The sequence below is a fragment of the Pleurodeles waltl genome, chromosome 4_2, assembly GCF_031143425.1.
Source record: "Pleurodeles waltl isolate 20211129_DDA chromosome 4_2, aPleWal1.hap1.20221129, whole genome shotgun sequence".
NCBI classification, from domain to species: Eukaryota; Metazoa; Chordata; class Amphibia; order Caudata; family Salamandridae; genus Pleurodeles; species Pleurodeles waltl.
Genome location: NC_090443.1, coordinates 997,187,224 through 997,331,402, shown reverse-complemented (window position 1 = coordinate 997,331,402; position 144,179 = coordinate 997,187,224).

The window sequence follows — 144,179 nt, the reverse complement described above, 5'->3', positions numbered from 1 at the left end:
AGTGTACGATCAGTCCTCAACTATATAGAATAGTTTCATTTTGTATTTGTACTGGCACGTTTTCCAGGGGGCTAATTCAGCCCCCATCCTTTGTCTGGTTTTGCATGTATTCTTTAGTGACAAACAGTGACAGTGTGATATGGCTGTATTCCTGGATTTGGTACTGTTCCTCCAGCATAACAAACAAGGGCTGGTCATGTGTATGTAAGGACAATCCATGTTTGTGCCCTGACAGTCCAGACACAGATTCACTTCTGCCGCCACCTGTCGATGGGGCTTGCGTGGTGACTAGCTGTAAGATTAATCTGCACAAAGGCACTGATGTTCCCTGTTGCTATGGGAAGTTCAGAGCCCTACCCTGTGTACACCTGTAGTGATGAGACCTGCGTGTTTGTCCATTACTGATCCGTAATATATTTGTCCACACCAAGGTTGCTCTGTCTTCACTCTTCTGTATTTTCTGCTGTACCGTAGCTGTCCTATCCCCTTGTATGCCTTAAGAGGATCTTGAGCTTTAGGTCTGCTTTGAAAGATACTCTGTGAACTCAAGGGTTGCCTCCACAGACTCCTGACTAGACCTGCACAAAACTGTTACACCATGGGGGCCAATACTGACACAGGGTACACATGCCCACACACTTCAACTGGACATTTTTATGCAATGCAACTCTGAAAAATTCTGGACACGTGCAGCCTGGGCTGCTGGTCCACCACAGCCACAGGAGGAACATAGGTAATTTACATTAGGCAAACGGACGTGTACATAACAATTTAATGATTGGAAATGAGGCTCTGTGTCGTAAACACTGTACCTACCAAACATGTTCAAATGCCTGACTTATGGGTAGTATACACACAAGTGACCATGAAGTGGTAGGCAACAATTAATGACATATTCAACATAGCCCTAATCAGCCATCCTCGATCTTCCATGTGTATTGTTTGTGTTGGGAAATGTATTGTCTCCAAAATCAAACAACTACACACTGCAAAAGAGTTGACACATATTACCAACACATATCTTGACTGTTGTACCTCATTGATTGGTATCTGATGTTGATACACATTTGTAACACATTCATACATGAACATAACGCATAATGTATTCCATGCCATTCTAACAGAAGCACAGAATTAGTTGTAATAGTCAAATCACACACAAAACACACAGACCATGATGTATGTTTTTGTAGCGTAGCCTTGCTGTCCTCTATTGACGCAACATCTGTGCAAACTTACAAATTCCATTTTAATTACCTCGGTTTGCGCTGCTGTTGCATCTAGATATAGGCTTCATGCATGTTAAATAAAGGAAAATGACGCAAACACAGTTTGAGTCAGAAATGTTGAAGCAAATGCGTTGAAAAATGATGCAAACGCACAATATACATCAATGGATCCCTAGCGTTAATTCCACCAGTGCACCCCAGGCATGCGGATATCCATAGAAAATGTTTTTTTCCGTGAATGCGTGGGATTTTGACGCTTATGTAGCTTATGCATCAAAAATATTGATGCAAACTATGTAAGCGTCAAAAATTTACACGCAGAACAGAAAACGGGGCGCAAATGGGACAGGAAGTGATGTAATAGGATATCCTGTTTACAGAAATGGTACAGTGGGTGTACTTTAACTTTCACTTTGCAGTCTGTGATTTTTCTAGACTGTGTGGCTTTGTGTTGGTCTTGCTCTCTTGTGGATTGTGTACTTTGTCTCTTGTGTGGTCTATCTTTTGTCTTTTGGTGTTACCTAACTGTATTTTGTACCTGTGTAAGTGTTTTTGTGTCTTTTATTGTTGTCAGAAATGTATTTGTACTGTTGGGGGTCTGTTTGTGGGTAAGATTAGTTGGGGTAGTTTGGGTCTTTCATTGGGGTTTGTAAGTTTCCTTTTTTCTACTTCCTTCTCCTTTATATCTCATTTTACTGTCATAAATTGTGTACAGTACCATGTTGGGAAGGGCAAGGCTGGGGCACATGAGTTTGGAGGAGCTTGGGGCATTTGTGTGGCTGGTGTGTCACTTTCTTTCCATGATACTGGAGGAAGGGGGCCATGTGGTATAGGGGTATCACCCGGAGGCAAGACGGCTGCGTTAGTCAAGGGTGCTGTTCCACTTAAGAAGAATACTCAACACCTCCAAGAACGAGCAACAGCTCAAGCATCGCTGAGCTGACCTGGTGGCCCGAGAGCAGGAGTTGCTGGACCACCTGGGTGTGGTGATTGGTGGCCCTGTTGGTGAGTATCACATTGACAAATGTGTACAGTTGAATGCTCCTCAGTGACAGTAGCATATGTTGTGACATGCTGCATGCAATGTTTGTGGCCATGTGGAATGCAAGTTGAACAAACTGTTAGTGTACCAGTAATGTGATGTATTACACGTTAATAAATGGTAACAATGCAGTCCACAGTTTCGTTGAGCCATGTCCGACTATTATTCAGGACCATATGTACCAAGCTCTTGATAACTTTCACTAATGGCTAAGTTTAATGAATTTTTGTGTTTACATCAGGACAAATATTCATTCACACGGACAATTCCAAATGGCCCATTCTGCTATCAGAATCCACAATCACAAAACAGGATCTTCTAGTGGCAATTAGGATTAGGCGTTCAAATCCTATCATTGAGTCGCAGGTGCCTATTTCATTTTTTTCTTGGGCACAATTGCTGGGACTGAGCTATTGCAGTTACCATCTGTTTCAAATTGGTGCCAACCCATTTTCAAAAGGGAAAGGGTCCCCATGGAATCCCTCCTCTTTGTTAATGCATGGCCACAAACTATTTCTGAGCATGAAGTTGTGCAATGGACCACTGACTGCTTCCAGAAATCTATTTTAGTAATGAAATAGGTTGTTAAAATACTTTCTGTACACCCCTGCTGAAATATTGCTGCATTTCACCAAATGTTAACATCTCAATATGAAAGCAGTCACAGACTTGGTGATCTGCTGAGCTCAGCATGCCAGCATTCCTGTGAGTGCTGTCATTCCCAAAGGGTTTGCAAAATGAGACCTACCTCATTATGATTGAAGACGTAGGTCATTTGCTACCCCATTTTTTTATTTGTAAACAGTGCCATTTTGAGTGTTCTACCTCTGATCATCCAACTTGCTAATTGCTAGTTGCTGAGTCTCGCAATGTGTGAATCACAATACCTGATATAGGTACACATGACCCTGAATGACACATTTCAGTGCAATGACTACAACTGTGCCCATGCATTCTGTCAATGATGATCAGCTAAGACACTGTCAGCACACCATATTTCACGGTTTTGGGACAGCAAAGTGGGCTATCCATGTTTGACGCTACATTGCCATGATTACACACACATGATCCCTGCCATCATGTTGGCATGGGGGCATATATGGCTTAGGGGACACTACCTACATACAACTGTGCCACATCTGTTATGGACCACTAAATGCATGATAATTGCTGAGTGAAAATTGACCCACACGTCCATCACACAGTTACTCATTGTCCCTTGATGCACAGGCCACCATACCTGAGTCACTTGTATTACAGTGCACCAGGAAAGTGCCATTGCAATTGTCACCCAATAACAAATGATGAAATGGAGTACCATCTGAAATGGATTAGCCACAAAAGTGTGTAGTAAGGTTTAGCACCACATGATTGTTAACGCCAGTGCATGTGTGCATATGTGTGTCTATCACTCACTGGAGAGACAGGGTCAATGCAAGTTTGCAGTGGTATGTCTGTTGGAGTGTCTACATGCCCGATGTGCAGCTCTATCATATAAATGTCACACACTGTGATATGTTGTTCCCACTTTGTACTGTGATCAGACATTGAGCATATATCTTCCTTCATGTTTTACAGGTGGACTGGCCCCCTACACCATTGGGGAAGTGGCTCGATTCGAGGACCCAGCCGTATCCATTAAGTGTGAAAATGTCTGTCCTGTGTTGTGATTGAAGCTGTTGTGTGATTGACTCGTGTGTTGGCCTCGTTGCAAGATATGATGAGCTGGCACATGATCTGATATGTGACTTGCCTGGAGGTTGACATAGCGCTCTATGAAAGGGTTAGACATTCACTGGCAGAGAGTCATATCTTGGGAGTCTAGTGCTGCGCAATAGGCAGGGGCAGGTCAACAAGGTGATTTGTAGCCACATGTAGGCCCATGTTTGATTTGGAGATGGACCAATGTCAGGATTTTGTCAGCAAGGCATACCCTAATTTACACAAGACGGTGATGCATCAGTTTTACACACAAACTTGTGCATCCCTGTAATGTAATGAACATGTAGGACTGTATGGGTGACTGCCCCCCAGCATCTAGCCCCACATTTTGTACTCCATATAGTGGCACTTAAGTGGTATGTTATAGGCGTGCATGCAGGTCAAGGCTAGATGTGTGCTTGCATCAATGTGGTGATTTAGGAAATGTTTCAGTGAAATCTGATATTGATGGTTGTCCACAAATGGAAACATGAATGTAGATGTAATTGCCCAATGGCTGTTTCAATCCTAGTTGCTAGGCCACCTTACATGTGTTCCACTCACTAAATCCATGTACAGCTGGGCAAAGCTTTGTGGTTGTCCTTGACGGCTGAAAATATGAATTGCATGCCCATCCCCCTGCGGCACAGGGTTAGGGGGAGAAAATATTTGTAGCTAGGTGTGATGGTCACAGTGTAGATGACAGACATCTAATTCAAGCATGCATGTGTGCCAAACTACACTGACCCCTAATGATTAGCAACTGCATACCATCCTGCCATTTCCATATACAAATCGCAGGTCTTGTTTGCCTTGAAGTTGATTCAGATGATAGGGATTAGTTGGCCTGGCACATGTTGAGTACTTGCTGCATTTTTATTGTGGCACATTGCACTACATAAATGCACAGATCAGTTAATTTGGTACACACCTTGTTGTGCTTTGCTGCGCTGTTAGATAGTTAATGGGTAGGCTGCATTGCCATGTCATTCCTCAGGGATAATCTATCATCTTTACTGTGATTTGGACTGCATGTGCAATTTGTGAGGAAGTGTTAGATTATCATCTGTACATGCATGCAAGGAAATGGCTCCCTGTTGCAGTTACCCCCCACTTTTTGCCTGATACTGATGCTGACTTGACTGAGAAGTGTGCTGGGACCCTGCTAACCAGGCCCCAGCACCAGTGTTCTTTCACCTAAAATGTACCATTGTTTTCACAATTGGCACACCCCTGGCACACAGATAAGTCCCTTGTAAAAGGTACCAGTGGTACCAAGGGCCCTGTGACCAGGGAAGGTCCCTAAGGGCTGCAGCATATGTTGTGCCACCCTCAGGGACCCCTCACCTAACACATGCACACTGCCATTGCAGATTGTGTGTGTTGGTGGGGAGAAAAAGGCAAAGTCGACATGGCATCCCCCTCAGGATGCCATGCACACAAAATGCTGCCTGTGGCATAGATAAGTTACCCCTCTACAGGCCTTACCACTATACCACAGGTGAGGGCATAGCTGCATGAGCAATATGCCCCTACAGTGTCTAAGTATATTCTTAGACATTGTAAGTACAGTTGTGGCCATATTAAGTATATGGTCTGGGAGTTTGTCAAAAACAAACTCCACAGCTCCATAATGGCTACACTGAATACTGGGAAGTTTGGTATCAAACTTCTCAGAATAATAAACCCACACTGATGCCAGTGTTGGATTTATTACAAAATGCACACAGAGGGCATCTTAGAGATGCCCCCTGTATTTTACCCAATTGTTCAGTGCAGGACTGACTGGTCTGTGCCAGCCTGCTGCTGAGAGACGAGTTTCTGACCCCATGTGGTGAGGGCCTTTGTGCTCTCTGAGGACAGAAACAAAAGTCTGCTCTGGGTGGAGGTGCTTCACACCTCCCCCTGCAGGAACTGTAACACCTAGCAGTGAGACTCAAAGGCTCAGGCTTCGTGTTACAATGCCCCAGGGCACTCCAGCTAGTGGAGATGCCCACCCCCTGGACACAGCCCCCACTTTTGGCGGCAAGTCCAGGGGAGATAATAAGAAAAACAAGGAGAAGTCACCCACCAGTCAGGACAGCCCCTAAGGTGTCCTGAGCTGAGGTCACCCCTGCCTTTAGAAATCCTCCATCTTGATTTTGGAGGATTCCCCCAATAGGAATAGGGATGAGCCCCCCTCCCCTCAGGGAGGAGGCACAAAGAGGGTGTAGCCACCCTCAAGGACAGTAGTCATTGGCTACTGCCCTCCCAGACCTAAACACACCACTAAATTCAGTATTTAGGGGCTCCCCAGAACCTAGGAAATCAGATTCCTGCAACCTGAAGATGAAGAAGGACTGCTGACCTGAAAGCCCTGCAGAGAAGACGGAGATACCAAGGCCCGTATTTATACTTTTTTTAGCGCCGCATTTGCACCGCTTTTTGACGCAAAACGGCGCAAACCTACAAAATACAATGGTATTTTGCAAGTTTGCGCCATTTTTGCATCAAAAAACGACGCAAATGCGGCGCAAAAAAAGTATAAATACGGGCCCAACTGCTTTGGCCCCAGCCCTACCGGCCTGTCTCCCCACTTCAAGAAAAACTGCACCAGCGACGCGTCCCCCAGGGTCCAACGACCTCTGAAGCCTCAGAGAACTACCCTGCATCTAAAAGGACCAAGAACTCCTGAGGACAGCGTCTCTGCTACAAAGAAGAAACAACTTTGCAACAAAGAAGCAACTTTTAAATGACTGCACGTTTCCCACCGGAAGCGTGAGACTTTCCACTCTGCACCCGACGCCCCCGGCTCGACCTGCGGAGAAACAACACTACAGGGAGGACCCCCCAGTGACTGCGACCCTATGAGTAGCCAGAGTTGACCCCCCTGAGCCGCCCCAGCGACGCCTGCAGAGGAAATCCAGAGGCACCCCCTGACCGCAACTGCCTGCTTCCAAGAACCCGACACCTGGTAAAGACACTGCACTGGCAGCCCCCATGACCTGAAGGATCCGACCTCCAGTGCAAAAGCGACCCCCAAGTAGCCCTCTCCCTTGCCCAGGTGGTGGCTACCCCGAGGAGCCCCCCTTTGCCTGACTGCTTTGTTGAAGAGAATCCTGGGTCTCCCATTGAACTCCATTGCAAACCCGACGCCTGTTTGCACTCTGCACCCGGCCGCCCCCGTGCCACTGAGGGTGTACTTTTTCTGCTAACTTGTGCCCCCCCGGTGCCCTACAAAACCCCCCTGGTCTGCCCTCCGAAGTCACGGGTACCTACCTGCTGGCAGACTGGAACCGGGACACCCCCTTCTCCATTGAAGCCTATGCGTTTTGGGCACCACTTTGACCTCTGCACCTGACCGGCCCTGAGCAGCTGGTGTGGTAACTTTGGGGTTGCCCTGAACCCCCAACGGTGGGCTACCTTGGACCCAACTTTGAACCCTGTAGGTGGTTTACTTACCTGCAAAACTAACAAATACTTACCTTCCCCAGGAACTGTTGAGAATTGCACTGTGTCTAGTTTTAAAATAGCTTATTGCCATTTTTGCCAAAACTGTACATGCTATTTTGCTGATTCAAAGTTCCTTTCATTTGAAGTATTGATTGTAAATCTTGAACCTGTGGTTCTTAAAATAAACTAAGAAAATATATTTTTCTATACAAAAACCTATTGGCCTGGAATTGTCTTTGAGTGTGTGTTCCTCATTTATTGCCTGTGTGTATGTACAACAAATGCTTAACACTACCCTCTGATAAGCCTACTGCCGACCACACTACCACAAAATAGAGCATTAGAATTAACTCTTTTTGCCACTATCTTACCTCTCAGGGGAACCCCTGGACTCTGTGCATGCTATTTCTTACTTTGAAATAGTACATACAGAGCCAACTTCCTACAATACATCACACAATGATAACACTAATGTTTGCCTGCCTCTTTTTTATAGCTGCCAGCATGAATGCCGCACATCCGAGAGTTCCAGAGGCGGGCAGTGCAATACAGGCACATCCTGGATGTGGAGGCTGGGTATAGAATGATGGCAAGACACTATCGTTGGGAGAGAGCCACTGGTGCATGGCGGGCATTTAGCCAAGGGGGCCGCCACCACCCCAACTGAAGGCAGTGGCACAGTGGCCACCGGTATCTCCGTCACACCTACTGCACCCTCAACATCTGGAGCACAAGCCACAACACCTACTGAACCATCTATGCCACTAACCACGGCACCTGCACCTGCAGTTGCTACGACCTCAGCGACACAAACCACCACAACAGCTGGTATGGACATGGCCACATTCAGGCAGCTTCAGCGGGACATGCGTAAGGTCCTAAAGAGAATGGACAGTCTCCAGCGTGACGTAGCTCGCAATAGCCGGCTGAAATCTATTAAAAACAAATCTATTAAAAAAACTCTGAGGAGGACAAACCTCTAAGTCCAGTTTTGCCTTATCCCTAATTCTGTCCCCTCCCTCCTCTTTCCTTATACTGTTTTCAGTGGGTGTAAGGGGTTTAGTGATAGGTTAGAGTAGGCCATTAATTTAGATAGGATAAGTAGGTTGTGGGGTGGGGAAGTTATATTTTTACATGTTAGTTTGTTGGGTGGGGGTTGATGTTGGGGTTTTTGTGTATTCTTAAAATATATATATGTATTAAAAAATACAAAAAATATATATTTGTTTAGTATTAGTTAGTATCTGTTTAGGTTAGTATATCTTGTCCTAGATGTGTCCCAGCATACAAAGGGGGTGGGGGGTTAATGTTTAGAGTGTTTAGTTTTATGTGGTAAGTAAGTTTAGCATAGGGTAGTTAGGGCCAGTTGTGGGTAATGTGTAGTTAGGATAGGTTAGGTTAGTATAAGTGTGTGACAATTTTTTAAGTTTTCTTTAATACATATTTAATAATGTTTTAGTTACTCCTTTACGGTATGTGTCATATGCTTCGGGATCTGGGCCTTTGCATGAGTGTACAGTAGCAAATTTGTGTTTGCCTGTGTATTCCGTCCTGCATCCACATCCCATTCATGACATGTTTATTCCCACTTCCAAATGAGCTGTCACATTGGCAACTACAACAAAGCTACTTCTCTATGCATCTGCCATCTATTGTACCCACCACTCAAGGTGACTATGGTTCCCGTATATTGGACAGGTAGGTGTGCTTTTTAAGCTGTCATCGTTTGGGTCCTGTGTTGGAATCTTGGGCACTGTGGGACGTCTGCCTGCAGCCTGATGTTAATGTGAACCCTGATAAACTGAGTGGTGTCAAATTCTTATGAGGTTAAGTATACAAAATTCACGCCTATGAGTTTAGACTGTACTCCCAGGTGACTTTATTGTCCAAACACTTTTACACAGCCATTCCTGCTGTATGTTGTGGTTGTGACATTTATGTTTAGAGTCAAATGTCACATACACAATGATTGTCTTTTAGGGAATGTGGCCAGCACTGAATTTAATCTTGTAGATACCTTGGGCCTGACATATACAATTTTTACCCAGCGTTTGACTGTTAGTGGTGCTTTAACTTCAGAAATGAGCCACAAGCAGCACAGATGATTTTAAAATCCAGACCCTTGTGCATTGATATCAGCCAACATTCTTTCTACACTCTTGTATTGACAATCTGTGGCCATTAACATGTTACATGCATCACAAATCTCCAGCACAGTAGATGTGTCACATTACACAGAGACAAAGTGATTGTGTAGGTGCTGTTTATTTTAAAGTGTTGTAGTGCAATATTTACATAGTCCAGGTTTGTAAGTCCATTGGTGTGACGCATTCTATTGTGACGCAACACAAGTACAATGTTGAGAGATATTTCATTGGACATTCTGAGATGGAGTGTCATTCCGTGCAGAGGAACATGAATTGCCAATTGGATAGTGAGAGACAATTGCAGTCCATAGTGGTAAGGTTAACAGTGTGTTGGAGAAGAGTGCATGTCACCAACTGTAGCAAGACTGGCACATTGTCAAGCACAGGACAAAGGAAAAACATTGCCCATGTGGCATGGGCTGGTGCTACCAGGTACTCATACGGGTGAAGGTGATCTGTTTCACGTGTTTATCCTCTGATGTGTGTGACATCTTCTCTGGCCTTGGTGGTAGTGGTGGTGCGTTTGAGGGGGCAACACACACTTCAGTGTTTGGAGAAGTGGACTCTGAATTCCCAGTTGCTGCCAACTATGGAACTATTAAGGGCATAACTGCAGCAAGGAGGAGCTGCTGGTTATTGAGTATGGCAGCAACATCCCTGTGGTAGGCAGCCATGTCTGCCCTGAGGGAGTCCTGATTGTTGTCATGCATGCAGTGAAAAGTTTGGGAGGCCAGGTGTTGTGGCAGCTCCCTCACCGCAGTGGTGAGGTCCCTCACACACTGTTGGAGTCCTTGCAGTAGTGATTGTTGTACTTCCATGGCTGCTGACTGTTCTGCGGATGTTATCATGCAAAGCGCATCCCCTCAAGGCTGGCTACAATATTTTGCATCCCCACCTGCACCTCCTTGGCCAGCTCCTGCTATACGCCCACAACTGTCCTCTCAAAGGTGGTCCCAGTGTCATCAGAGTCCTCAGCTGTGTTGGAGCTGGCAGGTCGTACTATTACCTCTGGGATGGCTGCTACATCTGTGGTCCTCCTTGCAACTGGAGGTGTGGTCTAGAGGGTTCCCCAGGACATCTTGGAGTGTTTCCTGGCTGATGGTTGTCAGCTCATCATCCATGCCATCAAGATAGTCAAGGACAGGCAGATCACTGACTTCCTATTAGTGGAACATTGTAATCTGGGTTCCCGTTCAGTGCTCCTGTCTTTAAGATTTGCATTCTCACAGGTGTATGCACTTGGATATGAATTGAAGGGGCTTGATCACGTAGTCATCCAGAACTCTCATTTAGAAGTGGTTTGTGCCATGGGCACCTAACTGCCATTTCCTAATTGACCAGCACACACAGCACAGGTAGCAGTGTCAAATGTTGTCAATGGTAAATGCTGCTTGAGGCAATGCCCTGAGATTGGGCATTGTCCCCTAGTTCACATTCTGAAATACTAGCTATCCTGTGACAGCATCCCAGTTTTACATTCTACCCTACTCTCTTGGACTGCCTTTGCCTTTCCAGCATCCTTTGCATGGCGGTGTACCCCATGCACCCGTGCCATGCCCCTTTGCCCTTTCAACGGCCTGTTTCCATGGCTGACATGCATTGTGTAGTAGGTATGTACCTCCCCCTTCTTGCACCTGGCTTTTAGGCATTTTGTTCCCCCATGTAACTTACCCTGCATTTGTGTTGTTTCCTGAAAGTCTGCTCTGTCCTGTCCTGCAATTCCTGTAACGATCTCCTCCGGAATGACAGCTGTAACCATCTCCTCCATCTCGTCCAGGGCCGCCTGCGGTGCTGGACTCCCACCTCCAGTCTGCAGTGCTGCCTTCCTGTTCCTTGCCATTTTCTCCTTTGTCCTGCGCTTGCAGTCATGCCAGCGTTTCTTACACTCGGTTACAGTTCTCCTGACCTCTGCCACACTGTGGGGCATATTTATACTCTGTTTGCGCCGGATTTGCGTCGTTTTTTTTTACGCAAATCTGACGCAAAGCTAACTCCATATTTATACTTTGGCGTTAGACCCGTCTAGCGGCAAAGATCTTGGAGTTTGCGTCATTTTTTAGCGTGGACACCTACCTTGCGTTAATGATATGCAAGGTAGGCGTTCCCTTCTAAAAAATGACTCTAAGGCATGTGCGCCTTATTTAAACTCCCGTGCAAAAATGACGCACGGGAGTGGGCGGGCCTTAAAAATGACGTCCAGCCGCTTTTGCGTCATTTTTTAACGCCTGGTCAGGGCAGGCGTTAAGGGACCTGTGGGCTCGGAAGGAGCCCAGAGGTGCCCTCCCATGCCCCCAGGGACACCCCCTGCCACCCTTGCCCACCCCAGGAGGACGCCCAAGGATGGAGGGACCCATCCCAGGGAACTTAAGGTAAGTTCAGGTAAGTATTTTTTTCGTTATTTTTTTGTGGCATAGGGGGGCCTGATTTGTGCCCCCCCTACATGCCACTATGCCCAATGACCATGCCCAGGGGACATAAGTCCCCTGGGCATGGCCATTGGGCAAGGGGGCATGACTCCTGTCTGTGCTAAGACAGGAGTCATTTCAATGGGAGTTGGGCGTCAAAACAAATGGCGCAAATCGGGTTGAGGCCAAAATTTTGCCTCAGACCTGACTTGCCCCATTTTTTGACGCCCAAGCTCCATTTTCCCCTACGCCGGCGCTGCCTGGTGTGAGTCATTTTTTTTTTACGCACACCAGTCCGCAGCGCCGGCTAACGTCATTCAATAAATAAGGCGCCCGCATGGTGCTTTGGAATGCCGTTAGCCGGCGTTAAAATTTTGATGCACAACTGCGTTGGCGCAGTTGTGCGTCAAAAAGTATAAATATGGCCCTGTTTATCTTGTCCACAATTTGTTGACAAATTGCCTCTCTCCTCCCAATTGGCAATTTAGAGGTGATGAAGAGTTGATGCTGGTGCTCCGTCACCTCTCTGACCAGTATTTCATGCTCCTCTGCGCTGAAACGATACTTCCTTTTCTTCTTGTCTCTCCCTGGGTCTTGTCTGTGTCCTCCTGGCTGGTTCCTGGTAGATTGAGGTTTCCCTGGGGTCTCTCCTGGGATCCATTTTGGGGTTCCTTACCACTGTTTCCTGTGTTTGCGTCGCTTTTTTCCGCTATTGCGGTGAAAAATGGCACATATCCGGTTTGCGACGTTTTCCGTGTCATAAACCGGATTAGAGTAATTTTTCCTGCGTTAATGTCATTTTGCTTTACGACGCGGCGCAACGGTTAGCGTAAAAAAAATTACTCTAACCAGTTCTTAGCGCCACCGTGCGTCAAAGTATACATTTGACGCACAGGTGGTGCTAAGAAATGGCGTTACCCCACGTTACATTTTTTGACGGTAACTGCGTTAGCGCAATTTTGCATCAAAAAGTATAAATATGGGCCTGAGCCTACTCCATTCTCCAGAACCTGTGATACAACAAATAAGGTCTCTGCTGTTTTCAAGGTTGCCAGCCAAATAGTAAATCATTTCCACTATTTAGCCTGCAACCAAGTAATTAGCACAGAAAACTCACTTGTTATTCAGCAACCATCTAAATAGCCGCTATTTTTCCTCAGGGGAAGGCTGCCCTAAGAAAGGCAGCAGAACGTTTTTTTCTCTCACGCGGAGGAAGACAGCCCAAGTAATAAGGAACAGTTTTATAAGTGTTCATAAATCTGTTTTTTTAACCTATTTTGTGTTTAATTTTTTAAAAGAAGGTCAGATGACAAATGCAAATCTAGTAATCTGCCGTTTTATTGCATCAATGTTGCTTAATACAGGGACATCTAATAAAGGCCTGCAAGTGCTGCACTTTTCTGTTGCTGATCTTAGAGGGACCTCTATTAGCAGCCTGTGGTACTGCAGCCTTTCACATCCATTAAGCTGCTGCTCTACAGGGACCTCTAGTAACAGCCTGAGGAGCTGCATCCTTTCACATCTAGCACCTCCGCAGGGACCTCTAGTAACAGCTTGTGGTACTGCACTCATTCGCATCCAGGAAGCTGCTGCCCTTCAGGGACCTCTGGGGAACAGCCTGCGGTAGAAGCAACTTTAGCAGCAGTGTATGATACTGCACCATTCAACATCCAGCGCTAGTGCAGATTGTAGCATAACCTTTATTAGCATTCAGCGCTGCTGCCTCTCTAAAGGGACCTCTAGTTGCACCTGCAGAACTCCGCCCTCCCACTTCTAGTGCTGCCTTAGCTTTATAGGGACCTCTAGCAACAACCTGAGGTACTGCACCCTTTCACATCCAGGCAGCTGCTGCTCTACAGGGCCCTCTAGGGACGGTTTGCGGGACTCCACTCCAACTGTTGGAGACTGAAAAACATTCTGGGCCATATTTATACTTTTTGACGCTAAACTGCGCTAACGCAGTTTAGCGTCAAAAAATTTTGCGCCGGCTAACGTCATTCTGAAGCGCCATGCGGGCGCCGTACTTATTGAATGGCGTTAGCCGGCGCAAGCAGACCGGCGCTGCCTGGTGTGCGTGGAAAAAAACCACGTAGACCAGGCAGCGCCGGCGTTGGGAAAAAATGACGTTAGGGCGTCTTAAAATGGCGCAAGTCCGGTTGACGCTAAAAAATCGTCTTAACCCGACTTGCGCCATTTTTTAACGACGCCCATCCCCCATCAACATGACTCCTATCATTGTAAAGATAGGAGTCATGCCCCCTTGCCCAATGGCCATGCCCAGGGGACTTATGTCCCCTGGGCATGGTCATTGGGCATAGTGGCATGTAGGGGGGCACAAATCAGGCCCCCCTATGCCACAAAAAACAAAAAAAAAAATACTTACCTGAACTTACCTTAATGTCCATGGGATGGGTCCCTCCGTCCTTGGGTGTCCTCCTGGGGTGGTCAAGGGTGGCAGGGGGGTCCCTGGGGGCAGGGGAGGGCACTCTGGGCTCATTTTGAGCCCACTTGTCCCTTAACGCCATGCCTGACCCAGGCGTTAAAAAGCGGCGCAAATGCGCCGTTTTTGGCCACGCCCACTCCCGGGCGTCATTTTTGCCCGGGAGTATAAATACCACGTAAAGGCCTGGGAGTCATTTTTTAAGACGGGAACGCCTCCCTTGCATATCATTAACGCAAGGAAGGGGTTCACGCTAAAAAATGACGCACACTCCGGGCACTTTGGCGCCCGAAGCGTCTAACGCCATAGTATAAATATGGCGTTAGTTGGCGTTAGTTTAGCGTCGAATTTGCGTCGAAAAAAACGACGCAAATTCGGCGCAACCAGAGTATAAATACGGCCCTCTATTAGTGCACAAGCATATGGAATGAAATAGATCTCATATTTCAAACCAGTTAATTGTTATCTTTTGACAACAGCGCTCAGGAGCAAAAACAAAAGAAAACATGAGAAGGAAAAGACAAATTGGCAAAATAAAATAAAGTTAGCTTTAAAAAATAAAACTTTGCAATGTTGTGCCTGCTGGGCACGTTTTTGCCATTCAAAAGCCTTCTGTTTGCGGAGCACTCCAAGTTAAAACAAGCATTTACAATGCAACGGGTCTCGCGTTTTCTCATGTTAGAGCTGATCGCGTTGTAAACTCCTAACCCGACTTTTCACCTATCGGGCAAAAGTGCATTTGTGTACACAACCCGAAAAAGTGAAATTAACTATGTAAAGCGCTCGACTTCTGCCAAGCGAGATCGCGCTCGTAAATTAGAGAAAAAGAAGTCCACGAGCCCGATGGAAAACAGCGAGCCTCGCATGTTTTCTGTACTTGGTCGCTGCGCTCGAGGAGGGCTAGCCACCAGAAAAGGCATGACGTATGCTTGCCTTCGAATAGTGAAAGCAAGCAGATTTTATTAGGCAAGCCCACGAACCAATAAAAAACACTGATGTGAAGTTGACAGGGCTCCGAGCCCTTTTCTAAATACAAAATACAAAAGAGTCTTGCTGCGATACGCATGCTCGAGCGCATGCAACGCAGACTCGACCCTAAACAACAAATAGTACCTCGATCATGTAGGAAGCAGCTGATTGGCACTAATTAAGTTGCATCAATTAGTGCTTGATCCCTGCGCCACACAAAGAAACGGAAGTGATGCCAGGCCTGCCTTGACGAATTACAAGGCTATAAAGAAAAGTGCCACGCAAACCAACCAATGGTTAGCGGCAGGCAGTCTCCAAACCCCGTAGTGAACACAGCAGCCTCTCACAAGAGAGACGCATGTCCTAGCATATGCACTTGCAGGCTCGACCCTAAAAATAAAATAAGAGAGATCATGAAAAAGAAAAGAAAAGGAAAGAGGACATTTTGTCTTTTTGAGGTTCATGATAACTTTCAATTCCATGTCAGGACTAGAGGTTCAGATTATGCTTCTCTTTCCATGCTTTATTTTACTGAGCAGCCAATTAAAATAGAGATTTTGTTTTAAAACTACATTTCCCATAACTTCAATAACCATGTAACCAACCATAGAGATAGACCACATATATAAACTCCTGACAACACAAGACTTCCTCTTTCTTAGCTGCACTGCAGCAAGTTAAGTGCACGTCTTGGCTAATGTTTATATCGCATTGGTTATGTGTTTAATTTGATCGGCATGAAGCGCCGCGCATGCCGAAGCCGGTGACTGTTGCACTTATATCTCCTTTTCAGGTGGGAGCTCACCGGCCTCCAGGGAGGCGATTACTCATAATCCCCCCTTTTTTCCTTGAGGAGCGGGAGAGGGAGCAGAGACACGCTGCCATCTTGGGTCGGTTGCATCTCTTTGTTCTAGTCTCGGCTACACTTCCGGCACACAAGCACTTGCACGAATTCACCGCACAAGTTTTCCCCGCATTTTGGAGGCTTGGAGACAGTGTTGGCATTGCGCTCCACCTTTGGTCCTCTTAACCCCAAATGTTGCTCAGTTTCCTCCTTGTACCTTTACAAAGCTCTCCACACCCTGAGGCATCAGAGAGTGCCCAAGGCTGTAAAATCTGTGCATAGGCTCCGCCTAGAGTGCTCCAGGTGCCTCCCTCCACTCTTTAACTGAAGCCTGCACCTGTCAAGTTCAGACTCATCCAAGTCCTATTCCGATGTTCCTGGCCAAAGTAAAAGGAGACAACGTGATCGGAATTCTGACCTGGGCCCCAGCCCCCGAAAGTGCTTACCTTTGACCCATCTAAAATTATTCAGCCCGCTCCTCCAAGTGGTCCCCCCTTCCTGAGGTAGCGAGTTATGTGCAGACGCATCTCAGACAAAGCTTTGATAAGGAGGTCAGGGCGAGGCTTAAATCTGAATGTCCCAGGCCAGACCTGGAAGGCAAAGGGGCGAACACTCCCGAGGTAGACCCTACTATGGTTAATTTTATGAAGAAATGGTCTTGTGATCCCAAACAAATGCTGGACAGAGCCTGGCGATCCTGCCAGGATAAACTACTTGACCTTTCAGGACCCTTAACAAACATACTGGAGATGGGGTTCCTGACAAAGGAGTCTGGGGGTCAGGTTGATCCGGATATTTTGATTGATTGGGCACAGCGTGCAGTGTGCCAACTGGACACCGCCAATGTGACCATGTCCACTGAAAGGAGAATATCGATTCTTATGCAGATTGATCCAAAGTTAAATGATCTGGCTTCATCCGAATCAGGTCCCGTGGCATAAGGTCTATTGTTCGGAGGTCTATTGGTTAAGGATTTGGCAAAGTTTTGGGCCACATATAACACGTTAGACAAGGCACATCTGTTTTTAAAGAAGGTCTTCCGCCATACCCCTTTTGGAAGGGCCGGACGATACAGAGCCCATTTGTCAGGCTGGGGATATCACCAGGGATCCCAGTGTGAAGACTTCACATGTCCAGACGCTCCTGGCAGGAACAGGACCAGACCCTCTACCCCACCAGACCCAGAGGAGGTCGTCATTGCTTCCATAGAGGGAGAGGTTATCAGAAAGGTGCCCAAAACACAGGATGTTCAGGTGAGGATTATATCTTATTCAGAGGTAGTGTTGGGGGGACAGATTCTATTATTGATACACAATTGGGCGAACATTACTCAGGACGCCTGGGTACTAGAGTCGGTCCAGGGCTTTAAACTGGAATTTTACACCGCTCCAGTCCAAAATGTGCGCCCTCTGGAAATATTTTTTTCCCTACAAGAACTCATTGTGGAGGAAATTCATTCCCTGCTGCAAAAAGGCGCCATTTGTCCTTCTTCTCCCCATCCCGGGGGTTTCATCAGCAATATCTTTCGAGTCAGCAAAAAAGACGGGGGATTTAGTTTAGTTCTCAATCTGAAAAGCTTCAACTCTTGACTAATATACCAGCATTTTCAAGATGGCGGGTATCCATCTTATATGAAAACTGCTCCAAGAGGGCGATTGGTTGGTGAGTCCGGATTTGAAAAAGGCTTACCTCTCAGTTACCATATACGCTCCTCACAGGAGCTTTCTTCAATTCTTTTGGAAACGGCAATGTTACGAATACCAAGTCCTTTCGTTTGGCCTTTCATCAGCCTCATGACATTGGTGGAAGAAGCCCTTCGCACCAAGAGCGTCAGGTTAATCATTTACCTTGACGATTTAATCCTAATGACCCAACATCCCGAGACTGTACCTCTTCATCTATCTTGGGCAATCCTTTTGTTACAGGAATTGGGATTTATCATCAACCAAACAAAGTCATCCCTGATTCCTTCTCAGCAGATTGAATTTTTAGGATTCCAGATAGATTCGGTCTGTCCTAGTTAGTTCTCTCTCCTCAAAAGATTCGGAATATCAAGAAGGAGTTGAGATCTGCATTGCCGAACCAGACAATATTGTTAAGATCCAAGATTGTGGGTCTTCTGGCCTCGTCTATTCAGGCAATATTCCCAGGACCCCTTCATTACAAGGCTCTCCAATGCCTCAAAATTCACCACCTACAGAAGGGCTTGTCTTACTCAGATCAGATTCAACTCTCGACAGAGGCCAGACTGGAAATGAATTGGTGGTTGACCCACATGGAAGCCAGGAATGGCAGGTCGATTTGCGGCAGGAGTCCAGATGTCATTATGGAATCAGATGCCAGCAGGTGGGGTGCCACATGTGCACCATTCTCCACAGGAGGCTGTTGGACAGAGAAGGAACTTCAACTTCACATCAATGGTCTTAAATTATTAGCTGGCTCCTTTGCGATCAGGAGCAGCTCCCCAATCAAGTCGGACTGTTGCATCCTGTTGAGGATAGACAACATCTCAGCAGTCCGTTATATCAACAGACTGGGGGGCATGAAGTCCTGCATGTTAGCAGAGATTGCCAAGGACTTTTGGCATTTTGGTCTGCAACATCAGATTTTGGTCATTGCCGAGTACCTCCTGGACACTAAGAACTCCGTGGCGGATTGGTATGCCCGGCATCTTCGGGATTTCAGCGATTGGAGGTTCCATCTGAAAATATTCAAACAGCTTAATCGTCTGTGGGGTCCTTATTCAGTGGACCTGTTTGCCTCCAGGACCAATTGTTAGATTCCGGCATTCTTCAGTTAGCATCCTGTTCTGGAGGCTTTGGTGACGGATGCGTTCTTGCAGGGCTGGTCTCCCCACAGAGGGTACACATTTCCACCATTCAGTATGATACCCAGAGTCCTATTACTGGTGAGGCTTCAGAAGATCGACCTAATCTTGATCACTCTGTTCTGGAGGGCTCAGCCTTGGTTCCTCTTAGATTTGGAAATGTCATGTGTCTTTCCTCTTCTGATACCTCATATTCCGAATCTGTTGCAGGGCCCAGTCGCCCTTCCACATCCTCTGATCTAAAAAAAACAACTCCATTTGGTGGTCTGGAAGGTTTCAGGGATAGGTGGAAGTTGCCAGGTATTTCGGCAAAAGCAGCAGCCTTTATTAACCAGGCCTGGTCCAGAAATATTCATAAGCATTATGCTTTGGCATGGAAGAGATGGGTTTGCTGGTGTACCCAAAGGAGCTTGGATCCCTTTCATGCAGCTGTATCTTCAGTAATTAATTTTGGGTCATCCTTAGCTGAACATGGACTGTCTTATAGATTGGTGAACAATTACAGATCGGCTATTTCAGCGGGTCATGTGCCGATTCAGGGTAAACCGGTCGGAGAGTATCCCCGGTGTGTAAATTACTGAGGGGTATTTGTTTGTCCAATCCTCTATAAGATAAATATTCTTCCTTATGGGATGTGAATGTAATACTTAGGTTTTTGAAATCCTGGCCATACTTATCACGTAAACAGTTAGCAGCTAAATTGACTATGCTGTTATGTTTGATTTCTTGAAAAGAGTATCAGACGTTAGAGCTTTGGATCTCAGAGGTTGCCATTTTTCCCCAGAGGGTGTGAGTTTTACAGTTTCTAGAAGGACCAAGACTAATATCAGGTCTGTCTCGTATCCTGCATTCTGTAATGATTACAAATTGTTGTGGTACAATGCCCCAGGGTTTATGAGGCGGCTACTAGTGAATTCCGGGCGGATCCAGAGGGGCAGTTACTGATTGCCTTACAAAAGCTTTCTAAACCAGTCACATCTGCCACTTTGGCTAGATGGCTGCGTTGGCTTCTTTCTGAAACGGGAGTGGGCACTTCCATGTTCGGAGCTCATTCAGTTAGAGGGGCTTTGGCATCCAAATCTTTTAATCTAGGATCTCCCCTAGAAGATATCATGAAGGCAGCGGATTGGTCATCTGAATCCACTTTTAAATCATATTATTATAAGCCTGTTATAGATGTTGCATCGATAGTGGTGGTTCAGCTTAAAACAAGCATAATCTGAGCCTCCGGTCCTGACATAGAATTAAAAAAATTCTAGCTATCGCGTCAAGAATTTTAAATTCTATTAAGGAAACAGAGGCGAGGATTTTACCACCCTGATGACTCATGAAGACTTATATAAGGTATAAGCATGTTGTTATATGAATACTCATAATGCAAAGATATTGTTATACCCTGCCGTTAGTTTGTTGTTCAAAAATTGAGGGAATGGCTGTTATAGCTTTACTTTGTATTCTCAAGCACCGAGCAGAAGCAATTTTGAAGAGATGGACTTTCCCGGAGGTTTCTTTCCTGGGGTGTCGTCCAGACAGTTTTTTGAATGGACCTTAAATAAGGAGAAGTTTTCCTGTTCTGGTTCAAGTTTCGGGTTGAAGAACGTCTGGTGTTTTTGTAAGACTGTTTCAGATTATTAACAGACACAAGTTCTTTACTCGCAAAGAAAGAGGAAGTCTTGTGTTGTCAGGAGTTTATATATGTGGGCTATCTCTATGGTTGGTCACATGGTTATTTAAGTTATGGGAAATGTAGGGGCATATTTATACTCCGTTTGCGCCGAATGTGCGTCGTTTTTTTCGACGCAAATTCGGCGCAAAACTAACGCCATATTTATACTTTGGCGTTAGACGCGTCTAGCGCCAAAGTATGGGCAAATAGCGTCATTTTCTTGCGTGAACGCCTTCCTTGCGTTAATGAGATGCAAGGAAGGCGTTCCCGTCTAAAAAAAATGACGACGACGCAAATGCGTCGTATTTATACTCCCGGGCAAAAATCACGCCCGGGAGTGGTCGGGTCAAAAAACCCCGCATTTGCGACACTTTTTAACGCCTGGGTCAGGGCAGGCGTTAAGGGGCCTGTGGGCTCAAAATGAGCCCACAGGTGCCCTCCCCTGCCCCCAGGGATCCCCCCTGCCACCCTTGCCCACCCCAGGAGGACACCCAAGGATGGAGGGACCCATCCCAGGGACATTCAGGTAAGTTCAGGTAAGTATACATTTTTTTTTTTTTTTTTTTTTGGGTGGCATAGGGGGGCCTTATTTGTGCCCCCCTACATGCCACTATGCCCAATGACCATGCCCAGGGGACATAGGTCCCCTGGGCATGGCCATTGGGCAAGGGGGCATGACTCCTGTCTTTACTAAGACAGGAGTCATGTAAATGGCGTCTGGGCGTCGTTAAAAATGGCGCAAATCGGGTGGAGGCGATTTTTTGCGTCAACCTGACTTGCACCATTTTTAAGACGCCCTAGCGCCACTTTTCCCAACGCCGGTGCTGCCTGGTGTACGTGTTTTTTTTCCACGCACACCAGGCAGCGCCGGTCTGCTTGCGCCGGCTAACGCCATTCAATAAATACGGCGCCCGCATGGCGCTTCAGAATGACGTTAGCCGGCGCAAAATTTTTTTACGCTAAACTGCGTTACCGCAGTTTAGCGTCAAAAAGTATAAATACGGGCCGTAGTTAAAAAAAAATCATCTCTACTTAATTGTCTGCTGAGTAAAATAAAGCATGGAAAGAGAAGCATAATCCTCGCCTCCGTGTCCTTAATAGAATTGAAAATTCTTGACACGATAGCTGGAACATTTTTTATTATGTCACACTCAGTGTTGGATTCAGTTTTCCAATAGAGGCAAGTCAATACATTTTTTATGATGGGTTTTTATGGTTTGATTTAGATGTAGTTCTGCATGAAGAACAAACCGTTTATAATATGTGAGTTTTTGTATTTGTTGCTATTGTACAAAGGTGGCCGCTGGTATGCTTTATTATCGGGCTGGGCTTGATAGTGGTGGCAGGGTAGTGATTTTAAATTTTTATTGTATTTTTATCTGGTAAAGCAGCACAGAGTTACTGTGTAAAACAGGTGTATTTTGGTTAGATTTTAATAACCTTTAACATAGGTTGCTCAAAGTTGAGAATTATGTTTGTTGGGTTGATTTTCTTGCTTTTTGTTTTTGTTTGTTTAAACATGTTGTAGAAGTAGATGAATGTTTGTCAGCATGCCATACTTTATGGGGATATTGACTTTGTTAATTTTTCTACAGCTGGTGGCCATGTGGCTGGTTGTAATGAGACTTCATGTAAAAGTACAATTGGTCATCCAAATATCACTTTTGTTTGAAGGTTCATAGTTGTCTACCAGTTGGGCCCCACTACGGGCATCTAACGACACCATGGCAGCGCCGTATATACAATACGGCTCCCCATGGCACAGGCTAGGACACTAGCGTCAAAATTTCAGACGACTATTGGGGCGCTTTGCTGCACTAGCGTAAAAAATGTTGATGCTAGTGCAGCAAAGTGCAAGGAGGCTCACTGAGTTCAATGAGTGAATCCATTTAACGCCTGCTTTGAGCAGGCGCTAATAATGACACCAAAAATGGCGCAGTGAAATCTTATAGATTTCACTGCTCCATATTTGGGGGGCTCCTAATGCCGGAACATCCCCCTTTGCACACATGATGCCTGGCACAGGCATAATGTGGCGCACGGGGGGCAAAGTGACGCAACGCATGCATTGCGCCACTTTGTAAATCTAGTGTGTCGGAAATTGCCTCGTTGAGCCACAGCATTAAAAAATAACGCTGATGTGGCGTAAGGTGATGCTAGGGCCTTGTAAATCTGGCCCTATATGTGTATTTTATGAAAAGTAATTTTTATAAACAAAAACAAGTATTCAACACGTTTCAATTGTTGTCTGTTTTTCTGACTGAAATGTGTATTTCATTTACAAAATTGGATGTAATTGTTATGCAATTTTTGGGTCAATGTCATTTTTGGCATTGAAATAAAAGACTAAAGGGCATATTTATATTCTGCGCTGAATTGGCGTCATTTCTTTTGACGCTAGTTCAGTGCAAACTTAACTCCATATTTTTTGCCTGCGGAAAACTACCTTGCTTCAATGAGATGCGAGGTAGGCATTTCTGGACAAAAAATCAAAATATGGCCTTAGCGCCATATTTATCCGTTCATGCTAAAATCAAGCACGGGGGTGCCCGGGTCAGGGCAGGCGTTAGGGGAACTGTGGGCCTATTTCCATATTCAGAGACCATGGAAAGAGCCCTCAGGTGCTCTTCCCTAGCCCCAGGGGCACCCCCACCCACAATAGAGAGACAGCAGAGGAAGGGGGCCCCATACCAGGTAAGGAGAGGTAAGTATTATGTTTTATTTTCTGTAGTGCCATCGGGCGGCCTAACTAGGGCCCCCCTACATGGCACTGGGCCCAAACGCCATGCCCATGGGACATACGTCCCCGGGGCATGGCCATTGGGGTGGTGGGCATGACTCCTGTCTTAACTAAGGCAGGAGTCATGTCCATGGGGTTTTAACATCAGAAAAAGACGATAGTCTGGTTAGAGGCATTTTTATGCCTCTGACCGTACTAGCGTCATCCTTTGACGCTAACCCCGTTGTTCCCCCTATGCCTCTCCAACCCGGCTAACATCCTTTTTTATGACCCTGGCCAGGCATTACCACCGGCTACCGTCATACCAGGAATATGTCACCCGGCCACCGTCTTGGAATGCACTAGCCGGCGTAAAAAAGTATAAAGCAAGGCCTAAACGTCCTCTATTACCATCGGTAACCTTCTTTCTGGTGGATACTCTGGCCCACATTTCCAAAAATCTGGCGCATCAGTACTGATGCGCCAGATTTCTTAAGCCACCCCTACCGCCACCTAACGACACCATGGGTGTGCTGTATCTACAATATGGTGCACTATGGCGCATGTTAGGCCAATAGCGTCAACATTTATGCCGCTATTGTGGCGCTTTGCTGCCCTAGCATAAAAAATTGATTGATTTCAGGCATTAAAAATGACGCCAAAGATGGCATAATGAAATCCTATAGATTTCATTGCACCATTTTTGCGGGCCTCCTAATACTGGAACGCCCCATTGCATACATTATGCCTGGGGTAGGCATAATGTGGCGCAAGGGGTCGCAAAGTGGCGCACTGAGGGGCATATTTATACTCCGTTTGCGCCGAATTTGCGTCGTTTTTTTCGACGCAAATTCTGCGCAAAACTAACTCCATATTTATACTTTGGCGTTAGACGCGTCTAGCGCCAAAGTTCATGGAGTTAGCGTAATTTTTTGGCGTGAACACCTCCCTTGCGTTAATGATATGCAAGGGAGGCGTTCCCGTCTTAAAAAATTACTCCGAGGCATGTGCGTGGTATTTATACTCCCGGGCAAAAATGACGCCCAGGAGTGGGCGGGGCAAAAAACCCCGCATTTGCGCCTCTTTTTAACGCCTGGGTCAGGGCAGGCGTTAAGGGACCTGTGGGCTCTGAAGGAGCCCAGAGGTGCCCTCCCCTGCCCCCAGGGACACCCCCTGCCACCCTTGCCCACCCCAGGAGGACACCCAAGGATGGAGGGACCCATCCCAGGGAAGAAAAGGTAAGTTGTGGTAAGTATTTTTTTTTTTTTGTGGCATAGGGGGGCCTGATTTGTGCCCCCCTACATGCCACTATGCCCAATGACCATGCCCAGGGGACAGAAGTCCCCTGGGCATGGCCATTGGGCAAGGGGGCATGACTCCTGTCTTTGCTAAGACAGGAGTCATGTTGATGGGGGATGGGCGTCGTAAAAAAATTGTGCAAATCGGGTTAAGACGATTTTTTTGCCTCGACCTGACTTGCACCATTTTTAGACGCCCATACGCCATTTTCCCCTACGCCGGCGCTGCCTGGTGTACGTGTTTTTTTTTCACGCACACCAGGCAGCGCCGGTCGGCTAACGCCGGCTAACGCCATTCTATAAATACAGCGCCCGCATGGTGCTTCAGAATGGCGTTAGCCGGTGCTAATTTTTTTGACGCTAAACTGCGTTAGCGCAGATTAGCGTCAAAAAGTATAAATACGGGCCTGAGTGCATTGCGTCACTTTGTAAATATGGCGGGGCAATTGTTGCCTCATTGAGCCACATTAGGGTAAAAAAAAAAATGTGATACTAATGTGGCGCAAGGAGGCGCTAGGGCCTTGTAAATCTGGCCCTCTATCTAACAATAGATTCCTCACCTTTTGTATATTGCCCACGTGCCAAACTGGGCACAGAAACATTTCAGCACTACCCCTGCACTGGTCAGCTCTGAAAGTGATGTGTGGAGCCGTGTATATGCATCACCCATGTGGAGTGACGTCAGTTACTTTTCAGGCTGTCCGTCCCCAGAGACGCAGAGCCCAATAGCAGATTTGTTGCACTGCTGTGCAGATCTCTCGACATGGGACCTTATTAGATGGAAAAAGAATGCAGTTCACAGAATGTTGAGGTTCTGGGGCCATAGAGGAATCTGTGGTTAGAGAGAACATCCATTGTGTATTACAGAAGGTAAGTAACTCATTCTTCTGATACATACTTTGACCACCAATTTTTCTCCTTTTGAAGAAATACCAAAGCAATACCTCCTAGGTACCGAAAATGGCGCAGACCAAAATGTTCATCAGGATGGAATGGCCAAAGTGCCTTGCTCTACGGACCTGACTTTCCAGACAGCCGTGCTTTGTGAACTTATGGAGTGACACCTACATAGCAGTCAGACAAATGTCCAGAACAGGTACTCTGCAAGACAATACAGTGGTAGCAGCCTTTGGCTGTGATGGAATGAGCCCACAATCCTTCTGGGAGCTGCTTTATCATCTAAGCATAGCAGATGTTGATGCAGAGCACAATCATGGCCCTTTTCTGCACCGCTTTTCCTTTTTACGCTCCAGCGAATCCAACAAAGAGGTGATCGCCCAACATAATGCTCCTTGTATGACTGATGGAAAACCGTATGGCTGTTTTAGGATACAACCAAGAAAATTCCTGTTTCTCCTTAGAGGAGTCTTACAGAGAGGAAAATGCCGGGAGAGTGTGATTTAAATGAAGAGGGCTGCTCAGGCAACTGCAAAAAAAGCCAAAAAAGCTGACAAATAACCTGTAATTATGCCCAAAAAAGTCCTTGCTGAGCTAGGAACAACCTAAAAAAGAAATCCCTTTGACAGTTTAGTTTGCAGTGAATGAGTTTGATGATTGACTACAAATTTGTTCCAACAGAAGGTGTATACTAACTTCATGGAGGGCTGTCTTGCTTCCAAAATGACATCCACAACTGTAGGCAAAAGATCAAATGCAGTCAGCTGTCGCTGCTTAATCTTCAAGACCCTGCACTGCTGCTGCATCATAAGATCCTCCCAAAGTGGTAGCCTGATTGCTGGACAGGTACTCATGTCCAGGGGTTTTGGATACCACACTCTTCTTGCCTAATCCGGTGCCAACTGAATGACTTGGGCTTGGTCAGTTCTGATCTTCAAAACCCAGGGCAGGAGAGGACTTAGGAGCTCTATTCTAAGTGGAACACATCTCTGAAGCAATGCCGCCCTCAGAACTCCAGTGCACAAAATTGCTGACTCTGCTTATTCTCTGTAAATGAAAAGACATCAAGCCATGGTTTTCCCATTCACATAAATTACCCTGAGCCATCTTAATAAGTAACTGGCCTCCGTGATCCACTAGACATTAGCAGCTGAGTTGGCACTCCCTAGCATTTAAATATACCATCAGGTGTTGCACCAACAGGAAAATCCCTTAATGATCCACCCATTTCCAGAGACGTAAAGTATATAGACATAGGCCCTGATTTATATTTGTTGGGGAAAAACTGCACTAAATCAGTTTTGCATCAAAAAATTTAGCACTGGCTTGCACCATTTCTGTGCACCAACCGGGCACCATATTTATGGAATGGTGCAAGCCAGTGCAAAAGGTAGGCTAGTGTAAAACAAAATGACGTTATTCGGGTAGGGCTGGCGGTTTGCACCAAAAAAATGATGTTAGGCAGGTTAGAGTAAAAACAAATGACTCTAACCTGCCTAGAGTCATTTTCTGACGCAAAAGCATCCATACCACATGACTCCGGTCTTAGAAAAGACAGGAGTCATGCCCACCACCCCAGTGGCCAGCACAGGGGACCAGGGTCCCCCGGGCATGGTCATTGCACCCTGTGCCATGTGTGTGGGCCCATTTCAGGGCCCCCTAAGGCACTGTAAAAATAAAAGAAAATACTTACCTGTACTTACCTGGGATGGAGTCCCCCCATCCTCCGCTGTCCCTCTGGTGTGGGTGAGGGTGTGTCCCTGGGGCCTGGGGAGGGCACCTGTGGTCTTATTCCATGGTTTTCCACCATGGAAATAGGGCCACAGGTCCCCTAATGCCTGCCCTTACCCAGGTGGTAATAAATGGGGCAAAGCAAGCTTTTCACCATTTTTAACCCCTCCTCCCTCCCTTGCACCATTTTTGCACGGGAGTATAAATATGGCGTTAAGGCCATAGAGTCATTTTTTGCATGGGAAAGCTTACCTTGCATCTCATTAAGGCAGGGTAGGTTTCCACGTCCAAAAAATGACTAACTCCACTGGCACTAAATTTGGCACTAGATGGCTCTAGCGCCAAAGTATAAATATGGAGTTCGTTTTGCACCGAATTAGTGTAAGAGAAATGACGCTAATTTGGTGCCCCATAGAGGCCAATCCTTGCTTGTTGCAGTAACACTTGGCTTTGGTGTTATCCACCAGCACACACACCAGCCTCCCTCTGATGGAGTGCAGAAGGTTTTGTCGCGCTGCTGCAGACCGTGGCGCCAGCCGAGCATTCGGCCCGCGGTCAAGCCGCGGTTCATGGCGGCAAGGCTTGCCGCGCCCCTTCTGTGTTTTACTTTCTCGCATGAGGCCCCAAATTGAACATGGGGCTTCGGCGAGTCTTGGACGCAGTGCGCCCTCAATATTAACTTAGGCACCTTCCCCCCACCCCTCACTTACCTGGTGAGCCTGTCCTTTTTTCTTCTTTTCTCTTCTTTTTCTTCTTTTCCTTGTGTTTTTATGTGTACATTCAGCACCATGTTCTTTCTTTTTCCCAGCATGCCTTCTTTTTCCCTGCATGCCTTAGGTCCCTTTTTCAAAATGGCGTCTTTTCTCTATATTTTCCTATGTTTCTCTCCCAATCCAATATGGTGACTTTCTACTTCCTGTTGGTCATTTCCTGTTCTTGGGAATATAAGGTGAGTGATTCTTGTTCTCCTTGCGCTGCAACACTTCTTTTGGTGGTGATCTTCACTCTTGCTTATTTTTCCACAGTTGTACCAGCTTCTTCCAATTTTTTTTTCCTGTTTGGAAGACTCACCTTTTTGGTTCTTTGGTTCCAGGGAGTTCCTGCTTTAGAGGTTTTTCCCTTTGGATTTTTTCCCCTGGTACTCCTTCTGGAGGGCATGGACTGCTTTTTGGCGTTCCTTCGTCGGCAGCACCATGGCTAACAGAAAGGGCTGCCCTTACCTTGGTCAAGGCAGAACCTACAAGAATCAAGGCCCTTCTGCAGTTCCAGGGGACCAAAGACATAAACGACGAGTAGCTCATGACAGGTTTTCAATGTCAAGCTGATGGCATGCAAATCCAGTAAATTGATGTGGGGCCGTGCCTTAGATGGAGACCAGAGGATTCTGATCTCACTGTCAGATCAGGTGGGAAGGGGTGAGGGGGTCTGCCACTGCAGTCACAGTTCTGTAACACCACTGCAGGTCTTTTGCAGTCTCCTCAAAGTCTAAATCGGATCAGAGAGATACCACTAATGCTGTGCCCACTAGGGCTTCAGATCCCACTGCAGTGCCCGCATATGTCATCTGGCATACTTGACCAGAACAATGCAGGAGACCATCAGTCCCAACAGCCTCAAAATTCACTCTCAATGAGATCCAGGACAGAGGCTGAATATAGAAATCATAGCACAAATGTCATGGACTCTCCACAATAAGAAGAATGCACAAAACTGTACCATGTCCAGAATAGCAACAATGAACGGGATTGTCTGTGAAGGAGTCAGGTGTGACTCTGGCTCATTGGCAGTAAACTCCAACAATGTTCAGAGATCTGGAGTGGGGTGATGACTGCTTTCAACAGGCTGGTGTTGAGGAAGGGGAAGACTGGCAACCCTGACCATTGAAGATGGTCTGCGACAAGTGTGTTTCATACTAATGTGGTAAAAAATGGGTCAGAAAAAAATGCCTGTGTTATATTCATAACTGATAAATTGCTCTTATATATTCTATGAATTATCTGCTGAATGTTTAAGAATTGGTGAACATTTAAAGACAAATACATGCTGTGTACCAAACAGATACAAACAAACCTGTATGAGCCTATAGAATATAAAATAAACATCTTATTTACCAAGCAATGATAAGGACCTTAAATGTTATATGTACCTTCTGGTAATTGATGGTATGTAGCAGGCAAGCACCTATGCTTCCATTTAATGCTACAGTAACGAAAATGGATAAAATGCACCTTTTGGCCATAATTTTTCATCAAAGTCCCTAATGGATATGATGCATTGTATGCTTTATAGCGTTGACACATTTGACCATATTTGCCTTCAAACCTCAGTGAGAGAATCCACTCCCAGTGCGGCTCTTTCTGTTGTGTTAATCACTGGGTGTCATGCCTCCCTAAACACATGCTCCCGGCCAGAGGCCTGCCTGGCTCGAACATCACAGAAGTCATCAGACCCAGCTGTATTGCTAATGATGAATCGGTTCTTTTGTCTCACACAGAAGTTGAGACTATAATAAGTATTAGACAACCTGTGAATGTACACCAGTAAACAGTATCTAAAAATAAACAAAGCCAACAAAACAGCAATGACTTTTCAGAACAGCTGCCAACACACTTAAACCTCAACTATGAGATTCTTGAATTCACTGCACCTACCTTGGTTACAGCAATGATTGTTGATGTGAAGGAAGGGATACCTTCCTGCACATAAACAATCATTAATGGCGTTTTCCTCCTATGTGTGCTGCGCAATGCAGCACACATGGAAAGAGCAAAGAGTAAGAAGAAATAAAGGTATTTCTCCTTTCTCCTAGTTGCATCACTTATACGCCACCCTTGAGGTGGTGTAGGAATCTGACACATTCCCAGGTTTATGAAACCTTGTAAATCTGGGAACGCGTCAGATTCCATGGGTGTTGCATGGGAACACCCATAGCAGCGCCCATGGAATACCCCTTTGACGGAGAGTTATCCGTGAAAGAGGGCCATATTTACAAGACCATGAAAAGTCACGCAAGGTGGTTTATGTGGCCTTGTAAATAGTGACACAATAGTGACCCTCCGACGGCGTTATTGTGCCGCATGTGTGTTGTAAATATGGCCCCCCCACCCCCAGTTTCTGCGAGTGCGGAATGACAGCAAGTGCACTGAACATGTAGGGGGAGGCATGAGCCAGACATGGGAGGGGCTATTGTCAAACAGATCGGGCACTTTAATAGAAGATAACCCAATCTACTTCCAAGACTGTGAACGGAGACCAGGATAGGGGCACACACTCACCCAAATATTCTCTGCTCCTTATTTTGATAGTTCTTTCTACACACTAGCTATTGTCTCCACTGAATATTGTTCAGCATTTGAGTATTTTTGTCCAGAGTGGTGCAAGAAGATGAGTCAAATGACTCATTAGTTCTGCAGAAAGCCAGATGGCCAGGTGCCTGCTGCTCTTGCAAACGGAAGCAGCCATGACCCTGCCTGCAGCTCCCAATCATAGGGCTCTCCCTGGAGCCAGTAAATAATGTCCTGTGCCCACTAGTTCTGCTTGCTCAGAGGACCGACCACCTCCATCACCAGTCAGCCTGTTGGACTCACTTATAGCATGATCCCTGTGGCGGCATAGCACCACTTTTCTGGGCAGCCGCAGCATGTTTGAAGGGAAAAAGCAGTCTCACATTAGTGCATACTGTTGGTGCCTCCTGCACAAGTGGCCTGCAGCAGTTAGCTCATAAAGCAGCAGAAGGAGCCGATCCGCATGAGACTGGACCCGGCAATTGTTGTTGGATTTTTTTTTTTTTAAATGTACTCCCCTTGACCTTAACTCATGCAAAACGATGCTGCTGGCATCACATGTCCGTGTATTTCCCGGACAGCCTGGGCCCCATCAGAGCGTACATTTTGTATGTGCGCAGTGGAAAAACAATGGGTCAGATTTACAAGAAACTAGCGCAGCGTGGGGCTGCTCCAAAATGAGCAGTGCTGTGCCAGTTTTAAAACACAGGGATGTGCTGTATTTATGAGAATACCCCTGCATTTCCCACGCACCAGTGCTAAATTAAGCAGCCTGCGCCAACACAGGCATCCTTGCACCATAGTGCAAGGATGTCTGCTTTGAAAGATGGGACATCTTCCTGCACATAAACAATGATACATGGCATTTTGCTTCTTCTATGTAGCTCTTTTCTGTAGTACACATAGAAACAGCTAAAACAAGGAGGAATAAAAGTATTTCTCCTTGTTGCACCATGCTCACGCCACACCTGGGATGGCATTAGATTTTGGCGCTGCCTCAGAATTATGAATTCTTGTAAATCTGGGACAGTGTCAAAAGCAATGGTTATTGCAGTGGAACGCCCACAGCAACAATCATTGCAAGCCCTTCTGATGCAGAAAAATACATCGGAGGTGCCCATATTTAGAAGGAGGCTGTAGGAAACTGGCCCTTGTTGCAGTTACCCGCCACTTTTTTTCTGATATTGATGCGGACTTGACTGACAGAGTGCTGGGATCCCGCTAACTAGGCCCAAGCACCAGTTTTATTTCCCTAAAAAGGTACCATTGTTTCCACAATAGGCACACCTCTGGCACTCAGATACGTCCATTGTAAAAGCTACCAGTGGTACCAAGGGCCCTGTGACCAGGGAGGGTCCCTAAGAGCTGCAGCTTGTGTTGTGCTACCCTAAGGGACCCCTCACCTAACAAATGCACACTGCCATTGCAGATTGTGTGGGTTCGTGGGGAGAAAAAGGCAAAGTCGACATGGCATCCCCCTCAGGGTGCTATGCCCACAAAATACTTCCTGTGGCATAGGTAAGTCACCCCTCTAGCAGACCTTACAGCCCTAAGGCAGGATGCACTACACCACAGGTGAGGGCATAGCTGCATGAGCATTATGCCCCTACAGTGTCTAAGTCCATTCTTAGACATTTTGGTGGTCATTACAACCTTGGCGGGTGGCTTAAGCTGCCCACCAAGGTTTGACCGCCGGATGGCCGCCAATGCGGCCACACTCTCGCCACGGCCATTGTGAGATCCCCGCTGGGCCGGCAGGCGGAAACCTGGTTTCCGTCCGCCGGCCCAGCGGGGATCTCGGCCGCAACACAGGAGCCAGCTCCAAATGGAGCCGGTGGTGTTGCGGCTGTGCGACGGGTGCAGTTGCACCCATCGCGCTTTTCACTGTCTGCTAAAAGCTGCACGGGGCCATGGCAGGGGTGTAGGAAAGTACCATCTTGCCTGGCATGTTACCCCCATATTTCACTGTATATATGTTGTTTTAGTTGTATGTGTCACTGGGACCCTGCCAGCCAGGGCCCCAGTGCTCATAAGTGTGCCCTGTATGTGTTACCTGTGTTATGACTAACTGTCTCACTGAGGCTCTGCTAATCAGAACCTCAGTGGTTATGCTCTCTCATTTCTTTCCAAATTGTCACTAACAGGCTAGTGACCAATTTTACCAATTTACATTGGCATACTGGAACACCCTTATAATTCCCTAGTATATGGTACTAAGGTACCCAGGGTATTGGGGTTCCAGGAGACCCCTATGGGCTGCAGCATTTCTTTTGCCACCCATAGGGAGCTCTGACAATTCTTACAGAGGCCTGCCACTGCAGCCTGAGTGAAATAACGTCCACGTTATTTCACAGCCATTTTACACTGCACTTAAGTAACTTATAAGTCATCTATATGTCTAACCTTTACCTGGTAAAGGTTGGGTGCTAAGTTACTTAGTGTGAGGGCACCCTGGCACTAGCCAAGGTGCCCCCACATTGTTCAGGGCCAATTTCCCGGACTTTGTGAGTGCGGGGACACCATTACACGCGTGTACTACATATAGGTCACTACCTATGTGAAGCTTCACAATGGTAACTCTGAATATGGCCATGTAACATGTCTAAGATCATGGAATTGCCCCACCAATGCCATCCTGGTATTGGGGAGAAAATCCCATGATTCCCCGGGTCTCTAGCACAGACCTGGGTACTGCCAAACTGCCTTTTCAGGGGTTTCACTGCAGCTGCTGCTGCTGCCAACCCCTCAGACAGGTTTCTGCCCTCCTGGGGTCCAGCCAGGCTTGGCCCAGGAAGGCAGAACAAAGGACTTCCTCAGAGAGAGGGCGTTACACCCTCTCCCTTTGGAAAATGTTGTTAAGGCAGGGGAGGAGTAGCCTCCCCCAGCCTCTGGAAATGCTTTCATGGGCACACATGGTGCCCATTTCTGCATAAGCCAGTCTACACCGGTTCAGGGATCCCTCAGCCTTGCTCTGGCGCGAAACTGGACAAAGGAAAGGGGAGTGACCACTCCCCTGACCTGCACCTCCCCTGGGAGGTGCCCAGAGCTCCTCCAGTGTGCTCCAGACCTCTGCCATCTTGGAAACAGAGGTGCTGCTGGCACACTGGACTGCTCTGAGTGGCCAGGGCCAGCAGGTGACGTCAGAGACTCCTTCTGATAGGCTCCTTCAGGTGTTGCTAGCCTATCCTCTCTCCTAAGTAGCCAAACCCTCTTTTCTGGCTATTTAGGGTCTCTGCTTTGGGAAATTCCTTAGATAACGAATGCAAGAGCTCATCAGAGTTCCTCTGCATCTCTCTCTTCACCTTCTGCCAAGGAATTGACTGCTGACCGCGCTGGAAGCCTGCAAAACTGCAACAAAGTAGCAAAGACGACTACTGCGACACTGTAACGCTGATCCTGCCGCCTTCTCCACTGTTTTCCTGGTGGTGCATACTGTGGGGGTAGTCTGCCTCCTCTCTGCACTAGAAGCTCCGAAGAAATCTCCCGTGGGTCGACGGAATCTTCCCCCTGCAACCGCAGGCACCAAAGAACTGCATCACCGGTCCTCTGGGTCTCCTCTCAGCACGACGAGCGAGGTCCCTTGAACTCAGCAACTCTGTCCAAGTGACTCCCACAGTCCAGTGACTCTTCAGTCCAAGTTTGGTGGAAGTAAGTCCTTGCCTCCCCACGCCAGACTGCATTGCTGGGAACCGCGTGTTTTGCAGCTACTCCGGCTCCTGTGCACTCCACGAAGATTTCCTTTGTGCACAGCCAAGCCTGGGTCCACGGTACTCTTACCTGCATTGCACGACCTCCTGAGTTGTCCTCCGGTGGCATGGGACTCTCCTGTGCAACTTCAGGTGAGCACTGTTTCACTCCACTTTGTAGTGCCTGTTCTGGCACTTCTGCGGGTGCTGCCTGCTTCTAAGAGGGCTGCTTGTCTTGCTGGGCGCCCCCTCTGTCCCCTGACGCAATTGGCGACATCCTGGTCCCTCCTGGGCCACAGCAGCACCCAAAAACCCAAACCGCAAGCTTTGCAGCTAGCAAGGCTTGTTTGCGGTCTTTCTGCGGGAAAACACTTCTGCACAACTCTTCATGACGTGGGACATCCATCCTCCAAAGGGGAAGTTTCTAGCCCTTGTCGTTCATGCAGAATCCTCAGCTTCTACTGTCCAGTAGCAGCTTCCTTGCACCCACAGCTGGCATTTCCTGGGCATCTGCCCACTCTCGACTTGATCGTGACTTTTGGACTTGGTCCTCTTGTTCCACAGGTACCCTCATCTGGAAATCCATCGTTGTCGCATTGCTGGTTTTGGTCTTTCCTGCAGAATTCCCCTATCACGACTTCTGTGCTCTTTGGGGAACTTTAGTGCACTTTGCACTCACTTTTCAGGGTCTTGGGGTGGGCTATTTTTCTAACCCTCACTGTTTTCTTACAGTCCCAGCGACCCTCTACAAGGTCACATAGGTTTGGGGTCGATTCGTGGTTCGCATTCCACTTTTGGAGTATATGGTTTTTGTTGCCCCTATCCCTATGTGTCCCCATTGCATCCTATTGTAACTATACATTGTTTGCACTGTTTTCTATTACTAAACTGCATATTTTTGGTATTGTGTACATATATCTTGTGTATATTTGCTATCCTCATACTGAGGGTACTCACTGAGATACTTTTGGCATATTGTCATAAAAATAAAGTACCTTTATTTTTAGTATATCTGTGTATTGTGTTTTCTTATGATATTGTGCATATGACACAAGTGGTACTGTAGGAGCTTTGCATGTCTCCTAGTTCAGCCTAAGCTGCTCTGCTAAGCTACCATTTTCTATCAGCCTATGCTGCTAGACACCCCTATACACTAATAAGGGATACCTGGGCCTGGTGCAAGGTGTAAGTACCCCTTGGTACTCACTACAAGCCAGTCCAGCTTCCTACAAGGGGGCCCCTGCACTGCCCATGCCAGATTACATGCCTGATTACTTTCCAAGAAGAAGAAGGACTGCTAAGCTGAAACCCCAGCAGAGAAGGAAAGGAGACAACAACTGACTTGGCCCCAGCCTTACCGGCCTGTCTCCTGCTTCAAAGAACATGCAGAAGAAAGGCGACATGTTCTGCAGGTCCAGCGACCTCTGAAAAACCTTCAGAGGACTACCTGCATCACAGAGGATCAAGAAGTACATTGGACAGCGGCCCTGTCCAAAGAAGAAAAGAAGAAACCTCTTCTAAAGGACTTCCACCTCACTCCAGAAGTGTGAGTCGTAACCACTCTGCATCCGACGCCCACGGGCCATGTCCCAGCCAGAGAGGGTCCCCAGATGATTCCGAGCAAGTGCTCACCTTTGGTTGACCCCATAACACCTACACGATGACGTCTGCAGAGGGAATCCCGAGGACCCCCCTGACAACGGAAGCTCCGGATGAAGATATCTGACGCCAAAGGACCCAATGCACACACAGCCCCCAGGCTTTGAAGAGACTGACATCCAGTGCGGCAACGATCACCAGGCAGCCCTCCTCCCTCTCCAACCAGTGGTATGCCCAAAACATCCCCCGGGACCTCGCCTGCAGCATCTGAGTGACCCTGGGGTCTAATCATGGAGCCGCATTGGAAGCCCGACATCCTCTTTGCACCCTGCACCCGGCCGCCCCTGTGCAGCTGAGGGTGTTTGTTTGGTGCCTACTTGTGGCCCCTCCAGTGCTCTTCTAATCCGCCGTGGTCTGCCCTCCGAGCCGCGGGTAGACCGAATTCCGAGTACCCAGTCTCCATAGGAGCCTACGTTAATTTGGTTCCTCTTTGACCTCTGCACCCCATCGGCCCGTGTTGCTGGTGATGGGTGTTTGAGGTTAACTTGAGCCCCCAGTGACGGACTACCTAAACCCCGGAGATAGGAACTGTAAGTTGAATACTTACCTGTAAAACTGTACTATCTTTTCCTCCCCCAGGAACTGTTGAAAATTGCAGTGTCCACTTTTAAAATAGCTTTTTGCCATTTTTAAGAAAACTATACATTGTTGATTCCATTCAAAGTCCTGATTATATATATGCAAAGTACCTTTCATGTACCTTTCTTGTATGTACTTACCTGCAAACTAAATCTTGTGGCTCTAGTATTAAAGTAACAAAAATATAATTTTCTATATAAAATCCTATTGGTCTGGAGTCATTGAGGGGCATATTTATAGGCCTCTAGCGCCACCTTGCGCCACTTTAACGGCATTTATTTTGACGTTAATGTAGCCCAACGAGGACAAAATCCTTGCGCCATATTTACAGAGTGGCGCAATGCATGCATAGCGCCACTCTGTAACCCTTTGTGCTACATTATACCTACGCCAGGCATTTTGTATGCAAAGGGGGCGTTCCCTAGTTAGGGGCACAGGAAAAATGGTGTATGGAAATCTATGAGATTTACTTACACCATTTTTAATGGCACTTTTAACGCCTGCTCAATAGCAGGTGTTAAAAGGGGGCTTCAATTCTTTAGAATGGGCCCCTATGTACTCTGCAGGAGTAGCGCCAATATTTTGGCACTACTGCTGCAGAGTAGATCAATAGCGTCATAGAAAATGACACTGTTGCCCCCTACCCTGCACCATGGTAAGCTGTATTTTTTATACGGCGTACACATGGTGGCTGTAGGGGGGTGCTAAGGGGTGCAGGGAAAGTGGCACTGCACTTGGTGCAGCACCACTTTCCATAAATCTGCCCCTGAGTGTGTGTTTGTCTATTGCTTGTGTGTGTACAGCAAATGCTTAACACTACCCTCTGATAAGCCTAACTGCTCCACCACACTACCACAAATAGAGAATTTGTACTATCAATTTCAGCCTCTGTCAAGCCTCTGTGGAACCCCTGGACTCTGTGCACACTATGGCCCTCATTCCAACCCTGGCGGTCAGTGATAAAGCGGCAGTAACACTGCCAACAGGCCGGCGGTAAAAAAATCAGAATCATGACCACGGCGGAAACCGCCAACATAAACAGCCACTTTAACACACTAACCACCACGGCGGTAGCAACAAACAACGCGGCAGTAACCACCAACAGCCAGGCAGAAGACAATGTACCGCTCACTGCATCACAACACGTCAATCCGCCAGCTTTTCTGGGGCGGTACCAATGCCATCAAAAGCACAGCGGAAGCAGTACTCTGAAGGGAAACAACTCACCTCTCAACACTCATGGAAGAACCACAACGTCATGAAACCCGAGCTGCACTTCTTCCCAATGCTGGTGTACCTTCTCATACACCACGAACACAAACGCCGGCGAAGACGACCACGGTGAGTAATGCACCTAGCACACAAGGGAGGGACGGAGGAAAAAGAGAGTGACACACACATGCAACATGCTACACCCCCACCCTCACCCCCAACACCATACACACAAACAGATCCAACAACATTACATATACACCCCTTAACCCTCAGGAATAATGCAAGGACAAAAGGAGTAAAATGAGTGTAATAGTACAGTATTAGAAAAATACGTACTTAAATCAAGAAACACTATGTACAATATGTACAATATATAAAAAAGGAGGGACAATGCCCACTCCAAAATGTCCATGGCCCACGGGGCCAAAACACATAGGCCAAGACCACACTTGACTCACGCCTCAATACGGAGAGAACACTGCAGGGGCATCAGGTCGAAAACACACAGGCACCTCACGGGGACGGGGAATGGGGGGCACCTCAGCCGGAAGATGGTGCAACGCCACTGCTTGGTCCTGGGGAGTGCAAGGCCACAGTCTCTCTAGTGGGTGGTTTGCCCACTGCTTGATCCTGGGGAGTGCAAGGCCACAGTCTCTCAAGTGGGTGGTTTGCCCACTGCTTGGTCCCGGGGAGTGCAAGGCCACAGTCTCTCAAGTGGGTGGGTTGCCCACTTCTTGTTCCTGGGGAGTGCAAAGCCACAGTCTCTCTAGTGGATGGCTTCTTCCACTGGTTCTGGAGGGGGCCTTGTACCCAGTGTGCTTCACCCTGGCAAGGAGGGGCTGAGTGGATGGCTTCTTCCACTGGTTCTGGAAGGGGCCTTGTGCCCAGTGTGCTTCATCCTGGATGGGGCAAGTCACAGTCTCTCATCTGTGTGTCACACTGATAGGTGTTGCAGGGGTCAGGACGCACTGCAGCCCATGTAGTCACCACTACACACTGCTCGCCGGTGGTGATGGCTGCTCAGTGGATGCCAGTTGCGCTGCAGGTGACGGTGTTGGCAGTGGTGGTGGTAGCCTCCAGGCCTTCACTTGCAGCCTCGGATGGCTGCCCACTGGGGCTGCTGGCAGTGGTGCTGCTGACGGCGGTGCATGTGGCGGTGCTAGACGCAGTGCAGGTGGCGGTGCTGGCCATGATGCAGATGGCAGTGCTGGCCGTGGTGCACGTGGAGGTGCTGGCAGTGGTGGTGGTAGCCTCCAGGCCTTCACCTGCAGCCTCGGACGACTGCCCATTGGGGCTGCTGCTGCTGGCAGTGGTGCTGCTGGCGGCGGTGCATGTTGCGGTGCAGGACGCAGTGCAGGCAGCAGTGCTGGCCACTGTGCAGGTGGGGGTGCTGGCAGTGGTGGTGGTAGCCTCCAGGCCTTCACCTGCAGCCTCAGGAGGCTGAAGTGCCATGGCTGATGTGTGCCCCTTCCTGCCCCTGGCAGATGGTAGTGCTTCCTTGCTTCTGCCAGCTGGTGTCTTTTTTTTGCTGGCTGGTGGTGCCTCCTTCCCCTTGCTGGCTGGTGTCCCCTTCTTGCTCTTGCTAGATGGCGGACCCTTCTAGGCCTTGGCAGGTGGTGCAGGCACACTGACTGGGCTGACGGGTGCCTCCTTGAAACCTCTCACACCTGCAGCAGCTGCAGAAACCACAGTGGCTGTGGACTGGGTGGCTGAGGTACTGGCCTCGGTTCTGCCCACCCTGGCCTGAAGTGAAGGACTGGTAGGGAGAGGTAGGGAATAGGTCAAGGGTGGTGAGGAAAAGCTTCTTAGGGACACTGGGGTGGAAAGAGGGTGAAGGTTTGGGAGTGGAGGAAGAGGGAGTGGTTGTAGGAGGTGTCAGTCTGCTGTTTCTGGGTGCAGGTGCATGGGCTGGATGCTGTTGTGAGGTGGATGGCTGCTGGGTGTCTCTGTGGTTGCGTTTGTGTACTTTGGGAGGAGGGGTCACAGACACAGTAGGAGAGGACACAGGGGATGTGTGTATGGATGTTGGGGTGGTGACTGCCAGTGAGGGGCGTGTAGTGATAGGTGTGCTGGTGATGGAGGTAGTGGATGAGGATGTAGTGCATGCAGGTGTGAGTGGAGACGCTACTGAGAAGGAGGTGGATGAGGAGGAGGAGGAGGACACAGTGGAGGCAGTGGATGTTGGTGTGTCTGCATGTGGATGGTGCTTGTGTGAGTGCTTGTGAGATGAAGTGTGGTGCTTGTGTTTGCCTGAGCCACTTCTGTGTGTTGATTTGGGTGATTGCTGGTCTGAAGGTGTGCTTGGGATAGGCTGGGGTTGAGGGGATTGGGACTGGGTTGGGACAATGGCTGCCATTAGTGCGTTGGCCAGAGCCTGGAATGCTCTCTGTTGGGCCGCCACGCCATACTGAATGCCCTCCAGGTATGCATTTGTTTGTTGCAAATGCCCTGCTATACCCTGGATGGCATTCCGTATGGATGACTGCCCAACAGAGAGGGATCTCAGGAGGTCAATAGCCTCCTCACTGAGGGCAGCAGGGCTGACTGGGGCAGGGCCTGAGGTGCCTGGGGTGAAGGAGATGCCCACCCTCCTGGGTGAGCGGGCACGGGAAACACGCTGAAGGGCTGCTGGGAGGGCGGTGCTGGTACGGGGGTGGCGGCTGAACCTGTGGTTGGGGTGGCCACAGAGGTGTCCGCCACCGCCAGGGAGCTGCCATTGGAGGAGGTGTCGCAGTCGGTAGTTTCCCCTCCTGTATCCGTTGTGGTGCTTCCCTCGTCCTCCGTCCCACTGGTGCCCTCACCTTCGGTGGATTTGGCCTCCAGGCCTATGTGGGATGCAGCTCGCACTGTTGCCGGTGCCTCGGCTCCTTCGCCAGATGATGCTAATGCACACAAGGACAAGGTGACAAAACAAAAAGGTGGGGGGAGAGACAGATGATACATTTGGTCAATGCCAGCAACAACACTACCCGTGGCGTACACAACTCACAGGGAACAGCCCTATGCACTAGGCCATGCACTACCAGTTACAATGCTAGTCACCAGCCCATGGGGTACAATGCCTAATGCCATTAGCTGCACACCTGAGACCCACAGGACCCTGCCCAGTAGTAGATGCCCACTAACATTATTGGGGTTGGAGTGCATCTGAGCTTGCCCATCATTGAACATACCCTGCCCTGTTCGCCCTGGCCTAGGGGCACCCACAGCCCACATCCCCCACCCAGGGAATACCTTAACGCGTGCAAAGTCATGATTCCGAATCTGTACTCCCCCCCTTGTGGCTGCTGTGATGCCTTCAAGCGCCCATCCAACACCGGATTGGCCACTACCAAGATGCGGAACATCAGGGGGGTCTGGGTACGATTGGCACCCCTTCCTTGTTGGGAGGCAAGCCTCAGCTGGGCCTCTGCCGTCTTCCTTGCCCAGCGGCGCAGGTCCTCCTACCGTTTGCGGCAGTGGGTGCTCCGCCTGTCAAAGACCCCCACGGTCTGCTCCTCCTTGGCGATGGCATGGCAAATACCCTTTTTCTGATGGGCGCTGACCTGCAGAAAAATTACAGCAGAAAAGGTATTATTCATACCGTTCGTACTGTTATACTCATGGCCCAACATATCCCCAATCCACTTATGCACATACATTGACAACCATACATTCAGCACTCTGCCCAGGACCCCTCAGACCCCCCTACAGGAGGCTTACACACACAGCAATCCATACATTCATGGCCCACACATCATGCTCACAGTGTACTCACCTGTTTGTGTGGAGGACCATAGAGTAAAGTATACTGGGGTAGGACCCATCCACCAGTCTTTCCAACTCCTCCAAAATGAAGGCAGGGGCCCTTTCCCCAGACACTCGAGCCATTTATCGCTTCCAGACACAGGTCACAGCAGCACTTGCAGTGTAGGTCCTCTCCTGTTGAAGGTCAGGTAGCAAGTGAGTGCACAGATAAAAAATGGCGGTCACGTCCGCGGCAGTGCGTACCGTCACCACCCATGTACATCGCCATTGGCTCCTGGAACCCATAGGGCACAATTATAACCAATGCAGTGTTGCGTGGTGGTCGTCGACCGCCGACCGCAGCGGAGCACAACACCAGCGGAATTACCTCATTTCCACTTGTCCCTCCTCACAGGTCAGGCAGACGCATTTCAGGGGGACACAGGCCATGGCACCTAACTGCGTCACAGCAGACATTGGCACATCAATTGACTTTTGAGTTCACATACTGTTTCTGTGAAGGAAGAAATGCATATTACGGTTGAAATATGTGTGAATTTGACCTTCTGCTCACTGTTTTTTACCAGAGAGTTCAATCACTGAGGATGAATAGGAGATGGAGACTTCCCCCTGTGTACAAACACCTTGTGGGCCTGGCGACAATGGAGGACAGGCACATTATCCTGACCTACAGACTTGATAGGGCCACAATCCAAGAACTGTGTGCCCAATTGGAGGCAGGCCTGAACTCAGCTATCCGTCACCCCACAGGTATCCGCCCTCTAGTGCAGGTCCTCTCAGTGCTCCATTTCCTGGCAAGTGGTTCCTTTCAAGCGACAGTGGCCATGGCATCAGGGATGTCACAGCCTATGTTCTCAAACGTGCTGACCAGAGTGTTGTCTGCCCTGCTGAAACACATGTGCAGCTACATCGTATTCCCACAGGTGGAGGATTTGACCATAGTGAAGGCTGACTTCTATGAACTGGGACATATCCCCAACATCATTGGTGCCATTGATGGTACACATATTGCATTTGTCTCCCGCCCCCGGAGAAATGAACAAGTGTACAGAAATAGAAAAAGCTTTCACTTTCTGAATATGCAGATAGTGTGCCTGGCGGACCAGTACATCTCCCATGTGAATGCCAAGTATCCTGGCTCTGTGCATGAAGCCTTTATCTTGAGGAATAGCAGCATCCCATATGTGATGTCTCAATTCCAGAGGCACCGGGTGTGGCTAATAGGTGAGCCCATGGTCCCCACCCAGTGGATGTCAGTATATGGGTGTGGGGTTAGCCCTAAGGATGAGGGTGTGACTAACAGGTATCCCTTGATTTTGCAGGTGACTCTGGTCACCCCAACCTCTCATGGCTACTGACCCCAGTGAGGAATCCCAGGACAAAAGCAGAGGAACGTTACAATGAGGCACATGGGCGAACAAGGAGGATCATTGAGACCACCTTTGGCATCCTGAAGGCCAGATTCCGGTGCCTCCATCTGACTGATGGATCCCTGTACTACTCACCCAAGAAGGTGTGCCAGATCATCGTTGCATGTTGCATGTTGAACAACCTGGCCTTGAGACGCCAGGTGCCTTTTCTGCAGGAGGATGAGCCTGGGGATGGTCGTGTGGCAGCGGTTGAGCCTGTGGACAGTGACGAAGAGGAGGCAGAGGAAGAAGATGTGGACAACAGAACCACACTAACTCAACAGTACTTCCAGTGACACACAGGTAAGACACTGTAACTTCACCTTCCATTGCAGTTTTGTGTTGGACATTGAACATGGCAACCTGAATTCCCTATTTCTATGGCCACTTACTGTACCCTTTGGCATCTCTATTTTCATATCTCTGTGCCCCACTCTGGCTCCTGGTGTGTTTACTGCTGCCCATTACAGGTTTTACCTATGCAAATATTACAGTACATTTGAATTGCAATGTTTACAGTTTGTGTAGCTAATACATTTGTGAAACAATTGACAGACTCCATATTTGATTGTATTCCAAGGGTGTTTATTTAGGTGCTGATAAGTGGAGGGTGCATTGCAATGGGCTGGGTTTATGATGGAGGAAAGTCCAGGGTAGAGTCCAGTCTATTTTTAGCACAGGTGCGTTGTCCAAGGGGGCATAGGATGGGGTGCAATGGCAGTTGAAGATGGACAGGGTGACAGAGTGGGACAGGAGAGTCGTATTTCCTGGTGGGGGTCTTGGCAATGTTCTCTGGCTTCTGCTTGGATCACATGGACCGTTTGCGTGGTGGTTCTCCTTCTGCAGAGGGTGGGGTGCTGGTGGCCTGTTGTTCCTGTGGCGGGCCTCCTGCCCACTAGCATCGGCGGAGGTGGAGGGCTGTTCTTCGGTTTGGCTAGTGTCAGGGGCCCGTTGGTGTGCCACTGCCTCCCTCATGGTGTTGGCCATGTCTGCCAGCACCCCTGCAATGGTGACCAGGGTGGTGTGGATGCCCATCAGGTCCTCCCTGATCCCCAGGTACTGTCCCTACTACAGCCACTGGGTCTCCTCCAACTTGGCCAGTATCTGGCCCATGGTCTCCTGGGAATGGTGGAATGCTCCCAGGATGTTGTTGAGTGCCTCGTGGAGAGTCGGTTCCCGGGGCCTGTCCTCCCCCTGTCACACAGCAGTCCTCCCATCTTCCCTGTTGTCCTGTGCCTCTGTCCCCTGAACCGTGTGCCCACTGCCAGTGACCCCAGGTCCATGATCGTCCTGTGTTTGTGGGGTTGTTGGAGTCCCTTGTAGTGGTGGACGAACTACTGATTGACGTGTCCTGGGGACAGAGGGATGGGCCTGCTGGGTGGGTGCTGTGCTGGTGTTTCCTGAGAGGGAGGCTCTGTGGTGGTTTGGGACTGTGGCTGGGTTACTGACTGTCTAGAGGTCCCTGGTGGGCCAGGTTGGTCATCGTGATCCAGGTGTGCAGAGCTGCTGTTATCTCTGTGGGCCTCTTCTGGGGGGGACCGGATGTGGCTGGCACCTCCTCTCTGGTGACGTTGAGTGAGGGTTCTGTGGGGATGTAAATGCAGTGTTATTGTTTCTGCGTGTGCCATCTTGTGCATGGATAGGTTTCCCTCTATGGTTGTTATTAGCAAGGCAGCTTTGGGTTGTGTGAGTTGTGATTGGTTTGGCTAAGTGATTGTCACTAGTGTGCATGCTGTGGTGATGGGTGTCCATACAGGTCTGTGATGAGGGCCATGCATTGGTGTTGCATGCAGGGCTTGGTATTGAGATGAATGAGATGTGATGGTGGGGTATATGTGAGGTGGTGAAGTGATGGGGTGAGGGTAGGGGTAGGAGTTTGTAATGGCATGCAGGTGGGGGGGTGATAGTAATAGAGAGTTGACTTACCAGAGTCCAGTCCTCCTGCTACTCCTGCCAGGCCCTCAGGATGCATGATCGCCAAGACTTGCTCCTCCCATGTTGTTAGTTGTGGGGTAGGAGGAGGGGGTCCACCGCCAATCCTCTGTACAGCTATCTGGTGTCTTGCAACCACGGAACGCACCTTCGACCATAGGTCATTCCACCTCTTCCTGACGTCATCCCTTGTTCTGGGGTGCTGTGCCATGGCGTTGACCCTGTCCACGACTCTCCACCATAGCTCCATCTTCCTAGCAATGGACGTCTGCTGCACCTTTGATCCGAATAGCTGTGGCTCTACCCGGATGATTTCCTCCACCATGATACTTAGCTCCTCCTCTGAGAACCTGGGGTGTCTTTGTGGTGCCATGGGTGTAGTGTGAGTGGTATGTGTGAGGGTGTGTGGGGTGATGTGTTGGGGTGTGTGCTGTGAGGTGCGTGGATAGTCTGTGGGTGATGGTGTTTTGTGGCTCAGATTCAGTGGGTGCTCCTGGCTTGTCTCTCTCTCAGTTGCCAAAATCTTTGGGTCGTAAAGGGTTGTGGGTAGTGTGTGTTTAATAGTGGTGTGGGTGTGTGGGTGTGGTGTGTGTATGAGTGTCAGGTGTGTGTATGTTGTATAGTCCAATGTGGTGTAGTTTTGTTAGTGTGTGTGTATTTTGAGCGCAGCGGTGTGTACCGCCAATGGTTTACCGCTGTGATGATTTGTGGGTCATGATGCTGTGGGCGTATTTCTGTTGCCGTAACGGTGTAGGTTTTGGTACTGCCTGTTTATCACTGACCTCTGGTGTGGCGGACTTGTGTGTGTGTCTGTATGGTGGTGGATTTCTATGTGTGGGTTATAATACGGGTAGCGGTATGCCGCTGCGGTCGCGGTGTGTTGGCGGTATGCAGCACTTACCACCAATGTTGTAATGAGGGCCTAAATCTCATTTTGAGATAGTGCATACAGAGCTAGCTTCCTATAGAGACGTAAAGCCACAAAAAGTGGTATTACACCTCCTTGTATGGAGACATGGTTAGCACCACCGGAACGTCGCAAAAAGTGATGCTCCAGTGGCGCTAGGGCCTTGTAAATTTGGCCCAATATTTCAATCCAAAATGCCTACGCCTGCATCACTATAGCAACATGGATGCCCGTAAGTCAGCCGCACAGGCAGCTTCTATTCAGTAGAGCGCCTCATGATCTCTACAGTGTGGAGGAGCTCCATAAAAGCATGACTAATGCATTTTAGTGCAAGGATGCGGCCAGCAGCACTAAAATGTATTAGTCCAACCCCTGTTGGGCTGCCACCTGACTTTCTCAGGGCAGTCTTTCCGTTCGGAAAAGTAGCAGCTATTTAGCCAGCGGTTTAGTCTGCTATTTACTTGCCCGCTTGCTAAAATAGTAGACATTATTTACTATTTGGCCAGCAGCCTTGAAAATAGCAGAGACCATATTTGTTGTTTCACATGTCCCAGGATAAACATCCATTATCCTTCACCCTGGCTCTCAGCCCTGTATAGAGTAACTGCACCCACTTAATGTACTGGGGCCCAAATCCCATCCTCGCCAACAGCACAAACAAGAAAGGCCACTCAACTAAACTGAAGGCCTTATTGGCTTCTAGTGATACAATGGCCCACGGCTCCAGCGCCTCCCCCGCATTGACCAGGTTGTTGTGGAGCAGCTATTGATTTAGCCTGATCAACCTGTATAGCATAAATCCTGTTTAGTCCGGATGGATCAGGGTAGCCACCACCATACTTAGCCTATTCGCTAACACTTTTGCCAGGACTTTAACATCAGCATTTAACAGGGATATCAGGCTATATGAATCACATCTATCTGGGGGTTTCCTTGCCTTAGAGATGAGAGCACTAGTAGCTGTTCGAAGGTCTGCTGGTAGTTCCCCGATCCGGTACGCCTCCAAATACAACCTGAGTAGCCATCTTTCTCACCACTTTTTGGAATGACTTTTATGAGGCTTTAACATGTGGGATGCAAATGTAATTTTGTGATCATTGCTGTCCCTATCCTGAGATAACACAGTACCTATGCCTATGTTACTGGCATCCACAGTAATGCACATCTTCCCAGGTATGTAACAACATGACAACAGTGCCTCTAACAGGCACTGCTGGATTCCTCTAAAAGCATTCTCTTGTTCATCTCCCTGCACAAAGTCTACATTCTTCTTCAGCAATGCCTGTAAGGGCTCCATGATTACTGCAAAATTTTCAATACATTTTCTGTAAAACTCTATCATCCCATATGGGCCATGTAACACCTCATCCATAAGTCACTGAAAAACAGCTCTGGCTGATGCCAGCCTAAACGGCGTCCTACAAAATAGGAATACACCTTCAGCTGCCACGAAAGCCATTAGGTGACAACATTTTTTCTCCAATACCACTTGAAGACAAGCTGAACTCAGATTGTGTTTCCAAAAGGGGTGCACTCATTCTGTTGTGGTCACCACTGGGGCAAAAGCAGGAACACCTCATATTTCAATGGAATGTCAGAGAAAAGGGCCCATATTTATACATTTTTTGCGCCGCCTTTGCGTCAATTTTTTACGCAAAAGCGGCGCAAACTTGCAATATACAATTGTATTTTGTAAGTTTGCACCACTTTTGCGTCAGAAAGTGACGCAAAGGCGGCGCAAAAAAAGTATAAATATGGGCCAAGCTTTCTCAGTGGGGATAAAGGTTTCCAATGGAGAAAAAGAAATTGTGCAATTGCTGTTTTCATGGTCATTCGTGTAGACAGATTTTGTCCTTACATGAAAGTTTGGTATCTAGAAATTATATAAGCTGTATTTGAGGAAACCTATCATTGTCAAAAAATTCTGGATTCCTCCTGGAATATTTTTGAGAATTGTAAAAAAAAATTGCAATTTACTCCAAAGTGAAGGGTAACACTACAAAAGTAAGGCCCATATTTATACTTTTTGACGCACAACTGCGCCAACGCAGTTGTGCGTCAAAAATGTTACCGCCGGCTAACGCCATTCCAACGCGCCATGCGGGCGCCTTATTTATGGAATGACGTTAGCCGGCGCTGCGGACTGGTGTGCGTCAAAAAAAATGACTCACACCAGGCTGCGCCGGCGTATGGGAAAATGGGGGTTGTGCGTCAAAAAATGGGGCAAGTCAGGTCTGAGGCAAAATTCAGGCCTCAAACCGGATTTGCGCCATTTTTTTTTTACGCCCAACCTCCATTGACATGACTCCTGTCTTAGCAAAGACAGGAGTCATGCCCCCTTGCCCAATGGCCATGCCCAGGGGACTTATGTCCCCTGGGCATGGTCATTGGGCATAGTGGCATGTAGGGGGGCCCAAATCAGGCCCCCCTAGGCCACAAAAAAAAACCGAAAGAAAATACTTACCCCAACTTACCTCAACTTCCCTGGGATGGGTCCCTCCATCCTTGGGTGTCCTCCTGGGGTGGGCAAGGGTGGCAGGGGGTGTCCCTGGGGGAATGGGAGGGCACCTCTGGGCTCCTTCTGAGCCCTCAGGTCCCTTAACGCCTGCCCTGACCCAGGCGTTAAAAAACAGCGCCCATCAGGCTGTGCGCCGTTTTTTAAGGCCTGTCCCCTCCTGTGCGTCAAAATGACGTCAGAGTATAAATATGGGGCACAGGCCTTAAAGTCATTTTTTGGAAGGGAACGCCTACCTTGCATATAATTAACGCAAGGCTGGTTCCCCCTTCCAAAAAATGACACACATGGTGGAATTTTGACGCCCGCGGGGTCGGACGTCAAAGTATAAATATGGGGCAGGGTTTGCGCTGATTGTGCGTCAAACATTTTGACGCACATTCGGCGCAAACAGAGTATAAATATGCCCCTAAATATCTGACCTTTTCCTTGGCTTTTGTGAATCCAGCACCCAAATTATACCTCTGGCCCTGAACTCCTACTGTACTAACACCCCAGAGGAACCTCCAGACGGATTACCCAGTGATTTAAACATGATCTGAAGCTCTGCATGGAGCACTAGAGTAAAATCTTGACAAGATATAATTATAAAGTTTAAGCCTGAAGAGCACCGCACTGTGTTGTAAAACACAAAGCATACACACTTATTCAGTATGTAGGGAACGGATGAAAAAGTCATCCCAGAAACGTAAAGATGATAATACTTTATACAGTGCTTCATCCCCACAACTTATACATACTAAGCACTATTAATATTAGGTGCCGCTACTAACCATTTTATTGGTACTGGTTTCACGAATCACGGAAATGCAGGGAAGCAAGTAAAGTTGCTGTGCTGTATTACATGAATGAATGAGAGCAGAACAGCACCTTATCTATTAAGATGTGCCGCGGTTCTGTGCTGTCCCTGCGCTGGAGCACTTATGCCAATATTTATACTCTTTTAGCGCCGCATTTGCGTCATTTTTGGATGCGAAAGCAGCGCAAACTTACAAACTATAATTGTATTTTGTAAGTTTGCTCTGCTTTTGCATCAGAAAATGATGCAAATGCGGCACTACATAAGTATAAATACAGGCCTTAATGCTGCGTGCACTAATAAAAATGCCTTTACGCTATAATGCATGAGTGTCTGCATTCTGGTAAACATAGGGCCTCATTCACAAGAAACTGGTGCCTCGCTCATGATGCACCAGTTTGCTTGCGCCACCCTGTGCCCCCCTAACGACACTGCGGTAGCGCTGTATTTACAATACGGCGCACAATAGCACTCGTTAGCACAGCTGCATCAGAATTTCTGACGCAGTCGTGGTACTTTGCTGGATTAGAGTAAAAAATGTTGATGCTAATTCAGCAGAGGGCAGGCAGGTCCGTAGAACAAAGCACAGAGTCACTTCAATGCCTGCCTTGAGCAGGCATTAAAAAAGACGCTATGAAGACACAGTGAAATCTTGTAGATTTCACTGCGCCGTTCGTAAAGGGCCTCCTAGCAGGGGAACGCCTCCCTTGCAGACTTTATACCTGGCGCAGGTATAATATGGCACAAGGGACTACAAACTGGCACAAGGGGCTACAAACTGGCGCAATGGTCCCATTGCGCCACTTTCTAAATTAGGTGCTGCCATAGTGTGAGAAATAAATTATGCTATGGCGGCACCAGGGGTTTGTAAATGAGCCCCATAGTTTTTGTACTGAAAGTGATCCTTTCTAGTACAAAACTATGCTTTAACACATTTCGTTATTTGTATGTGTTTTCCTGACGGCCGCACACATACAAAGAGGGAAAGATTATGAGAAATTAAAGCATTTATTCTCTTTACTCCTGCCTCAAGAAGGTGCAGCATTTTGGCACAAATCCCTTTCTACGAATATTAGTAAATTCGGATTTGTGTCAACACCCATGGGTGATTGTGTGGGAATGTCTACTCTCCACCCATAAAGTGCTCCCTTGATGCAAATTATTGCAAGGCAATACACAGTTCGCGTTAATTTGGGTTACATTCCAATAAAAAAAATAATTTGCTTTGGAGAGCAACTCCCACTGCTACACGTTGCATCAAGTTTATGTTTAAAAAATAACAGCTGAATCAAAATCTTTGTAAATTTGTACCTTAGGTAGCCGCAGGGGGCCTTGAAACTATAGACCTTCAGGCCACACCAAATGTCAGCAGTGAGAGCTCCACTCGATGAGCAAAATATCAACTATTGTGGAAAGATTCCACTAACAGTAAGAAGTGGAGACTAAGAAGTCTCCATCTAAAAATTCTAAAAATAAAAATTGTGTCTCACCTCATGAATCCTCCTGAAACAGTTTAGAGCAAAGCGCAGTTTGTCTAAAACAGGAAACGGAAATAAGACAACATGGGCTTTGAAACAGACTGTAAATTGAAACAACTATTTGAAACAAATGTTTTATTCATGCTTTATGGATGACAGCTGATGGGGATAGGATTTCTGGGATTATAGAAGAATGGTTTGGGAAGTCCAAAACAGATTAGAAGGGAAGAGGGGCGGTGGTGTGATTGAGGCATTTGGGTGACGTGAAAGCAGGGCCAGCTCTAGGGCGGTGCGACCAGTGCCACCGCACTGGGGGCTGACTTCGGGTGGGGGCACTGTGTTAGCAGGTATATTATGGTTCTAAAAGCACCTGCTGTGTCATTCCTTGCCTCCAGTAAATTTCAGGCAACAATAAATATGTCACAATTACTCTGGAGATTAATGTTCTGCCTGGAGAGAGATCTGAGTTTTCTCTAGTGGACGTTTAAAGGTAGCGCAGATGCTTAATATGCCAGCTGCAAAGAACGTGTGCCATCAGATCAAAAACCAGTGGGTTACTACTTTTGTCCGAGAGGTCTTTTTGTTACTTTCAGTTTGAGAGAGCGTAGTTTAAACATTACCTATTTTAGATGTGAAAGCTTATATTTAACAATGCTGCATTAATAATATTATTCATTGAAACGTATTTTAAACGTGGAGAATTTTTCACATGCATAAACTAATGTTGACTGTAAAAAATAATTGCTTGTATTATGACTAACTGAAAACATTAACACGTATGAAGACTGCATTTTATTAGAATCCATACATCTTAAGTTAGTGTGAGTCGAAAACTAGCTGTGTAGCTCTCATATTAAAGCGTATTTTTCTGTTTCTCCAGTGTGCTGACTTGCAAAAGGCAATGGCCCAGCAGTTGTTCTTTTCTTCGCTTATTTGCAACAATGCTAATTTTTCTCATCCGCATGCTATCAGCTTTAGTATAAAATTATGGACTTTGCAACAAACATGGACACTTTCAAGGACATTAAATTGCGGAAAGGAGAACTCTTGACCCGAAGTGTGTGCCAGAAAATGAAGTAACCCCGGATGTGCCACCTACGAAAAACGTCAATTATGAAGACCAATTAGAAGAATGAAAAATATCATAGAATGACAAATGCATTACTTAATGTATAATTTGATAGGTTACAGATAGTGGGGTGTAGTGACTGTCCAATAGAATTTTGGGGGAATGTATTACGAAAAAGGGATAAAAACCCATGACACAAGAGACAAAGGGCATGAGGTAGGGAATGATATCGATTGCATCCAGAAACTCTGTCACTCTATTTGGTGATTGAGACTTAGACAAAACCATCCTCACCCTTTTTGTCCCTTTACATTTTCCTCCTTATGAGGGAAGTGTCCCCTGCCCTTAGATTAGATAGACTGACGGCGATCTAACTGATGTCCTGAAGACAAAGACTGATCCTGTAGGCTGACCTATTTCGAGGAGGGTAATTATACTGTTGCTAATGGAAATTCATTTGTTTGCCTTTTCTTTCTAGGTACCAACTGCTGTGTATTTTTGATTAGTGACCTTAGTTAGATGTTTTCCAAATTGATGTTCTAAATTGTTTTGCATGATGCCCAACATGCTAATGCTAATTAGTGGCTAGATGAGGCATTCACTTTGACTGACGTAGTTGACGTGACTGACGTGGTGCTATGCTGAACTAAACATTATATGAGATTTAGGCGTCTAGATTATTCATCTTCATATTACTATTTTATGATTATGATCTTTGCATTATTGCCATATAGTGACTATGCTCTTTTGCTTCTTGGTTTTGAGATTAATACATTTGCTATTAGATTGTAATCAATAGGGAATAAAATTCACAAAACTCCAGTAAGGTGTGGTTATTCATGACTGAAAGGTCATGGTTGCGCCGAAGGTTTACTAATGTCAAAAGTGAAATATATTGTGGTGATATATGTTGACAATATTATTGACATATTGTTTGATGTATTGATCAGTTATCTCGTCTTATGGTGTCTCACCACTGGGTCCAAAGATTCATCGACCTAAAACGAGTCCCGATGTGTATAAATTAACATAAACGGACGCGTTACCAAGTTTTTAAGTTAAAATCCTGAGAGCATGTTTAAGAAAAGTGCAGCTCCACTTTTCTTGCACCCTTTACCGCCCCCCCCTCCAACACCGTCATGCATGAGCTGTATTTAAAATACGGCGCACCATGGCAGTAGTTAGGGGACTAGCGTTAGAATTCTTCACGCTAGTCTGGCGCTTTGCAGGATTAGCGTACAAAATTTTGATGCTAATCCTGCAAAGCACCCAGAGACCCACCTTGACTAATGGAAGCCTCCTTTTAATGCCTGCCCTTGGCAGGCAATAAGAGTGGTGAAAAAAATGAAGCAAGGAAATCTCTTAGAGAAATCTCTTAGATTTCCTTGCACCATTTTTTTGGCCCTCTAACAGGAGAACGCCCCCTTTGCATACATTATGCCTGGCGCAGGCATAATGTTGCGCAAAGGGTTACAAGGCACAGCGTTTTTGGCCTTCTAACGCCACATTAGCGTCATAAAAATTACGCTAATATGGAGTTGGACTGGAGCTAGGGGGCTCTTAAATATGGCCCCTAATATACAACAGTAAGGTCCAAGTTTAGGGAGGGCCTAGCGCCAACTATCACCACATTAGCATTTTTTTACGTTAATGTGGCGATAGTGTGGCAAAAACACCACATCATATTTACAAAGTGGTGCAATGCAAGCATTGCGCCACTTTGTAAACCCTTGCGCCACATTATGCCTGCGCCAGGCATAATGTATGCATAGGGGGCCTGCACAAATGGAGCAGTGGAATCTATGAGATTTCACTGCTCCATTTTTAGCGGCATTTTTAATGCCTACAGAGCCCTAGTGCCTTATTTATCCTCCTGTGCAAAAATGGCGTACGTGAGGTAGTCGGGCCTAAATAATGGCGCTAAACTTGCTTAGCGCCATTTTTTAACGCCTGGGTCAGAGCAGGCGTTAGGGGGCCTGTGGGCCCATTTCCATGGTGGAACACCATGGAATAAGCCCACAGGGGGTCTCCCCAGGCCCCAGAGACACCCCCACCCCCACACCAAAGTGACAGAGGAGCATGAAGGAGATTTCTTTTGTCAACTTTATCAGTTATTTAAATTCCAATATTTGTAACACATGCCCCTTGCTCTGAAGGGTTGGCTCCTGCATGTGTCTACAAAAACACAGTGCTCTGCAGTGAGCAGTTTGCATTTTTCTTGCCAGTTTAGCTCTGGAAGCTGTATCGGGCAGGAGGAGCCAACGGCCATGTTTTATTGACCATTTATTTGCTGCCAGTCAGCGACTTCTCTTAAATCCCAGATGCAATCTGTAGGGAGAGCTCTGCCGTGACCCACACCTTTATGCTAGTTCATGGCTGCTTTCGAAATGTTAGCCCCCCACAGAGGGAATCGAAATGCAGCAGAGGGCAACAGATAGTTAAAGGGGATTGAGATAGTTAAAGGGGATCAAAGTTGCTATTCTCAAAATACAAAACCATACGCAGTAGAAAGAGGCTTCGTCTCCGTCGTACATCCCCGAGGGCCAAAGGGGTACAAAAATATATTTGCTCACAAGGTGCAAATGTAGGCCTTTCACGAGAGCCCTTGAGGGCGAGGTGAGACTCACAGGGCAGCACTCAGTGCCGTCCCGTGGCTCCAAGACTGCCACGCCGCTTCGGTGCGCTGTCCTGATGTTAAGGCATGAGTGATCGCCTGCAGCACCCTCCAGGTGATTGGCACATTAAATGAAAAGGAAAAAGGCCTGACAACATTTCAACAGGAGAGCGGGTCGGGAATACATGAAGCAACACAGAGACTTGGGGGTAAAGTAAATATGGGCGGGAAAGTGCAAAACAGGCGCTGGAAGAGGACAACGCAGCACCACAAACACAGGGAAGAAACACAGGGAGGGGGCAACAAATGCAGCACAACAGCGGTTTGGAGTGAAGCTACCAAGGAGGACTGCTGAAAACATATAGAGTACTTGACAAGAAAGAGCAAGAGCTTCACCACTTCTTCGTAAAAACAAGCGATTCATTTCGTATTTAAATCCGACAAAAAGAAATCACGCTGTCCACGAAAAGAACCCGTTTGGATTGAACTATAATTACTCTATTAATTGTATTTGGGACATTTTCTTTTTTGAACTAGTAAAATTAGGTGTTTCTATCCTTAAAAACACCCTTCAAAAATTCTTCTATAAGTCAATCACTGCCACACAAAGTGCAAGTGACATCCTCCACAGAAAGGCACCATACCCGCAGGTATGTCACAACACAATAATATGTTTTTTGTACAACATCCCAAACGATATAATGACCTTCTATTGTTAGTGCGAGATCTCCACCAGATGTCTAGTAAAAATATTGAATGTTTTATTATACATAAAGCTTCCTCATATATTATTTTATTTCACTGATATTAAAACAGAAGTGCCAATAAGAGACCGTATGCAGATGTTTTGCAAAGGATTGTGGGGAAGCCGATGTAGCGTCCACGCCCCGATTAGACCGCCAACTCCGACATTATCGACTGGAAGGAATTGAAGCGCCTTATAAGAGTGAGAGAGCGTAGTTTTTATAATCCATATTATGACGAAATATCTATATATTAAGGTGTGATGATAATGCATAGAAAATTATAATAGCGATATTGCTTAAACGTGTACTGGAATTGTGACTACGATGAGTGCCCACCAATGTAGACGCAACTAATAATGATGAATACAATGTTTATGTTATGTTCAATTAAGCTTATATTAACGTTTGTATTGTTGAAACTGTATTGAAATTCTTCATAGACCTTAAGTTAGCATGAGCTGCAGTTTAGCTGCTCGGCTCTCATATTAAATGCATTTTTCTGTTTTTCAGTGTGCTGACTCACAAGGGCCATGACCTTGTAAATGTTCTTTTCTTCAAACTTGGAAGAGGAATGTAACCATGTTAGATCCCTTCCCAGGCACATTTTCGGTGCCCTGAAATGAATGTTATAAAATATTGAAACAAGTGTAGGTTAATGTTATGTACAAGGTCACTTAGACCAGTGAACAACGAAACTGCTGACCCAAAGGATGTGCCAAGAAATGCCAAAAATATGAAGTAACGCCGGATGTGCCACCTCTGAAGACATCAATTATGAAAACCAATCAACGGGCTGTAAAATTAATGTGGGGTGACAATTGGGATTACCAAATGTATTCTCTGATAGGTTAAAGATAGTGGGGTATAGTAAATGTCCAATAGAATTTTGGGGGAATGTACTACGAAAAAGGGATAAAAACCCATGTCACAGAAAGGTCGAGGGAATTAGGTAGGGAATGCTATTGATTTTATCCAGAAACTCTGTCACTCTGTTTGGTGACTTGAGACTTTATTAAAACAATCCTTGTCCTTAGACTGCCCATTTACACTTTTCCTCCTTATGAGGGAAGTGCCCTTTATGCCTTTTAGTTAAGTCCTGACTGATGGCGATTTGACTGATGTCCTGAAGACGAAGACTGAACCTGTGTGCTGACCTAATCTTTGGAGGGTAATTATGACAATGCAATTGTAATTTGTCTGTTTGCTTTTCCTTTCTAGGTACCAACTGCTTGTTTTGACAGAGACCATAGCTAGATGTTTTCCAAATTGGTGTTCTAAATTGTTTTGCATGAAGCCTAACATGCAAATGCTAATCAGTGGTTAGGACAGGTGTTCACCAAATTGACGCAAAATAGACAAACGACTGAGACTATGCTTTGTTGAACTGACGTGATATCAATACTCTGCTATACTTTGATCTATGTTTACGCTGTGCTATGTTCTAATGTTTGTGAGTCTTGCCTTAATGAAATCTTACCAAAGTTGCAACATTGTGATTATCCTGTTATGTTTCTTGGTTTTGAGATTAACACACTTAATTTTAGATTGTAACAAATAGGGAATACAATTCATAAAATCCTACTAAACCGGTGTGGTTATTCATGACTGAAAGTTCATGGTCGCGTCTTGAATTGATTAATGACTTTGACTAATGTGAAATGTATTGTTGTGATAAATATTGATGACGTTATTGATGTATTGATTGACATATTGATTAGCTATCTCGTCCTACGGTGTCTCTCAACTGGGTCAAAAGATTCATTGCTAATAAACAGAGGGATAGGGAGGAATATTGGTCCAGTGCACAGCCTCCCTAGAGGTATGCAAAACAAGAAAAGTACACTGTTCCAGTTAGGAAAAAAGATGGCAACTAAGGGAGGGTCCTATTTCAGGAGCAAAAACCTCACACACCCAAATAGGTGTCATGCTTCATCATCGGAGTTGCTCCTCGTCAGACTGGCGCTGCAATGTCTGACGGGCACCACCCCAGATGGGGGGGCTCTTTGCCGGAGTTCTTGTCTGAGATGATGCCAAGACCCTAAGTGTGTGCATAAAGTAAGGAGATCAAGAAAAAGAAATATAAAATTGACTCACTGAACCTCAAAGAAGAGTCTATTTAATGAGAGTGTGTGGGTCAGAGGCCAAGATTAAAACAAATCATAAGAGTGAAACAGAGTTAATGGTCAATCACTCTTGGGCTGGGGTGGGGAATTTCCACGCCATCCCCCATAAAGGTCAACATGTTTCTCGTCTCTCAGAGGCCCAAACGGGTCCAGTGACGCTTCTTCAGGACCAAAAAATAGACTAGATGTATCTCCTATTTATGTAAAGTACAAAGAAACTAATAACTGTAATTGTCAGGACAAATTGTATCCAGTCACTCACACTTATATGGGATTACTAATCCTGTCAGTCGCCCTCTGAAACGAGATAAACATAATTGAGCATTGGTATGTTATATTGACATAAATCCCCATAATGACACATTCTTCACCATGGGAGAGGGAAAATAGTAGTGTCAAACAAAGTGGTCAGGCTCAGTGAGAGTGTCAAACAAGTGACCCCAGAAACAAAGGTGTAAAGACATCAAAAAAGGAGCTTACCGTCCCCATTAAGGAGCGTACTACATGGGACAAAGCGGACCAATGGTCAGGTATATACCTCCTCTAGAGTGGGAGAGTAATGGTACATGAAATAGTTAATTTGACAAATGAGGTTGCGCTTATATTGAGCGAAGAGAGTTTGTAAAATATTCAAAAAGACACAATACTGTAACATTTTTTATATGAAACAAGAGGACATCCAAAGAAAAACAAAATTTATCGAAGCAGAATCATCCAAAATTATTGGTATTCAAATCGTCATTATAAAAAATGCAGTGTTTATTAATACAATGCAACTACTGAAAGAGACCATCTAGTAGTGAGGGTCAGTATACAGAGAAATGAAAAAAGAAATCTGTGAGAGATCCAATCTTATCTCTCTGCCTGTCATGTCATAAAAAGAAAATAGAAAATAGAAATAGATCGCCATGGTGGTTGCCAATGTACACCATAGCGAGCCGTACTAGACCCTGCTGCGGTCTCAGGCGTAAAATATACAAAAAGGGATCCTCGTAGATAAAGGTCCCATAAGTATCTTTAAAGTAGTGCTGATAATATTAATGTGCCCACGGAGCCCCGTAAGGTGCCAGACAGATGCTTCATCCGAAGTATCTAGCGTTCAAATAGATCAGCGTCGGGAAGAAACTTACTGAATTAAGAGACCCACTCAGTAAACACAAAAAAAGGACTTATACTCGCCCTTTTTGAATTAGAACAACGGTGGGTGTACAAACTCCGCACTCATTTAACTGGACTCAACGATGATATACCTTGGTCCACCTTAGTCCGGTATAACTAACCTTGACCGTCAGCTTGTTGTACTTCCTTTTCATATCAGAGTATTAGACTGACCATCTTTTATTTTATAAAAGCTTTGCCATAACCCAATATTCTTGTGGTACTTTGAGTATGTCTTTTATACTGAGTTCCAGTCGCTTCTCATTACAAAAGCTTGTTTAAAATATAGACACTTATATATTTTACTTTTTGAAGTACTTCCACGAGTATAAGTCCTTTTTTTGTGTTTACTGAGTGGGGCCCGCATTTTGGAAGTCCTTCGTCTCTTTTCATGACCGCCCTGATCAGACGTCGTAGCCAGAGTAGTTCCGGTTTGATATGGCGGCGACTTCCGCATCGGACTACTCTTTAACCGGGTCCCTCCGTGCTCCTCCATTCATTCGGGAGACGGGAGACGCGTTTATTTTACGCCTGAGACCGCAGCAGGGTCTAGTACGGCTCGCTATGGTGTACATTGGCAACCACCATGGCGATCTATTTCTATTTTCTATTTTCTTTTTATGACATGACAGGCAGAGAGATAAGATTGGATCTCTCACAGATTTCTTTTTTCATTTCTCTGTATACTGACCCTCACTACTAGATGGTCTCTTTCAGTAGTTGCATTGTATTAATAAACACTGCATTTTTTATAATGACGATTTGAATACCAATAATTTTGGATGATTCTGCTTCGATAAATTTTGTTTTTCTTTGGATGTCCTCTTGTTTCATATAAAAAATGTTACAGTATTGTGTCTTTTTGAATATTTTACAAACTCTCTTCGCTCAATATAAGCGCAACCTCATTTGTCACATTAACTATTTCATGTACCATTACTCTCCCACTCTAGAGGAGGTATATACCTGACCATTGGTCCGCTTTGTCCCATGTAGTACGCTCCTTAATGGGGACGGTAAGCTCCTTTTTTGATGTCTTTACACCTTTGTTTCTGGGGTCACTTGTTTGACACTCTCACTGAGCCTGACCACTTTGTTTGACACTACTATTTTTCCTCTCCCATGGTGAAGAATGTGTCATTATGGGGATTTATGTCAATATAACATACCAATGCTCAATTATGTTTATCTCGTTTCAGAGGGCGACTGACAGGATTAGTAATCCCATATAAGTGTGAGTGACTGGATACAATTTGTCCTGACAATTACAGTTATTAGTTTCTTTGTACTTTACATAAATAGGAGATACATCTAGTCTATTTTTTGGTCCTGAAGAAGCGTCACTGGACCCGTTTGGGCCTCTGAGAGACGCGAAACATGTTGACCTTTATGGGGGATGGCGTGGAAATTCCCCACCCCAGCCCAAGAGTGATTGACCATTAACTCAGTTTCACTCTTATGATTTGTTTTAATCTTGGCCTCTGACCCACACACTCTCATTAAATAGACTCTTCTTTGAGGTTCAGTGAGTCAATTTTATATTTCTTTTTCTTGATCTCCTTACTTTATGCACACACTTAGGGTCTTGGCATCATCTCAGACAAGAACTCCGGCAAAGAGCCCCCCCATCTGGGGTGGTGCCCGTCAGACATTGCAGCGCCAGTCTGACGAGGAGCAACTCCGATGATGAAGCATGACACCTATTTGGGTGTGTGAGGTTTTTGCTCCTGAAATAGGACCCTCCCTTAGTTGCCGTCTTTTTTCCTAACTGGAACAGTGTACTTTTCTTGTTTTGCAAAAGATTCATTGGCCTAAGACGAGTCCTAATGTGTAATAAATTAACATAAAGGGACGCGTCAACAGTTCTGGTAGCAGAGCGACGGTTTGGCCCTTTGGGGCCCTAGGACAGAGAATCATTGTTTAAATAGTTTTTCTGTGATAATGCAAATTGGAGGTATGATGTGTTTCTAAATTCACCATGACTTTCCCGGGATCTTGGAACCTGCCTAAGTGAGTTGGGAATGTTCTCCGCGTCATAGCGTGTGTGGTATAGGGTTTTGCGCTTGCTCAGCTTATGCCTTTTTTCAGGTGATTATGAAATCTGTGTGTATCTAGGTCAGGTAAATGTTGTTTTATTAGGAGTGGGTGTACTCCGCAGTATAAGAGTAAGGAAGTTGGCAAGTCGGCGTACTTCATATGAGTGTGGCGCTTTGTGCTAAAAAATTATCCACGTGGTTGGTTGTTTTGTACGGACCCGTCGTGGTCTAAGACTCCGGAGTATATTGACAAGTGTAGGAGACACTTGGGTTTATGTTGTAATCTGGGCGGTTTAATAGGTCAATTGGGCGTGGTTGACAAGTCGAGTTTGAGTCGAAACGTATGCGTGAAACCTTCGATGGAGATTTGGCAAGTTCTAAAGTGCACTAGGACGAACCATTGACAAGTCGAGAGTAGGATTTGCGGGTCGAATTCTGCTTGCGTATGTCGGAATTGAGAAGGAGAGAGTAGCGGCAGAGGCTTCAAGTGAAATCTCTGTAAAATTCTGAAGCGAATGTGTTACCCTTCCTGTAGTAAACCAGCAGATTTGTGTTATTGTTAAATGTGTTCGCAGTAATTTTGCATTAGTTTTGTGTGAATCCAGTGAGGGGTGGACGAGCCGCAAGACTTTGTCAGCTGCAGTGTGTGAGTGTGACGTCAGTGGTGCCGCGCTGAGATAGGTCAGTTGTCGAGAGGGGTCGTGCACTGATTGGCTGCCGTCTGTGAGAGGCAATAGGTTGAGAAAGGTGGGTGAAGAGTGTCCTGGGAGCTAAGTCATTTTCTGATTAAAACAAATAAAGAGAAAACGTAGAAATTAATTTTGTCAAAGCATTCAAGAGCGCTCTGAAAGGAGACGCCTACATTGTGTCCACTGATGGAGAGCCTACACCGCCTGAGGGTACTCCAGCTTACATGGTTATGAAGGAGAAGGGTGTTGCGCCTTGTTTATGGATGAAACAGTGGCGTAAATTAACAGAGAAAGAGGGATGTTTAGCGTTTCCAGAACATGGGACATTCAATCCAAAGGTACTAAAGAATCAAAGGTGGATGTTAAGTACACAAAAAACACCTCCGAGGCCAGCTCAGTATGAGGCTTTAGTGATTTGGGACTTGATGGCTCTTAAACATAGACAAGAAAAATTCCAGAGAAGACTAAAAAGGGCAGAAAAGTCTTATGCAGAGGCTAGGTGGGATAATGAGAACAAAATGTGGAGACGGGGAATTGTTGATGGACTGAAACTGTTCCCAGCAATAGCTCAGGGAGACGAGCCGCAGGGAAAGAAAGCCACCTGTAAAACAGACAAGGATTCTAGCAAGCCTAAAGAAAATAAGAGACCTTGGGAAGAGGAAGACGATTCAGACGATGAAGAATTCATGGACCGATTATTACATGATCGCCCGCCACCTTATGCGGTGAGCGACAGTGTTCCAAGCACTAGCATGGGTCCTGGGAACCAGACGCAGGAGAAGGGAGTTACTGATATTGTACAGACTAGTGATACGGCCTCGATAAAGAATGGTGTCAGTGTACCCACTGCGCCAGAAATGCAGATACAGTTGCAACCTCCACTGCAGATACAGAGAATCTATCCAGACGTCCCAGTACTTGAGACTACTACAAATCTGATTGCGCGGCCAGACCCGATATATACAAAATCGAGTTTAGTGCAGATTGAATCATCTCCGAAATTACTATCTGAGCCACAACCACAACTGATACCAGGGTACAACCCAGTAGCTGGTCCTCCGTTAGTACCTGTCCCGGGTACTTTGGAACAAACAGTGGGGTTACTGCTCCACGAAGTTTGGGACCGGGTCAGACACCTGCTGCAATATCGTTACCAATTACTGTCGGTCCACCGGTGCCATTATATGCACAAGGTAAATCTGGTGCATGTGATCAGGGAGTAATGACCCAAGATCCAACAAGAGGAGGGTCCATAGGAACTCCCCAGATAATGGCCCCAGGAGAACAAGCAGTTGAAAAGCCGAGGTCCTCAATAGACCTTAGCCCATTAGAAGCACCCTTGGAAGCAATGCATCAGGCAGGGCTAGGGGTTTTAACCCCACAGACAATAAGTACGAATGCTTCACAGTCACCAATGGTGCACGCAGGAAACATTTCACTGCAAGGTTTTACAATACAACAGTTGAACGAGTGGCTGGAAAAAAACCTATGCTTCACAAAAGACTACAGTGGCTACTGTAGAACCAGAAAAGACAGGGCAAGATGACTACCTGAATTTTGTGAGACTGGGAGTGGAAGCTGCTGAATTAGTAGATGGGACCATGGGGGTAAATAGACTGGAGTCATACACCAAAGCAGAATTGAGATACCTGTGTCCTGAGATTACTAAAGAAGTGGGCAAGGTGCATCAGGGATTAGCGAATCTAGCAGACAAATACATTATTGATATTGAGAACACCAAACATTTGAAGAGAAGTTATAGACTAGATTTTGATTCAAAAGACTTTGAGCACATGAGGTCTGCCGGAATGAAGGCGCATTTAAAATAACTACTCCAACTACTGCACAAATTTGGGGTGCGCTAGAAAAATGAGAAGGCAGGTGGGCAAAGAAAAAAGATAAGGGAAAAGGTGACAGTCCAGGGTTGAGTCAGACCAAGGCCTCACCCAACATAGAATCGGTAAAAATACTACCTATGAGAGAGACAGCTGGTGGTGGTTTAGTTCATGTGCCATGGTCCAGAGGAGACATCCTATCATTTACTAATGACTACCCTAGGTTGAGGGAGAAACCGATCGAGTGGTACCGACAAAAAGATAGGTTTGTGAAACTTGCAAAGTGTGGGAAGACCTGAATACTCTGTTTGAGATCATTGTTCCGCCTGATTTGTGGCTTGAGTGCAAAAGAGGAGTAGACTGGCCGACGAAGGAGCCGGCAAGAGATAAGGTGACTGGAGCACCTTCTGAGGAGGTGATGAAATATTATCATAAGGTGATTGAGTTTTTGAAGCAGAAAGTGTCGCCGAAGGTGACTGATTGGCAGAAAATCGACCGGACCTCGCAAGAGGTTAAGGAATCTATACATGCTTACTATGAGAGGTTGTTAAAGGCATTCAAACATAACAGTGGTACTGAAACTATTGAGCCGAAAGGCATGAACCATCTTATGTTCAGATTTGTTGAAGGGCTGAGACCAGAGGTTAGCCAGATGATTAAGAATCATTTGATTTGTTGGCAAGCAAAGCCGATTGATGAGGTATTACAGTATGCGAAATACTGAAGCGACGAAATTTAACTAAAGCAGAAAAAGTTGAAAGAAAAGGTGATGGTGATGCAGATAAGGGCTGCACAGGCAGGAATATAGGGAAATGGAGTTCAACAAATGATACAGCAGCAACCGCAAATTAATGGTGGGTTTCTGCCACAACCAAGAGGTCGATGTCGAGGTTGATGTGTAGCTCTCATATTAAAGCGTATTTTTCTGTTTCTCCAGTGTGCTGACTTGCAAAAGGCAATGGCCCAGCAGTTGTTCTTTTCTTCGCTTATTTGCAACAATGCTAATTTTTCTCATCCGCATGCTATCAGCTTTAGTATAAAATTATGGACTTTGCAACAAACATGGACACTTTCAAGGACATTAAATTGCGGAAAGGAGAACTCTTGACCCGAAGTGTGTGCCAGAAAATGAAGTAACCCCAGATGTGCCACCTACGAAAAACGTCAATTATGAAGACCAATTAGAAGAATGAAAAATATCATAGAATGACAAATGCATTACTTAATGTATAATTTGATAGGTTACAGATAGTGGGGTGTAGTGACTGTCCAATAGAATTTTGGGGGAATGTATTACGAAAAAGGGATAAAAACCCATGACACAAGAGACAAAGGGCATGAGGTAGGGAATGATATCGATTGCATCCAGAAACTCTGTCACTCTATTTGGTGATTGAGACTTAGACAAAACCATCCTCACCCTTTTTGTCCCTTTACATTTTCCTCCTCATGAGGGAAGTGTCCCCTGCCCTTAGATTAGATAGACTGACGGCGATCTAACTGATGTCCTGAAGACAAAGACTGATCATGTAGGCTGACCTATTTCGAGGAGGGTAATTATACTGTTGCTAATGGAAATTCATTTGTTTGCCTTTTCTTTCTAGGTACCAACTGCTGTGTATTTTTGATTAGTGACCTTAGTTAGATGTTTTCCAAATTGATGTTCTAAATTGTTTTGCATGATGCCCAACATGCTAATGCTAATTAGTGGCTAGATGAGGCATTCACTTTGACTGACGTAGTTGACGTGACTGACGTGGTGCTATGCTGAACTAAACATTATATGAGATTTAGGCGTCTAGATTATTCATCTTCATATTACTATTTTATGATTATGATGTTTGCATTATTGCCATATAGTGACTATGCTCTTTTGCTTCTTGGTTTTGAGATTAATACATTTGCTATTAGATTGTAATCAATAGGGAATAAAATTCACAAAACTCCAGTAAGGTGTGGTTATTCATGACTGAAAGGTCATGGTTGCGCCGAAGGTTTACTAATGTCAAAAGTGAAATATATTGTGGTGATATATGTTGACAATATTATTGACATATTGTTTGATGTATTGATCATTTATCTCGTCTTATGGTGTCTCACCACTGGGTCCAAAGATTCATCGACCTAAAACGAGTCCCGATGTGTATAAATTAACATAAACGGACGCGTTACCAAGTTTATAAGTTAAAATCCTGAGAGCATGTTTAAGAAAAGTGCAGCTCCACTTTTCTTGCACCCTTTACCGCCCCCCCCTCCAACACCGTCATGCATGAGCTGTATTTAAAATACGGCGCACCATGGCAGTAGTTAGGGGACTAGCGTTAGAATTCTTCACGCTAGTCTGGCGCTTTGCAGGATTAGCGTACAAAATTCTGATGCTAATCCTGCAAAGCACCCAGAGACCCACCTTGACTAATGGAAGCCTCCTTTTAATGCCTGCCATTGGCAGGCAATAAGAGTGGTGAAAAAAATGAAGCAAGGAAATCTCTTAGAGAAATCTCTTAGATTTCCTTGCACCATTTTTTTGGCCCTCTAACAGGAGAACGCCCCCTTTGCATACATTATGCCTGGCGCAGGCATAATGTTGCGCAAAGGGTTACAAGGCACAGCGTTTTTGTCCTTCTAACGCCACATTAGCGTCATAAAAATTACGCTAATATGGAGTTGGACTGGAGCTAGGGGGCTCTTAAATATGGCCCCTAATATACAACAGTAAGGTCCAAGTTTAGGGAGGGCCTAGCGCCAACTATCACCACATTAGCATTTTTTTACGTTAATGTGGCGATAGTGTGGCAAAAACACCACATCATATTTACAAAGTGGTGCAATGCAAGCATTGCGCCACTTTGTAAACCCTTGCGCCACATTATGCCTGCGCCAGGCATAATGTATGCATAGGGGGCCTGCACAAATGGAGCAGTGGAATCTATGAGATTTCACTGCTCCATTTTTAGCGGCATTTTTAATGCCTACAGAGCCCTAGTGCCTTATTTATCCTCCTGTGCAAAAATGGCGTACGTGAGGTAGTCGGGCCTAAATAATGGCGCTAAACTTGCTTAGCGCCATTTTTTAACGCCTGGGTCAGAGCAGGCGTTAGGGGGCCTGTGGGCCCATTTCCATGGTGGAACACCATGGAATAAGCCCACAGGGGGTCTCCCCAGGCCCCAGGGACACCCCCACCCCCACACCAAAGTGACAGAGGAGCATGAAGGAGATTTCTTTTGTCAACTTTATCAGTTATTTAAATTCCAATATTTGTAACACATGCCCCTTGCTCTGAAGGGTTGGCTCCTGCATGTGTCTACAAAAACACAGTGCTCTGCAGTGAGCAGTTTGCATTTTTCTTGCCAGTTTAGCTCTGGAAGCTGTATCGGGCAGGAGGAGCCAACGGCCATGTTTTATTGACCATTTATTTGCTGCCAGTCAGCGACTTCTCTTAAATCCCAGATGCAATCTGTAGGGAGAGCTCTGCCGTGACCCACACCTTTATGCTAGTTCATGGCTGCTTTCGAAATGTTAGCCCCCCACAGAGGGAATCGAAATGCAGCAGAGGGCAACAGATAGTTAAAGGGGATTGAGATAGTTAAAGGGGATCAAAGTTGCTATTCTCAAAATACAAAACCATACGCAGTAGAAAGAGGCTTCGTCTCCGTCGTACATCCCCGAGGGCCAAAGGGGTACAAAAATATATTTGTTCACAAGGTGCAAATGTAGGCCTTTCATGAGAGCCCTTGAGGGCGAGGTGAGACTCACAGGGCAGCACTCAGGCCCATATTTATACTTTTTGACGCTAAACTGCGCTAACGCAGTTTAGCGTCAAAATATTTTGCGCCGTCTAACGCCATTCTGAAGCGCCATGCGGGCGCCGTATTTATGGAATGGCGTTAGACGGCGCAATCAGACCGGCGCTGCCTGGTGTGCGTGGAAAAAAACCACGTAGACCAGGCAGCGCCGGCGTTGGGAAAAAATGACGTTAGGGCGTCTTAAAATGGCGCAAGTCCGGTTGACGCTAAAAAATCGTCTTAACCCGACTTGCGCCATTTTTTTTCGACGCCCATCCCCCATCAACATGACTCCTATCATTGTAAAGATAGGAGTCATGCCCCCTTGCCCAATGGCCATGCCCAGGGGACTTATGTCCCCTGGGCATGGTCATTGGGCATAGTGACATGTAGGGGGGCACAAATCAGGCCCCCCTATGCCACAAAAAATAAATAAAAAAATACTTACCTGAACTTACCTTAATGTCTCTGGGATGGGTCCCTCCATCCTTGGGTGTCCTCCTGGGGTGGGCAAGGGTGGCAGGGGGGGTCCCTGGGGGCAGGGGAGGGCACTCTGGGCTCATTTTGAGCCCACTTGTCCCTTAACGCCATCCCTGACCCAGGCGTTAAAAAGCGGCGCAAATGCGCCGTTTTTGGCCACGCCCACTCCCGGGCGTCATTTTTGCCCGGGAGTATAAATTCCACGTAAAGGCCTGGGAGTCATTTTTTAAGACGGGAACGCCTCCCTTGCATATCATTAACGCAAGGAAGGGGTTCACGCTAAAAAATGACGCACACTCCGGGCACTTTGGCGCCCGAAGCGTCTAACGCCATAGTATAAATATGGCGTTAGCTGGCGTTAGTTTAGCGTCGAATTTGCGTCGAAAAAAACGACGCAAATTCGGCGCAACCAGAGTATAAGGCCCATATTTATACTTTTTGACGCTAAACTGCGCTAACGCAGTTTAGCGTCAAAATATTTTGCGCCGTCTAACGCCATTCTGAAGCGCCATGCGGGCGCCGTATTTATGGAATGGCGTTAGACGGCGCAATCAGACCGGTGCTGCCTGGTGTGCGTGGAAAAAAACCACGTAGACCAGGCAGCGCCGGCGTTGGGAAAAAATGACGTTAGGGCGTCTTAAAATGGCGCAAGTCCGGTTGACGCTAAAAAATCGTCTTAACCCGACTTGCGCCATTTTTTTTCGACGCCCATCCCCCATCAACATGACTCCTATCATTGTAAAGATAGGAGTCATGCCCCCTTGCCCAATGGCCATGCCCAGGGGACTTATGTCCCCTGGGCATGGTCATTGGGCATAGTGGCATGTAGGGGGGCACAAATCAGGCCCCCCTATGCCACAAAAAATAAATAAAAAAATACTTACCTGAACTTACCTTAATGTCTCTGGGATGGGTCCCTCCATCCTTGGGTGTCCTCCTGGGGTGGGCAAGGGTGGCAGGGGGGGTCCCTGGGGGCAGGGGAGGGCACTCTGGGCTCATTTTGAGCCCACTTGTCCCTTAACGCCATCCCTGACCCAGGCGTTAAAAAGCGGCGCAAATGCGCCGTTTTTGGCCACGCCCACTCCCGGGCGTCATTTTTGCCCGGGAGTATAAATTCCACGTAAAGGCCTGGGAGTCATTTTTTAAGACGGGAACGCCTCCCTTGCATATCATTAACGCAAGGAAGGGGTTCACGCTAAAAAATGACGCACACTCCGGGCACTTTGGCGCCCGAAGCGTCTAACGCCATAGTATAAATATGGCGTTAGTTGGCGTTAGTTTAGCGTCGAATTTGCGTCGAAAAAAACGACGCAAATTCGGCGCAACCAGAGTATAAATACGGCCCTAAGGCCCATATTTATACTTTTTGACGCTAAACTGCGCTAACGCAGTTTAGCGTCAAAATATTTTGCGCCGTCTAACGCCATTCTGAAGCGCCATGCGGGCGCCGTATTTATGGAATGGCGTTAGACGGCGCAATCAGACCGGCGCTGCCTGGTGTGCGTGGAAAAAAACCACGTAGACCAGGCAGCGCCGGCGTTGGGAAAAAATGACGTTAGGGCGTCTTAAAATGGCGCAAGTCCGGTTGACGCTAAAAAATCGTCTTAACCCGACTTGCGCCATTTTTTTTCGACGCCCATCCCCCATCAACATGACTCCTATCATTGTAAAGATAGGAGTCATGCCCCCTTGCCCAATGGCCATGCCCAGGGGACTTATGTCCCCTGGGCATGGTCATTGGGCATAGTGGCATGTAGGGGGGCACAAATCAGGCCCCCCTATGCCACAAAAAATAAATAAAAAAATACTTACCTGAACTTACCTTAATGTCTCTGGGATGGGTCCCTCCATCCTTGGGTGTCCTCCTGGGGTGGGCAAGGGTGGCAGGGGGGGTCCCTGGGGGCAGGGGAGGGCACTCTGGGCTCATTTTGAGCCCACTTGTCCCTTAACGCCATCCCTGACCCAGGCGTTAAAAAGCGGCGCAAATGTGCCGTTTTTGGCCACGCCCACTCCCGGGCGTCATTTTTGCCCGGGAGTATAAATTCCACGTAAAGGCCTGGGAGTCATTTTTTAAGACGGGAACGCCTCCCTTGTATATCATTAACGCAAGGAAGGGGTTCACGCTAAAAAATGACGCACACTCCGGGCACTTTGGCGCCCGAAGCGTCTAACGCCATAGTATAAATATGGCGTTAGTTGGCGTTAGTTTAGCGTCGAATTTGCGTCGAAAAAAACGACGCAAATTCGGCGCAACCAGAGTATAAATACGGCCCTAAGGCCCATATTTATACTTTTTGACGCTAAACTGCGCTAACGCAGTTTAGCGTCAAAATATTTTGCGCCGTCTAACGCCATTCTGAAGCGCCATGCGGGCGCCGTATTTATGGAATGGCGTTAGACGGCGCAATCAGACCGGCGCTGCCTGGTGTGCGTGGAAAAAAACCACGTAGACCAGGCAGCGCCGGCGTTGGGAAAAAATTACGTTAGGGCGTCTTAAAATGGCGCAAGTCCGGTTGACGCTAAAAAATCGTCTTAACCCGACTTGCGCCATTTTTTTTCGACGCCCATCCCCCATCAACATGACTCCTATCATTGTAAAGATAGGAGTCATGCCCCCTTGCCCAATGGCCATGCCCAGGGGACTTATGTCCCCTGGGCATGGTCATTGGGCATAGTGGCATGTAGGGGGGCACAAATCAGGCCCCCCTATGCCACAAAAAATAAATAAAAAAATACTTACCTGAACTTACCTTAATGTCTCTGGGATGGGTCCCTCCATCCTTGGGTGTCCTCCTGGGGTGGGCAAGGGTGGCAGGGGGGGGTCCCTGGGGGCAGGGGAGGGCACTCTGGGCTCATTTTGAGCCCACTTGTCCCTTAACGCCATCCCTGACCCAGGCGTTAAAAAGCGGCGCAAATGCGTCATTTTTGCCCGGGAGTATAAATTCCACGTAAAGGCCTGGGAGTCATTTTTTAAGACGGGAACGCCTCCCTTGCATATCATTAACGCAAGGAAGGGGTTCACGCTAAAAAATGACGCACACTCCGGGCACTTTGGCGCCCGAAGCGTCTAACGCCATAGTATAAATATGGCGTTAGTTGGCGTTAGTTTAGCGTCGAATATGCGTTGAAAAAAACGACGCAAATTCGGCGCAACCAGAGTATAAATACGGCCCTAAATACGGCCCTCAGTGCCGTCCCGTGGCTCCAAGACTGCCACGCCGCTTCGGTGCGCTGTCCTGATGTTAAGGCATGAGTGATCGCCTGCAGCACCCTCCAGGTGATTGGCACATTAAATGAAAAGGAAAAAGGCCTGACAACATTTCAACAGGAGAGCGGGTCGGGAATACATGAAGCAACACAGAGACTTGGGGGTAAAGTAAATATGGGCGGGAAAGTGCAAAACAGGCGCTGGAAGAGGACAACGCAGCACCACAAACACAGGGAAGAAACACAGGGAGGGGGCAACAAATGCAGCACAACAGCGGTTTGGAGTGAAGCTACCAAGGAGGACTGCTGAAAACATATAGAGTACTTGACAAGAAAGAGCAAGAGCTTCACCACTTCTTCGTAAAAACAAGCGATTCATTTCGTATTTAAATCCGACAAAAAGAAATCACGCTGTCCACGAAAAGAACCCGTTTGGATTGAACTATAATTACTCTATTAATTGTATTTGGGACATTTTCTTTTTTGAACTAGTAAAATTAGGTGTTTCTATCCTTAAAAACACCCTTCAAAAATTCTTCTATAAGTCAATCACTGCCACACAAAGTGCAAGTGACATCCTCCACAGAAAGGCACCATACCCGCAGGTATGTCACAACACAATAATATGTTTTTTGTACAACATCCCAAACGATATAATGACCTTCTATTGTTAGTGCGAGATCTCCACCAGATGTCTAGTAAAAATATTGAATGTTTTATTATACATAAAGCTTCCTCATATATTATTTTATTTCACTGATATTAAAACAGAAGTGCCAATAAGAGACCGTATGCAGATGTTTTGCAAAGGATTGTGGGGAAGCCGATGTAGCGTCCACGCCCCGATTAGACCGCCAACTCCGACATTATCGACTGGAAGGAATTGAAGCGCCTTATAAGAGTGAGAGAGCGTAGTTTTTATAATCCATATTATGACGAAATATCTATATATTAAGGTGTGATGATAATGCATAGAAAATTATAATAGCGATATTGCTTAAACGTGTACTGGAATTGTGACTACGATGAGTGCCCACCAATGTAGACGCAACTAATAATGATGAATACAATGTTTATGTTATGTTCAATTAAGCTTATATTAACGTTTGTATTGTTGAAACTGTATTGAAATTCTTCATAGACCTTAAGTTAGCATGAGCTGCAGTTTAGCTGCTCGGCTCTCATATTAAATGCATTTTTCTGTTTTTCAGTGTGCTGACTCACAAGGGCCATGACCTTGTAAATGTTCTTTTCTTCAAACTTGGAAGAGGAATGTAACCATGTTAGATCCCTTCCCAGGCACATTTTCGGTGCCCTGAAATGAATGTTATAAAATATTGAAACAAGTGTAGGTTAATGTTATGTACAAGGTCACTTAGACCAGTGAACAACCAAACTGCTGACCCAAAGGATGTGCCAAGAAATGCCAAAAATATGAAGTAACGCCGGATGTGCCACCTCTGAAGACGTCAATTATGAAAACCAATCAACGGGCTGTAAAATTAATGTGGGGTGACAATTGGGATTACCAAATGTATTCTCTGATAGGTTAAAGATAGTGGGGTATAGTAAATGTCCAATAGAATTTTGGGGGAATGTACTACGAAAAAGGGATAAAAACCCATGTCACAGAAAGGTCGAGGGAATTAGGTAGGGAATGCTATTGATTTTATCCAGAAACTCTGTCACTCTGTTTGGTGACTTGAGACTTTATTAAAACAATCCTTGACCTTAGACTGCCCATTTACACTTTTCCTCCTTATGAGGGAAGTGCCCTTTATGCCTTTTAGTTAAGTCCTGACTGATGGCGATTTGACTGATGTCCTGAAGACGAAGACTGAACCTGTGCGCTGACCTAATCTTTGGAGGGTAATTATGACAATGCAATTGTAATTTGTCTGTTTGCTTTTCCTTTCTAGGTACCAACTGCTTGTTTTGACAGAGACCATAGCTAGATGTTTTCCAAATTGGTGTTCTAAATTGTTTTGCATGAAGCCCAACATGCAAATGCTAATCAGTGGTTAGGACAGGTGTTCACCAAATTGACGCAAAATAGACAAACGACTGAGACTATGCTTTGTTGAACTGACGTGATATCAATACTCTGCTATACTTTGATCTATGTTTACGCTGTGCTATGTTCTAATGTTTGTGAGTCTTGCCTTAATGAAATCTTACCAAAGTTGCGACATTGTGATTATCCTGTTATGTTTCTTGGTTTTGAGATTAACACACTTAATTTTAGATTGTAACAAATAGGGAATAAAATTCATAAAATCCTACTAAACCGGTGTGGTTATTCATGACTGAAAGGTCATGGTCGCGTCTTGAATTGATTAATGACTTTGACTAATGTGAAATGTATTGTTGTGATAAATATTGATGACGTTATTGATGTATTGATTGACATATTGATTAGCTATCTCGTCCTACGGTGTCTCTCAACTGGGTCAAAAGATTCATTGCTAATAAACAGAGGGATAGGGAGGAATATTGGTCCAGTGCACAGCCTCCCTAGAGGTATGCAAAACAAGAAAAGTACACTGTTCCAGTTAGGAAAAAAGATGGCAACTAAGGGAGGGTCCTATTTCAGGAGCAAAAACCTCACACACCCAAATAGGTGTCATGCTTCATCATCGGAGTTGCTCCTCGTCAGACTGGCGCTGCAATGTCTGACGGGCACCACCCCAGATGGGGGGGCTCTTTGCCGGAGTTCTTGTCTGAGATGATGCCAAGACCCTAAGTGTGTGCATAAAGTAAGGAGATCAAGAAAAAGAAATATAAAATTGACTCACTGAACCTCAAAGAAGAGTCTATTTAATGAGAGTGTGTGGGTCAGAGGCCAAGATTAAAACAAATCATAAGAGTGAAACAGAGTTAATGGTCAATCACTCTTGGGCTGGGGTGGGGAATTTCCACGCCATCCCCCATAAAGGTCAACATGTTTCGCGTCTCTCAGAGGCCCAAACGGGTCCAGTGACGCTTCTTCAGGACCAAAAAATAGACTAGATGTATCTCCTATTTATGTAAAGTACAAAGAAACTAATAACTGTAATTGTCAGGACAAATTGTATCCAGTCACTCACACTTATATGGGATTACTAATCCTGTCAGTCGCCCTCTGAAACGAGATAAACATAATTGAGCATTGGTATGTTATATTGACATAAATCCCCATAATGACACATTCTTCACCATGGGAGAGGGAAAATAGTAGTGTCAAACAAAGTGGTCAGGCTCAGTGAGAGTGTCAAACAAGTGACCCCAGAAACAAAGGTGTAAAGACATCAAAAAAGGAGCTTACCGTCCCCATTAAGGAGCGTACTACATGGGACAAAGCGGACCAATGGTCAGGTATATACCTCCTCTAGAGTGGGAGAGTAATGGTACATGAAATAGTTAATTTGACAAATGAGGTTGCGCTTATATTGAGCGAAGAGAGTTTGTAAAATATTCAAAAAGACACAATACTGTAAAAAAATGTATATGAAACAAGAGGACATCCAAAGAAAAACAAAATTTATCGAAGCAGAATCATCCAAAATTATTGGTATTCAAATCGTCATTATAAAAAATGCAGTGTTTATTAATACAATGCAACTACTGAAAGAGACCATCTAGTAGTGAGGGTCAGTATACAGAGAAATGAAAAAAGAAATCTGTGAGAGATCCAATCTTATCTCTCTGCCTGTCATGTCATAAAAAGAAAATAGAAAATAGAAATAGATCGCCATGGTGGTTGCCAATGTACACCATAGCGAGCCGTACTAGACCCTGCTGCGGTCTCAGGCGTAAAATATACAAAAAGGGATCCTCGTAGATAAAGGTCCCATAAGTATCTTTAAAGTAGTGCTGATAATATTAATGTGCCCACGGAGCCCCGTAAGGTGCCGGACAGATGCTTCATCCGAAGTATCTAGCGTTCAAATAGATCAGCGTCGGGAAGAAACTTACTGAATTAAGAGACCCACTCAGTAAACACAAAAAAAGGACTTATACTCGCCCTTTTTGAATTAGAACAACGGTGGGTGTACAAACTCCGCACTCATTTAACTGGACTCAACGATGATATACCTTGGTCCACCTTAGTCCGGTATAACTAACCTTGACCGTCAGCTTGTTGTACTTCCTTTTCATATCAGAGTATTAGACTGACCATCTTTTATTTTATAAAAGCTTTGCCATAACCCAATATTCTTGTGGTACTTTGAGTATGTCTTTTATACTGAGTTCCAGTCGCTTCTCATTACAAAAGCTTGTTTAAAATATAGACACTTATATATTTTACTTTTTGAAGTACTTCCACGAGTATAAGTCCTTTTTTTGTGTTTACTGAGTGGGGCCCGCATTTTGGAAGTCCTTCGTCTCTTTTCATGACCGCCCTGATCAGACGTCGTAGCCAGAGTAGTTCCGGTTTGATATGGCGGCGACTTCCGCATCGGACTACTCTTTAACCGGGTCCCTCCGTGCTCCTCCATTCATTCGGGAGACGGGAGACGCGTTTATTTTACGCCTGAGACCGCAGCAGGGTCTAGTACGGCTCGCTATGGTGTACATTGGCAACCACCATGGCGATCTATTTCTATTTTCTATTTTCTTTTTATGACATGACAGGCAGAGAGATAAGATTGGATCTCTCACAGATTTCTTTTTTCATTTCTCTGTATACTGACCCTCACTACTAGATGGTCTCTTTCAGTAGTTGCATTGTATTAATAAACACTGCATTTTTTATAATGACGATTTGAATACCAATAATTTTGGATGATTCTGCTTCAATAAATTTTGTTTTTCTTTGGATGTCCTCTTGTTTCATATAAAAAATGTTACAGTATTGTGTCTTTTTGAATATTTTACAAACTCTCTTCGCTCAATATAAGCGCAACCTCATTTGTCACATTAACTATTTCATGTACCATTACTCTCCCACTCTAGAGGAGGTATATACCTGACCATTGGTCCGCTTTGTCCCATGTAGTACTCTCCTTAATGGGGACGGTAAGCTCCTTTTTTGATGTCTTTACACCTTTGTTTCTGGGGTCACTTGTTTGACACTCTCACTGAGCCTGACCACTTTGTTTGACACTACTATTTTTCCTCTCCCATGGTGAAGAATGTGTCATTATGGGGATTTATGTCAATATAACATACCAATGCTCAATTATGTTTATCTCGTTTCAGAGGGCGACTGACAGGATTAGTAATCCCATATAAGTGTGAGTGACTGGATACAATTTGTCCTGACAATTACAGTTATTAGTTTCTTTGTACTTTACATAAATAGGAGATACATCTAGTCTATTTTTTGGTCCTGAAGAAGCGTCACTGGACCCGTTTGGGCCTCTGAGAGACGCGAAACATGTTGACCTTTATGGGGGATGGCGTGGAAATTCCCCACCCCAGCCCAAGAGTGATTGACCATTAACTCTGTTTCACTCTTATGATTTGTTTTAATCTTGGCCTCTGACCCACACACTCTCATTAAATAGACTCTTCTTTGAGGTTCAGTGAGTCAATTTTATATTTCTTTTTCTTGATCTCCTTACTTTATGCACACACTTAGGGTCTTGGCATTATCTCAGACAAGAACTCCGGCAAAGAGCCCCCCCATCTGGGGTGGTGCCCGTCAGACATTGCAGCGCCAGTCTGACGAGGAGCAACTCCGATGATGAAGCATGACACCTATTTGGGTGTGTGAGGTTTTTGCTCCTGAAATAGGACCCTCCCTTAGTTGCCGTCTTTTTTCCTAACTGGAACAGTGTACTTTTCTTGTTTTGCAAAAGATTCATTGGCCTAAGACGAGTCCTAATGTGTAATAAATTAACATAAAGGGACGCGTCAACAGTTCTGGTAGCAGAGCGACGGTTTGGCCCTTTGGGGCCCTAGGACAGAGAATCATTGTTTAAATAGTTTTTCTGTGATAATGCAAATTGGAGGTATGATGTGTTTCTAAATTCACCATGACTTTCCAGGGATCTTGGAACCTGCCTAAGTGAGTTGGGAATGTTCTCGGCGTCATAGCGTGTGTGGTATAGGGTTTTGCGCTTGCTCAGCTTATGCCTTTTTTCAGGTGATTATGAAATCTGTGTGTATCTAGGTCAGGTAAATGTTGTTTTATTAGGAGTGGGCGTACTCCGCAGTATAAGAGTAGGGAAGTTGGCAAGTCAGCGTACTTCATATGAGTGTGGCGCTTTGTGCTAAAAAATTATCCACGTGGTTGGTTGTTTTGTACGGACCCGTCGTGGTCTAAGACTCCGGAGTATATTGACAAGTGTAGGAGACACTTGGGTTTATGTTGTAATCTGGGCGTTTTAATAGGTCAATTGGGCGTGGTTGACAAGTCGAGTTTGAGTCGAAACGTATGCGTGAAACCTTCGATGGAGATTTGGCAAGTTCTAAAGTGCACTAGGACGAACCATTGACAAGTCGAGAGTAGGATTTGCGGGTCGAATTCTGCTTGCGTATGTCGGAATTGAGAAGGAGAGAGTAGCGGCAGAGGCTTCAAGTGAAATCTCTGTAAAATTCTGAAGCGAATGTGTTACCCTTCCTGTAGTAAACCAGCAGATTTGTGTGATTGTTAAATGTGTTCGCAGTAATTTTGCATTAGTTTTGTGTGAATCCAGTGAGGGGTGGACGAGCCGCAAGACTTTGTCAGCTGCAGTGTGTGAGTGTGACGTCAGTGGTGCCGCGCTGAGATAGGTCAGTTGTCGAGAGGGGTCGTGCACTGATTGGCTGCCGTCTGTGAGAGGCAATAGGTTGAGAAAGGTGGGTGAAGAGTGTCCTGGGAGCTAAGTCATTTTCTGATTAAAACAAATAAAGAGAAAACGTAGAAATTAATTTTGTCAAAGCATTCAAGAGCGCTCTGAAAGGAGACGCCTACATTGTGTCCACTGATGGAGAGCCTACACCGCCTGAGGGTACTCCAGCTTACATGGTTATGAAGGAGAAGGGTGTTGCGCCTTGTTTATGGATGAAACAGTGGCGTAAATTAACAGAGAAAGAGGGATGTTTAGCGTTTCCAGAACATAGGACATTCAATCCAAAGGTACTAAAGAATCAAAGGTGGATGTTAAGTACACAAAAAACACCTCCGAGGCCAGCTCAGTATGAGGCTTTAGTGATTTGGGACTTGATGGCTCTTAAACATAGACATAGAAAAATTCCAGAGAAGACTAAAAAGGGCAGAAAAGTCTTATGCAGAGGCTAGGTGGGATAATGAGAACAAAATGTGGAGACGGGGAATTGTTGATGGACTGAAACTGTTCCCAGCAATAGCTCAGGGAGACGAGACGCAGGGAAAGAAAGCCACCTGTAAAACAGACAAGGATTCTAGCAAGCCTAAAGAAAATAAGAGACCTTGGGAAGAGGAAGACGATTCAGACGATGAAGAATTCATGGACCGATTATTACATGATCGCCCGCCACCTTATGCGGTGAGCGACAGTGTTCCAAGCACTAGCATGGGTCCTGGGAACCAGACGCAGGAGAAGGGAGTTACTGATATTGTACAGACTAGTGATACGGCCTCGATAAAGAATGGTGTCAGTGTACCCACTGCGCCAGAAATGCAGATACAGTTGCAACCTCCACCGCAGATACAGAGAATCTATCCAGACGTCCCAGTACTTGAGACTACTACAAATCTGATTGCGCGGCCAGACCCGATATATACAAAATCGAGGTTAGTGCAGATTGAATCATCTCCGAAATTACTATCTCAGCCACAACCACAACTGATACCAGGGTACAACCCAGTAGCTGGTCCTCCGTTAGTACCTGTCCCGGGTACTTTGGAACAAACAGTGGGGTTACTGCTCCACGAAGTTTGGGACCGGGTCAGACACCTGCTGCAATATCGTTACCAATTACTGTCGGTCCACCGGTGCCATTAGATGCACAAGGTAAATCTGGTGCATGTGATCAGGGAGTAATGACCCAAGATCCAACAAGAGGAGGGTCCATAGGAACTCCCCAGATAATGGCCCCAGGAGAACAAGCAGTTGAAAAGCCGAGGTCCTCAATAGACCTTAGCCCAGTAGAAGCACCCTTGGAAGCAATGCATCAGGCAGGGCTAGGGGTTTTAACCCCACAGACAATAAGTACGAATGCTTCACAGTCACCAATGGTGCACGCAGGAAACATTTCACTGCAAGGTTTTACAATACAACAGTTGAACGAGTGGCTGGAAAAAAACCTACGCTTCACAAAAGACTACAGTGGCTACTGTAGAACCAGAAAAGACAGGGCAAGATGACTACCTGAATTTTGTGAGACTGGGAGTGGAAGCTGCTGAATTAGTAGATGGGACCATGGGGGTAAATAGACTGGAGTCATACACCAAAGCAGAATTGAGATACCTGTGTCCTGAGATTACTAAAGAAGTGGGCAAGGTGCATCAGGGATTAGCGAATCTAGCAGACAAATACATTATTGATATTGAGAACACCAAACATTTGAAGAGAAGTTATAGACTAGATTTTGATTCAAAAGACTTTGAGCACATGATGTCTGCCGGAATGAAGGCGCATTTAAAATAACTACTCCAAAGTGCACAAATTTGGGGTGCGTTAGAAAAATGAGAAGGCAGGTGGGCAAAGAAAAAAGATAAGGGAAAAGGTGACAGTCCAGGGTTGAGTCAGACCAAGGCCTCACCCAACATAGAATCGGTAAAAATACTACCTATGACAGAGACAGCTGGTGGTGGTTTAGTTCATGTGCCATGGTCCAGAGGAGACATCCTATCATTTACTAATGACTACCCTAGGTTGAGGGAGAAACCGATCGAGTGGTACCGACAAAAAGATAGGTTTGTGAAACTTGCAAAGTGTGGGAAGACCTGAATACTCTGTTTGAGATCATTGTTCCGCCTGATTTGTGGCTTGAGTGCAAAAGAGGAGTAGACTGGCCGACGAAGGAGCCGGCAAGAGATAAGGTGACTGGAGCACCTTCTGAGGAGGTGATGAAATATTATCATAAGGTGATTGAGTTTTTGAAGCAGAAAGTGTCGCCGAAGGTGACTGATTGGCAGAAAATCGACCGGACCTCGCAAGAGGTTAAGGAATCTATACATGCTTACTATGAGAGGTTGTTAAAGGCATTCAAACATAACAGTGGTACTGAAACTATTGAGCCGAAAGGCATGAACCATCTTATGTTCAGATTTGTTGAAGGGCTGAGACCAGAGGTTAGCCAGATGATTAAGAATCATTTGATTTGTTGGCAAGCAAAGCCGATTGATGAGGTATTACAGTATGCGAAATACTGAAGCGACGAAATTTAACTAAAGCAGAAAAAGTTGAAAGAAAAGGTGATGGTGATGCAGATAAGGGCTGCACAGGCAGGAATACAGGGAAATGGAGTTCAACAAATGATACAGCAGCAACCGCAAATTAATGGTGGGTTTCTGCCACAACCAAGAGGTCGATGTCGAGGTTTTGTGAATCGCGGTCCAGATTCGAATACTGTTGTGGTTCAAAATGATGCACAAGGGATGAAAAAGATGTCACCATGTCACGCGTGCGGGGGCATGGGGCACTGGAAACGGGAGTGCCCGAATGTGGTGCAGGATGGTGCCGTTCAACAAAGCACTAATGTCGGTACATTACAAAATATAAGAGGTCCAAAACGGAGAAATCAGAATTAGAATTTTCAAAATAACCTGGTACAGATGCAAGGGGTACAGCCCATGCAGCAAATGCAAATGCCGCGTGTTCAGCCAGTACAAATGCAGCAAGTACAACAGCAGGTTCCCAGGGTACCTAGACAGCAAATGCAATTACCAATAGGTCCGATGGGACAGCAACAGGTGATGCTTCCTCAACAGGTCACAGGTCAGATAATGAGTCAAAATAACACTGTACAGCAATTCCCATTGCAAGGTGAAGATGGAATGAATGAGGAGTGGTCGGATGACAGCTCAGACAGTGAAGAGTGCAGGCTTGCAGCATCCCTAGAGGTAGACCAGAGAGGTCCCTATGTGGAAGGGAAGGTTATGGGTTACAAAGTTTCATTCTTAGTCGATACCAGAGCTACACGGTCTACAGTCAGAAGTGCAGAAGTTCAGAAACTACCACTTTTGGGGCGTACCATAAGAGTGGTCGGAGTAGCGAATCAGTATCTGACAAACCCGATTACAGATCCAGTGCAAGTTGAGATCGGCAACTTCCAGGGACTACATAGGTTTGTAGTGTGTAATTCAAGTCCAGTATCTTTACTGGAAAGGGACTTGCTGTGCAAAACAAAATGTTCGATTACATGTACCAATGATGGAATCGAAGTGCAAACAAACAGTGATGATGAAGGAGACGAAGGTCAGTTCTCAGAACTAGAGACAGGACTTACAAGTGAGGATTACCCTTTGATTACATTATTCCCGGTGCTTACAGTGATTGACCTACCTACCGAATTACAAGGAACAGTGACAGAGAAAGTGTGGGATTTGACAGGAAAGGAAGTGGGACTGATAAAAGCTGTAGAACCAGTTAAAGTACAAGTGACGCCGAATGCAGTGTTTCCCCAGGTGCCACAATATCATATGGCACAAGATGTTCTTATCTAAGTGTCACAAATAATCGCAGACTTTGAGTAGCCCATGCAATTCACAGATAATGGGTCTGAAAAAGCCTTGTGGGAAAGTTCGAATTGTGCAAGATTTGAGAAAAATAAACAAGATTGTGGTAAAGTGTTGCCCCATAGTGCCCAACCCAGCAGTGATCATGTTTCAGGTTCCGTGTGATGCTGAATGTTTTACCGTTATAGACTTGTCACAAGCTTTCTTTTCGATACCTCTTCACGAGGACAGCCAATTTTTGTTCAGTTTCAAATTCCTGGATAAGGTGTACAGTTGGTGCAGAATTCCCCAAGGGTTTTCTGAGTCACCTTCCATCTTTAATCAGATATTGAAAAAGGATTTGGAATCCTTAGTACTGCCTTTTTACTCGACTCTGGTGCAGTACATCGATGACTTGCTGATTGCATCCAAAACAAGGGATAACTGTAAATATGACACAATTGCCTTATTGAATCATTTGGGAATGAACGGACATAAAGTGTCACCCAAGAAGCTGCAATACTGTCAGAAAGAGGTGAAATACTTAGGGCATCTGATTGAAAGAGGGTCCCGAAGAATATTGAAGGAAAGAATAACAGCCATTTTGCAAATGAACCCTCCAACAACAAAGAGAGATGTCAGAATGTTTTTGGGAATGGTGGGCTACTGTCGCCAGTGGATACCCAACTTCTCGATTATCTCAAAACCTTTGATAAAGCTGACAGGAAAATAAATCAAGGATGAGCCGTATACCATAGCTTTGTCCAAAGAAGAGCTTGAGTCATTTATGGAGTTGAGAGAGTGCATGTGCAGGGCACCAGCTTTGGGTATGCCTGATTACACGAAGCCTTTTCTACTGTTTTGTCATGAACGTGATGCTTGTTCTTTGTCTGTCTTAACACAGGTCCATGGAGGTGCAAATCGCCCTGTAGCACATTTTTCAGCTACCTTGGACTCTTTTGCAGCAGCCTTACCAGGCTGTTTGCGCGCAGTTGCAGCAGTTGGTCAGAGCCTTACGCAATGCGAAGGCATAGTGATGGGATACCCCCTAACAGTAATGGTTCCGCACTCAGTTGAATTTTTGTTAACTCGAACCAAAACTCAGCACATGACAAATGCTCGACTCACCAAATATGAGACAATTACAGTATACCAGGGTCACCAAATGTTTCTCTGAAACGATGTACTGTGTTGAACCCGGCAACGCTACTTCCTGCTGAAAATACTGAAGTTAATAATGAAGAGGAAGTTGAGCATGATTGTCTTGAGGTAACGGAATTATGTACCAAGCCACGACCTGATATCCAAGATACACAATTAAAAGAAAATGACTGCATCATGTTTGTTGATGGGTCCTGTTTGAGAGATTCAGTCGGAACACTGAGAGCTGGTTATGCTGTATGTACCATAGCTGGTATTATCAAAGCTTCCTGGCTTGAAAAAGTGTTTTCCGCACAAGTGGCAGAACTAATCGCCCTTACCAAGGCATGCCACGCAGCTGTGAATCTTAGAGTCACTATCTATACTGACAGCAGATATGGATTTGGAATTGTACATGATTTTGGCCAACTATGGTCACAGAGAGGTTTCATGACCTCTTCTGGTTCTCCGGTGAAAAATGGTGAACAAATTAAAGATTTGTTACATGTGATTCAGTTACCTCTTGAAATTGACGTGGTGAAATGCAATGCTCATGTCAAGTCACAAGACTTTGGGGGTCATTCCAACCTCAGCGGTAAAAGGCGCTTACCGCCATTCAGAAGACCGCCATAACACCGCCGCGGCCGCGGTAAACCGCCACGGTCATTCTGACCCACAACAGTCAAACCGCCAAAATACTGACATCCACAAAAGTCCGCCACACCAAAGGGCAGCGAGAAACTGGCGATGACCAAACCTCCACCGTCACGCCAACAGAAATACGCCCACACTATCACGACACACGAATCCACGCGGCGGTCTTTCAACCGCGGTATTCCATTGGCGGTACACACCGCTGTGCTCAACATACACACACACTTACAAAATGCAACCACATTGGACAAATCAAAATACACACACCTGATACACATACACACACCACTCCCGCACACCCATTACAATATAAAATACACACCCACATCACCCACAAACCTCCATTCCTAGAGATTCGTGAACACGCACCGAGAAAAGACATCCGAGCATCCAGACGCCCAATTCACTGTCACCCAGCAATATTTGCACGCACTTCACACAACACAACAATACACATCACCACACTTAGCACCACACAATCCACCCTACACATCACCCACACCACCCCATGGCACTGCAAAGACACCCCAGGTTCTCTGATGATGAACTCAGGGTCATGGTGGAGGAAATAGTACGAGTAGAGCCACAGCTGTTCGGGGCACAGGTGCAGCACACCACCATTGCCAGGAAGATGGAGCTATGGAGCAGAATAGTGGACAGGGTCAACGCTGTGGGACAGCACCCAAGAAATCGGGACGACATCAGGAAGAGGTGGAATGACCTACGGGGGAAGGTGCGTTCCATGGTATCCAGGCACAACATCGCGGTGCAGCGGACTGGCGGCGGACCCCCACCTCCTCCCCCAGAATTTACAACATGGGAGGAGCAAGTCTTGAACATCCTGCATCCTGAGGGCCTCGCAGGAGTAGGCGGAGGAATGGACTCTGGTAAGTCAAATCTTCACTACTTCTTCCCCCACCCCACCTGCATGCCAACTCATACCCCCACCCTCACCCCCACCCCCACCCCCATCACACCTACTCCTTGCAAATGTCTCACCATCACAACCCACCCATCCCAACACCTAGCCCTGCATGCGTCCACAAAGCATGGACACCCATCACCTAAGCATGCCCACTGCACATACACATACAACCCCCCCCAACCACCATCACAACAGCCCCCACAAAGGAATGCCAGCACTGGGGTACACGGGCACCCACCCATTGTACGCTATGGCACACACAGAAGCAATAACCATACTTTTATACCCCTGCAGGACCCGAACGCCACGTCACCGCGCAGGAGGGTCCACATATGTCCACTCCACCCCCAGAAGAGGCCCACAGTGAGGACAGCAGCTCTGTCTCCCTGGATCTAGATGACCAGCCCGGTCCATCGGGGACCTCAGGACAGTCGGTTCCCCTCACACAGCCACAGGCCACAGCAGACCTTCCCCCCTCTGGGAACACCAGCACAGCACCCACCCAGCGGGCCCATACCTCTGTCCCCAGGACACGTCAATCAGCGGTGTGTCCACCACTACAGGGAACCCAGGCTAACCCACCACCCCAACAACAACAGGGACCTGGGGGCAGTGGTAGTGGGCACACGGTCCAGGGGACAGAGGCCCAGGGAAACAGGGGAACTGGGAGGGCTGCTGTGCGACAGGGGGGAGACAGGCCCAGGGAACCCACTCTCCACGAGGCTCTCTCCTCCATCATGGGAGCATACCACCGCTCCCAGGAGACGGTCCTGGCCAGGTTTCAGGAGATCCAGCTTCTGCAGGAGCAACAGTATATGGGGTTCAGGGAGGAACTAAGAAACATAAGTTCCGCCATGGGTACCATCGTAGTGGCCCTGAATGAGGTAGTCACCACATTGCGGGACACTGTGGCACCTCAAAGGGCCCCTGACACTAGCATGCACCAAGAACTGCCTACCACCTCCGCCGGCGCTAGTGGACAGGAGGCCCCGACACAAGACAAACAGGCCACCAGAACCCCACCCCCTGCAGAAGGAGAACCACCCCGCAAGCGGGCCCTGAGATCCAGGAAGAAGACAGAGTAAGATGTCAAGACCCCCGCCAGCAAAGGATACCGCCCTGATTGTCATCCCACTGTCCCACATTGTCACCCTGTCCAACCTTAAACTGCCCCTGCTCCACTTCCCACAGGCATTTGGACTATGCACCTGTGAAACTTATAGTCTGAACTCTGCCATGGACAATCCTCCACCATCACCCCTCACCGATTTGCAACCACCCATCCAATTTAGAGCACTTGAATAAAAACACTTATTGCACAAAACAATCTGGAGTCTGGCTGTGATTTAGAACAAATGTATTAGACATGACCGTGCCAAAATGTTAATTCACATTGTGATGCCAACAAACCGCTGTCACACAGCTGTAGTCCATGAGGAAACAAAGCAGATGTAATGCAGTGGGGCCCACATCTCTGAAAACTGAAGGGAAAGTCACAACACAGTTACTATACACTGGGGGAAAAAGTCAGACAGTAGAGAGGTAGGAGTCTTTAAGTAAATGTAATATGCCAGTGTGTACTCTTACCTGTGTGTCGCTGAAAATACTGCTGTATTACTGTGTTCCTGTTCTCTATGTCGTCCTCTTCGGCTTCCTCCTCTTCACACTCCACAGGCTCCACAGCTGCTACAACACCACCATCTGGACCATCCTCCTGCAGAAAAGGCACCTGGCGGCGCAAAGCCAGGTTGTGAAGCATACAGCAGGCCACGATGATCTGGCACACCTTCTTTGGTGAGTACATTAGGGATCCACCTGTCATATGGAGGCACCTGAACCTGGCCTTCAGGAGGCCAAAGGTTCGCTCGATCACCCTCCTAGTCCGCCCATGGGCCTCATTGTACTGTCCCTCTGCCCTTGTCCTGGGATTCCTCACTGGGGTCAGTAGCCAGGACAGGTTGGGGTAACCAGAGTCCCCTAATAGCCACACCCGGTGCCTCTGGAGTTGACCCATCACGTAAGGGATGCTGCTATTTCGCATGATGTACGCGTCATGCACTGACCCAGGGAACTTGGCATTAACATGGGAGATGTACTGGTCAGCCAAACACACCATCTGTACATTCATGGAATGATAACTCTTCCAGTTCCTGTACACCTGTTCACTCCTGCTGGGGGGGACCAAAGCAACATGTGTCCCATCAATGGCACCTATGATGTTGGGGATATGTCCAAGGGCATAGAAATCAGCCTTCACTGTAGCCAAATCCCCCACCTCAGGGAAAACGATGTAGCTCTGCATGTGTTTGAGCAGGGCAGACAACACTCTGGACAACACCTTGGAAAACATAGGCTGGGACATCCCTGATGATATGGCCACTGTTGTTTGAAATGACCCACTTGCTAAGAAATGGAGTACTGACAGCACCTGCACTAGAGGGGGGATCCCTGTGGGTTGGCGGATGGGTGACATCAGGTCTGGCTCCAGCTGGGCACACAGTTCCTGTATAGTGGCTCGGTCAAGCCTGTATGTCAGTATGACATGTCGTTCCTCCATTGTCGACAGGACCACCAGCGGTCTGTACACGGGAAGATTCCTCCATCTCCTCGCATGTCCCAGCGGACGGTGCCTATGAAGGACAACAGCGAGCACAGAGTCAAGCAACCCACAGGTACGTAACCACAGCTTGCACATAACACGATTCCCAATGCATTGAATGGCTTGTATGAGTGTTGGTGCAAGGCCTAGGTATGTGTGACGCAGTTGGTAATTAGGCCATGTGGGCCCTTGAAATGGCGGCTGCCTGACCTGTGAAGTGCGACAGTGGGATGTGAGGTCAATGCGCTGGCGTGTCACACCGCGGCGGTAGGCAGTCGAAGACCGCGGCACAAAGCCGCATTGGTTAACATTGAACCCTATGGATTTCAGGAGCCAATGACGATGTGCACCGGCGGTCGCGGTACGCACCGCCGCGGAACGCACCGCCGCGGGCGTGACAGCCATGTTCTATCTGCTTAATCACTCGATACCTGATCTTCGACAGGAGAGGACCTACACTGCAAGTGCTGCTGTGACCTCGGTATGGAAGAGACAATGGCACATGCGACTGGGGAAAGAGCCCCTGCCTTCACTGCAGAGGAGTTGGAGAAACTTGTGGATGGGGTCCTCCCCCAGTATGCGCTACTCTACGGTCCTCCAGACCAACAGGTAAGTACACTGGGACCATGCTTAGTGGGCAATGCCTGGGTTGAGTGGGGTGGATGAAAGATGGTGGGGAGGGGAGCGATTGAGGCATGCATCAAACGACAGATGAGAGCATGTGCCCGATGGCAAGGGTGGGGATGGGGTGCCACTCACATCGAGCATGCAGAAGGTGATGACAATTTTTCTCTCCCTGTACATGTCACATAGGTCAGCGCCCACCAGAAAGTCGCGATTTGGCGTGCCATCGCCAAGGACCTCTGGACCCTGGGGGTCCACAACAGACGGGGCACTCACTGCCGGAAGAGGTGGGAGGACATCCGACGCTGGAGCAGGAAGACGGCGGAGGCTCAGCTGGGGATGGCCTCCCAACGTAGGAGGGGTGCCAGTCGTCATTTGACCCCCCTGATGTCCCAGATCCTGGCGGTGGCCTACCCCGATTTGGATGTGCGCGTGAGGACCTCACAGCAGACACAAGGGGTGAGTACACTCTCACTCTGGTGACTTTGCGCGCAGTGGAGGTGTCTGGGTGGGGGAGGAGGGCTGTGGGTATCCCTAGGCCAGGGCGATTTCTGTAGGCTAGGCCCCTCCGTAAGGCATGGCCCTGTGCCCCTGCCCCCCATCTCTGTAGGGTGCCAAGTACAGGTATCCATGGCCCTGTGTCATCTATGTGTGCAGATGTCGTCCATAGGCTTGTAGGCCATGTCCCACGGATTGCGTAGTGGACCCCAAGTGCGCGGCATAGTGCAGGGGGCTTCTGTGTCTGTCTTGTCCGCCAACGGTAGCGGTAATCCATGCACTCAACATGTCTTTATTTCTCCCCCCCCTTTTTTGTGGTCTTCCTGTTCATGTGTGCATTAGCATCATCAGGCGGAGGAGAAGTGGCATCGGAGCACGAGGGAGCTGCATCCCACATGGCCCTGGAGGGCCATGCAGTGGAGTCCGAATACACCAGTGGGACAGAGGGCGAGGGGAGCTCCACAGCGGGGACTCGTGCTGATGTCAGTGACAGCGACTCGTCCTCTGAAGGGAGCTCCCTTGTGGTGGCGGCAACATCCGTGCCCCCCGCAACAACAGGCACAGCCGCCACCCAGCGCACCAGCACCGCCCTCCCAGCAGCCCCTCAGCGTTTGCCCCATGCCCGCTCACCCAGGAAGGTGGGCATCTCCTTCGCCCCAGGCACCTCAGGCCCTGCCCCTGTCGCCCCTGCTACCCTCAGTGAGGAGGTCATTGACCTCCTGAGGACCATCATTGTTGGGCAGTCTACCCTTTTGAATGCCATCCAGGGTGTACAAAGGGAGGTGCACCAGAGTAATGCATAGCTGGAGGGCATTCATTCGGGTCAGGCTGCCCATCAGCGATCGTTCAACGCTCTGGCCTCAGCACTGATGGCAGCAATTGTCCCTGTCTCTAGCCTCCCCCTCCAACTTCCTCCACCCAGACCCAATCCCCTGTACCTCTGCCTATCCCAGACACACCATCAGACCAGCCTGCACACACCTCAACACCCAAGGGAGGCTCATCCAGACATAAGCACCACACATCACACAAGCATTCACACAAGCAACATCCACATGCAGACATACCAACAGCCACTGCCTCCACTGTGTCACCCTCATCCTCGTCTCCCTCCTCCCTCCCTGTGACGTCTCCACTCACACTTGCATGCACAACTTCTTCAGCCACTACGTCCATCACCAGCACACCCACCAGAACACTCCACACACGTGCAGTCACCACCCCCACTACCATTTACACGTCCCCTGTGTCCTCTCCCAGTGTGTCTGTCACCCCCTCTTCCAAACTACACAAACGCAGGCAGCCACCCACCCAACAGCCATCCACCTCACGACAGCCTCCAGCCCAAGCACCTGCACCCAAAGACACCAGACTTCACACTCCTACAACCACATCCTCTTCCTCCACTCCCATACCCACTACACCTACCCGTCCCTCTCTTTCCAAATTGCTTTTCTTTTCAAAACTTGACCTCTTTCCTACAACTCCCCCACCCCATCCATCTCATAAGACTCCAATCAGCACCTCAGCCACCACAAAACCGGGACCTGTAAAGACTGTTGTCCATGGACTGTGGAGTCGCCCACCCTCAAGGGCATCCAGTTCAGCTAGGAGCCAAGGCACAGCCAGCCCACCCCCAGAAAAGCATCCTAAGATTGCCAGTGCCCGGCGCGAGAGACCAAAGACCCCAGGGACCATAATCCCTACATTGGCTCCTGCAGGAAGTCGGGTGCCACCTGGCACACCGCCAAAGGTGGGAAAGGGCCACAAGCGTACAGGGAAGGGTGGGAAGGGCAGCACGCCCGACAAGTCCGGCAGCAGGCCAGCTGGCCAGGAGGGCCCCACCAGCCCCATCCCAGGTGTGCAGGAGGACACCCACAGGCCCGGTACTGCAGCCCAGGAGGGCTCCGCAAGCCACGTCCTAGGTGGGCAGGAGGACACCCACAGGCCGGGTACTGCAGCCCAGGAGGGCCCCGCAAGCCACGTCCCAGGTGGGCAGGAGGACACCCACAGGCCGGGTACTGCAGCCCAGGAGGGCCCCGCAAGCCACGTCCCAGGTGGGCAGGAGGACACCCACAGGCCGGGTACTGCAGCCCAGGAGGGCCCCGCAAGCCACCAGACAGATGGGCAGGAAGGCCCCCCCAGCCACATGTCAGGTGGCGAGTGACATCCATGCCTGGGCCGGATCCGCTGACCAGGACACTCATCTCAAGCACCGCTCCGCTGGGCACCGCCATCTCAAGCACCGCTGAACAGGGCCCTTCATCTCAAGCACTGCTCCGCTGGGCCCTGCCGTCTCAAGCACCGCTGAACAGGGCCATTCATCTCAAGCACCGCTGAACAGGGCACCGCCGTCTCAAGCACCGCTGAACTGGGCCCTTCATCTCAAGCACTGCTCCGCTGGGCACCGCCGTCTCAAGCACCGCTGAACTGGGCCCTTCATCTCAAGCACCGCTGAACAGGGCACCGCCGTCTCAAGCACCGCTGAACAGGGCCCTTCATCTCAAGCACCGCTGAACAGGGCACTTCATCTCAAGCACCGCTGAACAGGGCACCGCCGTCTCAAGCACCGCTGAACAGGGCCCTTCATCTCAAGCACCGCTGAACTGGGCACCGCTGTCTCAAGCACCGCTGAACAGGGCACTTCATCTCAAGCACCGCTGAACAGGGCACCGCCGTCTCAAGCACCGCTGAACAGGGCCCTTCATCTCAAGCACCGCTGAACTGGGCCCTTCATCTCAAGCACCGCTGAACAGGGAACCGCCGTCTCAAGCACCGCTGAACTGGGCCCTTCATCTCAAGCACCGCTGAACAGGGCACCGCCGTCTCAAGCACCGCTGAACAGGGCCCTTCATCTCAAGCACCGCTGAACTGGGCCCTTCATCTCAAGCACCGCTGAACAGGGCACCGCCGTCTCAAGCACCGCTGAACTGGGCCCTTCATCTCAAGCACCGCTGAACAGGGCACCGCCGTCTCAAGCACCGCTGAACTGGGCCCTTCATCTCAAGCACTGCTCCGCTGGGCACCACCGTCTCAAGCACCGCTGAACAGGGCCCTTCATCTCAAGAACCGCTGAACTGGGCCCTTCATCTCAAGCACCGCTGAACAGGGCACCGCCGTCTCAAGCACCGCTGAACTGGGCCCTTCATCTCAAGCACCGCTGAACAGGGCACCGCCGTCTCAAGCACCGCTGAACAGGGCCCTTCATCTCAAGCACCGCTGAACAGGGCACCGCCGTCTCAAGCACCGCTGAACAGGGCCCTTCATCTCAAGCACCGCTGAACTGGGCACCGCCGTCTCAAGCACCGCTGAACAGGGCCCTTCATCTCAAGCACCGCTGAACAGGGCACTTCATCTCAAGCACCGCTGAACAGGGCACCGCCGTCTCAAGCACCGCTGAACAGGGCCCTTCATCTCAAGCACCGCTGAACAGGGCCCTTCATCTCAAGCACCGCTGAACTGGGCCCTTCATCTCAAGCACCGCTGAACAGGGCACCTTCATCTCAAGCACCGCTGAACAGGGCACCGCCGTCTCAAGCACCGCTGAACTGGGCCCTTCATCTCAAGCACCGCTGAACAGGGTACCGCCGTCTCAAGCACCACTGAACTGGGACCTTCATCTCAAGCACCGCTGAACAGGGCACCGCCATCTCAAGCACCGCTGAACTGGGCCCTTCATCTCAAGCACTGCTCCGCTGGGCACCGCCGTCTCAAGCACCGCTGAACTGGGCCCTTCATCTCAAGCAACGCTGAACAGGGCACCGCCGTCTCAAGCACCGCTGAACTGGGCCCTTCATCTCAAGCACTGCTCTGCTGGGCACCGCCGTCTCAAGCACCGCTGAACAGGGCCCTTCATCTCAAGAACCGCTGAGCTGGGCCCTTCATCTCAAGCACCGCTGAACAGGGCACCACCGTCTCAAGCACCGCTGAACTGGGCCCTTCATCTCAAGCACCGCTGAACAGGGCCCTTCATCTCAAGCACCGCTGAACAGGGCCCTTCATCTCAAGCACCGCTGAACAGGGCCCTTCATCTCAAGCAGAGCTGAACAGGGCACCGCCGTCTCAAGCACCGCTGAACAGGGCCCTTCATCTCAAGCACCGCTGAACTGGGCACCGCCGTCTCAAGCACCGCTGAACAGGGCCCTTCATCTCAAGCACCGCTGAACAGGGCACTTCATCTCAAGCACCGCTGAACAGGGCACCGCCGTCTCAAGCACCGCTGAACAGGGCCCTTCATCTCAAGCACCGCTGAACAGGGCCCTTCATCTCAAGCACCGCTGAACAGGGCACCGCCGTCTCAAGCACCGCTGACGTGGGCCCTTCATCTCAATCACCGCTGAACAGGGCACCGCCGTCTCAAGCACCGCTGAACTGGGCCCTTCATCTCAAGCACTGCTCCGCTGGGCACCGCCGTCTCAAGCACCGCTGAACAGGGCCCTTCATCTCAAGCACTGCTGAACTGGCACCGCTGTCTCAAGCACCGCTGAACAGGGCCATTCATCTCAAGCACTGCTCCGCTGGGCACCGCCGTCTCAAGCACCGCTGAACAGGGCACCGCCGTCTCAAGCACCGCTGAACAGGGCCCTTCTTCTCAAGCACCGCTGAAGTGGGCCCTTCATCTCAAGCACCGCTGAACAGGGCACCGCCGTCTCAAGCACCACTGAACTGGGCCCTTCATCTCAAGCACCGCTGAACAGGGCACCGCCGTCTCAAGCACCGCTGAACAGGGCCCTTCATCTCAAGCACCGCTGAACTGGGCACCGCCGTCTCAAGCACCGCTGAACAGGGCCCTTCATTTCAAGCACTGCTCCGCTGAGCACCGCCGTCTCAAGCACCGCTGAACAGGGCACTTCATCTCAAGCACCGCTGAACAGGGCACCGCTGTCTCAAGCACCGCTGAACAGGGCCCTTCATCTCAAGCACCGCTGAACTGGGCCCTTCATCTCAAGCACCGCTGAACAGGGCACCGCCGTCTCAAGCACCGCTGAACTGGGCCCTTCATCTCAAGCACCGCTGAACAGGGCACCGCCGTCTCAAGCACCGCTGAACAGGGCCCTTCATCTCAAGCACCGCTGAACTGGGCACCGCCGTCTCAAGCACCGCTGAACAGGGTCCTTCATCGCAAGCACCGCTGAACAGGGCACTTCATCTCAAGCACCGCTGAACAGGGCACCGCCGTCTCAAGCACCGCTGAACAGGGCCCTTCATCTCAAGCACCGCTGAACAGGGCACCGCTGAACAGGGCACCGCCGTCTCAAGCACCGCTGAACAGGGCCCTTCATCTCAAGCACCGCTGGACAGGTCCCTTCATCTCAAGCACCGCTGAACAGGGCCCTTCATCTCAAGCACCGCTGAACAGGGCACCGCCGTCTCAAGCACCACTGAAGAGGGCCCTTCATCTCAAGCACCGCTGAACAGGGCCCTTCATCTCAAGAACTGCTCCGCTGGGCACCGCCGTCTCAAGCACCGCTGAAGAGGGCCCTTCATCTCAAGAACCGCTGGCCCATTGGCGGAAGGGGCAGGCCCGCATCTGTGTCGGGCAGGGCTGCACGAAGCACTCTGGGCACTAGTCCCCCTCCAGTACCAGTGGAGACTGTTATCCACTTGAGAGACTGTGGCTTTGCACTCCCCAGGATGGCACAGTGGGCAACCCACTCACTGTAGAGACTTGAGAGACTGTGGCTTTGCACTCCCCAGGATGGCACAGTGGGCAACCCACCCACTGTAGAGACTTGAGAGACTGTGTCTTTGCACTCCCCAGGATGGCACAGTGGGCAAGCCACCCACTGTAGAGACTTGAGAGACTGTGGCTTTGCACTTCCCAGGATGGCACAGTGGCCATGGAGGCCCCTCGTGGAACTGGCGTTGTGGACTCATCTGGCTGAGGTGCCCCCCCTTCCATTCCCCCTGAGGTGCCTGTAGTTTTCCTATCTGATGCCCCTGCAGTGTTCTCTCCGTTGGAGGCAGGTATCCTGTGTGGGCTTTGCCCATGTGTTTTGGCCCAGTGGCCCACGAACAATGGCTAATAGACATATCGGACTGGACAATTTATGTATATAAAGTTATAGATGTGTGATATATTTTATACTCAGTCTTACAATATAATTCTATATTTATAATCATTTCCTTTTGCCTTTGCATTCTTCCGGGGGGTTTGGGGGGTAACTGTGATGTGTTGCTATGCATTGATGTGTGTGTTGTAGTTGGTGAGGGTGGGGGTGGGTGTGTCGCGTATGTGTGTCCCCGTAATATTTTCTCCTCCCCCCTCCCCTGTGTCGTAGGTGCAGTACTCACCGTTGTCTTCTGCGTCGGCGTTCAAGCTCCTGGTAGAGGAGCAGGAAGGCAATGGCTGGTAGGATGTGGAGTTCGGGTTCCATGCTGTCCAGATTCCTCGTGGGGTGTATGGAGGTGAGCGTTTTCCGTTTGAAATGGCTGCTTCCGCCGTGTTTTTATCGGCGGGCTACCGCCCCGGAAAAGGTGGCAGATTGGTGGGTTGTGATAGGGTGGGCGGTACATTGTCTCCCGCCTGTCTGTTGGCGGTGACCGCCGCACTGTTTGTTTGTCCCGCCGTGGCGGACGGTGTGTTAAAGTGGCGGTCTCTGTTGGCGGTTTCCGGCAGGGTCGGAATTGCATTTTTTTTACCGCCAGCCTGTTGGCGGTTTGGCCGCCGCTTTAACACCGACCGCCAGGGTTGGAATGACCCCCTATGTGTCCATGGGAAACGGTTATGCAGATCAAGTCGCAAGATTTTGCGCATTGAACTGTATATCATTCAAGAATCAGTAGAAATTGTTACCACAAACTGAAAATGACACATGTTTGAACCTTGCATTAAGAGTAGTCGATACGCTAGATGAACTTAAGACACTACAGGGTCATGCTAGCAAAGAGGAAAAACGCTCCTGGCAAAGAATGCAATGTGTACAGAGGGCTGATAACTTGTGGGTATCAGAGGAGGGGAAATTAGTTTTGCCAAACAGTCTTCTGTCTCAGTTCGCAAGGTTATATCACGGACAGGCTCACCTTGGGAGAGATGCAATGATCAGGTCATTCAAAATCGATTGGTTTAACCCAAAGTTCAGACATGCCGCAGAGGTTACCTGTCACAGGTGCATCATCTGTCAACAGATGAATGCCGGAAAAGGGACTGTGGTAACTTTGAGCCACATTGGGAGAGCTGGTGGTCCATTTAGCAAAATGCAAATGGATTTCATTCAGATGCCTGTTTGTGGAGGACTGAAGTACGTGTTGGTGATTGTGTGTGTTTTCAGTCACTGGATTGAAGCCTACCCCACACATAGAAATGACAGTCTCACAGTTGCAAAGCTGCTACTTAGGGAGCTAATACCCAAGTTCGGGTTTCCGGTCTCTATAGAGTCAGATAGGGGCAGACACTTCGACAATGAGGTGATTAAACTTCTGTGTGCAGCACTAGACATCGAACAAAAGCTGCATTGTAGCTACCGCCCTGAAGCATCAGGATTAGTAGAGCAAATGAATGGTACCTTGAAATCAAGAATGGCAAAGATGTGCGCAGCTACCAATATGAAATGGCCAGATTCATTGCCCTTAGTGCTGATGTCCATGAGGAACACCCCCGATAAGAAGACAGGATTATCACCACACGAGATCTTGATGGGCAGAGCCATGAGGTTACCCGCAGTGCCTACGAATGCTCTAGTGAATATCACAGATGATATGGTGTTGGACTACTGCAAAGGCTTGGCTGATGTGATTCGCTCTTTCTCTCACCAGGTAGAAGCTAACACATTGCCACAGATTGGGGATCCAGGTCACACCCTACAAGCCGGTGACTGGGTGGTTGTCAAGAAGCACGTGAGAAAGTCGTGTTTGGAGCCGCGCTGGAAGGGGCCATATCAAGTAATCTTGACAACAACCACCGCTGTGAAATGTGCAGGCGTCCCAAATTGGATACATGCCAGTCACACAAAGAAGGTAACGTGTCCAACTGATGAGGAACTTGAAATTTCCGGCACAGCAGTTCCAGAAAGAGAAGTCTCAGGGTTAGAAAACAGCCAAGAGGGAACTGAGACAGAAGGAGAGCCCACTGAGAATAGCCTTGTCCCTCAAACAGTGAGTGAGTTCGAGAATGGTGACAGAGTGCCTATCTCAGTAGAGGCAGCAGGAGAACTAAGTCAAGGAGAGGTTCTCCCAGAAGTAGACGAATACGGGTTAGAACTTGAACCTGTTACAGATCAAGAAGAAGAAGAAGAGGGGCAAATAATAGAAAGAGATCAAAGTACTCCGGCATCCCCTGAGCCAGTTGCAGGTCCATCAAGCGAAAACACCATGGGCCATATTTATACTTTTTGACGCAAAATTGCGCTAACGCAATTTTGCGTCAAAAAAAATTTGCGCCGTCTAACGCCATTTGGATGCGCCATGCGGGCGTCAAATTTATACTTTGACGTACGGCGGCGCAACCAACAGGTGGGAGTCATTATTTCGTGACGCAGACAGCGTCGGTCTGTCGTAAAGGAAACCAACGTAAATGCGACGCACATCACTGTGGGTCGATTTACGACAGCGCAATCGTGAAAACGCCGTTTTTTTTCACACAATTGCGTCACATTTTTGCGCGAAAACTGCCCTTTCAGGAGAGGAGACCCAAAATGGATCCTAGATGCCCCAACAGACCCCAGGAGGATGAGAGCAGACCAGGAACCAGCCAGGAGGAAGCATACAGGAACCAGGACATTTAAAAAAAAAAAAGAAAGTGTCGCTTCAGTGCAGAGAAGCAGGAAATCCTGGTGAAAGAGGTGACGGAACACCAGCACCAACTTTTCATCACCTCCAAATTGCCACTCAGTAGGAGAGAGGCCATCTGGAAACAAATTGTGGACAAGATTAACAGTGTGGCTGAAGAACGCCGGACAGTCACCGAGTGTAAGAAACGCTGGCATGACTGCAAACGTAGGACCAAAGAGAAAATGGCCAGGAACAGGAAGGCAGCAATGCAGACTGGAGGGGGGAGTCCAGCACAACAGGAGGCCCTGGACCACATGGAGGAGATGGTCGCAGCCGTCATCCCGGAGGAGATCATCACAGGGATTCAAGGACTGGACAGCGCAGACTACCACGACACTACGCACATGCAGGGTAAGTCGCATGGGGAATCATAATACAATAATGGGGACTGTAAGCGGGGGGGGATACCTACTACACAATGCATGTAAGTCAGCACATATATGAAGTGGCATGGGGAAAGGGGCACGGCAGGGGGGCATGCCCAGTACTGACCGAAGCTGGGGCACGACAAAATACAGCAACAACAACAGTCCCACGGGGACATCCTGTAATTACAACAAGAGAGCCAAGGGAAAGCAGTGACAGGTGGGAAGGACACTACCTCAAATCCACATCCAGGCACTTGTATTGCAAAATCTATTCCCCATCAACTAGGTCCCTACCTGTGATGCAGTAGCAAATACAACAACTGTAACTTAACTGCAACCACAGTTGACAATAACACCTCTCATCTCTGTGCAGCTATAGTACCAAATGGCAGGAACCCCACCCTGGAACATACATACCTAAATTAGGGGGTTTGGGTGACATCTGCAATTACTCCTAGAAATAAGACAAAGGTACCAGTACACTCAAATGCCGAATGTCCATAACTGACACATACATAAGCCTAAGTAAACAGCAATAGGAGCCACACAGCACTAACGATACACACATCCTGCTTACGTCACGGTCCCTCACGTGCCTGGCTAACAAGGCTACGTCACTAATGTCATACTGCTCAGACAACAACATTGAGGAGGGGACACAGGCAACTGGTCACTGAAACACACCTGCAAAGTCGGACAAACAAATAGGACATTCATACGATAAACAGGCCAATCCAATTCAATACACATCACCCAACATCATCTCAAAACATCAAGAATGTTTACATCCATACCACATCCTAACATTGACATGCATAGGTAATGCCACGTTACATGTACAGATCATGCAATGTGAATAAAAAGTGTATGGGGCAGGGCCTGAGAGGCAAGTGTGCTGGCAGGGCAGTCACAACACCCACAGTCAGTCAAAGTGTAGTGTGGCAAGTGAAACGTATACTTTGCGCATTAGCCTCAGGCTGGAGGCCTTTGTGCATCTTACCCTGATTGTACTTATACTCATTTGCTCACATCTAAGTGCCTCAGAGTAATTTGCACTAAATGATTCTCATTGCCCTTCCTATCAGTTAATGTAGCAAATAGTCAGTCCTAAGGTGTTGTCAATTAGTCAAATCACACTGTTTTGCCTACTTCTGCACTGGAGTTTGCCAGAACATATTCACTCTGTGCCCCAGTCAAGGATACCGTCTGGTACGTTGCTGATAGATGTGGTAGGGGTTAAGGTTTGGCATTCCTGCATAGGGAAACTTTGTCATCACCATGACATATGTCTTTTACATTCACTTCCTTGTCCCAAGACACGCATGGGGGAGTTTCCAAACAGAAAATAACAACTAGATGCTGCCTGCCTTGCTGCTGATGCACAACCAGATCCTAGCCCATTCCTCTGATATGAGGGATGATGTCTCCCCTGTGATTCTGACAGGCAACCTCCAAACTTAACATGCTGTGCTATACATAGAACATGCAGAGGGAGAGTAGAAACAGTTAGGCACCATGAAAGCTGTGTACTAATGTATTACTCTCCTGCGGACTATTTCAATTCTAACAGTGTGTATTGTTTGTGTAATTGGGGCTCACACCTAAATTCCTACAAGTCAGTTGTACAATGAAACTTCATATCCAACTAATACTGTCTTTGTCATTTGTGTATGGGAACATACCGGAAAAGATAGAAATGTGTAGGACCTGAGTGACCACCACTTCCCTGAGAAGTTCCAAAGATGTCATGCGCTCGGATGTCTAAACATTCCTTTGATGTGGGAGACCAGAGGCACTGCTAGTTAGTCTTAGCTAAATTGAATATCTGGGTGACAGACTTATTTACAAGTGGGTCAAACTTAGTCCCCCACACCATTAGCTATCCTGCTGCCTAGAAAGCCAAGAATCACATGTTGGATAATGAGAGCCCACCCTACAAAATGTCCCTCCATAACAATAGTGAAACACCGAGTGAGGAGTAGGAGAAAAAAACGCCTATTCCTAAATAATTACAAAGCAACAGCTAGAGGCGACCTGGCAGACATGTCTGAAAGATCCATATCAAACATGTGACACACAGGTGGGCCATAGGCCTACAACAATGCCCTATGACGGACAGCAGATACCTAGACAAACACAGAGTACAACGTTAAGGCATCCAAAGGCTTGTATCTTACTGCAAAATTGTCACAACACAGACACACTAATTGTACCCTGTTTCATTGCAGAGGAACACGGATCTCCTGCTGATCTGCCTGTCCATGAGTTCCCTGATGACATGGATGACGACACCATCAACCTTCCACAAGAGACCATTGACATGGTCCTTGAAAGCCTCCAAACCCCACCTTCAGTCACAAGGAGGAGCACAGAAGAAGCAGCCACCACAGTAGAACCACCCGCCACCCCAATTGTAAGACCTGCCAGCTCCAACACAGCTGAGGACTCTGACGACACTGGCACCAGCTTCGAAAGAACTGTCGTTGGGGTCCAGCGGGAGCTGGCCAAGGAGGTGCGGGCGGGGATGCAAAATATGGCAGCCAGCCTTGAGGGGGTGCGTTCGTGCATGTTGTCAACTGCTGATCAGGCAGCTGCAATGCAAGCCAGAAATTTGCTCTTGGAGGACATTTCAAAAACACTGAAGGAAATTGGCACAGCTGTCATCCAGTTGACACAACAACTCAAACTGCAAGCCACTCAACGTGTGCACGAATGCAACATAGAACCCCTCAGGGCCGACCTGGCTGCCTACCATCGGGATGTGGCTGCCATTCTGAAAAACCAGCAGGCCCTCCTTGCTGCAGTACTGCCCTTCCTTACTCAACAGGGATCAGCCCCCGGGATGTCTGCCTCCATGTCTTCTAACACTGAGGTGTGTGTTGCCCCTTCACAACCAACAACAACAAGGACACACCAGGCAACACACACATCAGAAGAAGAAGACATGGAACAGATAACATTCACACGCAAGAGTACCCGGAAGCCTTGGTCCCTGCACCATGCCCTACTCTGACCAAGGTCCTACGTTTTGACACATGCCAGTCTCACTACAACTAACCTCAATGACTGTTCGGCAATCCACTGTATGACTTGTCCACCTTGCCAGTGAATGTTTCTCTCCTACCATTTGGCATTTCATGTTCCTCTGCACTGTCTGTGACATCACCCCAGCATGTCAGGAGAATCATCCACACCCCTTCTGTAGGATCACCATGTAATAATGCACCAGAAAGGAGTCAGCAAACATGGTGAATGGAAATTTTGCACAACACCACCTATAAATAAATATCACTTGCACACCTATTGTGTCTCTGTGTCATTTCAAAATTCAACTGTGCAATAGATAACTCCAAAGTGGCTGTGTGGAAACCATGTCGATTCTCTATACTACTGGCCTGATTTCATGTATACTGAATCATCTGTGCAGTGGCCAGGATTGCATCATAGCTTTACTATACTGAGGAAAATAACTGATGAAGGGACTAAGCACACACAATCATGCTGTGTTGGACAGAATGATGCACCATCTATAGCTATTCTACACAACTAATGGTGGCTGAGAAATGTAGGCACCATGCAATACTAAAATTTGAAATTATGCTGTAGAATGAAAGGAATGATAAACAAATTACACTGCATCAATCACCCTTACGGCGTATACTTCCATGAAGGAAATTCATGCTGAATCAGTACACACATGATGTAGGTCAGCAATGACAGCAACAAGACAAGAGTGTGAACAAATCATCATCTCTAAAGCTCTCCCTGAACTTCACAATGCTGTCCGACCTATCTATTTACCTACAATAACAAGTCTGGAAGCACTCTTTGTGAAGTAGGATACATACCAACCCCAAACCTTGATGATCAATGCACACTACCAATGGTGGCTCTCCAACATGGTGGATACTTACCAAGTTAGCACACGGTTAGCTGGCATGTTAAACCTCATAAGCCTGGGGATAGGGAGCATGGAACACAAATGTCATACTTAAACTTTCTGCTACACTGATGTCAAGGCCATGAAAAGGTAGCACCTAACGCATCAGGTAAAGGGTTAACAACATTTTTATTTAACAGTAGTAATGAATGAGGCAACTAAGGGAAAGGTAAACCTACACTAATCTAACCTGACTACTACTAACCCACAACTGTCCCTAACTAACCTAAGCTAAACTTACTCTACACATGTAACAAAACGATCTAAACATCAACCCCCCACCCACCATTAAGAGACAAGACACATGCAGGACAACACTTACTAACCTATACACATACTATACTATCCTAAACAAACATATATTTTTTTTTGTTTTTTTTTTGTTTTTTTATTAAACAGGAATCCCAACATTGCCCCCCACCCACCCACCCACACAAAAATATTAGATAGAAAGAATAAGGACCCCCCACCCTCTTACCTAACACTAACTAAGCTAATTACCTATACTTATCCTATAACTAACCCCCCAAACCCAACTAACAGTATGAAAAGAGGAAAGAGGGGAGAGGGGAGGGGTAAAAGTTCAGGAGGGCAAAATGACTAAAGATTTGCCCTCCGAAGTGTGCGCCGGATGGAGCGCACCTTCTTCTTGACCTCTGCCATGTCCTCCGTCAGGTTGTCCACCTTTCGAATTAACCTGTCCAGTTTCCTAGACAATGCCTGGAAGGCTGCAGGGTCAATCGGAGGGTCACTGCTGGTCTGCGTGCCGGTGGAGGTGGAGGTTGTTGCTGGAGTGGAGTGGCCACGGGACAGCCCTGCTCCCAACACACGGCTGGGTCCAGGTCTTGAGGAAGATGGCTGGTCCATCGCTGGGTCCCCTTGGGCAGACCTGGTGGTTGTAGGTGGCACCGTTGGTGGAGCCTGTGGTGTGGCATACCACGCCCCGGAGGCCCGATCGGAATTGTATCTGCGGGCCATCCTCCGATACCCACACTGCACCTGCAGGATGTGCCTGTACCTCATTGCCCTGCGCTCAAAATGGTTGCGCTCTGCGGCACTCAGGTTTGCAGCTGTGAAGAGAAAAGGGAAATATTGAGCATTGAATTTACAGTGGGTTGAATCCCACAATGGCTCATTTGTCCATTACTATAAATATATTGTATGCAGCAATTGTTACAACATAGTTCACGGAAATGCTCAGAGGAAGTACATGTGAATCATGCATACCTAAGGTCATATCACACCTAGCATATCCATGTCTCTACATGATGGATGACATCACCCTAAACTACTCATCCAAATCATACCTAAGGCATTTGACATTATGGCACCAGCTCTTCCGCATACTGACTTCAGTAGATATGTCATTCTATGTGATAACACTCACACTCCTCACTCAATAGCATTTTTAATTAGTTGTGTGCTAAGATTGAACCCCTGGCCCAGAATCATGTGTCCACACTAGGGGGGTGATTCTGATTCTGGCGGGCGGCGGAGGCCGCCCGCCAGAATTCCGCCCCCATTATACCGCTCCGCGGTCAGAAGACCGCGGAGGGTATTATGAGTTTTTCCCTGGGCTGGCGGGCGGTCTCCAAAAGACCGCCCGCCAGCCCAGGGAAAAACTCCCTTCCCACGAGGATGCCGGCTCGTAATCGAGCCGGCGGAGTGGGAAGGTGCGACGGGTGCAGTGGCACCCGTCGAGTATTTCAGTGTCTGCAAGGCAGACACTGAAATACTTTGCGGGGCCCTCTTACGGGGGCCCCGCGACCCCCCCTACCGCCATCCTGTTCATGGCGGCTTTCCCGCCATGAACAGGATGGCGGTAGGGGGGGTCAGAATCCTCATGGCGGCGGAGCGCGCTCCGCCGCCATGAAGGATTCCCCCGAGCAGCGGTAAGTCGGCGGGAGCCCGCCGACTTGCCGCTTCTGACCGCGGCTGAACCGCCGCGGTCAGAATGCTCGTGGGAGCACCGCCAGCCTGTTGGCGGTGCTCCCGTGGTCGGTGGCCCTGGCGGCCACCGGCCGCCAGGGTCAGAATGACCCCCTAGGTGTCAGATGTAGGAATTTAGGAAAATCAACTAGCAATTTGCAAAGCAGAACGGTGTCTCTGACACCGTCTGCGAGTCGCTATGGGTTCCCTAAAACCCACCTCATGAACATCAATGATGTGGGTTCCAAGTTGCCCCACCTTAGCAACATGGGCACTCACGGGGATGGAGGCCTGCTGGGACCAGCAGAACTCCATAGACGTGACTGTTTTTAAATTAAGCAAGTTATTTTTCCCCAAGTGTAGGCCGTTTACCGGAAAGGAAAATGAGCTGCAATTATTTTTAAATCACAACAATTGTACTTGGAAATTTTCACTGTAATTATTGGTCCCTTAGACCACTGGCTGTTTTGCGCAGGATTATTTTAGTCCACTCACAAAGGCTGAAGCTTTACAATGAGGACCCCTTCCAGTCAGCAAGGTGGTTACCATCCACTTCAAGTGGATGATAACAGCTACTCACTTTGCAACCACGTACTCGGTTGCAAATGGGATTGCCTACCACTGTGATTTGCAAGTAGGTCTGGTAAAACCCTTTATTATATCCATTTTGAAAAGCATTTTCCTCATATGTACATGACCACCAAATACATTTTGGAATAGGAAACAGACGTTTGCAAATCCCACACATATATTTATGCCATTTGCAACGTGTAGACATTTTTCTCACTCTGGCCCAAGGTACTAACTCAAGTCACAAAAGGTGTTAAGTACGTGTAACATACTGGTTGCTACAGTCCTAGGTACCCGGTTTCACAGTAACATCCCAGTCTTTGTGGGTGGTGTGGGAAGAACAACCAACAATCCCATGTTCAATGCACACCCAGGAGTGTACAGAAAGTTCAACAATTATGTGCCTTCACACACAACACCTATGAAGGGCTAGCAACACGTTGTAGTCAGCCCAACCTTGTCACATCCCAGGTCCACACATGTCAAAATGTTATGACTTAGCCCAACATAACATACTATTAGTGAGGCATGTTTAACAACACACACAGGGGAGGTAGTACACCCATTCACATTATTCAACTGAACACCTAGGGCATTGCACTCAAGTCACACACACTTCGAGTTCACCTTGTGGAAGTACATGCCCACGGAAGATCCAACCTACAGCGTACACAGTCCATCCTCAACTAGGAAGAAGCACTTGTCATCAATGCCATGTGCCTAAGCTATCTGGGAGACTGTCAGTCTGATATGCAGACTCAGTTCATGGCAAGTCCCTGACCAAGTCTAACATTGACCAGTCTATTCCAAATGAGTCATACCATTCCCAATTGCCGCCCTAATTGAATGGGCTACAGCCCCTCAATCTGAGAGATGACTATGTATTGCTTTGCAGAAACATTATTCAAATTTGATATCACACTAAAAGAACAAAGCCAATGAACGGCCAGCACATCAAATCATGAATTCTCTTGAACACACAGTAATCCATCATGCGTCATTACCAAACAATGTAAATAGCACTCAGGCGACACTCACTGTAGGTATCGGGGTCGTCAAAATGGGCCACCTCTCCCACGGTGTACGGGGCTGGTCCACCTGTAAAGCATGAAACAAAGATTATACTCAGACTGTGTGAACGGACAAAAGATTTCTGTTACAATGACACTGTGTGAAAATGACATGGTAATGATAGACTTTCACACATGCTCATCCTGCATGGATCACTTTGTATTCAACATTATCATTGGATGAGTCTCCTGCTCCAGTGTCACACCCTACTACACTCATGCAGTGGTCAGGACAGTCATGTGTCGTCCAAGTTAATCCTCCATTAGTATGCCCCAACAATAATGTTATCCATACATCTCAGCATGTGCATCCCCGAGAGACATTCCAAAACTGGTTCCATGAGGACTGCATGACCACTCACAATTAAACAGGCTATTTGGACAGGGTCAACAGACAGCAAACAGACACACATGTGACATATGTGTGAACAACATGACTAACTTCATGTGACGTGACGGCAACACACATGTATAGCATCATCATGTGTTTCCAATTTTCTGTCTAGCTATGGCGTCTGCATATGTAGGTATGTTGTTTCTACATGACGTACTCACTGGCCATTATGACCAGTGGAGTACAAATAGAGCCGTTCACGTGTTGCTTTTCTGACACAAATGCAACAATACATTACATGCAGCTACAGGCATCTGGTATGTGTTGCAAAAATGAGCCATCGGACTGGTAGCATAGGTCTTCATACACATTCTGCGACAAATACACATTAGGACACATATGTATACCTTTGTAGCGCAGCATTTGAAACATTTTGGGACGCAGAGAGGGGGCGACTTAGCATAATACAAATAGATGTTGAATTTATAAAGCTGTCATTGCGTGTACATGTGTTGCAAGAATGGGGATTAATGTGCATAACCATGGGAATGGGTTTCCCTGGCATTACACACACTCAGCTACTTATTTTGCATATTCGCTAACAATCATCACATGTTCACACACCGATTTCTGTCATTCCCATGTAATTGTTTTTTACTCACCAACATGGCCACCAATCCGGAGTCCCAGGTGGTCCAGCAGGTCCTGTTCCCTGGTTATCAGATCTGCCCAGCGGTGCTTGAGTTGGTGTACATTCCTGAGACTCCCATAGACCAGGACCAGGTGATGGCGCACCTTCTCCCACCGGATTTTCCTTGCCTCCGTGTGATACCCCTGTATCACACGGCCCCCAGCTTCCAGCATTAGTGGGAGGAAATGGCTTACGAGCCATATGAAACCCCCCAATTCGTCTTCCCCCATCCTGGACAGGCGAGGCCTACCTGACATATTGAGAGGACTAAGAATGTACCACAAAAATATAAAATAAAAAGGGGGAAATGGGGAAAGGTAGAGGTGTGAAAGAAAAAGAAGAAGGAGAAAAATAGCCCAACTAACCCCCCAAACTATGCTACCCACAACAGACTCCCACATACAATACAAACTATCACAGGTATAGACAAAATAACACTAAACAGACTGAGACAATGTTATACAACAATAATAGATTGACACTGAGACAAAATACAAGGCACACAGGACACAAAAGCAGTAAAACACAGGACAACACCTTTCACACAACCACACAGTCTAGATAAATCTGAGACTGCAAAGTGAAAGTGAAAGTTAACTCCCAGTACAGATTTTGTAAACAGGATATCCTATTACATCACTTCCTGCATAAAATGGCCGGCGTTTTTATTTTCCCATTATGCGTCATATTTTCACGCATACACAGTTGTGCGTCAATTTTTTTTGACGCATTACAGTGCACATGATGCGGAGTGAAAAAATATGATATGAATATTAATAATTAATAATGTACATGAAATGACCAACATATTGTCCATGTAGCGTCAATTTTACCACGCATACATCATGGGTGTCGTTTTTTTTACACGTACAGTGGTGCACATGATGCGGAGTGAAAAAATATGATATGAATATTAATAATTAATAATGTACATGAAATGACCAACATATTGTCCATGTAGCTTCAATTTTACCACGCATACATCATGGGCGTCGTTTTTTTTACACGTACAGTGGTGCACATGATGCGGAGTGAAAAAATATGATATGAATATTAATAATTAATAATGTACATGAAATGACCAACATATTGTCCATGTAGCGTCAATTTTACCACGCATACATCATGGGCGTCGTTTGTTTTACACGTACAGTGGTGCACATGATGCAGAGTCAAAAATATTGTGGATGTAAATTATATTTTGAAGGCGAAATATCAAGACACTTTTGGATACATTTGTATCTGACTCTGCATTGTGTGCACTCATGTACGTGAACAAAGTATGACGGCCATGCTGTATGCGTAGAATATGGAGCAAATTTATCCTAAGGTCTTCATGTGTTTAGCTTTGGAAAGGTGATTTGTCATGGTCAAATGGTGCGATGTGAGACACATTTGTGTTTGTATATGACACATGTCCGTACTTTTATGTATAGACGGCCTTCACACTGTGATGTTTGGGATACATTAACTAATGTATTGACCATATTTGACAACATATTTGGTGTAATTGCTGATGGCTATTTTGAAATGATGCCTGGGATACCATTATGTATTCCGTCTCCTAAATGTGCCCACCTTTATGATGGGGATGCTTTTATCTGTAGTCTTAACAGGGAGTGGGAGAGTCACTTTCAGTATTATGGGGCTGACCATGTCCCATTATGATTTTGTGTTTCATATTTGTGTAGGACCTGTGACATGGAGGCCACACATGTGCCTTATGCATGTGTTTAGTTCACAAGTACATGATTCTTGTATGTTTTGGGGGCGGTAGAGGTGGACTTAGGCCCCCAGCACCCTAGGATTTGACCATCCAGAATAGCTACTGTATCCATGGAGTATTTTTATTATATCATGGCAAAGCTGCTGCAGCGTGCTAATGTAAGGCCATATGGTATGAATGACTGTTGACCATTCATTCATCTCATTAGCCCATTTGACATTTGCAGTAATGATGATTTGGAGCTAAGTTGCATACCATTTTCATATGACTACGTTTGCAAGACTCTCAGCGTTCACGATGTGATAATGCGAAGAATTTTTTGGTTGTCTGTGTCCCTTTCTGCATAAACTGGTTTAGTGTCATGTTACAATCTTCCTGCTAGGTTCTAACTGGGACACAACTGTGATGGTCTACTTTCAAATATTAGGTTGGTTGTATGACATATGTGTACATGTGTGTGGGAATGTGGATCCACTATGACCTGTCTGGGTGTATGTTGTCACTGTAACTTCAAGGTCTCCTCCTGAGTTAGTGGCAGCTGATGTTGTTGCAATTGTGTATTGCTCACATCATACACTTGAGAGAAGCCATTGATGACATGTTCACGTACACATGGATGGTCCCACCCTGTCTCTGAACACGTGTGATGTGACTTTCAAATGATCTCCAATTTTGGGCTGGATGAGAGACTGTTTCAGTTGTTTGGATCCGGCATGTGTAATTGTCACATTTGTACTCTTGTTGGGCTCTGTGTATGGTAATGTAACATGTCACATCCTACCCTCTGTGCATACAGTTGTGATGTTTATTTTTGGTGTGATGAATTTTAATGGCATTCTTGATCAATGAGACGACATTCATCTTCAGCTATTTCAAACTAAAGGTGGTCAGAAATGAATAGGCCAAAGCATGATGTGGTGTTTGTTATCTGTGTTTATTTACAAGTGTGGAATACAAGTGATTATAATAACTTAAGTAAAATAATTGTTCACAAGCTGTTGGCGTCTACGCACTCCTGCTGCCGTGTTAGGTTGTTCCCCCTCCTGTTGCAGGCCAGCATCCTCCTCATCATCATCCTCAGGCATGTCTGGGTCCGGTTCAAGGAGGTGAATGTTCCTTTTTACACAAATATTGTGTAATATGGCACAAGTGAGTATGATCTTGCAGACCATCTCTGGGGAGTATAGTAGGCTTCCGCCAGTGATGTCAAGGCAGCGGAACCTTGACTTTAGGATCCCAAAGGTCCTCTCCACAATGCTGCGTGTCCTCTTGTGGGCGTCATTGTATGCCCGCTCAGCAGCAGTATTTGGGTTCCCATATGGTGTCATTATCCAAGGCTGGATGCCATATCCCTGATCAGCTGAAAGAGAAACACAGAATGGTATCAATTAGATGTAGGAGGCACTGTTGTACGTATCTTTGATGGCAGTAGTTGTGTTGTGTTGTCTGTGACTATTTTGTGTACTAATGTGACAACCTATGGTTGTTGGTGGAAACTTTGGCATTTTTTTTTTCCTTGGCTGAGCAAGTGTTTGTTGTCTAACTGTTTGTCAGCAGGATGTATTGGTTTCTCAAGTACAGTGTGCCCTCCCTTGCATTGTGACTTGTGACACAGGTGTCCGTGGGTCCTCACTGGGGGTGTGATGATAGTTCCATGCAGAGTTGAAACATGAAAGGGTATTAGAAACATTCATATGAACATACCCAGGCCATCCCATCCCTTACAAGTTATGCATTGTATTAGTGTACAGGTTATTGTGAGACTTCCAATTTGCAAGGTGACATTTAGGCAACCACAGTCATGAATGTCTTCACACTAAGCTGTGGAGTAAATTCAAATGTGTGAGAGGTTCAATGGTGACTTGTGAAACATGGCTAGTGATGTGAGTACCTCAGTGTGTTCCTGTCTAGGTGTTGCTATTGTGGTGTATGGGTTGTTTATCCTAGAGGGTTTCTGTGCAGTGAGTATATAAGTAGATTTTTGTCCTTACCAACAAGTAGTCCATTGCCATACCGTCCATCCTGGAAGTGTTGGTTGATGGTGCAGTGACGGAAGATGAATGCGTCATGTACACTCCCAGGATATTTAGCCACAATGTTGCTGATCAGTCCTTGGTGATCGACTATGGCCTGCACGTTGATGGAATGTGTGTGCTTCCTGTTGCGGTAGAGGTGTTCACTCGCAGCAGGTGGCACAAGACGTACGTGTGTGCAGTCGATTGCACCAAGGACGTGCGGAAAGCCACTGATGGCATAGAACCCCTGTTTCGTTTCCTGCTGCTTCTGCAGTGTGTTAGGGAAGCAGATGTGGCGGGGTGTCAGTCCAATGATGGCATCCAGTACTTTAGGCAGGAATGCGGAGAAAGATGGTTGTGAGATTCCACCAACCAGGGCACCAGTTGTCTGAAAGGAGCCACTTGCCAGCATGTGAAGTACGGCAAGCAGCTTTGTTTCTGTTGGGATAGTGCGTGGAGTCACTAAAGTGGGGGCCAATTGCTGTTCAATATTTGTCAGCAGCTGCTGAATGGCCTGCCAGTTCAACCGGTACCTCTGGATGATGTCTCGTTCCCTGAGGCCATGCAGGGTTGTTCTTGGGCGGAATATCCTCTCCTGCCTTCTGCGCTGTCTTTGGGGTCCCTGCTGTTGTTGTTGTGGCTGCTGTTGTTGCTGCAGGGCTCTGCGTCTACGTGCACGTTGGAGAAAAATCACCTCCATGTCTCCCTGTTGCTGCTCTGCTGCTCTGTTGTTTGTTTTGTGTGTTCTGATTAAGTACAGGTGTGTTTGCCCCATTTTAACGCCTGCCCTGACCCAGGCGTTAAAATTTCACGATATTCGTGCTTTGCGCCACTTTTTTGCGCCGCCTGCCGCGCGGGAGTGATTTTTGCCCTGAAGCATAAATACGACGCACCGCTATGTGCGTCTGTTTTTGGACGGGAACGCCTACCCTGCATGTCATTAACGCAGAGCGGGGTGCCGCTTCCAAAAACTGGCGCACATAGCGCCATTTTCCTGGTGCGCCAGATCGGGCGTCAGGGTTTAAATATGGGGCAACGTTTGCGCTGAAAGTGCGTCAAAATTTTTGACGCACATTCGGCGCAAACAGAGTATAAATATGCCCCCATATTACAAGAGGAGGGTGCTGTCCAGCGTCCTGAAAAGACAAATCGGAAGAAGACGCATAAGGGTGATAATTGGCCAGAGAAACCAGTTCTAAGGATAAGAAGCATACCAGATGAAACAATAACAGAAGAAATTGATACATCCAGAGTGGAAGATTTAAGTGAAGGAGAACTGCAAGGTGAACGTAGATTGAAAAGAAAGAGAGTCGCAAATAAAAGGTATACTGGTCCTGACTGGGCATATACTACAACATCTGAATGGCAACAGGACTTCCTAGCATTCTGTTTTAATCGAGAAGTACCAGGCCAATACAACGGCACCTGAACTAATTTAAAGAGAAGACTTTTGTTAAACTCAAAAACTGAAGGAAGAGACTTATAAATTACCAGATGAGACACTGATAACCTGATTTGACTTTGAGAAACCTGATTATGACAAGCTGCTAACCTGATTTGACAAAGGGATCCTGGAGTAAATGAAAATGCTGTAAATACACGCAAAAGAGAGAGGAAGAAGAAAAGTTTATATCATCCTCAAGTTGATTGTTATTCTGCTATTTGATTCTATACAGACATGGCTCATAATAGAAGTAGTAACAAGAAGAGTAAAGTGTGTGGTTGGTTAAGTCTTATAATAGGTATTGTGTGCGCAGTAATAATTGTGGGAGTGATTGTGGGAATGCTGTGGTTAGATAAGAAAACTATTAACACTACTTCAAAACCTGAGACTACAACACTAACACTGTGGGAGAGGTTCGAGCAGGATGCAAGACACTTGCATGAGGGGACTAATTCAAAAGGGGAACTTTCTACTAATGTCTTCTATCGCTTGCTGAATGAGTATGTCGAGACTATGGATGTGAAAAACTGTTATGTGTGTACTAAGATTCCTTCATCTGTGCAAGAAGGGGTTACCTATCATAGCCTTCCATTAACCTACGGAATTAGCTGTAGCTTGCTACTAACCAGATTCTATAATCAAGAGCATGTGCAATACTTTTATTCAAATCTGGATGTTGTGTTTTCTTTCGAGCCTGTGATTGAATTCTTGAACAAGCTAGCTAAAGAGCATGATATAAAAATAGTTAGAGGTTTCTTTGAACCAACGCTTACATTTGGAACTGCTTATGCACATCGCAACAATCTGACCTGCTTACTGTCTCCTGTAGAGAAAAGCTTTTTAGATCACACTGATGATAGACACAAAGCATTGAAAGAAAGATTAGAAAAAGGGTTAGAAAAACGCACATATGCAAACGATTATGCTTACACCGCAATCAAAACGCAAGGCAAATTAGCTATAGATGCATTACATGTAGGTAGGCTTTGTATATAAAGGGCAAAATCTGAACAGGACAATTTGTTTGTGGGAACGAGTGAATGCCGAATTGTGTTTTTGTTTCAGAGTAAATGGACATTTATGTTAAATGGGCAAGATCCAGCGATCCCTGGGATCTATTACATCTGTGGGCTTAATGCTTATTACCGTCTCCCTAAGGGATGGTATGGGACATGTTATTTGGGGATAGTTTTCCCAAAGATTTACCAGATTGATGACTTGAAACAAATACCTAAAACTTCTGAATTACAACATGCTAGACAAAAACGAGAATCAGTGGCTGCTGTCATTGGTGATATTTGGAGCCATAATCCCTTCAGTAGGGGTTATCTTGAATTCCATGAAAATTCAAAAGTTGTCTACTATCGTGGATAACATGCTAACAAACTTTACAGGGGCTATACTCCTGATGGATACTGAACTTGCTGCAGAAAGAGCTATGACTCTTCAAAATTGGCTTGCTTTAGACATTCTTTTAGCAAAGAGCGAAGGGGTCTGCAAGATGCTCAATGAGCATCATTGCTGTTCATTCATTCCAGATAATAGTAAGAAGATTAGAGGTATGGGTATGCTTACTAACCTAACTAGGGATAGTGTAGATTTGAAGGATTTGAAGGAACTTGGGGGCATATTTATACTCTGTTTGCACCGAATTAGTGTCATTTTTTTTTACTCTAATTCGGTGCAAAACTAACTCCATATTTATACTTTGGTGCTAGACCCCTCTAGCACCAAATTTATGGAGTTAAAGTCATTTTTTGAAAGTGGAGACCTACTTTGCCTTAATGAGATGCAAGGTAGGCGCTCCCGTGCAAAAAATGACTCTATGGCCTTAACGCCATAATTAGGGGCATATTTATACTCTGCAGCATATTTATACTCTGTTTGCACTGAATTAGTGTCATTTTTTTTTACTCTAATTCGGTGCAAAACTAACTCCATATTTATACTTTGGTGCTAGACCCATCTAGCACCAAGGCCCTGATTTAAACTTTTTTTGCACTGCATTAACGTCATTTTATGACACAAAAGTGGCGCAAACGTACAAAATATTGGCCCTTATTTATACTTTTTGCTGCAAAACTGCACTAACTCAGTTTTGCACCAAAAAGTTTAGCACCGGCTTGCACCATTTCTGTGCACCAGCCGGGCACCATATTTATGGAATGGTGCAAGCCGGTGCAAAGGGTAGGCTAGAGTTTTAAAAAATGACTTTAGTTGGGTGGGGCTGGCAGTATAGAAGAAGAGGGTTTAGCACCAAAAAATGGCTTTAGGCAGGTTAGAGTAAAAAAAAAATGACTCTAACCAGATTAGCGTCATTTTATGGTGCTAAACCTACCATGCCACATGACTCCTGCCTTAGAAAAGGCAGGAGTCATGCCCACCACCCCAGTGGCCAGCACAGAGGACAGGGTTCCCCTGGGCATGGCCATTGCACCCGGTGCCATGTGTGGGGGCCCATTTCAGGGCCCCCAATGGCACTTTAAAAAATAAAATGCACTTACCTGTACTTACCTGGGATGGGGTCCCCCATCCTCGCAGTCCCTCTAGTGTGGGTGGGGGTGCCCCTAGGGCCTAGGGAGGGCACCTCTGGGCTTATTCCATGGTGTTCCACCATGGAAATAGGGCCACAGGTCCCCTAACACCTGCCCTGACCCAGGTCTTAAAAAATGGGGCAAAGCAAGCTTTGCCCCATTTTTTGACCCCTCCTCCCTCCCTTGCACCATTTTTACATGGGAGTATAAATATGGTGTTAAGGCCATAGAGTCATTTTTTTGCACGGGAACGCCTACCTTGCATCTCATTAAGGCAAGGTAGGTTTCCACTTCCAAAAAATGACTTTAACTCCATAAATTTGGTGCTAGACGGGTCTAGCATCAAAGTATAAATATGGAGTTAGTTTTGCAGTGAATTAGAGTAAAAAAAAAAATGACGCTAATTCAGTGCAAACAGAGTATAAATATGCCCCTTAGCGTCAAAAAATGATGCTAATCTGGTCAGAATCATTTATTTTGACTCAAAACTGCCTAACGTCATTTTTTTTTAAGCTAGCCTACCCTTTGCACCGGCTTGCACCATTCCATAAATATGGTGCCCAGCTGGTGCTAAAAAATGGTGCAAGCCAGTGCAAAACTTTTTGGGGCAAAACTGCCTTAGTGCAGTTTTGCACCAAAAAGTATAAATAAGGCCCTTGGAGTGTGGGAGAAATTTGGAAAAGGAGTTACTAGAGTGGGAAGCTGGTTCACCAATATTTGGAATGGGGTTCTTGCAAACATACTAGGGGGTCTATTAATTGTTCTGGCCTGTCTATTAGGAATATGGGGAGCATGCCAAATTAAAGATAAATTAAAAGAAATTGGACAAAAAGAACCAGGAGAAATGAAGAAAGTGAAAGAGAGAAAATGTTCAATGAAATTTGGGAAAGCTCACACAAGGGACAAGATGTTGAAATGCGCATTATGCGTAAAGTGAAACATTTAAATGGATGGTTAAAAGAGAGAGGTTTTGTGTGATGACGAGCGTCATCAGAGGAGGGACTGAGAGAGCGTAGTTTTTATAACCCATATTATGACGAAATATCTATGTATTAATATGTGATGATACTGCATAGAAAATTATAATAATAGCGATATTGCTTAAACATGTACTGGAATTGTGACCACGATGAGTGGCCACCAATGTAGACGCAACTAATAATGATGAATACAATGTTTATGTTATGTTCAATTAAGCTTATATTAAGGTTTGTATTGTTGAAACTGTATTGAAATTCTTCATAGACCTTAAGTTAGCGTGAGCTGCAGTTTAGCTGCTCGGCTCTCATATTAAATGCATTTTTCTGTTTTTCAGTGTGCTGACTCACAAGGGCCATGACCTTGTAAATGATCTTTTCTTCAAACTTGGAAGACGAATGCAACCATGTTAGATCTGTTCCCAGGCACATTTTCGGTGCCCTGAAATGAATGTTATAAAATATTGCAACAAGTGTAGGTTAATGTTATGTACAAGGAAACTGCTGACCCAAAGGATGTGCCAAGAAATGCCAAAAATGTGAAGTAACGCCGGATGTGCCACCTCTGAAGACGTCAATTATGAAAACCAATCAACGGGCTGTAAAATTAATGTGGGGTGACAATTGGGATTACCAAATGTATTCTCTGATAGGTTAAAGATAGTGGGGTATAGTAAATGTCCAATAGAATTTTGGGGGAATGTACTATGAAAAAGGGATAAAAACCCATGTCACAGAAAGGTCGAGGGAATTAGGTAGGGAATGCTATTGATTTTATCCAGAAACTCTGTCACTCTGTTTGGTGACTTGAGACTTTATTAAAACCATCCTTGTCCTTAGACTGCCCATTTACACTTTTCCTCCTTATGAGGGAAGTGCCCTTTATGCCCTTTAGTTAAGTCCTGACTGATGGCGATTTGACTGATGTCCTGAAGACGAAGACTGAACCTGTGCGCTGACCTAATCCTTGGAGGGTAATTATGACAATGCAATTGTAATTTGTCTGTTTGCTTTTCCTTTCTAGGTACCAACTGCTTGTTTTGACAGAGACCATAGCTAGATGTTTTCCAAATTGGTGTTCTAAATTGTTTTGCATGAAGCCCAACATGCGAATGCTAATCAGTGGTTAGGACAGGTGTTCACCAAATTGACGCAAAATAGACAAACGACTGAGACTGTGCTTTGTTGAACTGACGTGATAGCAATACTCTGCTATACTTTGATCTATGTTTACGCTGTGCTCTGTTCTAATGTTTGTGATTCTTGCCTTAATTAAATCTTACCAAAGTGGCCACATTGTGATTATGCTGTTATGTTTCTTGGTTTTGAGATTAACACACTTAATTTTAGATTGTAACTAATAGGGAATAAAATTCATAAAATCCTACTAAACCGGTGTGGTTATTCATGACTGAAAGGTCATGGTAGCGTCTTGAATTGATTAATGACTTTGACTAAGGTGAAATGTATTGTTGTAATAAATATTGATGACGTTATTGATGTATTGATTGACATATTGATTACCTATCTCGTCCTACGGTGTCTCTCAACTGGGTCAAAAGATTCATTGGCCTAAAACGAGTCCTAATGCGTAATTAATTAACATAAAGGGACGCGTCAACAAGAGCACTAGCCACATCACACTTGGCCGCCTTCATTTGTTTTTTAATTTGAACTAATGGCACACATTTACTAATAATTTCTCTCTTTGACGCTATTGATGTACTTTTCAGGATTAGCGCCAAAATTCTTAGCTCTAATCCTGCAAAGTAAATAGGCCCTGATTTAGACTTTTTGACCCTACAATGCGCTAACGCAGTTTAGCTTCAAAAAGTATACCGCCGGCTAGCCCCATTCCAAGAGGCCTGCTGGGCGGCTTATTTATGGAATGGCGCAATCCGGTGCAAAGGGTGGGCTAAGGTCATGAAGAATGACGTTAACCAGGTGGAGGTGGCAATATGTTTAGTGTTAAAAGATAACATTAGGCTGGTTAGAGTAAAAAAAGATGACTCTAACCAGCCTAGCATCATTTATTGACGCTAAACCTACCATGCCACATGACTCCTGTCTTTCATGTCCACCACCACAGTGGTCAGCACAGGGGACAAGGGTCCCCTGGGCATAGTCATTGCACCCAGTGCCATGTATAGGGACACATTTCTGGGCCTCCAATGGCCCTTTAAGAAAAAAAGGTAAATACTTACCTGTACTTACCTGGGATGGAGTCCCCCATCCTCCTCTGTCACTTTGGTGTGGATGGGGGTGTCCCTGGGGCCTGGGGAGGCCCCCTGTGGGCTTATTCCATGGTGTTCCACCATGGAAATGGGCCCACAGGTCCCCGAATGCCTGCCCTGACACAGGCATTAAATAATAGCGCTAAGCAAGCTTAGCAACATTATTTAGGCCCGCCTACCTCCCATGCGCCATTTTTGCACAGGAGGATAAATAAGGCACTAGGGCTCTGTGCAGGCATTAAAAATACTGCTAAAAATGGAGCAGTGAAATCTCATAGATTCCACTGCTCCATTTTTGCAGGCTCCCTATGCATACATTATGCCTGGCGCAGGCATAATGTGGTGCAAGGGTTTACAAAGTGGCGCAATGTGGCAACCACAACAGAATGAGTGCACCCCTTGTCGAAACACAATCTGCGTTGAGCTTGTCATCAAGTGGTATTGGAGAAAAAATGTTGTCACCTAATGGCTTTCGTGGCAGCTGAAGGTGTATTCCTATTTTGTAGGATGCCGTTTAGGCTGGCATCAGCCAGAGCTGTTTTTCAGTGACTTATGGATGAGGTGTTACATGGCCTATATGGGATGATAGAGTTTTACAGAAAATGTATTGAGAATTTTGCAGTAATCATGGAGCCCTTACAGACATTGCTGAAGAAAAATGTAGACTTTGTGCAGGGAGATGAACAAGAGAATGCTTTTAGAGGAATCCAGCAGTGCCTGTTAGAGGCACTGTTGTCATTTTGTTACATACCTGGGAAGATGTGCATTACTGTGGATGCCAGTAACATAGGCATAGGCAATGTGTTATCTCAGGATAGGGACAGCAATGATAACAAAATTACATTTGCATCCCACACGATAAAGCCTCATAAAAGTCATTCCAAAAAGTGGTGAGAAAGATGGCTACTGAGGTTGTATGTGGAGGCGTACCAGATTGGGGAACTACCAGCAGACCTTCGAACAGCTACTAGTGCTCTCATCCCTAAGGCAAGGAAACCCCCGGATAGATGTGATTCATATAGCCTGATATCCCTGTTAAATGCAGATGTTAAAGTCCTGGCAAAAGTGTTAGTGAATAGGCTAAGTATGGTGGTGGCCACCCTGATCCATCCGGACTAAACAGGATTGATGCTATACCGGCTGATCAGGCTAAATCGATAGCTGCTCCACAACAACCTGGTCAATGCGGAGGAGGCGCCGGAAGCCAATAAGGCCTTCAGTTTGGTTGAGTGGCATTTCTTGTTTGTGCTGTTGTCAAGGATGGGATTTGGGCCCCAGTACATTAAGGGGGTCATTCCGACCCTGGCGGTCATGCCGGGGACCACGGAAGCACCGCCAACGGTCAGAAAAGGGGAACCGGCGGTTTCCCGCCGGTTTTCCCCTGGCCCAGGGAATCCTCCCCGCCATGGGGATTCCGACCCCCTTCCCGCCAGCCTGGTTCTGGCAGTTTACACCGCCAGAACCAGGATGGCGGGAACGGGTGTTGTGGGGCCCCTGGGGGCCCCTGCACTGCGCATGCCACTGGCATGGGCAGTGCAGGGGCCCCCTAACAGGGCCCCATTAAGATTTTCACTGTCTGCTTTGCAGACAGTGAAAACCGCGACGGGTGCTACAACACCCGTCGCACCCCTGCAACTCCGCCGGCTCCATTCGGAGCCGGCTTCATTGTTGCAGGGTCTTTCCCGCTGGGCCGGCGGGCGCCCTTTTGGCGGTCGCCCGCCGGCCCAGTTGGAAAGTCTAAATGACCCCTGCAGTCTTTTGACCGCGGTGCGGTCTTTTAACAAGGTTACTTTGGCGGGCGGCGCTGCCCGCCAAAGTTGGAATGACCCCCTAAGTGGGTGCAGTTACTCTATACAGGGCTGAGAGCCAGGGTGAAGGTTAATGGATGTTTATCCTGGGAGTTCCGTATTGAGAGGAGAATGAGACAGGGATGCCCCCTATTGCCGATGCTCTTTGCAGTGGCGGTGGAGTCATTGGCCGAGTGGGTGAGAATAAATGCCCAAATATGGGGCTGGATGGGACTATAACCTGGGAAGAGAGAATATTACTAAATGCAGATGATATATTGTTGCACTGTGTGTAGCACCACTTTTCTTAAATATGCCCCAAAGTTTTACATTCAGTTCCAATGGTTTCACTCATGAAAATGTTACTCTTTCAACATCTAAAGAATGAGCTAGATTCTCCCTCTTTGTCCTTGAGAAGCACCTAAAGTGAGTTAATCATTGGGCCCAGCAGTGCATTTTATTACAATTTTCCAAAGTTGTTGGCTAAAGAAACACAGAGTTTATAGGGATTTAGGAAGGCTGGTCATGAAGCCTTCCACTGTAGAGAATGCTGCACTAAAGAAATCTGAGTCTTCGTATGTGTGTTTGGGATGGTGATGTTCACCCTTATGGAAAGTGTGAGAAGGTAGCCTCTTTCTAGCCTTGTTACCCCCACTTTTGGCCTGTTTGTGAGTGTATGTCAGGGTGTTTGTCACTGTTTTCACTGTCTCACTGGGATCCTGATAGCCAGGCCCCAGTGCTCATAGTGAAAACACTATGTTTTCAGTATGGTTGTTATGTGTCACTGGGATCCTGCTGGTCAGGACCCCAGTGCTCATAGGTTTGTGGCCTATATGTATGTGTCACTGGGACCCTGTCACACAGGGCCCCAGTGCTCATAGGTGTGCATGTACATGTTCCCTGTGTGGTGCCTAACTGTCTCACTGAGGCTCTGCTAACCAGAACCTCAGTGGTTATGCTCTCTCATTACTTTCAAATTGTCACTAACAGGCTAGTGACCAATTTTACCAATTTACATTGGCTTACTGGAAAACCCTTATAATTCCCTAGTATATGGTACTGAGGTACCCAGGGTATTGGGGTTCCAGGAGATCCCTATGGGCTGCAGCATTTCTTTTGCCACCCATAGGGAGCTCTGCCAATTCTTACACAGGCCTGCCACTGCAGCCTGAGTGAAATAACGTCCACGTTATTTCACAGCCATTTTTACACTGCACTTAAGTAACTTATAAGTCACCTATATGTCTAACCTTTACCTGGTAAAGGTTGGGTGCAAAGTTACTTAGTGTGAGGGCACCCTGGCACTAGCCAAGGTGCCCCCACATTGTTCAGAGCCAATTCCCTGAACTTTGTGAGTGCGGGGACACCATTACACGCGTGCACTACATATAGGTCACTACCTATATGTAGCTTCACCATGGTAACTCCGAATATGGCCATGTAACATGTCTATGATCATGGAATTGCCCCCTCTATGCCATCCTGGCATTGTTGGTACAATTCCATGATCCCAGTGGTCTGTAGCACAGACCCTGGTACTGCCAAACTGCCCTTCCTGGGGTTTCACTGCAGCTGCTGCTGCTGCCAACCCCTCAGACAGGCAGCTGCCCTCCTGGGGTCCAGCCAGGCCTGGCCCAGGATGGCAGAACAAAGAACTTCCTCTGAGAGAGGGTGTGACACCCTCTCCCTTTGGAAAATGGTGTGAAGGCAGGGGAGGAGTAGCCTCCCCCAGCCTCTGGAAATGCTTTGTTGGGCACAGATGTGCCCAATTCTGCATAAGCCAGTCTACACCGGTTCAGGGACCCCTTAGCCCCTGCTCTGGCGCGAAACTGGACAAAGGAAAGGGGAGTGACCACTCCCCTGACCTGCACCTCCCCTGGGAGGTGTCCAGAGCTCCTCCAGTGTGCTCCAGACCTCTGCCATCTTGGAAACAGAGGTGCTGCTGGCACACTGGACTGCTCTGAGTGGCCAGTGCCACCAGGTGACGTCAGAGACTCCTTGTGATAGGCTCCTTCAGGTGTTAGTAGCCTTTCCTCTCTCCTAGGTAGCCAAACCCTCTTTTCTGGCTATTTAGGGTCTCTGTCTCTGGGGAAACTTTAGATAACGAATGCATGAGCTCAGCCGAGTTCCTCTGCATCTCCCTCTTCACCTTCTGATAAGGAATCGACCGCTGACCGCGCTGGAAGCCTGCAAACCTGCAACATAGTAGCAAAGACGACTACTGCAACTCTGTAACGCTGATCCTGCCGCCTTCTCGACTGTTTTCCTGCTTGTGCATGCTGTGGGGGTAGTCTGCCTCCTCTCTGCACCAGAAGCTCCGAAGAAATCTCCCGTGGGTCGACGGAATCTTCCCCCTGCAACCGCAGGCACCAAAAAGCTGCATTACCGGTCCCTTGGGTCTCCTCTCAGCACGACGAGCGAGGTCCCTCGAATCCAGCGACACCGTCCAAGTGACCCCCACAGTCCAGTGACTCTTCAGCCCAAGTTTGGTGGAGGTAAGTCCTTGCCTCACCTCGCTGGGCTGCATTGCTGGGAACCGCGACTTTGCAAGCTACTCCGGCCCCTGTGCACTTCCGGCGGAAATCCTTTGTGCACAGCCAAGCCTGGGTCCACGGCACTCTAACCTGCATTGCACGACTTTCTAAGTTGGTCTCCGGCGACGTGGGACTCCTTTGTGCAACTTCGGCGAGCACCGTTTCACACATCCTCGTAGTGCCTGTTTCTGGCACTTCTCCGGGTGCTACCTGCTTCAGTGAGGGCTCCTTGTCTTGCTCGACGTCCCCTCTCTCTGCAGGTCCAATTTGCGACCTCCTGGTCCCTCCTGGGCCCCAGCAGCGTCCAAAAACGCCAAACGCACGATTTGCGTGTAGCAAGGCTTGTTGGCGTCCATCCGGCGGGAAAACACTTCTGCACGACTCTCCAAGGCGTGGGGGATCCGTCCTCCAAAGGGGAAGTCTCTAGCCCTTGCCGTTTCTGCAGTATTCACAGTTCTTCAGCCTAGTAAGAGCTTCTTTGCACCAACCGCTGGCATTTCTTGGGCATCTGCCCATCTCCGAGCTGCTTGTGACTTTTGGACTTGGTCCCCTTGTTCCACAGTTACCCTCAGTCAGGAATCCATCGTTGTTGCATTGCTGATTTGTGTTTTCCTTGCATTTTCCCTCTAACACGACTATTTTGTCCTTAGGGGAACTTTAGTGCACTTTGCACTCACTTTTCAGGGTCTTGGGGAGGGTTATTTTTCTAACTCTCACTATTTTCTAATAGTCCCAGCGACCCTCTACAAGGTCACATAGGTTTGGGGTGCATTCGTGGTTCGCATTCCACTTCTGGAGTATATGGTTTGTGTTGCCCCTATCCCTATGTTTCCCCATTGCATCCTATTGTAACTATACATTGTTTGCACTGTTTTCTAAGACTATACTGCATATTTTTGCTATTGTGTATATATATCTTGTGTATATTTCCTATCCTCTCACTGAGGGTACACTCTAAGATACTTTGGCATATTGTCATAAAAATAAAGTACCTTTATTTTTAGTATAACTGTGTATTGTGTTTTCTTATGATATTGTGCATATGACACTAAGTGGTACTGTAGTAGCTTCACACGTCTCCTAGTTCAGCCTAAGCTGCTCTGCTAAGCTACCATTATCTATCAGCCTAAGCTGTTAGACACCCTATACACTAATAAGGGATAACTGGGCCTGGTGCAAGGTGCAAGTACCCCTTGGTACTCACTACAAGCCAGTCCAGCCTCCTACAGAAAGCTTCTCAGATGGGCGGTGAACTTTTAAAGTGGTGGCACATAAATAGCTGGTGTAAATTTTACTGAAGAGCAAGCAAAGTGAGCAAGCCATGAGGGCAGAGTGGCTCTACTTCCTAGAATAATATGGGCTATGGGTCCAAACTTCACATTTACACGCACAATTGTTAATGTGTGAAAAAGTCTTGGGTTTTACAGGCACTGCAACAAGGTCTCTTATGAAATATTCAAGTGCTGTCGGTGTGTGCTAAACAAGTCTGAGCTACCCGGGGCCAAACATGTCTTAACCCACTCCATTCCCCAGAACATGTGAAACAACAAATAAGGTCTCTGCTATTTTCAAGGCTGCTGGCCAAATAATAAATAATGACTACTATTTTAGCAAACGGGCAAGTAAATAGCAGACTAAACCGCGCTCTAAATAGCTGCTACTTTTCCTAACGGGAAGACTGCCCTGAGGAAGTCAGGTGGCAGCCCAACAGGGGTTGGACTAACACATTTTAGTGCTGCTGGCCGCATCCGTGAATTAGAATGCATTAGTCATGCTTTTATGGAGCTCCTCCACACTGTAGAGATCATGAGGCACTCTATGGAATAGAAGCTGCCTGTGCACAGTGCTGGTTATACAGCTGACTTATGGGCATACATGTTGCTATCGTGATGCAGTCATAGCATTTTGGATTGAAATATTGGGCCAGATTTACAAGGCCCTAGCGCCACTGGAGCATTGCTTTTTGCGACACTCCGGTGGTGCTAACCACGTCTTCATACTAGGAGGGATAACACCACTTTTTGTGGCTTTACGTCTCTATAGGAAGCTAGCTCTGTATGCACTATCTCAAAATGAGATATAGGCCCTCATTACAACATTGGCGGTAAGTGCTGCTTACTGCCAACACACCGCGACCGCGGCGTTATACCGCTACCCGTATTATGACCCACACATAGAAATCCACCACTATACAGACACACACACAAGTCTGCCACACCAGAGGTCAGTGATATACAAGCAGTACCAAAACCCACACCGTTACGCCAACAGAAATACGCCCACAGCATCATGACCCATGAATCATCGCAGCTTTAAACCATAGGCGGTACACACCGCCGCGCTCAAAATACACACACACTAACAAAACTACACCACATTGGACAATACAACATACACACACCTGACACTCATACACACACCACACCCACACACCCACACCACTATAAAATACACACACACACTACCCACAACCCTTTACGATCCAAACATTTTGGCAAGTGAGAGAGAGACAAGCCAGGAGCACCCACTGAATCTGAGCCACAAAACACCATCACCCACAGACCATCCACGCACCTCACAGCACACACCCCAACACATCACCCCACACACCCTCACACATACCACTCACACTACACCCATGGCACCACAAAGACACCCCAGGTTCTCAGAGGAGGAGCTAAGGGTCATGGTGGAGGAAATCATACGGGTAGAACCACAGCTATTCGGATCAAAGGTGCAGCAGACGTCCATTGTTAGGAAGATGGAGCTATGGCGGAGAGTCGTGGACAGGGTCAACGCCATGGCACAGGACCCCAGAACAAGGGATGACATCAGGAAGATGTGGAATGACCTACGGGGGAAGGTGCGTTCCGTGGTTGCAAGACACCAGATAGCTGTACAGAGGACTGGGGGAGGACCCCCACCTCCTACCCCACAACTAACAACATGGGAGGAGCAAGTCTTGGCGATCATGCATCCTGAGGGCCTGGCAGGAGTAGCAGGAGGACTGGACTCTGGTAAGTCAACTATCTATTACTATCACCCCCACACCTGCATGCCATCACAAACTCCTACCCCTACCTCACCCCATCACTCCACCACCTCACATATACCCCACCATCACATCTCACTCATCCCAATACCAAGCCCTGCATGCAACACCAATGCATGGACCCTCATCACAGACCTGTATGGACACCCATCACCACAGCATGCACACTAGTGACAATCACTTAGCCAAACCAATCACAACTCACACAACCCCAAGCTGCCTTGCTAATAACAACCATAGAGGGAAACCTATCCATGCACAAGATGGCACACGCAGAAACAATAACACTGCATTTACATCCCCACAGGACCCCCACTCAACGTCACTGGAGAGGAGGTGCCAGCCACATCCAGTCCCCGCACAGAAGAGGCCCACAGAGATGACAGCAGCTCTGCATGCCTGGATCAAAATGACCAACCTGGCCCACCATGGACCTCTAGACAGTCGGTGACCCAACCACAGTCCCAAACCACCACAGAGCCTCTCCCTCAGGAAACACCAGCACAGCACCCACCCAGTAGGCCCATTCCTCTGTCCCCAGGACACGTCAATCAGCAGTGCGTCCACCACTACAGGGACCCCAAGCAACCCCACAAACACAGGACGATCAGGGACCTGGGTCGGTGGGCACACGGTTCAGGGGACAGAGGCACAGGACAACAGGGAAGCTGGGAGGACCGCTGTGTGACAGAGGGAGGACAGACCCAGGGAACCGACTCTCCACGAGGCACTCACCAACATCCTGGGAGCATTCCACCATTCCCAGGAGACCATGGGCCAGATACTGGTCAAGTTGGAGGAGACCCTGCAGCTGCAGGAGGGACAGTACCTGGGGATCAGGGAGGACCTGAGGGACATGCACACCACCCTGGTCACCATTGCAGGGGTGCTAGCAGACATGGCCAACACCATGAGGGAGGTAGTGGCACACCAATGGGCCCATGACACTAGCCAAACCGAAGAACAGCCCTCCGCCGATGCTAGTGGACAGGAGGCCCGCCACAGGAATAACAGGCCACCTGCACCCCACCCCCTGCAGAAGGAGAACCACCACGCAAACGGTCCCTGCGATCCAGGCAGAAGCCAGAGAACATTGCCAAGACCCCCACCAGGAAATAAGATTCTCCTGATTGTCACCCTTGTGTCCCACTCTGTCACCCTGTCCACCTTCAACTGCCATTGCACCCCATCCTATGCCCCCTTGGACAATGCACCTGTGATAGAAATAGACTGGACTCTACCCTGGACTTTCCTCCATCATAAACCCAGCCCATTGTAATGCCCCCTCCACTTATCAGCACCTAAATAAACACCGTTGGCACAAAATCAAATATGGAGTCTGTCAATTGTTTCACAAGTGTATTAGTTACGCAAACTGTAAACATTGCAATTCAAATGTACTGTAATATTTACATAGGTATGACCTGTAATGGGCAGCAGTAAACACACCAGGAGCCAGAGTGGGGCACAGAGATCTGATAATAGAGATGCCAAAGGGTACAGTAAGTGGCCATAGAAATAGGGAATTCAGGCTGCCATGTTCAATGTCCAACACAAAACTGCAATGGGAGGTGAAGTTACAGTGTCTTACCTATGTGTCACTGGAAGTCCTGTTGAGTTAGTGTGGTTCTGTTGCCCACATCTTCTTCCTCTGCCTCCTCTTCGTCACTGTCCACAGGCTCCACCGCTGCCGCACGACCATCCCCAGGCTCATCCTCCTTCAGAAAAGGCAACTGGCGTCTCAAGGCCAGGTTGTTCAACATGCAACATGCAACAATGATCTGGCACACCTTCTTGGGTGAGTAGTACAGGGATCTACCAGTCAGATGGAGGCACCGGAATCTGGCCTTCAGGAGGCCAAAGGTGCGCTCAATGATCCTCCTTGATCGCCCATGTGCCTCATTGTAACGTTCCTCTGCTTTTGTCCTGGGATTCCTCACTGGGGTCAGAAACTTTGAGAGGTTGGGGTGACCAGAGTCACCTGCAAAATAGTGGGATACCTGTTATCCACACACTCATCCTTAGGGCTAACCCCACACCCATATACCGACATCCACTGGGTGGGGACCATGGGCTCACCTATTAGCCACACCCGGTGCCTCTGGAGTTGAGACATCACATATGGGATGCTGCTATTCCTCAAGATAAAGGCTTCATGCACAGAGCCAGGATACTTGGCATTCACTTGGGAAATCTACTGGTCTGCCAGGCACACTATCTTCACATTCAGAGAGTGAAAGCTTTTTCTATTTCTGAACACTTGTTCATTTTTCCGGTGGGGGAGACAAATGCAATATGTGTACCATAAATGGCACCAATGATGTTGGGGATATGTCCCAGTTCATAGAAGTCAGCCTTCGCTATGGCCAAATCCTCCACCTGTGGGAATACGATGTAGCTGCACATGTGTTTCAGCAGGGCAGACAACACTCTGGTCAGCACGTTTGAGAACATAGGCTGTGACATCCCTGATGCCATGGCCACTGTTGCTTGAAAGGAACCACTTGCCAGGAAATGGAGCACTGAGAGGACCTGCACTAGAGGGGGGATACCTGTGGGGTGGCGGATAGCTGAGATTAGGTCTGGCTCCAATTAGGCACACAGTTCTTGGATTGTGGCCCTATCAAGTCTGTAGGTCAGGATAATGTGCCTGTCCTCCGTTGTCGCCAGGTCCACCAGGTGTTTGTACACAGGGGGAAGTCTCCATCTCCTATTCATCCTCAGTGGTTGAACTCTAGGGTGAAAAACGGTGAGCAGAAGGTCAAATTCACACATATTTCAACCGTAATATGCATTTTTTCCTTCACAGAAACAGTATGTGAACTCAAAAGTCAGTTAATTTGCCAATGTCTGCTGTGACGCAGTTAGGTGCCATGGCCTGTGTCCCCCTGAAATCCGTTTGCCTGACCTGTGAGGAGGGACAAGTGGAAATGAGGTAATTCCGCTGGTGTTGTGCACCGCTGCGGTCGGGGGTCGACCGCCACGCAACACCGCATTGGTTATAATTGTGCCCTCTGGGTTCCAGGAGCCAATGGCGATGTACGTGGGTGGTGACGGTACGCACTGCCGCGGACGTGACCGCCATTTTCTATCTGTGCACTCACTTGCCACCTGACCTTCAACAGGAGAGGACGTACACTGCAAGTGCTGCTGTGACCTGTGTCTGGAAGTGAGAATGGCTCGAGTGTCTGGGGAAAGGGCCCCTGCCTTCATTTCGGAGGAGTTGGAGATACTGGTGGACGGGATCCTATCCCAGTATAATTTACTCTATGGTCCTCAACACAAACAGGTGAGTACACCCCTTGAGCATGATGCGTGGGCCATGAATGTATGGATTGCTGTGAGTGTAAGTCTCCTGTAGGGGGGGTCTGAGGGGTCCTGGGCAGAGTGCTGCATGTATGGTTGTCAATGTATGTGCATAATGGGATGGGGGATATGTTGGGCCATGAGTATAACAGTCCGGATGGTATGAATAATACCTTTTCTGCTGTATTTTTTCTGCAGGTCAGCGTACATCAGAAAAAGGGTATTTGGCGTGCCATCGCCAAGGATGTGCAGACCGTGGGGGTCTTTGACAGGCGAAGCACCCACTGCCGCCAATAGGGGGAGGACCTGCACCGCTGGGCAAAGAAGACGGCAGAGGCCCAGCTGAGTCTGACCTTCCAATGAGGAAAGGGGTGCCCATCCTAACCAGACCCCCCTGATGTTCTGTATCCTGGCGGTGGCCTATCAGGAGTTGGATAGGCACTTGAAGGCATCACAGCAGCCACAAGGGGGTGAGTACAGATTCTGAATCATGACTTTGCGCGCGTTAAGGTATTCCCTGGGTGGGGGATGTGGGCTGTGGGTGCCCCTAGGCCAGGGCGAACATGGCAGGGTATGTTCAATGATGGGCAAGCTCAGATGCACTCCAACTCCAATAATGTTAGTGGGCATCTACTACTGGGCAGGGTCCTGTGGGTTTCAGGTTTGCAGCTAATGGCATTAGACATTGTACCCCATGGGCTGGTCAATAGCATTGTAACTGGTAGTGCATGGCCTAGTGCATAGGGCTGTGCCCTGTGAGTTGTGTACGCCAAGGTTAGTGTTGTTGCTGGCATTGACCAAGTGTATCCTCTGTCTCTCCCCCACCTTTTTGTTTAGTTACCCTGTCTTTGTGTGCATTAGCATCATCTGGCAGAGGAGCTGAGGCACTGGCGACAGAGCGAGATGCATTCCACATAGGCCTGGAGGCCGAATCCACCAACGGTGAGGGCACCAGTGGGACAGAGGACGAGGGGAGCACCATGATGGAGACAGGAGGGGACACTACCGACAGCGACACCTCCTCCGATGGCAGCTCTCTGGCGGTGGCGGACACCTCTGTGGCCACCCCAACCACAGGTACAGCCGCCACCGCCGTACCAGAACCGCCCTCCCTGCAGCCCCTCAGTGAGTTTCCCGTGCCCGCTCACCCAGGAGGGTGGGCATCTCCTTCGCCCCAGGCACCTCAGGCCCAACCCCAGTCAGCCCTGCTGCCCTCAGTGAGGAGACTATAGACCTCCTGAGATCCCTCACTGTTGGGCAGTCAACCATACTGAATGCCATCCAGGGTGTAGCAGGGCATTAGCAACAAACAAATGCATACCTGGAGGGCATTCAGTATGGCGTGGCGGCCCAACAGAAAGCATTCCAGGCTCTGGCCAACGCAGTGATGGCATCCATTGTCCCTGTCTCCAGCCTCCTCCCTCCAACTTCCTCTACCCAGTCCCAATCCCCTCAACCCCAGCCTATCCCAAGCACACCTTCAGACCAGCAATCACCCAAATCAACACACAGAAGTGGCTCAGGCAAACACAAGCGCCACACTTCATCTCACAAGCACTCACACAAGCACCATCTACATGCAGACACACCAACATCCACTGCCTCTACTGTGTCCCCCTCCTCCTTGTCATCCCCATCCCTCCCAGTAGCGTCTCCACTCACACCTGCATGCACTACATCCTCATCCACTACCTCCATCACCAGCACGCCTATCACTTCACGCCCCTCACTGGCAGTCACCACCCCAACATCCATGCACACGTCCCCTATGTCCTCTCCCACTGTGTCTGTGACCCCTCCTCCCAAAGTACACAAACGCAAGCACACAGACACCCAACAGCCATCCACCTCACAACAGCATCCAGCCCATGCACCTGCACCCAAACACAGCAGACTGACACCTCCTACAACCACTCCCTCTTCCTCCACACCCAAACCTTCACCCTCTTTCCACCCCCGTGTCCCTAAGAAGCTTTTCCTCACCACCCTTGACCTATTCCCTACCTCTCCCTTCCAGCCCAGTACCTCAGCCACCCAGTCTACGGCCACTGTGGTTTCTGCAGCTACTGCAGGTGTGAGAGGTTTCAAGGAGGCACCCATCAGCCCAGCCAGTGTGCCTGCACCACCTGCCAAGGCCAAGAAGGTTCCGCCACCTAGCAAGGGCAAGAAGGGGACACCAGCCAGCTAGGCGAAGGAGGCACCACCAGCCAGCAAGAAAAAGACACCAGCTGGCAGAAGCAAGGAAGCACAAGCATCTGCCAGGGGCAGGAAGGGGCACACAACATCAGCCATGGCACTTCACCTGTCTGAGGCTGCAGGTGAAGGCCTGGAGGCTACCACCACCACTGCCAGCATCGCCACCTGCACCGTGGCCAGCACCGCCACCTGCACTGCGTCCAGCACTGCCACATGCACCGTCGCCAGCAGCACCACTGCCAGCAGCAGTAGCCCCAATGGGCAGTCGTCCGAGGCTGCAGGTGAAGGCCTGGAGGCTACCACCTCCACTGCCAGCACCGCCATGCGCACTGCGGCCAGCACCGCCACCTGCATCACAGCCACCACTGCCACCTGCACCGCATCTAGCACCGCTGCCAGCAGCACCACTGCCAGCAGCATCAGCCCCAGTGGGCAGCCATCTGCAGCGCAACTGGCATCCACTGAGCAGCCATCACTGCCGGCGAGCAGAGTGCAGTGGTGACTACATATGATGCAGTGCGTCCTGAGCCCTGCAACACCTGTCGGAGTGACACACAGATGAGAGACTGTGACCTTGCCCCATCTAGGATGAAGCACACTGGGCACAAGACCCCCTCCAGAACCAGTGGAAGAAGCCATCCACTCAGCCCCTCCTTGCCAGGATGAAGCACACTGGGCACAAGGCCCCCTCCAGAACCAGTGGAAGACGCCATCCACTCAGCCCCTCCTTGCCAGGATGAAGCACACTGGGCACAAGGCCCCCTCCAGAACCAGTGGAAGAAGCCATCCACTAGAGAGACTGTGGCTTTGCACTCCCCAGGAACAAGCAGTGGGCAACCCACCCACCTGAGAGACTGTGGCCTTGCACTCCCCAGGACAAAGCAGTGGGCAAACCACCCACTTGAGAGACCGTGGCCTTGCACTCCCCAGGACCAAGCAGTGGGCAAACCACCCACTTGAAAGACTGTGGCCTTGCACTCCCCATGATCAAGTAACTAGAGAGACTGTGGCCTTGCACTCCCCAGGACCAAGCAGTGGGCATGGAGCTCCCTCCAGGACAGTGGCGTGGTACTATCTTCAGGCTGAGGTGCCCCCCCATTCCCCGTCCCCCTGAGGTGCCTGTGTGTTTTCGACCTGATGCCCCTGCAGTGTTCTCTCCGTATGGAGGCGTGAGTCAATTGTGGCCTTGGCCTATGTGTTTTGGCCAAGTGGGCCACGGACATTTTGGAGTGGCCATTATCCCTCCTTTTTTATATATTGTACATATTGTACATACTGTTTCTTGATTTAAGTACATATTTTTCTAAGACTGTACTATTACATTCATTTTACTCCATTCCTTTTGTCCTTGCGTTATTCCTGAGGGTTAAAGGGTGTATATGTAATGTTGTTGCATCTGTTTGTGTGTATGGTGTTGGGGGTGAGGGTGGGGGTGTAGCATGTTGCATGTGTGTGTCACTCTCTTTTTCCTCCGTACCTCCCTCCCTTGTGTGCTAGGTGCAGTACTCACCGTGGTTGTCTTCGCCGGCGTTCGTGTTCCTGGTGTATGAGAAGGTACACCAGCATTGGGAAGAAGTGCAGCTCGGGCTTCATGGTGTCGTGGTTCTTCCTTGAGTGTTGAGAGGTGAGTTGTTTCCCTTCAGAGTACTGTTTCCGCCGTGCTTTTGATGGCATTGGTACCGCCCCAGAAAAGCTGGCAGATAGGCATGTTGTGATGCAGTGAGCGGTACATTGTCTTCCGCCTGGCTGTTGGTGGTTACCGCTGTGGTATTTGTTGCTACCGCCGTGGCGGTTGGTGTGTTAAAGTGGCTGTTTGTGTTGGCGGTTTCTGCCGTGGTCATGATTCTGATTTTTTTACCGCCAGCCTGTTGGCAGTGTTACTGCCGCTTTATCTCCGACTGCCAGGGTTGTAATGAGGGCCATAGTGTGCACAGAGTCCAGAGGCTTGACAGAGGCTGAAATTGATAATACTAATGCTCTATTTGTAGTAGTGTGGTGGAGCAGTTGGGCTTATCAGAGGGTAGTGTTAAGCATTTGCTGTACACACACAAGCATTAGAAGAAACACACACTCAGGGGCAGATTTATGGAAAGTGGTGCTGCACCAAGTGCAGTGCCACTTTCCCTGCGCCCCTTAGCACCCCCCTACCACCACCCTGTGTGCGCTGTATACAAAATACAGCGTACCATGGTGCAGGGTAGGGGGCAACAGTGTCATTTTCTGACGCTATTGATCTACTCTGCAGAAGTAGTGGCAAGTGGTGCCAACGGTGTGCCTATTGTGGAAAGAAAACAGGTGCTTGGGCTTAGTTAGCAGGATCCCAGCACACTCTCAGTCAAGTCAGCATCAATATCAGAAAAAAAGTGTTGGGTAACTGCAACAAGGGCCGGTTTTCACAGCCTCCTTCTAAATATCGGCTCCTCCGATGCATTTTTCTGCATCAGAAGGGCTTGCAATGAGTATTTGTGTGGGCGTTCCACTGCAATAACCATTGCTTTTGATTTACAAGAATTCATAAGGCATGAGGCAATGCCAAAATCTAATGCCATCCCAGGGTGGCGTGAGCATGGTGCAACAAGGAGAAATACTTTTATTCTTCCTTGTTTTAGCTTTTTCTATATGTGCTACAGAAAACAGCTACATAGAAGAAGCAAAATGCCATGTATCATTGTTTATGTGCAGGAAGGTGTCCCATCTTTCAAAGCAGACATCCTTGCAGTATGGTGCAAGGATGCCTGTGTTGGCGCAGGCTGCTTAATTTAGCACCAGAGCAGGGGAAATGCAGAGGTATTCTTGTAAATACAGCGCATCCCTGTGTTTTAAAACTGGCACGGCGCTGCTCATTTTGGAGCAGCCCCACACTGCGCTAGTTTCTCGTAAATCTGACCCATTGTTTCTCCGCTGCACGCATACAAAATTGTACGCTCTGATGGGGCCCAGGCTGTCTGGGAAATACACGGACACGTGATGTCAGCAGCATCGTTTTGCATGAGTTAAGGTCAAGGGGAGTACATTTAAAAAACTAAAAATCAAACAGCAATCGCCGGGTCCAGTCTCATGCGGATCCGACTCCGTCTGCTGCTTTATGAGCTAACTGCTGCAGGCCACTTGTGCAGGAGGCACCAACAGTATGCACTAATGTGAGACTGCTTTTTCCCCTCAAACATGCTGCGGCTGCCCAGAAAAGTGGCGCTATGCCGCCACAGGGATAAATGCTATTAGTGAGTCCAACAGGCTGACTGGTGATGGAGGTGGTCGGTCTGAGCAAGCAGAACTAGTGGGCACAGGACATTATTTACTGGCTCCAGGGATAGCCCTATGATTGGGAATTGCAGGCAGGGTCATGGCTGCTTCCGTTTGCAAGAGCAGCAGGCACCTGGCCATCTGGCTTTCTGCAAAACTAATGAGTCATTTGACTCATCTTCTTGCACCACTCTGGACAAGCATACTCAAATGCTGAACAATATTCAGTGGAGACTATAGCTAGTGTGTAGAAAGAACTATCAAAATAAAGAGCAGAGAATATTTGGGTTGTGTGCCCCTGTCCTGGTCTCCGTTCACAGTTTTGGAAGTAGATTGGGTTATCTTCTATTAAAGTGCCTGATTTGTTTGATAATAGCCCCTCCCATGTCTGGCTCATGCCTCCCCCTGCTCCCCCTGCATGTTCAGTGCACTTGCTGTCCTTCCGCACTCGCAGAAACTGAGGGGGAGGAGCATAGTTACAACACACCTGCGGCACAATAACGCAGTCGGATGGTCACTATTGTGTCGCTATTTACAATTCCACATAAACCACCTTGCGTGACTTTTCATGGTCTCGTAAATATGGCCCTCTTTCACCGATAACTCTGCGTGAAAGGGGTATTCCATGGGCACTTCTGTGGGTGTTCCCATGCAACACCCATGGAATCTGACGTGTTCCCAGATTGACAAGGTTTCATGAACCTGGTAATGTGTCAGATTTCTACACCACCTCAAGGGTGGCGTATAAGTGGTGCAACTAGGAGAAAGGAGAAATACCTTTATTTCTTCTTACTCTTTGCTCTTTCTATGTGTGCCTCATTGCGCAGCACACATAGGAGGAAAACGCCATTAATGATTGTTTATGTGCAGGAAGGTATACCTTCCTTCACATCAACAATCATCGCTGTAACCAAGGTAGGTGCAGTGAATTCAAGGATCTAATAGTTGAGGTGTAAGTGTGTTGGCAGCTGTTCTGAAAGGTTATTGCTGTTTTGTTGGCTTTGTTTATTTTTAGATACTGTTTACTGGTGTACATTCACAGGTTGTCTAATATAGCCTTAGAGCCCGCTGTAGCAAGCTATACTGGCCATTAAATGCCCGCTCCAGCGTTAAACAAGGGAGCAGGACTTTAATTGGCAGTAGAGCCCAGCAATGAAGGGCTATAAGGCTATTAGAATATTCTGCCACTAAAGGGCAGAATGCTCTAATAAACAACACAAAGGCCTCACGGTGCCCTGGGGGATTGAAATCCCCTCAGACTCCATGAGGCCTTTGTTCACAGCTATTGCTGTGAAGAAGGAACATTGGAATGTTGAGGTTCCAGGCTCTTATCAGCTATTAGAAGCCCCGAACACTCCATTGTCTCCAATGCAGCACCCAACATTCCAATGATCTAATACTTATGATGGTCTCAACTTCTGTGTGAGACAGAAGAACCAATTCATCATTAGCAATACAACTGGGTCTGATGACTTCTGTGATGTTCGAGGCAGGCAGGCCTCTGGCCGGGAGCATATGTTTAGGGAGGCATGGCACCCAGTGATTAACACAACAGAAAGAGACGCACTGGGAGTGGATTCTCTCACTGAGGTTTGAAGGCAAATATGGTCAAATGTGTCAAAGCTATAAAGCAAACAATGCATCATATCCATCAGGGACTTTGATGAAAGATTATGACAAAAAGTGCATTTTATCCATTTTCGTTACTGTAGCAATACATGGAAGCATAGGTGCTTGCCTGCTGCATACCATCAACGATCAGAAGGTACATATAAAATGTAAGGTCCTTATCATTGCTTGGTAAATAAGATGTATACTTTATATTCTATGGGCTCATACAGTTTTGTTTGTATCTGTTTGGTACACAGAATGTATTTGTCTTTAAATGTTCACCAATTCTTAAACATTCAGCAGGTAAATCATAGAATATATAAGAGCAATTTATCAGTTTCATCCCACTGCATGTATGTGACGGTGACGTGAATACGTGAGTACGCGAGGAGGCGGGCCTGTGTTTGAATGACGCCTGAGTGCGGCTGGAGGCGACAGTTGTGCACACTCTCTCCCCGGACCACCCCTGGACCCTCCTGGTTTCCTGGGCTTGGCCCCGGGCATCATCATCGGCTGGCTCATCTTGGCCCGATTCATCTTGGTCTTTGAGCCGCCCCGACGAGCCCTGACCAGTTCGAGCGAACCCCGAGCACCAGGTAGAGGGCCAGGCTTGGGTTGAGGCTTGAGGGAGGTAACTCACGCTAAAACCGTGCCGTTAAAACCGCCATCACAGTAAATCGAGGCGGCAGCAAGGGCAGTGGACTGGGCTAGGTCTGAGGGTCCCCTAGAGGACCAGGAAGGTGGGGGGGGGCGCCTGAGGTGCCTATCCATCCGCCGGAGATCTGAGCTATTAAGCTACTTGAACCACCTGAACTACTGGTTCCAAACAGGCCCCTGGGCCCAATAATTTGACTGAGGTAATACTAGAGGAGGACCACACGTGCTCGTGCCCCTCAAACTTGAGGCACAGCGACGTGTCCATTTGGCCTGGAAAAAGAAAAGAAAAGCCTCATAAAAACCACGTGTTCCTGGGCCCCCCATTTTTGAGACGCGAGGTGCCTTCCATTTTGACAAAGTAAGGAGGAATAACAAAAAGAAAGACAAAAAACCTACACAAACGGGAGGATGAGGTCCGGGAAAGAAAGGGCTCTTCAGCAACAACTTAAGAAAAACAAGAAATCAAACAAACATTCCTCCTCACCTACAACTCCAAAAGGGGAAGGGAAGTTAAAGATAAAATACCAATCCTTGATTTCCCCCATAGCCCCATTTTTTGTTAGGAAACAAAGACCAGGAAAAGTTCTTAACAAAGTCAATTTTCTAAGAGATCCCTTGGATGTAATTTTCTCCCTACCCAATGGTGCCGTGACACTACCTCACCCAGTTTCCCCCATAAAAAGCGAATGTAGTCTGCTACATGAGCAGGATGACAAACGCAGACTCAAGGAAAAAGAGTGGATGGAGAAGATCACCCCGGGAGAAAAAACTAACCAAATGGAAGATAACATCAAAGAAAATGACTTGGAGTTACTGAACCTTCGGTCATCCTCACCTTCCCCTGACATCTCTAATTTACCACTACTGGAAACCAAACTGATTTCTCCCATCTAGGTACTAAACCCCCTCTGGAGGTAAACGTTATTATCAAAGGAGCAGCTGATTTTTTTCAAAGTGAATCTTCTGCAGAGCTACAAGGGCATAGCAAAACAAATACAATGAATCATCACCTAGAATCCGAGTATAACCTGGAAAATTACCAATGTCAAGATAGGGATCTGAGCCAAACCATGCTTAATTGTAATAAGTCTTCCAATTACGACATGGGGACGCTCCTGCAAGAAGATATAGCTGGAACCTCAGTAATCAGAACAAACATTTCCCTTCTCAGAGGCAGATCTCCAAATGCATCTCTATATTAAAAACGAAAATAAGGGAACAAAAAGATGAGGAGGACCACAACGAAACTATCAAACACCCAGGACCAAATGGATCAAAACGCGGTATGGGACATTTTTTTCAAAACCTCATAATTAACACTGGACGCTTTAGACTACCAGTCTTCAAAAATGGATGCCCAGGTGGACATACTGAATGCTATGGCTAAATCCATAGCAATCATTGATCAGAAATTGCAAATCTAAATAATTTGATTAAGAGAGCTCAAAATGTTGCTGAAATGACAACAACTGACTGTACCTGTGAGCCCATGATCAATAAGTTGGCCTCCCTTCCAGAAGCTCTAAACTTGTTTATTATGAACCCCAAAGACAATCTAAACATGAGAACTGATTAACAAATCACAACTGAAGTGCCACCCATGGACCAGAGGGAGATAAGGGAAAGCAAAAACGTGGGAGACGGAGCATATTGGTGCTTGAGGAAATAAACTGACAAAGAGGCAGAAGCCCAGGAGGAACTTAAATGTGACCAGGCTGGAGACCACAAGGTAAATACAGACCCCTCTATTCTCCCTGAATCAGCAGGGACTCTGTTTCAGCCAGTAAAGTCTCTTACAAAAAGACAAAAGAAACAAAGAAGAAAAGCGAGAAACAAAAAAGCAGCTATCCTACCGGGCCCAATGTCCCACTCTAAGCCTGGACATAGGAGATGATATGTCCAGGTCAAATGACTCCTCGACAATCAGAAAGGGAATACAAAAAAAACCTTTCCCAATATTTAATATCAGAGCGGGCCAAATCACACGTATGGCCCAAAACCTAAAAGGAAAAAATTAAAACGCCCAAGCTTCTAATGAAGGGGATATGATAATTAATGATCAGCAAACTACACTAATACTAACCGAATTAGGCCAACCAGAACCGGTTTCTCAGGTCACAAACCTATACCAGCAGGAGAACAAATATAAAACAAGCCCGACTCCTAAAACAAGCAGGAGGTCATTTGAAGAAGAGGGTACAACAATTACGGTCATCAACTCGAGATATGCTTACCCCCAAGGGGCTCAAACTGGAACCCAACCGGTCCAATACCAGAAAAAAAAGAGAAATGCCAAAACCATCTCGGGAGGACGATTACTCAAACGGATTAATAACAAAGCACACAACCATAAAGTTAAAACGGCCTGACAGAGTAGTAGAACACCTAAGGCTCGCCCAACTAGGTGAACAGGAGGACGATATAGGTAGCCCCGACTCCGGTATGTTAAATGACTGTTCACAACTAATACTGGAACCTCAATACCAGTCTAGGGGGCGATTTGAGATCTTAAACAGGGGAAACATATTGAAGCTACTACAAGTCACTCCTACAAAAAAATACATAAAATCCACTGTTATTGTCTCCATAGAGTTTGTCTCAATGGAAAAAACAAATAAAGGAGCCCCTAATGAAGCAACCTTGGTCAACTGGAGGACACCATTTCTGGCAAAAAGAGTAGCTGACGAAAAATGTGCCTTCCTAAAATGGGGAATTAAGCTCAGCACCCCCAAGCAAATTGGTTATCCTGATCCGTTAGAAGAACACAAAAACTCACCAAATCAACTAATACTAAAAGAGTCGGGCAAACCCTTCTCAGTTCTTAGGTCGGCAATTGGAAGAATCAAGGGTTACCCTCCAGGGGGCACTACTCTTAATACACATCCCTTAGCACATTCTGATCTAGGCCAGATATCAGAACTAATTTATTTAGAAAAACGTCACTGACTAACAAGCAGCAGGGCGCACAACATGTTAACAATTGGACATAATACCCCCTTTCAGGTTTGCTCATGGAATATAAATGGAGCCAGACCGAACACAAACCAAAAAGATTTATCAACCCTACGGAAGAATTTCCACATCATCCTCCTTCAGGAGACTTGGGCTACAAACCCTTTTGAAATCGACGGATATACAGGGTTTTTCTCCCCAGCAATAAAGGAGAAAAAGTACAGCCATTCAAAGGGAGGCCTTGCCACCTTCATCTCAGCATGTCTAAATTTATTGTGTACCCGAATATATGTGGAAAACAAAGACTTCCTGGTAGTGAAGCTAGACGGGTGGCACAGGGATCATTCAAGCCCACTCCTGCTAATCAACGTTTACATCCACCCAGATGCCCAATCCAAAAAACACGTCATCGAAATTGGTAGATACAATCTTAACTGCCCATCAGGAACTGGGGATTTCAATCAAAAATTATTAAGGGGGTCATTCTGACCCTGGCGGTCAGTGTTAATGCGGCGGCCAACCCGCCAACAGGCTGGCGGTCAAAAAAAGTGAATTCTGACCCTGGCGGGAACCGCCAACACAGGCCGCCGCATTAACACTCCGACCGCCACGGCGGTACAAACAAACAGCGCGGCGGTCACCGGCAACAGGCAGGCGGCAGACAATGTACCGCCCACACTATCACGACTCACCAATCCGTCACCTTTTCCGGGGCGGGATCCCCGCCGATAAAAACACGGCGGAAACAGACATCTCCAATGGAAAACGCTTACCTCGACACACTCCACGCGGAATCGGAACAGCATGGAACCCGAACTCCACATCCTCCCAGCCATTGCCTTCCTGCTCTTCTTCCAGGATCACGAACCTCGCCGCAGACGACAACGGTGAGTACTGCACCTACGACACAGGGGAGGGGGGAGGAGGAAAGGTTACGGGCACACACATATGCCACACACCCACCCCCACCCTCACCCCCACCGAAATACCTACACACCTATGCAGATAAAAAAGTCAGAGTGACACCCACAAACCCCCCCCCAAAAGCAAAGACAAAAGGCAATGAATATAAAAGTAGAACTATATTATTGCAACAATAAAGTATAGCGATCATAGCAATATATGAAGAACCAATACACATCTAGAACTATATCCATACAAGTGGCAAAAGTCCGGCCCAGTCTTTCCAAGTCCAAATGTCCGTGGGCCAATGTGCAGCAAGACATGGGCAAAGCCCACACACGAGTCCGAGTCCATTGGAGAGAACACTGCTGGGGCATCACAAAAAGTAAAAACAGGCACCTTAGGGGGAAGGGAAGGGAAGGGGGGGCACCTCAGCCACATGAGTCCACGACGCCAGATCCACGAAGGGCCTCCATGCCCACTGTGCCATCCTGGGCAGTGCAAAGCCACAGTCTCACAAGTCTCTACAGTGGGTGGGTTGCCCACTGTGCCATCCTGGGGAGTGCAAAGCCACAGTCTCACAAGTCTCTACAGTGGGTGGGTTGCCCACTGTCACATCCTGGGGAGTGCAAAGCCACAGTCTCACAAGTCTCTACAGTGGGTGGCTTGCCCACTGTAACATCCTGGGGAGTGCAAAGCCACAGTCCATCAGGTGGATTACAGAGACCACTGGTCATGGAGGAGGCATGGTGGGCAGAGTGCGTCGTTAAGGCCTGCCCGACACAGAACCGGGACTGCCAATGGGCCAGCGGTGCTTGACAGGAAGGGCCCAGCGGAGCGGTGCTTGACAGGAAGGGCCCAGCGGAGCGGTGCTTGAGATGAAGGGCCCAGCGGAGCGGTGCGTGAGATGAAGGGCCCAGTTCAGCGGTGCTTCTCACGGCGGGGCCCTGTTCAGCGGTGCCTGTCTTGGCGGGGCCCTGTTCAGCGGTGCCTGTCTTGGCGGGGCCCTGTTCAGCGGTGCCTGTCTTGGCGGTGCCCTGTTCAGCGGTGCTTGAGACGACGGTACCCTGTTCAGCGGTGCTTGAGACGGCGGGGCCCTGTTCAGCGGTGCTTGAGACGGCGGGGCCCTGTTCAGCGGTGCTTAAGACGGCGGTGCCCTGTTCAGCGGTGCTTGAGACGGCAGGGCCCTGTTCAGCGGTGCTTCTCACGGCGGGGCCCTGTTCAGCGGTGCCTGTCTTGGCGGGGCCCTGTTCAGCGGTGCCTGTCTTGGCGGTGCCCTGTTCAGCGGTGCTTGAGACGGCGGGGCCCTGTTCAGCGGTGTTTGAGACGGCGGTGCCCTGTTCAGCGGTGCTTGAGACGGCGGGGCCCTGTTCAGCGGTGCCTGTCTTGGCGGGGCCCTGTTCAGCGGTGCCTGTCTTGTGTTTCCAGTGAACCACACCTGGCCAATACTTGCCGCTCAGTCTGCATCGGACCTTCCTGTTGCGGGCCCTCCTCTGATGGAGCCCTGGGGCCCTGGGTCTCCTCCGATACCCCCGGAATGGGGCTGGTGGGGCCCTCATGGCCAGGTCGGCTGCTCCCTGCCTTTTGCTCCTTGCTACCCTTGCCCTCCTTGGCAGACTGTCCGTGGCCCTTGGCTCCTTTACCCGATGTGGCAGGTGACGGTGCGAGGCTACCCTCCTTGGGGCAGGCGTATCAGGCCTGTCGCGCCTGCCCTTGAGTTTTTTGCTCCTCTTCCCAGGGGGGGGGCTGGCTGTGCCTTTGCTGCTGGTCGATGTCCCAGACCAAGGAAAGGGCGGACTCCAAAAACCAGGCACGACGTGCTTGGGAGTTGCTGGGCTGGTGGTGGCTGAGGTGTGTGTGGAACTCTTACGGGACGGAGGGGGTGGGTCAGGTGAGGAAAAGAGGTCAAGTTTAGAGAGGAAAAATTTCTTCGGAGCCATGGAAAGGGTAGCTGGAGTGGGTATGGGAGTGGAGGAAGAGGATGTGGTTGTAGGAGAGTCAAGTGTGCTGTCTTTGGGTGCAGGTGCTTGGGCTGGAGGCTGACGTGAGGTGGATGGCTGTTGTTTGGGTGCCTGCCTGCGTTTGTGTGGTTGGGAAGCAGGGGTGACAGACACAGTGGGAGAGGACACAGGGGACGTGTACATGGCAGTGGGGGTGGTGACTGCACGTGTGCGGACTGGTCTGGAGGGTCTGCTGGTGATGGGTGCAATGGCTGATGGTGGTGTGCTTGCAGGTTTGTGTGGAGACGTCACAGGGAGGGAGGAGGGAGACGAGGAGGTGGGGGACACAGAGGAGGTAGTGACTGTTGGCATGTCTGCATCTGGATGTTGCTTGGGTGAATGCTTGTGTGTTCTGTGGTGCTTATGTTTGGATGAGCTGCCCTTGGGTGTTGAGGTGTGTGCAGGCTGGTCTGTAGGTGTGAATGGGATAGGCAGAGGAACAGGGGAGTGGGACTGGGTGGAGGAAGTCAGAAGAGGGAGGCTGGAGACAGGGACAATGGCTGCCGTCAGTGCTGAGGCCAGAGCGTTGAACGATCGTTGATGGGCAGCCTGACCCGAATGAAGGCCCTCCAGGTATGCATTGCTTTGATGCACCTCCCTCTCCACACCCTGGATGGCATTCAGAAGGGTAGACTGCCCAACAATGATGGTCCTAAGGAGGTCAATGACCTCCTCACTGAGGGCAGCAGGGGTAACTGGGGCAGGGCCTGAGGTGCCTGGGGCAAAGGAGATGGCTGGCTTCCTGGCCTTGCGGGCACGGGCCGAAGGCCAAGGGGCTGCTGGGAGGGCGGAGCTGGTGCGCTGGGTGGCGGCTGTACCTGTAGGATCGGTGGGCACGGATGTTGCCGCCACCGCAAGGGAGCTCCCTTCCGAGGACGTGTCGGTGTCGCTGACGTCTCCACGGGTCCCCGTCATGGAGCCCCCCTCGCCCTCCGTCTCACTGGTCATGTCGGAGTCCGTTACATGGCCCTCCAGGGCCATGTGAGATGCAGCTCCCTCTTGCGCCGATGCCACTTCTCCTCCGCCTGATGATGCTAATGCACACATTCACAGACAAAAAAAAAAAATGGGGGGGGGGAAACATAAAGACAGGTTGAGTGCATGCATTGGGGACACCATTGGCAGAGAGGACAGACACAGAAGCCCCCTGCACTACGCTGCGCACTTGGGGTACACTACTCATTCACTGGGACATGCCCTACAAGCCTATGGGCGACAACTGCCCACACAGTATACACTGGTCCATGAATCGCGTCACTAGGCACCCTACAGAGGTGGGGGCGGGGGCACAGGACCATAGCTCACGGACGGGCCTATCCTACAGAAATCGCCTTGGCCTAGGGATACCCACAGCCCTCCTCCCCCACCCAGGCAACTCCACTGCGCGCAAAATAGCTGAATGTGCTTGTACTCACCCCCTTGTGTCTGCTGTGATGTCCTCAAGCGCCCATCTAAATCGGGGTAGGCCACCGCCAGGATCCGGGACATCAGGGGGGTCAAGGTCCGACTGGCACCCCTCCTAGGTTGGGAGGCCATCCCCAGCAGAGCCTCGGCGGTCTTCCTGCTCCCGCGGCGGATGTCCTCCCACCTCTTGCGGCAGTGGGTGCCCCTTCTGTTGTGGACCCCCAGGGCCCGGACGTCCTTGGCGATGGCACGCCAAATGTCGATCTTCTGATGGGCGCTGACCTATGTGACATGTACAAGGGGGGAAGAGAAACATCATCACTTTTCTGCATGCTCGATGTGAGTGGCCCCCCCTCCCCAACCTTGCCATGTGGCACATGCTCTCATCTGTCGTGCCATGCATTCGTCATTCGCTGCCCTCCCCTCCATCGTACATCCTCCCCACTCAACCCATGCATTGGGCAATATGCATTGCCCCCGTGTACTCACCTGTTGGTCTGGAGGACCGTAGAGTAGCGCATACTGGGGGAGGACCCCGTCCACGAGCTTCTCCAACTCCTCGGAACTGAAGGCGGGGGCCCTTTCCCCAGTCGCAGCAGCCATTGTCACTTCCAGACCGAGGTCACAGCAGCACTTGCAGTATAGGTCCTCTCCTGTGGATGCTCAGGTCTCGTGTGATTAAGCATAGAGAAAATGGCGGTTACGGCCGCAGCGGTGCGTACCGCGGCGGTGCGTACCGCGACCGCCGGCGCTCACCGCCATTGGCTCCTGAAACCCATAGGGTTCAATGTTGTCCAATGCGGCTCTGCCCCGCGGACTGCGACCGCCTACCGCCACGGTGTGCCACGCCAGCGCAATGACCTCACTTCACATTGTCACACTTCACAGGTCAGGCAGCCGCCATTTCAAGGGCCCACATGGCTTAATTCCTACTGCGTCACACATGGCTAGGCCTTGCACCGACATTCATACTGGCCATTCAATCCCGAGAAATTAGTGTACTGTGCATGCTGTGGGCACTTACCTGTGGGTTGCTTGACTCTGTGCTCCATGTTGTCCTTCCTAGGCACCGTCCGTTGGGCTTTGCGAGGAGACGGAGGAATGTTCCCGTGTACAGACCGCTGGTGGACCTGTCGACAATGGAAGAAAGACACGTCATACTCACCTACCGACTCAACCGTGCCACTATACAGGAACTGTGTGCCCAGCTGGAGCCAGACCTGATGTCACCCATCCGCCAACCCACATCGATTCCGCCTCTAGTGCAGGTGCTGTCAGTACTCCATTTTTTTGCCAGTGGATCATTTCAAACTACAGTGGCCATTTCATCAGGGATGTCTCAGCCTATGTTTTCAAAGGTGTTGTCCAGAGTGTTGTCTGCCCTGATGAAATACATGCGGAGCTACATCATTTTCCCTGAGGTGGGTGACTTGCCTACAGTGAAGGGTGATTTCTATGCCCTTGGACACATTCCCAATATCATTGGTGCCATTGATGGGACCCATGTGGCTTTGGTTCCCCCAAAAGACAATGAACAGGTGTACAGGAATCAAAAAAATTATTATTCGATGAATGTCCAGGTGGTCTGTTTGGCTGACCAGTACATCTCCCATTTAAATGGCAAGTTCCCAGGGTCAGTGCATGACGCGTACATCATGCGAAATAGCAGCATCCCTTATGTGATGGAACAGCTACAGAGACAGCGTGTGTGGCTAATTGGTGACTCAGGTTACCCCAACCTGCCTTGGCTATTGACCCCAGTGAGGAATCCCCGGACCAGGACAGAGGAACGGTACAATGAGGCCCATGGGCGAACTAGGAGGATCATAGAAAGAACCTTCGGGCTCCTGAAGGCCAGGTTTAGGTGCCTGCATATGACTGGTGGATCCCTAATGTACTCACCAAAGAAGGTGTGTCATATTATTGTTGCCTGCTGCATGCTTCACAACCTGGCTTTGCGACGCCAGGTGCCTTTCCTGCAGGAGGATGGTCCAGATGGTGGTGTTGTGGCCGCTGTGGAGCCTGCGGAGAGTGAAGAGGAGGAAGACGAAGAGGACGACACAGACAACAGGGACAGAGTGATACTGCAGTATTTCCAGTGACACACAGGTAAGAATCTACTCCTGCATTGTATTATATCTGTAACTGTAGAGGCTCTCTACTGTCTGACCTTTCACGCCAATGTATGTTAACTTAGTTGTGTATTTCACTTCCTATTTCAGTGATCTGATCCCCACCGAGTGCCCTCTGGCTTTTTTCCCCATCGACTACCGCTGTGTGACACTGGTATGTTGTCATCACAATGTTAATAGAAATGTTTTGTTGGTTATCTCGAATACATTTGGTTTAAATAAATAGATAGCAGAATCCAGTTGTTTTTTGTGCAATAATTGTGTTTATTGAAGTTGTAAAATAGGTGTATAGTTCAAAAAGGGTGATGGGTGATGGTGGAGGCATGTCCATGGCAGTGTCCAGACTGTCGTTCCTACAGGTCCATTGTCCATATGCCTGTGGAAGGTGGAGCAGGGGCAGTTCAAGGTTGGACAGGGTGAACAAGTGGGACAGTGGGATGACATCCGGGGGATTCCGTGCATGGCGGGGGTCTTGACATCCTACTCTGTCTTCTTCCTAGATCCCAGGCCTTTCTT